General features: G+C 39.4%; 1 protein-coding gene and 1 long non-coding RNA gene across 5 annotated transcripts; one reads left to right on the top strand and one right to left on the bottom strand.

Moving 5' to 3' along the window:
• The first annotated feature begins 7,146 nt into the window (after positions 1-7,146).
• MIB1 (MIB E3 ubiquitin protein ligase 1) lies at positions 7,147-109,048 on the top strand. Of its 3 annotated transcripts, none has more exons than XM_074944511.1 (21): positions 7,147-7,443; positions 14,255-14,426; positions 18,471-18,600; positions 21,013-21,117; positions 26,718-26,784; positions 27,642-27,846; positions 30,044-30,227; positions 33,924-34,068; positions 36,417-36,550; positions 37,672-37,779; positions 37,922-38,119; positions 41,715-41,866; positions 69,355-69,487; positions 70,378-70,464; positions 81,997-82,158; positions 87,294-87,475; positions 89,832-90,024; positions 91,829-91,907; positions 93,921-94,034; positions 95,381-95,481; positions 102,641-109,048. In XM_074944511.1, exons 1-21 carry the CDS (start codon positions 7,215-7,217, stop codon positions 102,779-102,781), a joined length of 3,021 nt encoding a protein of 1,006 aa, XP_074800612.1. In that variant the 5' UTR covers positions 7,147-7,214; the 3' UTR covers positions 102,782-109,048. The 3 variants fall into 3 exon arrangements, with proteins under 3 accessions (XP_074800612.1, XP_074800614.1, XP_074800613.1); XM_074944513.1 differs by lacking the exon at positions 102,641-109,048 and adding an exon at positions 98,932-99,115; XM_074944512.1 differs by lacking the exon at positions 102,641-109,048 and adding an exon at positions 98,929-99,115.
• On the bottom strand, positions 47,557-53,746 carry LOC141982441 (uncharacterized). Of its 2 annotated transcripts, XR_012638080.1 has the most exons (3): positions 53,303-53,746; positions 53,097-53,194; positions 47,557-51,817 (listed from the first exon to the last, which is right to left on the bottom strand). It is a non-coding gene; the product is annotated as an uncharacterized LOC141982441 (long non-coding RNA). The 2 variants fall into 2 exon arrangements; XR_012638079.1 differs by having other exon boundaries at positions 53,097-53,746.
• Positions 109,049-121,896: the final 12,848 nt, after the last annotated feature.

Below are 121,896 nucleotides of genomic sequence, written 5' to 3'. Positions count from 1 at the left end.
CTAAGGTGCCACTAGTACTCCTTTTCTTTTAGTCAAATATATACATATCATGGCTTTAATGAATGACTATATATGGCCACAGGAAGGCAGCAAAGCCTGAGGAATAATAAGGCTCTGCTGTATTTTAAACCACAGATAGATTAAATGTGGCCTATAGAGGAAGCCATGACTGCCCTACAGCTGGTTGCAATTTTTAATGTCCATTTCTGATTAAAAAAATTTTAGTTGATCAAAAAAACTAAATTTTAGCTGGGCAAAATTTTCCACCTGAACCATCAAAAACTTTCAGTGTTTGTTTTTTGTTTGTTTGTTTTTGACATTTCAACCCTTGCCCTCAAACAAAAGAATTGGTAGAGAGTCTTTGGCTAAAACAATTTTGTTTTGTATCAGTTGTTGTCATGGGAATTTATTTCTCCTAACCAGCTCTAGGCTCCCCATAATTCTTAAAATAGAGATGGGGCCTGAGAAGAATGCAGGTCCCAGTTGGCAATGGTTGCTAAGGAGCCCCGGGGGAGGAGAGGAGATCTGGGATCCGAAGAGGGAGGTCCTGTGCTGGTAAAGTGGCTGCAGTGCAACCGTGAATTCCCCCACTTAGTGAAAGATCTTGCATTTGGCTGAGTTTGCTGAAAGATTTATAAATGTACATGCAATCGGACAAAGTCAGGGGTGCCTTTACATCCCTCAATCTCAGTGACTCAACTGAGGTTTCATCCAGCTCATAACATTTCTATAGGCTGCATCTGTGTATTTAAGACAGGACAGCTACCATCTATTCCATTTTATGTCCTCAGCTCTTGAATAGTTGTGTCTGCAGCCTTCAGTGGAACAAGTTGGGGCATTTCTGCTTTAAACAGATAGTCGTAACTGACTGCAATGATACTAGTCATGTAACCAATGACTACTCAAGTAAATGTGTTTGAAGGATCAGGCTCAGTGCTTCTAAAAAGGTAATAACTGTTTTTATAGGGGTTTTTTAAAACCGAGGTGTGTCCAGAACTTAATTGGGAGACTAAACACCCTTTCTTTGTAAAGTGTAACACAGAAGGCTAGAGTCTCACCTACAATCCACACATACATAGCCCCAGAAAACAGAATAATAAAAACCAATAGCAATGTCTGGATTAAAGGGTGCCTTTTAAAGGGCACTGCTTTTCTACGGAAGGTTCACTGGATAAGATAGGCCTCAAAACGAAGTCTTGATTTGACAAAAGAATCAGAAGTTTTAGCCTTTCAGTTAGTCATGTAATCCTATCCCAAAATCAGCATACCAGGAGAGTATTTCATACACTGGATGGTATAAATTATATTTGGGAGCTTCCCCAGATGTTAGTCTTTGTCCGATTGCATGTACATTTATGAATCTTTCAGCAAACTCAGCCAAATCTTTCACTAAGTGGGGGAATTCACGGTTGCACTGCAGCCACTTTACAATGGTTGTGTTGCTAAGGAGCCTTGGGGGAGGAGAGGAGATATGGGATCCAAAGAGGGAGGTCCTGTGCTTCTTGCAGATGCTGGGGAATCAGTGAGATTTGGGGGCTGCCACTGAACCTGCCTCCACAGGATGAACCCTGGAGAGCCTGTCCCCTGTAGTTTTTCCAGAAGTGTTTTTTCTCCCCACATAATAGTGACTAGTCTGTGCCATCTACTGGATGGAATCTGAACTGTCCAATGACCGGTTTCAGAATAGCAGCCGGGTTAGTCTGTATCTGCAAAAAGAACAGGAGTACTTGTGGCACCTTAGAGACTAACAAAGTTATTTGAGCATAAGCTTTCGTGGGCTACAGCCCACTTCATTGGATGCATGCAGTGGAAAATACAGTAGGAAGATTTTATATACACAGAGAACATGAAACAATGGGTGTTACCATACACACTATAACGAGAGTGATCAGTTAAGGTGAACTATTACCAGCAGGAGAGAAAAAAATCTTTTTGTAGTGATAATCAAGATGGGCCATTTCCAGCAGTTGACAAGAACGTGTGAGGAACGTGTTTGGTATAGCTTTAAGAAGACTCAACAGAGGGAGGGGAAGGGAATAGTTTTTGGGAGAACTTTTTTTTTAACTGATCACTTAGTAGTTCTGTTTCATATTTTTCTTTCTTTGATACCAGCCAGAGGAGAGATCATTAGAGTAGAGATTAGTAATAGAACGTTAACCAAAAGAAGTGAATTTTGAGAGGAATTTGAAGGTTAATTGGCTCACAGAGAGATGGGGGCTATTCAAGGACCTGACTTGGAAAGAAAGAGGGAAAGGTAGGGGCACAGCCGGACATGAAAAAGTAAATAAAAGAGAACAAGAGCAAAGATGTGAGTGGGCGGAGGTGTACATAGGACTTTGAGTATAAAGATGAAAAATCTGAATTCAATGCACTAAGAAACAGAAAGTGACTGAAGTGACATTTTCATAGATATTTGAGAATCTGCATTTTGTTTAGTGTGGGAAGAGAGGCAATGAAGCCATAAGGGAGAAGGTTGAAAAGGTCCTTATTGTGATTCCAGTTAAAAGTATTGACTCCTGTTTTTCACAGGATAAGCACATTTGGCATAGTTTCAGTTCTCTCTTAACAGGGTATCTGGCCCCTTAAATGAAACTGAGCCCAGCTCTCCTGTCCCAGTCCAAGTGCATGGTCAATTGGTGAAATGGGGAGGGCAGGGCTGCACTTGGGACTTACAAATGAGAGCGAGCCTAAAGGCAAAGGAAAGGCCAGAACTTAGAGTCTAGAGAGAGGGTCAGAAACAGAGCTGGGCTGAGAGCTGAAGAAGGGAGTGGTGAGAGCTCCAGAGTGGAGCCAAATCAGGCTGGTGAAAGGAGAAGGCAGTCAAGGGGTCACCTACAAATTTCCCCAGGCCAGAGAGCCATGGCCAGAGAGGGCAGAAGGCTGACAGCAGAAGAGGGAGATGTCTGCTAGCTCTCTCAGCCAGCGAGATGAAGCTGGAGATCCCAAGGGGCTGAAGGCTAGGGGATAATGATGAGATCAGGGGTGAGCCTGCTAATGTCTCCTGGCAAGAGCTAGAACCAACCCTGAGAATGAAGCAGGGCAGAGATGCACCCCAGCTAGAGGGGCTGGGGTGAGATGTGGTGAGAGATGCAGTACTGTGTCTGAGAGTCTAGGTGGGGTGAGATACTGGAACTGTACCAGAGAGCTGGGACATAGTGAGAAATGGCAGAGCTGTATTTGCTTTTTATAGACTGTTGGACCTTGAATGTAGTGTTTGGGTTTTGCTGGGAAATTGTGGACTATGGTTGTGGGACTCTTGTAATTAACCTATCAATGGGTTATTTATGTTTAGAAAGCTTGTGTGGAGTTACTGGGGACTCTGGAAGAGGGAAATAGAGGTCGGGGCTGCTGGTGGGGTCACCCTGAGGCCACAAGGGGGCACCCTGTAAGCCACTTCCCTATGACTGGTCTCTGTCTAGGTGTGTTCTCTTGTCCTAAGGATCGTTGAGACATCATCATACTTGTTACCTCCCAGGGGTCTTTCCTCACACAGCCTCTACACCTGTCATATCTAATTATATGCTATGGATAGCTCATTCCTTGAAACCAGAATTTGTCCATACTTTTTGCAGCTTAATCTTGTTAACCCAAGAATTGTATTAAAAACAAAACATCCCACCACATCAGTTCTTTTGTTAACATGAGTACTCATCTTTTCAGGACCAAGATTTGGAAGGGGCACTATGTATTTAAAAGCACTGAACTCCTCTCACTCAGGCACAAGGAAGACCTCCTCAACAATTTTAGCCAAAGGGTAATAAAAAGTATGTGTTTTAGATCATCCTCAGCAAGAAACACCAGCTGTACGCTTGCTGATAATCAATATCTAAAAAGTAGAATGAATCAGATGAGAAAATTATGATCCTAGGGCCATCAATGGATCCTCAGTACATCAAAGACCCACAGTTGGAAAGAGAAAATGTTCTGGTAATTTGCCATTCACAACTCTTATGAATTTATGTACCGTTCTGGCTGAATGGCTGCAAAATGCCACATACTAACGTAATAAGCTTGATACAAGCAAAATTCACTCTCAGCATAAAGACATCCAAGCAGTTTAAGAATGACACACCTTCCTGGCATGATACGTGTTAATCTTTTAAGACTTCCACTGAGAAGTGGAAATCAAACTCTGTGGTAGGGAATGGATGCACAGAGGATACATTTTCATATTAAAGAAGATATTCCTTATGAGCAAATACTTTGGAGTCTTAGTATGGTGGAGGAAACAGTGACTAATGGGATCAGTGCTATAGTTGTTTAGAAGTTTTGTGTCACTACTGTGCTATACTGTGAGAAAGCTGTTTGCAAGAAAAGTCAGGAAATGCTTTCATAAGCTCTTCTACCGCTGGCGTGTAAAGGAAGTACAGAAAGGGAAATAATAACCTAGTTATGAGGCAAGCACAGCTACCTTTTAGCAGTTATTTTTCTCTTCTGCCTAATCACTTAATCCTGCCTCGGATGCTTAATACTCAGCATAGCAAATCCTTGTAAGGACAGACAGGAACAATGAGATAACATCAGTCAGTCTTCTTTTAGTTATATCTTCTGTCAATCACATTTTGATTTCTTATTAGAATTGAAGGGGAAAACATTATTTAAGATGGATAAACATCAACATGGCATGTGTGGAATTAAAGGAAACCCAAGAATAATCTTTAGAGTGAAATATGTGTGTGTGTAGATTTATTAAGAGCCATATTCTAGATCTTTGCGCAAAGTCGGGGTTTTGTGCAGGGGAACATCATGGTGGGCCAGAGTTGGGTGAGGGTACATACTCCTTTTCCCCTCAGTGTCTGAACCATTAGCATAGCTACTATGATAGCTTCTGGGCTGTAGTGCCTGCTGCATCCCCACCTACCTTGTGGTTTACAAAGGCTCTAGCTCCATTGCCTTCTCTGTCCTGCCACTCCTCCAACACACACACAACTCCACCTTCTGCACTGCTGCAGAGCTAGAACTCCAAAGTGAGCATGGAATACATAGAATCCTGTCAGACCACACCTCAGTCTACTTTAACTGCATAATGGAACGGCAGGGTTCCATTGCCTTCAGAGATTTGGCCCTAAATATGCATGGAAATTCTGATAGGTGTTCAACATTAAGGCTGTGGTGAAGTATTCCTTCTATTTGGTATCCCCTGCACAGGGTCCTAGGCCAAAGAAGCTAGTGAACTTTTTATTTAGTGGATTGTCATGCTCTTCGTTGCCTGTTAGACTTGTCATAAAATGTGAGTAAAAAGAAAAAAAAGGACATTTCCTGAGCCTGTAATCAAGCAGCTGTGAAAAAAATAATCTTCTCACAGTGATGCTCTCATATAATCTTCATCTTTTCTCTGTTTTAATCTTGCTTTGAACATGAGTTTCATAGTATGGAGGGCAAATATGAGTTCAAAGCCATTAAAGGTCTGGAAGAAACCCTCGCAAGAGGGAAGCAATATGTTTTGTATTCCTGATCCTAATATTCTGACACAAATAACTACACAAAAGGCAATTCCTATATTTGCATGCTGTGATAGTAAAGGAGAGTGGGTCCTCATAGCCTTCTACATTTCCTTAATGGAGTTTGTCAACCTCATCCAATTAAATCTGTTGTTCTCAAGCCCCCATTTCTTATGTACAGTATCTACACTTGAGTCTCTATCCCCAGCATTCCTTACATTACATCTTGCACAGGTGTCTTCTCCTTTTCTCTGCCTCTCTCTCAAAGCTATTATTTCTCCTTCTCTCTCTGTCTTTGCAGTTCTTTCACCGTATTTTTTTCCAAGCTCTCTCTCTGTTCTCTTTCACCTTCTTTCCCTCTCCTCCATTTGCCTCTGATCTCTCCCCTTATTTCTTTTTCCTGGTTTCACTCTCCTTTCTCTCTCTCCCAAAGCATAGTTGACAACATGTGAACATTTTTGCCAGGAACAGTCCTCCTAATAACCAGGGTCCTGCTGCCATTAGACAACCCTCCCCCCAGTCAGTGGATAGGTTGGTGGGCATGTTGAGGAATTTTAGGTTATTTTATTTTTAGAAGGTGAGAATCAAATTGCCCCAGACAGTTGGCTGATTTGAAAAATCATCCCTTGAAAACAATGTTCCTTCCCACAGCTCACCATTCTCCTCCCCCCCCCCATCCCCCATGGTTTCCCTATCCTCCCACTACAGTGACATTTACTTGCAGGGATGAAGTGAGCTGTAGCTCACGAAAGCTCATGCTCAAATAAACTGGTTAGTCTCTAAGGTGCCACAAGTACTCCTTTTCTTTTTTCTTTTTACGAATACAGACTAACACGGCTGTTACTCTGAAACTTGCAGGGACAGTATATGCTTTCCTCTTGACTGTGCCCTACCCTCTTCCCCTGCTCCTCCCTCCAATACCCATAACTGCCTGGCAGCAGCTCCATGCTGTCCCGGCTGAAATCAGTATAGCTGTAGAGGCAGATGATGGTCCCAAAACCATGTGAATCCTCTTCTAAGAAAATGGGGGGAAGCTTAAAAATATCCAGCTGCAGGGGGTGCAAGGCACCACTATTTTATTACGTATGTGTACTGGCTAGAGGCCCCGCTTTGGGAACGAGACCTTTTACTACCCGCAGCAGATGTAAAGCTCCACAGAGAGCAGTGGATGTGCATGATACTGCATCAAAGAGGTTGGGGTGGTGCCCATCCTGCCAATGGACTGAAGCCAGGGCGGTCCACGCGCCCCCCCAATGCCGTGTGCAACGCTCGACTCCTCTCCCTAGGTGGCGCTGATGAGCGTCCAGCTCCTGCGTGGCACCGTTCTCCTTTCAGGCATAGGGGCCTCAGACGCGCACGCGCCGCGAAGGGCAGGCCAGGCGGCCGCGCGTGCGCCGTGTGTGTTCCTGGCCAGAGGATGAGGCGGCGATGGTGGTCTCGCTATCTCCCCGCCCCCCGGCTCCCGGCCGCCGAGATGCCCGGATGTAGTGGTTGAGGCAGCGTCAGGCTCGCTCCTGCCTCCGGGACGTGTAGACGGCTGGCGAGCGGCTCGAGTCGGGAGCGCCCAGCGCGGGGACCCGGGGGGAGAGCCTGCGCCTGCGCCGACCCGCATCCTGCCCCCGCCGCCCTGCAGAGCGACCGGCCGGCTGCACCGGCCAAGCGGAGAGGCCCCGCTCCCCTCCCCCAGTGCAGCCCCCGCGGAGACGCTCCCCGTGGCCGGGCCTCCCGCCGGGCCCCCGCCTCCTTCCACCGTGCGCGAGGAGCGGCCCCGGCATGAGTAGCGCCCGGAACAACCGCGTGATGGTGGAGGGGGTCGGGGCCCGGGTGGTGCGGGGCCCGGACTGGAAGTGGGGGAAGCAGGACGGCGGCGAGGGCCACGTGGGCACCGTGCGCAGCTTCGAGAGCCCCGAGGAGGTGGTGGTGGTTTGGGACAACGGCACCGCAGCCAATTACCGCTGCTCGGGGGCCTACGACCTGCGCATCCTGGACAGCGCTCCCACCGGTAAGGGCGCCCGGCCGCGGAGCGGGGCAGGACGCTCCCTTCTTTCTCGCCCCGGTTGGGCAAGGGGCAAGAGGGGCTGGGGTGCTCGGTGAGAGCGGGGGTGCTGTGGACTGGACCAGTGGTTTCTTTCTCTTTTCTTCTCCAGGGTCCGAAATCCTCTCGCTGGAACTGATGGGATGAACTTCAGCCGCGGGGCGTTGTAGGCTGTAGGGGAAGTAGCCTGGACGTCTCTGTTGTGGACTTTTAAATCGTGATTAGATAAAGCGTTAGTAAATGTACAATAGGGAACAGTTATGCAGGAATGGGTGGGGTTGGAGGGAGGCGGTGGGGACCCAAGATTTCTTTCATCTTTACTTTTTATTCTAAAAATCTCTCTCAAACTGGTTCAGTCACTTTGTATTGAGGGTAGGAAGATGTCTGGCAGCAGCCCTTTGTTAGAGCTAAACACATCAGCTAATTTAAAACATATCTTACTTACATTACCCTTTATTTGTACTATGGAAAGAGCCAGAGAACGTTAAAACTCAGTTAAAATAATTAAGTTTTAAAAATTTGCTTATCTGTTTATGCTTTGAATTCACTCAACTTGGACAATGAGTTTAGAGCTGTTGGTTTAACTCTCATGTTCTCCTGCACCGACACTATGCGGCAAATTTGGTGGTGTAAATACTACAGGGAATGTTCAGGCTAACAAAAGCCAGACCCCCTGTTTTCATTTAAACTTTCAGAAAAAGAAAAATCCTAGTGGGCTCTTCTTTTCTTTTTTTCCCCCTTCTTTTTTAAATTAAAATTTGGGCATAAGCTTACCTGACAGGATTGGTTCAGAGGAAGGATAATTGGTCAGATTTATTGGAATTCCTAGTGTTTTCGTTTCATGTCTCATATTTGCATTTTGCCTTGAGAAGAGAAAATGAATGGGAGGAGGAGAAGGCCACTGGTCCAAATTATAGATACAAAGAGAAATGATGTAGAAAGCTTATGATGTTTGTTAATTTCTTTAGCAGACTTCATAAGATACAGAAACACAGAACTTATTAAAATTGTTAATACAAATGTGCAATAGAGAAAAAACTTTAGTCATAATGAACACTTGAGATGGATACCCATGATTCTAAATGTGGCTCTGTTCTTCTCTACATATCCTTTTGCTGTGGTAGGATTGGACTGAGTGTTCAGTAGGGATATGGTTTAGAAACGTAAGCTGAAAATTTTTTATGAATTGTTACAGAAACAATAAGGAAAGAGAGTGTTTGTGTTTCAATCTTGGATCCTGATTTTGCAAATGTTTATGCTTGTGGTTAACTTCATTCACATGAATGATCCTACTGAAACCTGTGGGCCTGCTCCTGCTTAAAATTAAGCATTTGCATGTGTCTGCAGGGTTGGTATCTTAAATGCCTGCTGTTCTTGATCCAATGTGTAGACTTCAAAGGAGTATTGTCAACTTGAAATGTATCTGAAAGTTCTTAGCTACTGTAGTTGCAAGTGACTGTGGAGGTTTTCATCATTTTTTTTTTGCTATTTTTCAGTTTTTGTATTTTTGACTTAACTTGTAGATAGTATTTATTTCTGTCTCATGTATTAGCCTGATGACAGCATTCTCCTGCACTTGTTTGGGAGAAGCTCATATGTTTGCTTCATATGTCAGGCTCTACACGAGGGTGTTTGCAATAAAAGAGGAGTTAGGGGAATTGCTGTTTCTGAGTTTTAGGCTAATGGATGTCTTCTCTTCATAGAACACCTGTGTGGAGCCAGGGGTAGCTGGAGTTGGGGTTGAGTGGTAAATCTCTTCATGTCACAGTTCCTTTTGTGGAAGCTGTAGGAATTTGGAAAGAAGGGGATGCAGCGGGGTGGTAGTATAGCCTAATAGATAGGACAGCATTAGGACTCTGGACCTTTAGGTTCTAATGTGTTTTGTCACTGTCCTGCTGTGTGACCTTGCTTGGGTAAGTCATGTCACCTCTATGCTGGCTTCTTGTCTTATGTAGATGAAACTCTCTCACTGTGTGATTGTCTGTTGTCTAGCATAAGGGGGCCTTGATCTCAGTTGTGATGTTTAAGTACTATTGTAATACAAACAATAGCAAGAAATTGAGGAGGGGGGTGTTAGAATTTGGGAATCAGCACCTTAGTACTGTTAGAGTGGCAAGTGAGAAGGAATCCACAAAGGGAGGTGTGCACCCAAACATGTTTGATGTTGATTTTGGGTCTGCTCACTGTTCCTTACTGAAAAGACCACTATAAACATCAGCAAAGGAACAGAAAAACCTTCCTTTTTAAGAGAAAAAAAAAAAAGAAAAAGAAAAAGTGTGGGGTGGGGGGGTAGAGGGAAGGGATGGAAAAGAAGGGGGGGAAAGCCCAAGTGGGACATATTGTTTGAATGGGGCTGTATCAGAAACTAGATATTTTTTAAATTTTAAGAAAATTTGAGTTGACAGTGTGTCTGAGGTTATGTCTTCACTGCAGAATTCAATCAAGTGTAGATAATTTGAGTTAACTCCTTGCAGGTTAGCCTACTTCCAGTGAGAGCACCATACTTTGAAATAAGTTGAACTACACAAAGTGGTTGTGTTAGCACCTGATGAATTGTGCTAACTTGAGCTTTAACCTGTACCCCCTGACGGGCCAGCCAACTAAGGTTAAGAGCACTGCCATACTTGAGTTAAGGGTTTTTGTGTATAGACAGGGTTCAAGTTAATTCTGCAGTAAAGCAAGCCCAAAATATGTTTTATATGTTTCTGGAGATATACAAATAACTCTGATGTTTTATTGTAATATATAATAACAAATGAACCTATTTTACACTCCAACATTACTACCAGGATAATATACCACTGAAATAAGTGCATTACAGCGTCTAGACAGATGAATAAAAATATAATTCCATGATTTTTGGTTATCTTAAAATATTGATATTCATCTTGATTAATGCATAGGGACCTTGAAATGAAATTGCTTGTCTTGTAATTCTTTGAGATATACTGTTAAAATACTATTTATAAAATAAAAATTCAGTTGGTTTTCAAATAACTACAAGCATGCTAGCTCAATTTTATATTCATTCCTTGTTCTGAATACCTAATAAAAGGAATTCTCAGTATAATACACACTGTGGATTTGTTTCCACTGTTGGAACTTTCTAGTTTTTCTACCAGATTGCCACAAAATCTATGGACTTTGTATAATCAGTTCTGTTGAAGTTCTTGAAGCCAAAATCTGTTCCTACTGTCAATCATAGAGAAACTTGAGGCCTGTAAACATATTTAGACTTAAAAAATAATTGTTTATTTTCCAAAAATGTTTTAGTTATATATAAAACACTGAATTTAACAATTTGATTTCACTACTCACAGGCCTGTGCACTTGTCGGAATACAGCATTTTGTAGGCACATAGTAAATGACAGATGGTCTATGTATTTAAAAATTACTTATTTTAAATGTTTGACAGTAGCTATATATTTTAATCAATACTGCAAGGCTATATTAATGCTTCATAAGTATCAAATCTTGCAATTCCCTAGCATTTCTGCAATTTCTGTCTTGGTTAAAATGAAAATTGTCCTGCTGGATCATGGGGGGAAAATGAAGCTTTTATCGCTTAATCAGCAATCTTACTCCAGACCAGAGTAACATTGCTTACTAAAACTCAGTGTTGTCTGAAGATTGTTCAGTGACTTCTGAAATGAAGTTCTTAGTCCATGTCTAGAGGTATTGGCTAGACACCTCCATTTCAGAGACAAGCTACATTAGTGAGGCAGTTTTGGGAAACGTGCTCTTGCTGTATGTGTGTACTTCTTCGTTTTAGAGTAGCAGCCGTGTTAGTCTCTATCCGCAAAAAGAAAAGGAGTACTTGTGGCACCATAGAGACCAACAAATTTATTAGAGCTACAGCTCACGAAAGCTTATGCTCTAATAAATTTGTTGGTCTCTGTGGTGCCACAAGTACTCCTTCTCTTCTTTGTTTTATGGATAAATAGAGATGGAGGCCCCAGTCATGACATCTGTATGGATAGACTTTATGCCATCATGGAGACCCAATGGGTCTTGTGTGCTGGTATAATGTCTGATTGTAACCATTCGGTGTTCAAATGGCAAAGAACAAATCTGCGCCTTGACTTTGTCTCAGGAAGCATTTTTGTGGTAGCTGTATTTCCGATCATGGTGATATTTCACTATGATATTGTATACTTGTTCAGTTTTTACAGGTTTGCTATTTATCGCAGTTTTCTTCCACAAATATGTTTGTGTTAAAAAAGGAACAGGAAACATACATAAATCTCAACTACAAAAATCTCAAAACCATTTTCAGAACTTTTTTAGTGTTAATATAAAGCAAGATTTATCAAAAAATATCACTGACTAATCTCTGATCTGTCAAAGTTGTAAAGTGAGTTTCTGCTTCTCTATTGTGAGTATGCGCATGGTTAGTATAAATAATTTATTGGATTAAATGTCAGACTCTTCATTAAAAAAATCTAACTTGAAGAGTCACATTCCACATTTATTTACACCTGTCTTAATAGTTAAGTCCTGCCTTAAATATTTTATAATTTCAGTTGTTGAAACTTTATTTTCATTTAAGTGAACAATAAAATGTTTTATGTTGATGTAGCAACAGACAGCTTGATTCAACCAGAGAGAGAAATTGTGGATTGCCAAGATATTTGAGATTCATCATAACACCATGTGTTTTGGTTATATTTCTTCTGTATTAATTTTGACCAGATGAATGCTGCTGATAATGTAATTCCATACTTGTTTATTTTCTAAAACAGTGGGTTTTTTTAAAGCTAATTCCCCCATTTGCTGCAGAATCATCTTGATTTTTTTTTTAAAAAAAAGTCCTGTGTCTCTTTAGCCCCCTGCCTGTATCCTTTCTCCTTGGTAGGGCTGATCAGTATCTTGCATGATGTGAAGGTGGGGTGCATATTACTTTTTTCGAGTAGTCAATTGTAGCCCAACTTCAATTAAAAATGACACATCCCTCTGCACCCCCCACTTTCCCTTTCACATTTTCTCAAGGAGTATAAATTGGTAGCCTGTTGGTGATCATTATTTTAACTTTCTGTATTGCACTAAACAAGATGCAATCTTGAATGTGGAGGGGGTTACTGAGTCAGGGATGTAAAAAGGAAGAGGATGATTTTAGATCAGTCAAGGAATTTAAACAATGAGGAGAGAAAAAAATAAGTTATTTTCCTTTAAGTCCCTTTGAGGTCGGCCCTGGGATGACATAAGAGGCAGAATAGGAAGTGGTTAGAGATTTTGCAGACTCTACAAGCAAAAAGGATTCACTTTTATTCACTTGTCCAGTTGGCCGCGTCACTCCATTAAGACCTCAAAGTAGGAAATAAGGAGTTTGGTGCCTTTGAGTCATTTTTACCATTTAGTGTGGTTAAAAATGACATGCCTACTATACCTGGGCGTAAAAGGGGGTCCTCAGAAGGCAGCCTTATGACTGTTTTCCACTGTCTGGGGGAATCTTCACACACAAGCTTAGATGTTTGCCATATATCTTTATAGGCAAAGAATGACAAAAGATGGGGTGAGAGGATACTTGTTTCGGAGCAATGGCCAGGTGGGAAGGCAGTTTTCTTCCTCCCCTTCGCGGTCCCTTTCCCTCAAGCTGTTGGTAAAAGGGTTCCATCTTTCAAATCAGCATCTAGCTAGTAGGTGGCTGATAAATTTGAAGCCCTCACTCCCAAACCACTGTTCCTTCTGGACAAGAGAAGGAACCTTTTATTTTTTTGTCTGTTTCCTCTCTAATGTCAGAGATGCCTAGTTGTCTCAAGGCTGGGTAGCTGGGGCGGATTCTCTGCTACTGTAACCCTTGTCTAGCATCCATTTTTGCATTGTCCTGACCACTGAATAGCACCACTGCTTATCGCTTCTGGTGCTCATAACTTTCCTAACAGCAGTAGAGTGAAGCTGACTTGATTCTTCTGCATTTCACTGCTGTTCACAGGGTTGTGAACAGCAGCAGTGAAAACTTTTAGGCCTGCTTGGTTCTTACTCTGCTATAGCTTGGAAAAGCTGTGAGCATATGGAGAGGCTTTGGAGCTCTGTTTTCGCAGACTTAGGAAACAACGCTCCAGCGGTTTGCATGTGGTTCAGTTTTGCAAGTTGCCTTAATAACCAAAAGAGCTAGAAACTTAATTTTTTAAAAATCAAGCAATAGATTCTATTGAATAATGGCAGTTGTCCATGAGAGCTTCCTACTGGTCACAGGCAAGTACATTTTTCAAACTGTGGTTAAAAATATAGATGGACAGAATTTAAGGTCCTTCGTTGTCCTACGGCTGTTAAATATAAATCAGACTAAAACATCAACTGTTAGATCCTTAACATAAACTGTGTCACTGCACAGTAGTTGTTACAGTTCCTTATTGAGCCATTAGTAGAGAATTAGCCTGACAGTTAAAACTCCCCAAGAGATTAGTATTTTTGATGGGGATTTCTGACAATTTAATCTCTAGAAGTTAAGGGAAACTTCATTATCTTTCCTCTTAGAATATCTGTATTGAGTATATAGCTGGGAAAAAAATAAACGTGGTCAGTAATATATATTTAATTGTTGAGAAGGGAAGGACCTTTCAGCCATGGACTAGCAACCAGAAAGATGAAGGATAGTCCCCAAACCTCTTCCCCCATCCATAATTCCTTGATTGGCATGGGCTAATATGGTTGCCCCTAGTGAAGCTGCTTGCTCAAGTATTCTTTGATAACACATTTAATTTAATTTTTAATGGCAATAAAGATCTAAATAGTATTTTTAAAAATCATACTGGTGTTACATTCTTGTTTTCATAGGTATCAAGCATGATGGGACTATGTGTGATACTTGTCGACAGCAACCAATCATTGGCATCAGATGGAAATGTGCTGAATGCACAAATTATGACCTATGCACAGTCTGTTATCACGGGGACAAACATCACTTGAGGCATCGTTTTTATAGAATAACCACACCAGGAAGTGAAAGGTAAAATGTGTGTTTTTTTTCCTGAGTTTAAATACAAGAAGTAATTTATTGTAGATAAATACTTTGTCTAACTGCTCATTTGGTTACTGTAAGTTAAGCGATATAACATATTTGCTCAAGACACAGATTCTGTTCCTGATTCTGCCACTGATTTATTTTGCAGCCTTAGACAAGTCACTTAACCTCTCTGTCATGCTTTCTTTCTGTAAAATGGGAATATGGTACTTTCCCTTTGTTAAATGCTTTGAGAATTACAATTAAAATCATTATGTAGGTGCTGAGTATTATGGTGTCTCAAACTCAGTATTTCTTTTTTTTCCTTACAGCATTCTGTATTATTACTGTGTCAGAGTCCTAATTCACTACCTGTACTTCTGGTTGTGATAAGGAAAGAAGGCAGAACAGTGTATTTCTTCGTGAAAGAAAAAGTTTCATATACAAGTAATGTCCATGAAAAGTCGTCATTCTTTCTGTGAAAGACTGAGACTGTTTTTCATATATTTTCTGAAACAAATACACATTAAGTATAGTGTTTTCATACCTGAGCTTTTACATAGCAGGTATACATTTGGAGAGACATGAAATTTGAGCTTCCAAACTGTCCAGTAGAGTCCGCAGTGTACTTTTCTGTTCACTTATCTTTGAAGCCTAACCATGACCACTTAAATGCCAAAAGTAATTGCTTTATTAACAATTCACCTATCTGTGCATTTCTGATGTTTGTACCACTGTAGTATATAGGCACCAAAATACATAATGTCAACAGGATAGCTGAATTAAAAACAGAATTATGACTTTGCTGGAAGATGAGGCATAAAGGATAAGTTGGGTCAGGGAGGGGAAGATGTCTTTTTCAAACACAGGTCTTTAATAGAACACAGAAAGTGACCTGGAAGAGAAATTGATTTCTATACAAATATTTTTTTTTCAAATCTGCTTCTGTTTAAAATCCCATTGCATTGATAGGCAGAATGGTCTTCTTTATATTACTTCAGAATGGTAGCTGTATCAGCAAAAACAACGAGGAGTATCTGTGGCAGATTAGAGACTAACAAATTTATTATTTATTTATTAGCCCACGAAATCTTATGCCCAGATAAATTTGTTAGTCTCTAAGGTGCCACAAGTACTCCTTGTTGTTTTTATATTGCTTGATAGTTGAACTTTCCAGTCCCTTTTAAAAGGAGGTATTTGATGTAGCCAAAATGTTTCTGAGTTAGTCTGTTCCAGCACATGCCCTTTTCGTCTTGTTTTCCGAGGTAAGCAGTGATAGCAATCCATAGGATCACCATATACTTATGCGCTCTTAGTGCTCGTCCCCTTAGCTTCTTCCTGTAGCCCAGTTTGACTTCTGCCTTGATGATGCCGCTCATATACACAGAAAGGATGTGTTAGCTTCAAGAAACCTGTTGCTGTTGGAGCCACTTTAGCTGTGAAAAATAAACTGAAAATATGTAACTTTTTTTGCCATGGAATTTGAGGGAAGGTTCGAAAGAGGTAAGTGTTTAGAGATATTCCATTAGTGGGTGAAGGTAAGCTGAGAGCTCAGCCAATTTAATTCATGAGTCCAGAATAGTATGATGATCTGCATGCTGATGTCAAATCTACTATTGATAAATCTCTCAGTTTTGTAGACATTTTAAAAGTTTTTTGACAGAAGGCTAAAATCCTGTTCCAAACAAAACATCTCTTTATGGAGTCCGTCACTCTCATTCATTCGCTGGACAGAAAAAGTAGAAGAAATCACTAATCACTTGATCTGCTGTTTGCATAGTTTGCAATAGCAGCTTATTCCTTCTGTGGCTCCTCATCTGCTGACTGTGATAAATTCAGCAGAAGAATTTTAGTCTCTTCCCAAAATGGTTGCGGGGCAGTGGGGGTGGAGAGGAGAAATCTAAGGTTCTGCTTAGATTAAAGATATGCTTTGTCTGCCAAAAAATCTCAGGCTTCATGCCATCGTGACTTTTAGGGAACAGAGTAGGGGAGTATGGGCATTCGGAATGGTGACTCTTCAGAGAAAATTTTAATTTTACCTGTTCAGGTCTGTCCCTATGTTATACCAATAAATTAAAAACCAGCAGGATCTTATTAAAGGGGAAAAGGCAAAATACCACATTTATTGTGAATACAGAAAGAATCATAGTAAGCAGTTAGTTATAGTTATAACATTCCATTCAATTTCACATTTATTCACACACACACACACACACACACACACACACACACACACACACACACCTTTAATATGATCCAGCACCTACCTCCACGTGCAGTCAAGGAAGTACCCTGTTCAGGCAGATCCATTGGGGACATGTAACTTACATTCCGCAGAAAATTGAGGGTGGGCTGGAGACGAGATTTTGAGAACAATTTTGCACTACAGACAAATAAGAGTGATGGAAGACAAGTTGAAATATTGAGTGAAAGATTCCAAAATGTGCAATAGGAAGGAAAAAAAATGGTCAAAAGACCTCCAATATGAAAGCAATGGGGAATAATAGCCTGATACCAAAATATAACTGTGATGGGTCCTGCCACCCGGGGTGCCATCTGGAACTGGAGCACAACTGAGCCCTCTGTTTTACCAGTCTGGGTTCCCTCCTCACACTCTGATGTTGTGACAAGGTGCAAAGCCTTCCAAGCTTGCACTCACACCATCATCCACAGGCAGGGGCCACACCCAGCTGTGTTCATGAATGCATGAACTAACAATAGAGAGGCTTCAGCCAAAATATCCCCAGCCTAGGATGCCAGAGCTATATTGTCCTGCCCGGTCAAGAACGTGACCAGTATATGAGAGTTATTACCCAGTCCGTCCCTTCCATCGATGTGGAGAGGAATAAGCACAAAGCCTTTGTTAACTGAGCTGAGATTTTTCCCCAAACGCTTCACTCACACCACGCTGTTTTAGGTAAAAAAATATAAAATAGATTTATTAACTACAGAAATATAGCTTTTGAGTGATTGTAAGTGACCGCAGACAGATCAAAGTAGGTGTGTCCAGGTGTTGAGTTTTAGAGGGAGTGAGGACTCTTGGTGATGTCACTTCCTCCTTTTATAGTTTCTTCCATATTGCGGGAACCCTTTTTGTTCCAAGCCAAGTTCCCAGCCCAGTTTTTGGAAAAATACATGTATCAAAATGGAGTTCAGTAATCATGTTGTCTGGTCACGTGCCCGTGCAAGCTTGATGAGTCATGGCAGCCATTATCCATAGGCTGTCTGAAGCATCCCCTGGTGAGGGCAAGCCTTTTCCATGGCCATTGTCTTTGTTGATGTGCTATTAGCACTGTCTGGCTTCTTCATTGTGGTACCTGAAAGGCTTGTTGTGGGTGCTTCCAACTTCACAACATCTTTCAGTAACAGACACGTAGCAAAACTTCATAACTTCACATACGATAGCACATACAATCCAACAGGATATTAACATTCAACAGATCAAGACTTTTAGAATGATACCTCACAACGCATACTTTGTACAAAACATACCATAATTATATGACAGTGATGAATATGGGGGGTGCCAGGGTATCACAATAACTACCAGAATAAAGAGGATACAGAATTAGGGGAAAATATAGATTTACGTAGATGTTGAAATTTGCTTAGAGCCAGCCCTGACGGGGAAAAAATACATTGTTTATAAATGAGTTTGCATGCTGCTTTACTGACCTTAACAATTCTGATAATACCCATATGTAGGTGTTAATACATTTTATTGTTTTGGCAATATGATGCTACCAGGAACCCTGGAGATACAAACCAATAATCTTAATATTACTTAAAATATTAATGGCAAAAAAGTAAAATTTAGACATGGAAAGAAGAGCTTTTCACCATGTGACTTTTCAGAATGCTGAATTTTCAATACAATATGCTGAGTTTTCTCATAAAGATGAACTTACTCACTCAACCCTGCATTTCCTAGTTCTTTTCATTTTGAAGGATCTTTTAATGTTCAGTGATGTTAAGTGTTGGTTAAATGCTCCATTTCAGGATCTCTTGTGAGTTGCTTTTATTAACGTATCATTTGATTTTTAACTTTAGGGTGCTGTTAGAGTCTCGTCGTAAATCAAAGAAAATTACAGCAAGAGGAATCTTTGCAGGTGCCAGGGTGGTACGAGGAGTTGATTGGCAATGGGAAGATCAAGATGGTGGCAATGGACGTAGGGGGAAGGTAAAAATGAAAATGGCTTAAATAAGAAAATACATCACATATTACTTATGGGTAACAGGTGTTTAGGTTACGTTGCTGTAAACTTCTGAAACTTAATGTTGTTTACCATTAAAGCGTTTGTTTTAAAAGGGTACCACTTATACTGCTGTAAGTTATTATAGAACAGGCGTTCTCAAACTGGGGGTCATGATCCCTGAGGGGGTTCTGAGGTTATTACATGGGGGATTGCGAGCTACAGCCTCCATTCCAAACCCCACTTCACCTCCAGCATTTATAATAGTGTTAAATATTTTTTAAAAGTGTTTTAATTTATGGGGGGGGAGGGTGTCGCACTTAGAGGCTTGCTGTGTGAAGGGGTCACCGGTACAAAAGTTTGAGAACCACTCTTATAGAATGTAGTCTTGAGCTTAAATGATCAAAATTGAAAATATGAGACTTGCAGATTACCTGAATTCCCTGTTTTTGGAATGTTCATAAAAATAAAGATTCTGGGTGAGCTTTAGGATCATTCAGGAGTTCATGTAAAAACTAACATTCTCAGACATACCCACTCAATCAGCCTTTACAACAGGGAATTTTGCTTTCTCTTCACTGCTATCAGACAAACCAAGTTGTTCTGTATATCACTGGCTCAGCAGGTTATTTTAAAATTTAAGTGCTTACTTAACAGGTTTCTACTTTGTAATCTGTTGTTTTGGGGGATCTTCCAGTTTTATTAGATTTTGGCTTTTTTGGAGTTTAGACAATTTTGGAAGTTCTTTAGTTGGAGGTACTACATTACTGACTTCATGAAATAGTTTTATGTGCTAGCCTGATGTCTTGGAATAAAGACCTCTTCAGCATGTTAGAACTTAATATAAAATCAGATGCAGTTCTGTTAATTGACAAATCATGGCTCTAGGAAACAGAAACCGTAGAAAATATGCAGGAGAATTAATTATATGCCCAGAAGAACTTGATATAAATGTAGATTTTAAGCAGGAAGTAAGGCATAGTACAATTTCTTTAACATACATAAGAGAGATTATAGAAAATGAGTAACTTTTATTGTTTTAGTGAATTGATGTATTGAATCAAATTTATTTTGCTGTCTAAACATAATTTAAATAAAATATTTTGCTGTGCAAGCATAGTTACTGTGTATTCTTGTATTATGAAAAATCTATATACAATCTGGAATTAGCTATTTGGGGATCCGGTGATTACTAAAGAGAAACAAACTTGAAATCCAATTTTTAAAACATAAGTTAAAAGGAGTTTCAGATACTGCACCTTGAGACTAGATCTCCCTGACAATTTTTGTTTTTTCCTATTACATTTTCTATTTTTTAAAACAATTTAAAATAAATCATTGATATATGAAAGATCTACACAGAGGAAGTTACAAGCAATAAATGGGAATTTAATTAAATATTGAATAGTCATTTTCCCCATGAAACCTGAAAAATAGAAATATTTCTCCTTTTTACAGTGGTAGTAATCATGGGTGTTGTAGCCATGGTAACGCATCTGGAGATGAGTGGCTTAATTACATAACACCATATATGACTATGGCATGTTACAAAGCAAAGGTGGCATTACTGCTCTGAAGAGCTCACACACTTTAGGTCCTTCTCCTGCAAACACTTGTTCACTTAACTTTAACTAGTGGGACTATTTTCATGCTTAAAGAAAAGCACAGGAACAAATATTTTCAGGATGGGGTCTAAGAAAAGAGGGAGACAGCAAATAGTGAGAGAGGCGTTTGGATAAGTGTTGGGAGAAAGACAATGAAGACAATACATTCAAAAGGATGCTTGTGTGTTATGGATGCCTCTTCAGGGTTGCATTTGTTACATGGCATCAGTATTTCAGAAATGCGAAGAAAAAATACAAAGACCCAATCTTTTCATCTTCACTCCCCTTCTGTCCTAGTATTTAAAGACTGGGATTAGAATTAAAATTGGGTCATATAATACAGACTGCTACCTGCAGGCCACCAGCCTGATGTAACCAAAGTAGCTTAAAACAAAAACAAGTGCTGAGAGTAAGTTGTTGCCATTTTTGGTATTTTCAGTGAGTTGTTTTTTCTAGTAAGGACTTGTAAAAGCATTGTAAACCAGTAAATTTCATTTTGTACTTCTCTACCATTTTCAAACCAGTTTACTTGAAAAATATGTATCTTATGGAAGTGGCAATCTGGATGTTTATTTCCTAGGGATAGCATTAATTAAGGTGTATGAATGTTGGTGTTGGTAGAAAATGATAAAATGGAGTTGGGGGACCTGGAGTTCTGGTTTAAAAAAAAAAAAGCTTCAGTAAACCCTGCTATATCATGCTTTTAACTATAGGTAGAAGTGGTAGAGGAAGTTTAAAGTTCAAAATATGTTGCTAAACTCTTGTAACCCATTTTTCTATTTTTAAATTCAATAGGTAACTGAAATCCAGGACTGGAGTGCATCAAGCCCACACAGTGCAGCATATGTTTTATGGGACAATGGCGCTAAAAATCTTTATAGAGTTGGCTTTGAGGGCATGGTAAGGAGTAAAGCAACACAAAGGGTAAAATACTTGGAGGGGGGGAGAGGGTAGTAAGAATAGCTTATGTTGTGCTTTTATTCTCCTTTTGTGATATCCTTCTGTCTGTTTGCATGCTGTTAATCAGTTTATTGTGAATACAGCTGGATGGATCATGAATATGCATTAGGAAGGAAGTCTGATTTGAGACTTTATTAAACATCGGTGCAAATCATTTAAACTTTAGAGCTAGCTTCTGCCTGAATATAACAGATATTTACATTTGCAAATGCAATTTGCCTCCTAGCATTAATGTTTTACTTCAATTAGAATTGGTAAAAAATAAAAATATTTATTTATAAACTTCCTTAAAAGGCCCTGACTTTTTCTTTAATGCCTCAGAACTTGTTTTTTTTGAAAATCTCCGCAATGCCAAGTGTCGAGACTAGAACACTGCAAGTCTTTCAGTTGTCATTTAATTTTCACTGTGAAGAACACTCAAAACATTTTCAGATAGTTTGAGTATTTTTTTCCTACTTTGGAGTTATTGTGTTTCAGACTTTAGCATGAAGTTTCTCATTTTGATTTTACAACTTTTAGAGTATAACAAGACCACAAAAAGTGGGTCAGGTTTGGTCATGAGACTTCTGTTGATATCTTTTTGTTTCCTTTTTATGTGCTCTTACCCTAGTGTGAGCCAACAAAGTTTCCTTGATTGTCAACTGCTGAGACATATTAATGAGCATTATCATTGCATCATTTCTGTTAATTTTTTTTTCTTGGTTATATATTGCAGAGAGGAGATATACTAACTTACATTAGAATGTCCTTCTATCATATTCCTGCAACAAGAATTACATTTAACAGGATGACAAAGCAGCTTTTGTAAAAATAGTAAATTTTGCACCATATCAGCACTTACAGGATAAAGTCTAGTTTAATTTAGGACAAAATCAAAATATAGCACTTGGTTACTTCTCCATCTGATTTTAATCTGATTATACCTCTTACTTGACTGAACAGGTTCATATTCTCAAAGGGGAATATTTATAATTGGGGGAATTATCAATATTCGTAGAATATCGGCTAAATGGATATTAGAGCTCTTAATAACCCAACCATAAATAGAATGGTTTAGTACGTGGAAGCCTCTTTGATAGATACTATCTTATACAAACCAGAGATGTTTGATCAGCCATTTAATAAAGAATAGTAACCCATTTTTAAAAAGAAGCTTTGATTAAAAAAAACCTGTGCATTGACATTTTTATATCAAATGTGCTTTAATTTTCCATATTGACACTACATTTAAAACTTGCTGTAAATCAGTTTCTTCAGTAACTTACTATTTGTTTCAAACCGTTTGTGTTTATCAGACATAACTGTGGATGGAAAGAGAACTGAGGCTTCAACATTGTCTGCAGCAAACGGGCACTGTCCACATTACAAGTTTTAATTATAATTTTGTGACCAGAAAGTGGACATGATCACTTAAGATACCAAGAAATATGGTTTAGTGCTGCCATCACAGCCACCTTTGTGTATCCACACCTACCAGCTACACCGTATTTATATGATAGATTTCAGAGTAGCAGCAGTGTTAGTCTGTATTCGCAAAAAGAAAAGGAGTACTTGTGGCACCTTAGAGACTAACCAATTTATTTGAGCATCAGCTTTCGTGAGCTACAGCTCACTTCATCGGATGCATTCTGAATTCTGTAGCTCACGAAAGCTTATGCTCAAATAAATTGGTTAGTCTTTAAGGTGCCACTAGTCCTCCTGTTCTTTTTGCATATTTATATATTTTAAAAAGAAGCTTTGATTAAAAAAAACCTGTGCATTGACATTTTTATATCAAATGTGCTTTAATTTTCCATATTGACACTACATTTAAAACTTGCTGTAAATCAGTTTCTTCAGTAACTTACTATTTGTTTCAAACCGTTTGTGTTTATCAGACATAACTGTGGATGGAAAGAGAACTGAGGCTTCTCTTTCCATATTTATATGTTCTCTTTCCATATTTATATTTATATGTTAATTTTGGGATAATTAGGGCAGTTAATTTTGAGTTATTTAGGGAAGTGATCGACTGCTAAAAGGATGTGTTCAGAGAAGCATCAACAGTACTGGGTGCAGCACAGTGTGGTGGACTCTGCTGCATGCAACTGTGGGGAAGAAGGCCTACACTCAAACAATATGGTGCTGGTTAAAGGAACACCGCCATCTGCCATCTTAGCTCACTGACAGAGGTGAAATGTGGTTAACTGACCATGGTTGCTAAAAGATTTTAAACATTTTGTTTGGATCCAAAAGCAAGTTAGAGCCTGTAACATGTTACAAACATGTTACCGCTATGGGGTGCTTTAAACCTACACATTTCTAAAATAGATCTTATGCCTTGGGAATTCACTTATTCACTCAGCTACCAAATTTCCTTTGCTTAATAACTTTAAAGATTGTTTACATTTCTTCAGTGTTCATTCTAGACTCTCTCTTTTCTTTCTTTTCATTACGAAGGGCCTTCCCCTCAACTCTGGAGAGTTTGGAAGAAATAATTTCGGTTTAACATCCATTAATGTCAGAGTTCTCTGTAAGTTATCTCTGTGTGGGGTATTTGCCCGCAAGATTTGAATAGTTACAGTGCTGAGAGGGTGAAGGAAACTGAAAGGATCCATTGCCCTTGTTTTCCTTTGGGCATTATTTTGCACTTTTTCTCTTCCTGACTGGCATCTGAGGCCTGTTCATCCACACACATTGTGGGTTACCTTAAAGTAGTACATCAGAGTTCTCTAAGAGGATTAAAAACAAAGCTTTTTGACACAGTTAATTTTTTGAATAAGAGAAATCTGTCATTACATCTAGGACATTGCTGGAGAATTTCATGCACAGAATTAGGGTAGTACACTATAGTAGAGGAAACCGCTTCATGGATCAGACCAGTGGCCTGTCCACTCCAGTAACTTGTCCCTGGCACTGATCAAACCTGAACCTTTAAGAGGGAGTTGCAAGAAACCAGGCAGCGGACAATTATGGAAACTTTTCGTAGGGGTGTTTTCATCTTAACAGTTGCGGTTGGCATACTGCCTGAAGCATAAGGGTTTTTAATTCTATCTAATGTTCTTGGCTTCTTTTGCCATATAAATCCTTTTTTTGAAACCTGCTAAACTCTTGGCTTCAACATCAAGTGGCAATGAATTCTATATATTAATTATGCATTCTGGTAAATATATTTCCTTTTACCAGTTTTAAATTTGCTGTCTTTCAGTTTCATTGAAAAGCTCCTTGTTCTTGTAGAGAGAGAAGAGGGTAGCTTCGAGTGTCTGATACACCTTCTCCATATCATTCATTACTTGGTGTACCTCCATCTTTTCTCTAAACAGTCCCAATATTTTCAGTCTTTCCTGATACAGCAGACACTTATTGATTCTAATTATTTTTGACAGTTATCTCTGAACTCTTGTTTCTGCTGTCATTTTTGACATGGGGTGATCAGCCTCATTTCTTGTTTTTAAATAGCCATCTTTCTAAAGTTTAGTGTCAGTACTAATTTTTGGCATGATTCCGTGGCATGAACAACTATAGTGAGGTACTGGTGGGTTGACCATTGTTACTGCTTCATTCAAGTTGTGTGTCTTTTAGGATTAAGTTAAAAATAGAATTAGTTTTAATAGGCTGCCCTTTAAATCAGTGGTAGAAAATTGTTAGTTACTACTTCAAGAAAAAAAAATCTACCTGTCCTTTGGTGCATGAAGTATCAATATTTTTAATATCCTGGTAATCAGGAAAAATCCTTGAGCGAAAGGAGGAGTGGAATTTTGAAAAACGTTGGTTAAGCATAATATAAAGAAGAGGGAAAATGATCGTTCTATTGGTTTTGACTTGTATATTCCTTGTTATGTTGACAGAACATTGAGAGAATTGCTGTAGTCTGATACAATCTGAAATTTTGCTTACTTAGAATACATATATATTAAAGGTTTTTATCTATCCAAGAATAAGCCATACATATTGGAAAGCTGGCTTGCTTCTGCAAGTACAATACCAGATTCTCTAAAATACTGACCAAGTTACGCACTGTAGTGTGCAGTGAACGCAAGTGTATAAAACAGACTATTATATGTATGTATTTACCATATAAGATCCTAGTAAAGTGCATGAAATCTTGAAATCAAATCTTTTTATGGACTCTGTAGTACAGGTATTCTGTACTGACCATTGTATCAGAGGAGCTGTAGGAGTACCAAATTTGGTGCAGTTTTAAAAATGAATATATGCTTATACTGGCATCTGATCTCGTGGATGTATATATAGTATCATTATTAAATAGTGGCATATAGCTTTAGGAAGCTGAGAATTTATTCGAGAGAAGGATTTAAATCATACTGTTTCTAGCGCCTAGAGATAGTAGTGGCTAGGAGGTGGTATTGTGTGTTTAAAGGGATGTAAGCATTATATTTGTCATTAACTTAAGGATCAGGAGAGGCATGAATGGATTTCAGTTCATCTCTCTTGCTAGAGGATAGTCTCATTGCAAGAGGCCTGGGGAAGTGGGAGAATGAGATACAGCCTTTATGAAAGCATGTTTAGCTTATATATCTTCCACCACCTGTTCTTTTGTTCTCTCTCTCCCATTACTATAGTCTGAATTGCATTGCCCAATCAGTTTTCTCGTCCCATCCCCATAAACATAGAATGACCTTTGCCTGATGGGAATTGTGTTCCATAAAGAGTAACACCAGATGGCAGCAATTTGGATTAGGAGATATGCAGAAGCTAAATGAAGGGGAAATTATGAGAACTTTTAATTGGGTTTATACAGTAGCTGTTCTTCACATTTAATTTTTTTCATGTTATGGAAGAGGCCCTTTTGGAGAAATAGCCAGTAGAACTTTTTAAAGAAAAAAAATCTGATTTTAGTTAAACACAGAATTCTGAAAGCAACCAAAATACCCTTTTATTCTGCTTTTTCTGATATTCTCCAGGGCCCAGAAGTTAGAAGTCAGGTTTGACTCTATAATAAGTTAAAATGAATGTCATAAACATCTTAAACAAAAAATGTATAGGCTTTATAATGGTAACACTGACACATCCTTACCCAAGCTGATGCTGCACAGGCAAGGCTATTATGTCCAGTGTGGTATTCAGACATTCCTGAATTCTGTAGTGTTAATTTTGTGTTCTTCCTCTGCTTGTATTGATTGCCTTTTTTTTTTTTTTTTTTAAAGAAAGGTAATGTGAAACAGTTTAAAGCGTCTCTGTGCAATTCTAATAGCAATTATGAATATGACGTCTCTTGGTCATTGTAGTTTATCAGATCCTAAAAGCGTTAATTTGAGCCTTAAATTTAAAGCATTTAATAATACTGGTAATATTTATCAAATCCTATCAATTCCCAGCCCTACCTTAAAGGAATAGGTAGTAGAAATAGATAGGTTACAATTTTGGAAAATATTTGAAATTTTCTTTGCATTCAGAATTGGCGTAATGCATTTATTTTTGTATGCATGAGCTTTTCAACCTCTAATATTTCAGTGTGTTTCTGTTCTGATTTCACTGATTTATGTCAACCTGCAAGTTCACTCTGTTAAAACTAAAATTGTCTAAATATCTTTCTTTAGTCTGACCTGAAATGTGTTCAGGATGCCAAAGGAGGCTCTTTCTACAGGGACCATTGTCCTGTGCTAGGTGAGTTGGAGAAGGAAAGAAATAGATAGTTTTAAGTAAATAGAAACATTTCAGTGTCCCAAGTCAGTATTTAAGTTTGAGAACTGAACCAAAGTTAATCAACGTTCCTTAGTGGGATGCACCAAATAATTGAGATTTGAATGGTGGCATTTTTGTGCATTACCATGGTTAAATGCTGCAATGATAACTGGTATCTTAACTGATGCGTTTCAACTGTCTGTAGATATGTTTGATGTCAAACAGTATACCAAATATGTAGCTAGTAAGTTGTTAAAGTTGGCTGTCTAGTTAATGTTTCTGGCTTACATGTGCTCAGCTTTTACATTTTTCTCTTAATAGCGAAAGATAACTGCACAGTTTTGTAGAAAGGTTTAAACATCATTTTAATGCAATATTGCAGATTTGTAAACATGAAGTCATCAGCATTCAAATTTCTAACTAAATATGTATAATTAGTCGTACTGGCTTATTTTGTTACATAGGTTGTGAGCTATTCTATATAGGTTCTATACATATTCTATACATTGAACTCACCACTCTAGTATCTAAGCTGCGTGGTGCTATATGGTTGTACTTTATTACAAAAGTAGGTGCAGTTTTGTTTTTGAGTAGTTTGGTTTTTGAGGTGAAGGTGAGTTAAAAGATAAGGTCTAGTGAGGTTTGGTGCAGAAGTTCCTTAGTATATATAGTAGACAACATATGTAAACCTTGACTTAAGAGGGAAGGGAATGTGCCAAGCAGCAGATCTTTAAAACTGGGCACTTGGCAGGTGTTAGATATCTTCTTGAAGTTACCTTTATTGCACTTACCGATGTTGATTTGGATATTTCGTGTTCTTGTTTTTCATTCAATTTCAGGTGAGCAAAATGGTAACAGGAATCCTGGTGGGCTGCAGATTGGTGATCTGGTAAACATTGACCTTGATTTAGAAATTGTACAGTCTTTGCAGCATGGTCATGGGGGATGGACTGATGGCATGTTTGAGACCTTAACCACCACTGGCACAGTTTGTGGCATTGATGAAGATCATGACATAGTAGTACAGTATCCAAGCGGCAACAGGTTTGTTACATATTCTCAAACCTTTCCTATGACAGACTTCCTTTAACTTCACAAGTTGCAGGGCTTGAAAATTTTTTTTTTACCCTTCTTTGGTTCTCACGACATCCCACCAGAGTTTCTGTCTTCTTCCTGGCTTGTGTAATAAGGGGTTCCCGTCTGCCACATCCCAATGATGATAATCTTTATAGCATGTGTGAGAGGTTTTGATGGGAAAGAGATTATTTGCAATTTTCCCACCTTTAACCTGCCTTCAGTTAAATATTCGTGGTGTTCATGATATGAGGTCTTTTTTTCTAAAATGTCCCTTTGAGTTTTATTTTAACGTATGTTGTCTGTCAGATAATTGTATTTATTAAAGTTATTAATTCTCTAAGTAATTAAAATGGTTACTTCCAAAAATTTCACAATATGAATATTTCACAGCTCCATGCACTAACCATGAAAACATGATTGCATATAGCTCTCAGTAGTGTTTATTTCTTTTGGCTGTGTCCTTAGGGAGCATTTTTTGAGAACTAGTGTACTACCATACAGTAGAGGCTAATGTGATAGTTATGTCCAGCATGAAGGCAGACAATCCCTTGTTTCATATATAATATGTATTGCCAAATGTGACCACTGGAGAACAAATTAAGACTCCCAGTAATTTCAACAGATCTATACTATAAAAGTATACTTAGTTTTATGTTTGGAACAAAACAGTAAAGATAAATAGCCTTGCAGAATAAATATACTCCGAGATGCTTAAATTTATTGTTATGAGATTTCACAGCAGAGCCCATCTACTCAGTGTTGTACTTCCTATCCTTGTTTCCCTTCCAAATTGTTAATCCAAGCTGCAAATTTTATCGCCTCTTGGGTTTGAACAGGTTCTTGCTTTCTGAAGATTCTGCTTTTACAAAGGAGAGTGAGGCATAAGTGGTTCTGATCATGAGTGCCTAAGCTCTAGAGGGTATTGCTTTTCTGATATGTGAGCATGCATTGCCTTCCCAGTTTGTTAATGTAGTAAAAAGCATAAGGAAAAACATGCGTAGCTGAAAGTGATCACTTACTTTTCTCAACCTGAATATGTTTGTGCAGTTACATTAAGTTACAATAGCTAGTTATTTGGGTTTTGTTTTTATTAAGTTTTCTTAACTTTTAGGCAGCCGTCTTTCAGCAAACCATTTAGGTGTAGGGAGCAATGGTGTAAATCCTCCAGTCTCATGATTTCTTAGACAATATACTTTGTGTGATGATATTAAAAGCCAACCTGTAACTTGTTCATTGAAATATAGAGGTTTCTTACACAAATGTATATATTTATAATCTTTGTATTTCTCCAAAATAAGAAACCTCCATATTTCTAAAACAAAAGTGAATGGAAAGAGAATTGTATAGTGCTCAAAAGTGTTAGGCACTTGGTTGAGAACAAATGCATTTCCTACCATAGTAACCTTTTAAGCAACAGTTTGATTACAAAATCTGCTTTTGGTTTACTGGAGTTGTGGTACTAGACACACATGGACCAGCTGCAGAAAAATAGCTCTGGACGCACATGTTTGTCTTAGTCACGTGCTGTTTTTTTAAGTGAATATAAACTAGCATAACACGAACTAAGTGCACACAAACCAATACATTGCATGGTACAAATCAAAATAGTTTAACCAAATGTCGGGCTGCAGGCCATACATCTAGTTGAAATAGCATATTCCTATCTGTCCAACCCCATCTCTGAGGAAAGAAGAAAACCCTGTATTTAGATTCCAAGCCCTCTCCTTTCCCTATCAATTCTTGCCAGAGCAATCCATCCTTATCAGTTATCCTGTATTTTGAGAGGAATGCCAGACTCTCAGGCCACTAATCCCTGCCCTAGGTAATAAGTCCACACCCCCCCCCTCCCCAAACAAACAAACTGAAACACAGTCACAACACAGCTGCCATTTTATGGCTGGCAGCTTTTCCCCTTAGGCTGCAAGAACCAACCATGGGAATGTTCTGACTGCTTCAGGTGCACCTCTCAGAAGATTATCCTTGCAACCACCAGCTGGTAAACTAAGTGGAAGGGATTAAAAGCAGCTAAGCCATAGTGTCCAATCACAAAAATTTCTGGGCACAAAAGCACAATTTAAGGCAACAAGTAACCTTTTAAAATATAGCCCCCACTTTTTATATTAAAAAAGAAAAGATCATTAATTTGAAATATATTATTTTCTAGGTGGACATTTAATCCAGCTGTTCTCACCAAAGCCAATGTTGTCCGAAGTGGAGATGCTGCTCAAGGTGCAGAAGGAGGTACCTCACAGTTTCAAGTGGGTGACCTCGTTCAAGTTTGTTATGATTTAGAACGAATCAAGCTTCTTCAGAGAGGTCATGGAGAATGGGCTGAAGCAATGCTCCCTGTAAGTATGTGTGTACACACAATGGTATGTTGGCAGGGCTAGCCTTATCATGAGGCGAACTGAGGCGGCCGCCTCAGGTGCCAGACTGGGTTTGGGTGGGGTGCCGCTAGGGCCCAGAGTGTAGAAAATTTTGTCTGCTGCTGGTGCATATGTATTCTCTCTGCTGTAGATGCAGAGAGAAGGTGGAGTGCAGTGCTGGAGGAAGGAGGGCACAAGAGACATAACAGGCAGGCAGGAGAAAAGGTGAGAGGGAATAACAGAAAGCAGCAGGAGCTGCAGGGAGAGATAAGAGGCTCCTCCTCCTCTGTACCTCTCTAGTACCCCCAGGAGCCTGGACTGATTAACACCAGCTTCTCAGGGAGCTTCCTGTTTCTTGCTCTTTCCCTAAACCCACTTGAGGAGAAAAGGCAGTCAACTGAAGTAGTAGGAGCCAGTTAGGCCCTTAAGAGGCTGATATCTTCCCTCGCTCAGGCCCTGTTACCAGCCTGCTTATTTGTCCCCTTCAGTTGAATGTTGAGAGCCCCTATAGCAGAACAGCAGTCATGAGTGAAAGAAGAAAACTCCCCTCTGGGGCAGCATTCAGAAAAAGAAAGAAAGTAAAGGAAACTTTTCTATCTAAGCAGGAAGGAGCTCTCCTGAGATACATAAACACAAATGTTCAGGGTGAGTCTTCTGGCACCAGTGAGGATGTGAGTGAGGAGATGCCTGATCTTCCAGTTTGTCAGAGTGCAGGTCACCTGGCAGCTACTGCAGCATCCATATCTCCATCTCAAATGGATGTAACCATACACATTCCTGAAGAAAAGTGTAGATCAGAGAAGAGTGTGGTGGAGGCGCAAGAAACAGCCGTTGCTGAGTTTAGTTCCTTAAGTCTGGATGATCCAGGACTGTGGACCCACTTGAGCAGTAGCCTGAGGGATTTCGTGTTCCCCAAAGACAATGAAAATAGAAGTTTCTATGCAACACATTACTGGTGTGAAATCCCCAGTGGTGACAACGTGGAGAGGCCATGGCTTATGTACTCAAAAACCCAGAATGCTGCATATTGTTTTTGTTGCAAAATCTTCCAGTCTAATGTTCAAGCCACATTGGGTTCTACAGGAACAAAGGACTGGAAAAATCTGGCTAGAAATCTGGCATGCCATGAGAAGGCAGCAAATCACCAGAGAGCATTCCATAGGTGGAAAGAGCTTGAAATGAGACTAAGGTTAAAGGCCACGATAGATGATCAGCATCAAGAGAAGATTGCATCAGAGTCTCTTTACTGGCAAAATGTTCTGAAAAGGCTCATTGCCATTGTGAGCATGCTTGCTACCCCAAACCTAGCACTGTGTGGGACTTCAGATCAGCTGTATGTGCCAAACATCCTTAAAATTGTGGAGCTGATGGCTGAGGTTTGATGCTGTACTCCAGGAGCATCTAAGAAGAGTCACCACCCAAGAAATGTAGACACACCACTACCTTGGAAAAACAATTCAAAATGAGATCATACAGTTACTGGCAACAAAAGTTGAACAGAAGATTGTGGCAGATCTAAAGTCAGCAAGATATTACTATGTTATTCTGGACTGCACATCTGACATCAGCCATATGGAACAAATGACTTTAATGGTGCCTTTTGTAACAGCAACAAAACCTAGTGAAAATGTCCCTGCAATGGTGACCGTCAGAGAGCATTTTCTAAAATTTATTGACATTGTCATACCAGCTCCCGTAGTATCATCAAATGTGCTTCTTAAAAAGTTGGAAGATACAGGAATTGCGATAGCTGACATGAGAGCTCAGGGCTACGATAATGGTGCCAACATGAGAGGAAAGAACAGAGGAGTGCAGAAACGGATCTGAGAGTTAAACCTGCAAGTTTTTTTTTGTCCCAGGCAGTTCTCATTCATTGAAGTTGGTGGTCAGTGATGCAGCATCAGCTTCTAGCGAGGCTGCTGAATTTTTTAATGTAATTCAAATCATCTGTGTATTTTTCTCCGCCTCAACTCATCGATGGCAAATTTTGAAGCAACATCTGGGAACATCCTCTCTGACGCTGAAACCACTGAGTGCCACACAATGGGAAAGTTGAGTGGAGGCGATAAAGCCTATCAAACACCAAATTGGGAAGATAGATGATGCCATAGTTGCCATTATGGAGGCTAATGCTATGACAGGAACTGTTGTGGGAGAACAGTGGCAGAGGGAAATGGAATCACCAGAAACATACATAACTTCAAATTTCTGTGTGGCTTAGTGTTGTGGCATGATGTACTATTTGAAATAAATGTTGTAAGCAAGAGACTCCAAGGTGTTGACCTTGATATATCTGGAGCAATGGAACAACTGGACAAAGCAAAGTCATACCTACAGTCTTACCGGTCAGATGAGGGATTTCAAAATGTTCTGAAGAGTGCACAGAAGTTGGTAGAGGAACTTCACACTGAAGCTATTTTTCCACCCATTCAAGAATACAAGAGTCATCGAAGGAGATGACATTTTGATTATGAGGCATGGGATAATTCCATAAGAGACCCCAAACAACAATTCAAAGTTGAATTCTTTAACCAGGTGCTAGATTGTGCAATACAGTCAGTTGAAGAACATTTCATGCAGCTCAAGGAACACAGCAGTATATTTGGGATGTTGCATGATATTCCCAAACTCCTCACTATATCCGAAGAAGACCTGCACCAGCAATGCAGGGCACTAGACAGTGTTGACACATGATGACATGCGCGATATTGATGTGAGTGATTTAGGTGATGAACTGAAAGCCTTTTCAAGATACATTTCAGCAGGATCAACTCCAAAGGCTGTTCTGGAATATATGTTCACAAATAAGATGACCACCCTCTTTCTAAATGCTTTTGTTGCTCTGCGCATACTTCTAACACTTCCTGTAACCGTTGCCAGTGGAGAACGCAGCTTCTTCAAGCTGAAGTTAATAAAAACACATCTTCGCTCCACAATGACACAGGAGAGGCTGGTCGGCCTTGCAGCCATCTCAATAGAGCATGAGCTGGCCCAGGGTGGACCTTCAGGAAGCAGTTCAAATCTTTGCGACCAACACGGAAAGGACCACTTTGATTATTCAAACAGATAAAAATGCCAGTGTTTACTATGCAGACAAGAAAAGTTACATTTGCTGTTCAGGCTTTTGAAAGTTAAGTGTTACTTAAAATTTTTGAACAAGGCATTTTAAGTTGTTAGTTCTCTTTTATTGGGGTAGGAAGCAAAGCAGTACCGTGAGAGGAGTAGAACAGGAAGAAGGCAGAATTGAGACCTTTCGAAGTTTTGGCCCAAGTGAGGGGGGCGTCATTTGAGCTCCCCACCTCAGGTACCAAAATGTTGTGGGCTGGCCCTATATGTTGTTATGATATTTTTAATTACACTTGGAAATGGTTAAACCTTCAAATTATTGGAGTTGGGGTGACATTTAGGCCTGGTCTAGACTAGGAAAAAAAAGTACTTTTTTCAGTTCAATTAGGTAAATTGAGCTAGTATAATTCTGTGGAAAGCCCCACTTGGCAGCGTAGACTCAGTTTAACACTCTGTCTAGCCTATAACTCAGCCTGTTAGAATTAAGGTGAAGATGTTACTGATGTTAAAGTGGGGTTTCAGAAACCCTTTTACTTTATAAAACTGCCCATATGCTGTAATATGTTAACATCTAAATATCTTTACTTGGTCTCTTCCTTTTCCTTAATATAGACTTTAGGTAAAGTTGGCCGTGTCCAGCAGATTTATTCAGACAGTGACTTAAAGGTAGAGGTTTGTGGGACCTCTTGGACATACAATCCAGCAGCTGTCTCAAAGGTAGCATCAGCAGGATCAGCTATAAGCAATGCATCTGGTGGTAAGTTTGTGTACTATTTAGGAATGTGTGGTTTTGATAAATAAAATTGTGTAAACTTAAAAAATTGATGATAAATATTGGTATGGCGCCTATATGAAGCAAGAATAATAATCTCCAGGAAAGTAGTTCCTACTGAGGGCTGGGGAATACTCCTATTGCAAAAGAATTTCCATGCTGGATTGTACCTGTTGTCCATCTAGTCCAGTATCTTGCTTTAGAGGAAAGTACAAGAAACCCTGTAGTAGGCAGATGTGGGATAATCCACTTTTCAAAAAAGTAATCTTCACCTCTATTAGCTAAAAATCTAAAGCACTGTTTATCAGAATACAAAGAAATAGTGCCTAAAGGCCCTGAGTCAGGATTGGAGTCCTATTGTGCTAAGCACTGCAAAAATATATAATAGTGTCTGCTCCAAAAGCTTACAATCAAGAGATGATAGGTGGGAGTGAGGTAAAGATGTAAAATGGATTCCGTGACTTTCAGAGACCTCCATGACATTTTCTGCTTCATCTTCAGCCTGGTGCCCTGGGGCAGTGGGGGTTCTGGAGCTGTTAATCGCCCTTCCCCCACAGTTAGGGGCGCCCCCCCCCCTTTTTTTAAAGTAAAAGTCACAGCCAGGTCATGGGCTTCTGTGAATTTTTGTTTATTGTCCATGACCTGTCCATTACTTTTACTAAAAATAACAGTGACAAAATTTTAACCTTCATTATGAGGCAGGAAGAATAGAAGTACCCAATCTATCTTCTCCATACTGTTCTTTATTTCGAGATGGACTTCTGAGAAACTTCTTTATTAATAAACCTGTGCTCTCTGCTTTGGGCATGCCTTGAGTCTCCTCTCCTTGTCATATTTGGTTTTGATGCCTCAAAAACATTCTGGGTAGTTCTCATACTTTCTCCCATTGTCTCCTATTGTTGAATGCTAAGTTCAGTTCCCCTAATACATAAGAATTTCCTGTGAGAGATACAGTAGGGCTGTGAAAAGAACAGGAGTACTTATGGCACCTTAGAGACTAACAAATTTATTGGAGCATAAGCTTTCGGGGGTTACAGCCCACTTCATCGGATGCATAGAATGGAGCATATAGTAAGCGGATATATATATACACACTGAGAAGGTGGAAGTTGCCATACAAACTGTAAGAGGCTAATTAATTAAGATGAGCTATTATCAGGACAAAAAAACTTTTGTACTGATAATCAAGATGGCCCATTTAGACAGTTGACAAGAAGGCGTGAGGATAGTTAACATGGGAAATAGAATCAATATGTGTAATGACCCAGCCACTCCCACTCTCTATTCAGACCCAAGTTACTGGTATCTAGTTTGCATATTAATTCAAGCTCAGCACTTTCTCGTTGGAGTCTGTTTTTGAAGTTTTTCTGTTGCAAAATTGCCACCCTTAAGTCTTTTACTGAGTGGCCAGAGAGATTGAAGTGTTCTCCTACTGGTTTTTGAATGTTATGATTCCTGATGTCAGATTTGTGTCCATTTATTCTTTTGCGTAGAGACTGTCTGGTTTGGCCAGTGTACATGGCAGAGGGGCATTGCTGGCACATGATGGCATATATCACATTGGTAGATGTGCAGGTGAACGAGCCCCTGATGGCATGGCTAATGTGATTAGGTCCTATGATAGTGTCACTTGAATAAATATGTGGACAGAGTTGGCAATGGGCTTTGTTGCAAGGATAGGTTCCTGGGTTAGTGTTTTTGTTGTGTGGTATGTGGTTGCTGGTGAGTATTTGCTTCAGGTTGGGGGGCTGTCTGTAAGCGAGGACAGGTCTGTCTCCCAAGATCTGTGAGAGTGAGGGATCATTTTTCAGGATAGGTTGTAGATCTTTGATGGTGTGCTGGAGAGGTTTTAGTTGGTGGCTGAAGGTGACAGCTAGTAGTGTTGTGTTATTTTCTTTGTTGGGCCTGTCCAGTAGGGCTGCAGTAGCTGTAAGATGAACTGTACAGCTGGCATGTCACTTTGTGCGTAAAGCCCTGGAGGAAAGTCTGTGTTTTTAGTTAACTTCCTCTAAAAAAGCAGAAATCCAATACACCGGCCTGTAAGTCATTAACATTTTTCCTCTAAGTCCTAGTCCCATCTATTTGTGTTGTCAAAGCCACTCAGACAGGAATCCTAACTGTAGAGTGAAACTGATCATCTTTGAGTAAATTTGAAGTTTCTGAACTGATGAGAAACTGATGTCAGTGAGTTAGAGCTTTGTAGTGCTGAAGCGCTATACTAAGTCATAAATTGAACGGCTACTTGTGTAAGTCTCTTCAGATAGGAAAAACAGCCAAATTTGTTGTTCTCTGTTTGGAGTTGTGATCTTACATGCTTTGTTTGATATCTGTAGAGAGATTGTCTCAACTTTTGAAGAAACTGTTCGAAACACAAGAATCTGGGGACCTCAATGAAGAACTTGTTAAAGCTGCTGCTAATGGAGATGTAGCTAAAGTGGAAGATTTGCTAAAGAGACCGGATGTGGATGTGAGTGTCTTTTTTGTGAGATTTCTAACGCATAGGAAATGCAAGAAATCCCAAATCCTCTGCTAGGATTCCCCTTGCATGGATGAATCCCCCGTGTGCTGAGAGCTGGCATAGCTGGTTCCTGTCCCTCTGCTCCATAGCCTCTGGAGGTAGGGAAGGGGCTAGAAACCAGTGTGTTGCAGCCATTCACAGTGAACATATTTTTTTGTGCCATATGCCACCTGGCATGAATTAGAGCAGCCTTCAAGCTACTCTAAGTAGGGTTGAAGTAGAGAATTGAGTAGTCATAAATGGTGGCTGTCCTTAACTTCTCTTATCTCCTGGGTGGCTTTGTGGTGTAGGGAGAACCATCCTCATCAGGCACTTCCCTAGACTGCTGAGCCAATCGAGCTGCTAGCTTGTTCTTCCTGATGTTCTTGCAGCACAGTGAAGAAGCTTCTTCCTCCTTCCTATAGTCAAAACACTTAAGAATCATAGGGCTCAGCTTGATTTAGAATGTGTTTCAGTTCCCAATCAAATACATATTTTCTTTTTAATACATTTGCTTTTGAGGTCCAGAGGTTGGACATCACTGGCCTTAAATGTTAATTTGAATTTTAAATTAATTCAGATTTGTACAAGCAATAAAAAGGAGTCTACATGCATGGCTGTAAGTCCCCTACCATAAATTAGGGGAAAAATAAATTCTGCAGAATACAACTGATTCCCTTCCAAGAAACCTGATTCTCTTCAAAAGTCCACCTTTGCAGCAGCCTGACTAAAATCTTCAAGCTAGCAATTTAATATTAAACTTTGGCATCAGTAAAAATCAGAATAATGTTATTTCTTCATTCTTGCTAATGAATAAGAAGTGTAGAGATGGAAAAGGCCTAATAGATTGTACTGTCCCCAAATATGGTCTTGACTTTTCTTTTTCCATTATTTGAAAGCTGCTCTGATGTTTGGTATGTTAGCCCTGATGGAGATGATTTAGGCAGAGTGCAGGTGAAATGAAAGTTTCACAATAAACAGTTTTTATAACACGGATATTTGCTGATATTACTGGTAGTAAATATCTGATGTTCATGTGTATGTATTGATGTACACTGTAAGTTAACTTCTTATTCTTAATATACTTTCAGGTGAATGGGCAGTGTGCTGGACACACAGCTATGCAAGCAGCCAGTCAGAATGGACATGTTGACATTTTGAAATTACTTCTGAAACAGAATGTGGATGTGGAAGCGGAGGTAATTTAATTTAAAATATGGACTGGTTTTTCTCTAATGGTGGAAATGCAATAAAGATCCCTTAATTGGTCATTTTAAAGTAAGCCTTTTATAATTGTGTAGTACAAAAGGAATTTGTTTTAAATCAATGTTTACACTTTAGGACAAAGATGGAGACAGGGCTGTTCACCATGCAGCTTTCGGAGATGAAGGTGCTGTGATAGAGGTTTTGCACAGAGGCAGTGCAGATTTGAATGCTCGCAACAAACGCAGACAGACTCCACTTCATATTGCTGTTAACAAAGGTCATTTACAAGTTGTAAAGACCTTACTGGACTTTGGCTGTCATCCTAGTCTCCAGGTAAAACAAATTTTGACTTTCATTTTTTGTCTTCAAACTGTAAGATTTATGCAAGTATGGTATATGCATGCTGCATGTAGATGTATAAATCTTCCTTTAAGGCTGATGCATTGAATTGTTTTCTGTATTTCATATAGAGATTTAAAATGCACCTCTCTTGCTCTAGGCAAGTGTATACTATTTTAAGCCTATATAGATTGGGTCAATGTACAAATGTTTGTTTAACACGCAGATTAACTCTCTTCATCCAGTCAGCACTCCTTATCTTTCCCCACATATGTAATCTGGTAAGAGAGGCTTTGCAGCATGACCTGAAGGCCATCAGATTTAGACTGTCAGAAAAAGGGAGAAAACAACATCCAGAGTTGAATCCATCAGACAGTATGTCTGCCACCAGACTTCCATTCAAACATGATGTATGTTATTGAGAGCCTCTGCTGCTATGATATTACACAAGGAGGAAAAACTGCCTCTGTAAACTAATTGGAAACTAGTGGAAACGGTGCTGCAAAAGGGAGAAATACTGCCTCAAAAATGAACAAATAAAACCACACTTCTAAATAAGCAGGCAGCTACATTCTGTCTGAGCTGAAGCTTCAACATAGCTGCATGCACAGTGCATTGCACATGTAAAGCTAAAGATGAAAAAAGATGGATAAATGTGCTGAGGTCAACATCTGAAAGAAAAGGTTGTAAAGCCTTAGGCAAATATGAATGATACAACACACACTTACTGTTGCCATCTGGATATCCTTGTGCTTCAAACTCCACCCTTTTTTCCTATTTGTGCACCTGGGAAAGAAGAGGTGAGAACTTTCTTAAAGCAGATAATGTAGCAATTGCTATTTTCTCAGTTTATTTCCTCCTGGCTGCCTACTTCCATCTTACAAGGGCTGAGGTATTATTTACAAATATTACTTCCATCTTACTGAAGTAGAGTCTCAGGTAGCTAACTTTAATCCAGACCCCAGTTTCTATAAGCGTTGGATATAACAACCAGCCTGTTCTGTTTGGCTCAGTAATAGGGACAATTCAGTGAAATTCAAATGGCCTGTGATATAAAGGAGGCTGGACTATATCTACTGATCCCTTCTGGCCACAAACTCAATGAATCTATGAAATTACACCAGCCAGAGCCAATGAAAATCAGAAAATCCCTGTGACAATAATACATTTTCAGATTCTGCACATCTGAAGAGACGTCTAATGCAGATTCAGTTAAGCAATTGATTTCACTGAGATGGATAAGAATGCAGGAGGCATTTGGGGTTAGTACTTGGCTGTAGCTAACTGGCATGTTCTTTAACTCTCAAGCCAACCCACTGCACAAAGGAAAACAATTTAGTCTACCTACAATAAGCTCAAGAAATCTGATTAGTTGGAATGAGTAAACTATATCATTTCATTTTGGTGGGCCGGTGCAGGATGTCTGCCAAATTTGGCAGATATTTCAATTTTGGTGTCTGCTACTCCCACAGTAAAAGTTCTAAGGGATCCTTTTTACACTATGCTGACGTGTGCTGCTAATAGATAAGCACTAGTGATGAAATCCTGGCCCCACTGAAGTCAATTGCAAAACTCCTGATGACTTCAGTAGGGCCAGGATTTCACCCAGAAGCATGAATCCTAAGAATATGTCTATGCAGCAGCACAGTGAACTCAACTAAACACATTTTCCTACTGTAGACATTATAGAACACTTATTTTTAATTTAAATTGTTGGGTTTTTGAACAAATTATGCACAAGTTGTTTCGCTTTTGGAGTAATGGTGTATTTTTTCTTCAATTTGGACTTTTCAAAACTAAAACCCTAGCAAGCTAAAAAGTGAATATAAATTCTTTGGTCAGGTGTGTGCTGAAAAATTTCTGGCACCTTTAAACCATGTATTGTCTGGTTGGTACTAGCCATAAGTTATTTACAAAATTTAATGTTGCCCTATGAAATCTGTCCTTTTGCTTCATTAAAAAGACAACCTTGTACAAGTTTAACTATCCTGAGTGGTGCACGTTTTTCATTGATCTGCTTTGTTCATATTATTTTTGTTAGAGGAGGGTTTAGCTTGAATTTTTGTATGACAATTATGTCTCAAACATGACTAAATTTATGTATATATTTGAAATTTATGCTAGTAGACATTTGAATTTTTATAAATCTTGAACTTAAAGAATTGCTTTAATGTCTAACTTTTTTGTGATGCATGACACTTTTTATAGCAAATACATGCAGAAAAAATGGCAGTTAATGACCTTTGTAGGTGATACTGAACTACAAATTGCCTACGTACTTGAAAAATGTGCATAGCTCTTCGTTGTGTGCAGATTACACAGATCTACCTCTGCTCCAGATCTGAGTCTGTCTAAACTGAGATCTGTGCATCTCTCTGACATCTCCTCATGGATATTCAGCAGACAGCTAAAGCTCAACATGACTATAACAGAGCTCTTAATTTCCCTTCTCCCTACTTACTTCTTTCGCTCAGTGTGGTCAACACAACCATCCTATTGCTCAGGCCTGTAACCTGGGAGTCCTCTTTGATTCAGACCTTTCTCTACGTCCTCACATTCAGGCTATGTGGAAATCTGGATTTTTTTTTTTTCTGCATAACATCTCTCAGATACAGCCTTTCCTACCCATCCACACAGTAAAAACTTTTGAGCTGACTCTGATAAACTCATGTCTCTATCATTGCAGCGTTCTTTTCCCTGGTGTTGATGTTGCATTCTTGCCCCAATCATATCTACTCAGAATGCCGCTGCAAATGTCTTTCTCCTAATGTGTTGCTTTGAGATGTTGCCTGTCTTTGCATCCCTCCACTGGCTCCCTCCTCTCTATTGTATCAAACATAAACAACATGTCTTCATTTTCGAGGCCCTTGATGTCCTATCCTCTTTCTACCTATCATCTCTCATTCACTATTGAGATGTCAGCTCCCGCCTCTGCTAGGTCAATAATTCCAGCCTCAATCACCCCCTTGTTAATTTTTCTAAAAACACCTCCATGCTTTCTCATGTGGTGCCCCTCGCTATTGGGGCAGGAGCTCCCCATAAACAGCTGCAAAGCTACCTCCTCCAAATTCCTCCCTAAAACTGTATTCTGCCATGATACCTACATAAAGCTTGTGAAGTGGGCCACTGGTGTGCTGAGACAGTTACCTATCATGCTGATTAATATTGTCTCATTGTTTCCTTCTACTTCCCTTTCTGTCTTACATTTAGATTGAAGGCTCATTGGGGTAGAGACAGTCTGTTCTGTATTTTGTTGTTTTATATTTGTGTAGTGTCTAGTAGTGTGGTGTCCTGGTCCCTGATGCTATGGTAATACAATTAATAAATAAATACATATATATTAACTTCTCCTTCAGACTATCCTTGTTCTGTGATTAAACTTCACCAAAAACTATTTTGACCAAAAAGCAGTATAAGTGTGCAGCCTGGACTGAAGTTATAATTTTAAGTGCTGGAAAATGGTATTAAAAGTTATCTTGTATTTGCATCTCATTAGTTCCTATAGTGACATGTGAGACCTTCTTTTCCCATAAATTTCCTTTTTAAATAGGTAAATGTGGAAGCTGAAGAAAATAATTTCTATTTTTAGGATTCTGAAGGAGATACTCCGCTTCATGATGCGATAAGTAAAAAGCGTGATGACATCCTGGCTGTACTGTTAGAAGCTGGGGCAGATGTTACTATTACAAACAATAATGGATTTAATGCTCTCCATCATGCTGCACTAAGAGGGAATCCCAGGTAAAGTCTTGTTATGTTTAGTGTTTAGTTCATGATGTTTGATTAAAGGAGGAAAAATAAGAAAAACATTCTGGTATTGCTGTAACTTTTATAGTAGATTTATTACACTGAAATGTTGCAAGCCATATTTTTATCCAAAAATGAAATTTTGGAGAGAGACTTTGTTAAAATGGTTCAGCTATTGAGTATGAAAAGGAAGAGTGAGATGGTTGGCTATGTGAGGGGAAGGAGATGCTCTCCCAATCATTTTAAAAAACTTTTTTTGTATACAACCATTAACCTGAGGGTAGAAAGTTGAAATTTTGAAATGGAATGAAATTTTATGAAGAAGAGCCATTAAGTATTTCAGTGAAAAATTGAGATTTGGGAGTTAGGAGGCTTTGAAAACTGCATTTTGCACATGCACAGTAACTGAAATAGAGGTATTTTTATTGGTTGGGTTGTGCCTGCATGTATGGTAGGTAGATATACTTGGGAATGTGGGTATTTCTGAAATTGTGCAGTGAGCAAGGGCTCCATAGGAGCACAGTGGTTTGCATGGTTAATTGTGTTCTCACATGAGCTTCTAATAGTTCAAGGTATGCTCAGAGTGAAGCAAAGGCTGTCCTGGCCTAATTATTAAATTAATTAAAATATTCTCCTAGGAAATTTCATAAAAAGTACTTTGAGGGAATATTAGGCTTTCAGATATGAGAATGCCATGGTTGTGGTTCCATGTGTAACCTTAACTCTGTCCCCTTGTGTGATTATCACATTACTGTCTTGAATCTTTGATCTTAAGTTACTATTTTTCAAGTAACAATGTAATATAGGTTTATAATTTTTTTTGACCTATGTGTAACAGTTCATTCTTTAATTGTTGACTTGTAACCATATTTTGTTGTGTTCAGTAACTACACATTTTTTCTAAAATCTTCATTTGTATATAATTTTAGTAGTTGGCTTTTTTGCATGATTTAAGCTGTTTGGAAAGCTTTCACTGTCACTGCTTGTGAAGATTTATTTATGGATAAATTAACATTCTCCAGAGTTTCAGTCCAGCACTTTCATTAGCATTAAGTGCAAATATAATGGAAAATGTGATGTCATTTGCATGCAACTAAAACAGCATTTTATGAATAAAAGAAGTGTTAATATTTTTATTTCATTGCTTGTTTGAGCTGAAAGGTAATGGAATTGTTTAGTAACAGAAAAGCTAATGGAGTTGCACGTGTAATTGTGGGTATTGCTTGGCCTGTAGAATCTTTACTAATTTTTGTGGCTAATACATGAGAAGAAAACCACGATTGACTTTTAACTCTTACATTTTCATGACTGGCGGTTAGGAAAATATTTATTTGTAATTTGCAGAGTCCATATGGAATCAGACACACATAATAAACACAGAAGCACATAGTAACATTTTTAGTTGTGTTGAATGGAACTACACTTTAATCCAGTGGAAATGATGTTATGAAGAATAGGAAAAATTACATTCTCAAGTTTTTTCTACAGCACTCATCACCATAGTATCTAAGATAGGAAACGCTTCAAGGAGCTAATCAAGACACTAGACAACACACTAGCTGCACTCATTTGAAGGCACTTGCCTTTCTGACAGAATCTGAAGCCGTGTTATTTTACTAGATTAGTCAGTGCTCCTTGTTATCTAGGTAGCAGCAGTAGCCAAAAATACCAACTTCTGTCTCCAGCTTGCCAGGATTCAATGGCTCTTGCTCTGAGGACCCTGTCTAGTGACTTTGATCCATATGTTATTCACATCAAGATTAGATTCCCTGTATTTGGGGTCAAAACCACTCTTACTCATTGAGACAACTGCTTATTGGGCCACTGAAGCTGTCTGATCCCAGGGGGGAAATTTTAGGAGTTGGAATCCTTCTCTTCCATGATGGAACCCAGTGTGTCATCACCGCACAGTAGATCCAAATGAGCTCTACTCTGACAGTTCTCAGAGCGTGGTGCAAACCCACATTTCATAGAAGCATTCCTGCAGTAACAAGCTTAAGAACAGTGATTGAGAGGTCGGAACATATTCCAGGTATAAGTGATTGAACCCTGCGGTGGTACCTGGATACTATTGTGACTGAAAAGGAAAGGGTAGATTTATGTAGGTACTTGAGGTGCGTGTATGGCTCTCATATATATATATTTATATAACTGAATACCTCCTAAGTGGTTTTCGTTTTAATCTCATTTTCTTCTTTCCTCCTTTCTTAACGTATCGAAGAAATTGTTTGATTATTTCATACAAAAATGTATGAGTGGGTGAGTATTTTCCACACTGATACGGGAAGAAATTAAGAGAAAATCTCATGAGGTTTGCATTTTGTTATGAAATTTTCATGGCCCCTCATCTCTTGCCAGAGTGGTTTGTGTAGTCCCAGGTGTAGTTTTGTCTGCAGCAGTCGCAAACTTCCACTATTGGTTGTCCGTTTCATTGCCCCTCCTGCTAGTCTCCTTCCAGTTAAAACTAGGGACCTGTTAGCTCGGATACTTTGTTCTTAACTGTTGTGTTGTATCATATATAGAGTGGCAGTCTGTTAAATAGAAGGAACATAAACTATTTAAGGCTTTATAAGTCAAAACCAGCACATTAACTGGAAGTAAATTTAAAGCTAGTGCCGTCTTTGCACCTCATGAGTTCCCGTGGTGTCATGTGAGATCTTGGTGTTTTAGTAGATTATCTGTAATTTTCACATATCTTGAAGCTATAGATTTGTGTGGAGAATACTGCAGTAATCCAGTCTCAAGGTGACAAGGTCTCATGAGTAAGTGTGAAGAGCACATCACAAAAGGACCCAAACCTCTTGCCAAATCTATTTAGATTTAATTTACTTCAGAAGTGCTTGGATTATACAGCAACGCTTACTATTAAGATTAGATGGATGATGGCAAGAGATTCCTAGACACTTGCCAAGTGGGCATCCAGAAGCAGCTGGGTGTCTACTACACTCCTACATTCCACTTTGAGAGGTTGCTAGTCCTACTAATAAACAGCAGGCAGACCTCGTTAAGAGTAACTGTGTAAACTCTACTAGAATCTTCAAGTGTGTCAACACCTTGTCAGTAGTATTGAAGGCAGTTGTTCGAAAAGACTTGTCATAGACATTTGACTCCAAGATTGTTCCCAACCACAACTATTGTGTTTTTCCCTCATATGGGGAGGCTCCAGGATGGTATGGAGATGGGGTCAGACAGCTAAGGACTCTTAGAAGTTTCTGGAAGAGTTCTGTCATGACTCAGTCTCTTCTCCCCCCCCCCCCCCCCCAGGAGATTTGTGATAGTTGATGTATCAGTAAAGCAATGTTGTTTGTTTGAATAAAGGTTTAACAGCCTTTTTTAAAAGTTGGTCTCCAGCAATGGCCTCAGTACCTCTCTTTCGGCATTCACCTGCAAGTAGGGGCCTGGAACTAATGCACATTGTGGCTCATACATTCTAGCACCCCAAGAGTGCCAGTGAGCATCGTGGCTGAAACTCAAGCAAAGATAGCCCCTCTCCCCCCAAAATAAACGAATCAACCAACAAGCTGTTTTATGCTACAACTCTAGAGACCATTAAGTTAACAGAGCAATACACTGCCAGATGCTTTACCTTTAGCCTAGCTCTCACAAAACCTCATGCAAATTTGGTCACTGGAGATAGATCATTGAGGTAAACGTGGTTCAACATTGTTGATATTATTAGGCTATTATATCTAGCACGTTGAATTGCAAGGTTTTAATATATTGCCATTTCAGTTTTTAATTTGATCATTGCTTATTTCCCAGTGCCTTCTTTCTAATGTTTTGTTTTAATTAACAATCTGAAAAATCACTAAATGTTTAATTGATTTTTGGATATTAAGTAGAAAATATTAAATTAAAATAAGGCAGTAAATAGTAAACTGGTTTATAGTTTTAGATAATTCAGAATTTTTTTCTCCGCATTTGTCCTTCTATGAAAGTGTGCTTGTGCGGACACAGTAAGTGTGTCTTAATGATCATATGTTGATTACAGTCAATAATCAGCATCCTAATGCTTGAGTTTTAATTATTGTAACAAGTAGGATATTTTACCCCCATGTGTGTACATGTATGAAAGAACAATCAGTGTAGAATAAGAGTTTTCTTGGCTTTTATAGTAGAATGTAAAATGTATATAATACAGTAGACCTTATTTCGTATGTGCCATAGATACACTTCTTGCTTAAAGGAATTGCTGAGTAAGAAGAAACAATTATGTTCAAGATAGATGGAGGAAGCGTGTAGAAACTTCATTTTTATTTAACGGAGAACCTTGTTACAATTTTTGAGTCCACCTAAATAGACCACATTGTTACAAACTCATTAGCTTCAGCCTTTTAACCCTAAAGATAATGAACCCCATTGATCAAAGTTGTAAAGACATTTCTCTAATTTTGAGATATGTCCATTTCTTACATTAACCAGCTTTTACAAGAACCAAATAGAAACAAAAATAGAACTTGAGTATATATTACGGGTCAATCATACATTTTCCAAATTACCATAACCATGGTTATATTTAACTTGTCCAGAAATCTTCTGTTGCTTCAAATATTTTGAGCTAAAGAATGTAGCTGTGAAGAGTGAGTGAGTGCACTTGTCCCCATAGCCGCAACCGTCTTGATTCTGCATTCTGTCTTGGGAATAAAACTTAAAGAATAGTGGAATTAACATCTTAAATTGAATAGTCTTTTTGCACAAAAGGACTTCTTAAGTAATGGCTGTACAGATCACCATCCTTTGTTGGGCATCCATATTACCAGTTCATCAAAGGAATAATTCAAAGTTATAATCTTAGTATAGTTTAGCTTTAAGTGGGAACAGAAGCTGAATGTCTCACAGTTAGATGCACTTTTCAAATACTTTTCTTTAGTATTGTATGGCATATGTTTTGCTGCAGAGACTAATTTGTTCATAAACTAGTAATTACAATTTGGGAGATTATACGTGTCTTTAAAATGGTGTTGGAAATCCTTTTGCTATTATCTGTTTTGGTATTTGTATTGGGTGAATTCATGTTATATATGGGTGAGGTACTGAACTGGTTGGTGGTGGTGGAATAGAGAAATGGGATTTGTCAAAAGTATGTTTAGCGTTAGTAAGAATTACAGGACTACTTCGGGGGGGGAGGGGATGTTATTCTCAGACATATTTGGATGACTAAGTTGCCAGGGCAATAGGTTGGGTGTAGGGGAAGTGCTAATATTTTAGTAATTTTTCTAAAAGGATGGAAATTATCTTGACTTGGTATTTGCACTTAATTCAGTAAGTGCATGTGTTCCAACTTGGGAAGCTGAACATAAAAGACATTCACTTAAAGGAGGTATTAAAGTATAGAAATAAGTTCCAAAAATGCTTTCACAGAAGACTTTTCTAAATGTGAGTGGGGAGGGAATATAATCTCTCAGGGTTAGACCTGCGATTAGGTAGCGAATTAGAGTGTAGCATCAAGGTCAGTGACAAATTTATTAGCTGTTAATTGTAAATAATATTCTCAACATGTACAAGATGCAAATACAGTTGCTGCCCTCAGGAATTTCCTCTCTAGTACAATATTGTTAGAAAAAGATTATCTGTGAAGCAGAATAAATATGATGTTAGAGTACATTTCCCTCTCTCCCCCCTCCCTTTGTATGTGTTTTTAAAGCAGGAGGGAGAAACCTTAAGAAAAACCAGGAAGCAATACATGACTGAACAATCAATTTATTTGAATGCCTAATTCTTTTCTTATAGAAATTACCATTGGTACCATTTTTTTACTAAATAAGAACAGAAAGCGAAACACAAGTAATTCCACAAGTAAATGTTTATCTAGAAATACAGCCTTTGGGACATCCTGAAGTATAACTGAATACCATACTTTCACATTTGTTTCTTTCTGTTGACAGTGTGCATTTAATCTGTCCAGAATAGTTGAAGCATGTTCAAAGTTGCCATTATACAAGTGTTAAGTCCATTATTGAAAATAGTTGATATCCTGTCGTGATCAATGCATAGCTACAGCTGGTTGAAGGGGACCAAATCCATTGAAGAGGTGATTTGGTTCCATTTTACCAGCTTTAGCAAAGCATTGGAGTGCAGGAAGGCTGTAACTTTTTATAACAATACAGCTGGGTTTTTTAACTGTACATGTACAATTTTAAAAGTACACACTTTTCAGCTATAAATGTTATACTTATTGACACTTTGCTTTTGATTTTTAAAGTAATTGAAGATTTAACTTAAGTCATTTTTGGAGGGAGGGCAGGAAGGAAACATTTACCCCAGAATGCCTTATACAATATACCAATCTGTTCTGTCTTCTAGCACCTTTGTAAGCACAATTTGTAACTATGGATTAGCCTCATGTTAAAGTACAGTTGCAGTGTTAAATGTTTTTTCTTTTGATTAATTCTGGAGTCGTGTTTGGATTTATGTATAGCGCCACTTATATTTATTCCTTTTACTCATTAAATTAAATTGCACTGGAGAAAGCAACACTCTTCCTGTCTCTTTGCCCCCCCCCCACCCCCACGTTATATCTTGCTGCTGCTTTAGTACAATAGTTGATTAGCACAAGTAACAGATTAGGTTGTGGAAAGAGGAGTATTGTAGCCTCTCTCTTATAAATGTCAAGTGCTTTTAATTCATTTTGGTACATTTCTGCTTAGCGTTCACTTTAGGAATTCCCATATATACCACTATAGTAGACTGGAATTTTTTTCTGTTTACACTTCCTTTCTCTTTCTGTACAAACACCTGATGTTATCAATCTGGAATTTTCTTTACCTAAAGCCCTTTTAGGTGAAAGGTTCCTTAACACACTACAAATCTTTTATAAGTAGAGTTAAACGTGCTTCTATTTCATGCATTTTCTTAAAGGTAATTTGTGCTGGTAAACTGCAATAGATACACTAAACAGACAAATATTGCATTTGAAGACCTGTGGGGTTTTTTAAAGCTTTGCCAGGGAGACATTAGTTCAAACCATGCACTAATAATGCTCCTGTCAAGTGTAGTCTTCATCTGTTTGTTGTGAAATCTAGTGATGAAATTTATGTAAATATATTTTTTACACCATCTATCCTAATAGAAACCTAGCAGGTGTGTCATTTGAACTTAAGCATTAAAGACAGCTATAAAAGTGGCTTCTATTTTTACCGGTTATACAGGAGCTGTGTTACAGATCCAGCTGCTCAAGTGTGCTTTTGGATGGCAATACAGTTTCATGTACTGGCCATATCGGGGCAAAAAAATGGCCATGGAAAACAGCAGTGTAGCATTTGATAATGTCAGCATCTGTTATCCCTGTCAGTCACACAGTTGAAATATTTGAGTTACAACAGTGTCAGCAGATGCCCAGAGTTCAGCATGTGCTCAGTTAAAATTGAACAGCTGACCTAAGTGATGGATGTGACATTTTAGAGTGACTGAGTATATTCTTAGAGATATGTTAACATGAGCTAGCAAGAAGCAATGTCAATATATAATTTTAACTTTTATATCTCTCTGAGAACTGTCATTTTGTTTCATAGTAGAATTGCTGTCTTATTATGGCATAGCAAGAGAGGATTCAGCATCAGTGGCTCGCTATAAAGTTTGGTCTTTAGTAAAGATAGTCAGATATGTAGACTGAAACCTACATATCAATTGCTGGCATAAGAAGGAAAGCTTCAGAGAAGTAAATGAAGTTGTGTCCACTTACTCCAATAGTGAATTGGGCTCTCAGTCTGTAAATCTGTCAGTTACGGGCCTAGAAGCTAAACAGCATTACGAATCCCAGTAGAGTTGCTGATAGTTTAGCTTTTTTCCATTATAAAACAGCTTGTAATTTTGAAGTTGGAGTTCTATACAGGCTGCATTCCAAGGTATTTGATCGTGTGGAAAATAACTTTCAGACCAATTTATTAAAAATTACCTTATGACTACAGTTACATTACTTTGATTCCTTTTTATATAAGTGTAATTCTACGGTTCCAGCTAAATACTTGTTTGTAAAAAGTATCTGGTGATACCTAATAATTTTTGGTATTTTGTAGTGATTAAAAAACATTTCATTTGAAAAATGGTACACGTATCCAATAAATTAATATTTTTGAAGGCATAATTATCCATTGGATCTCTTACATTTGAGATTTTCCTTTCCTGACACAAAAAATGATCCCAGAATTTTAAAATATTAAAATAAAAAACCGAGTGGACTCAGAATCTTTATTCTTTAATCTGGGCCAATTGTGCCTGTTATGACAAGCATATATAATATGCAAGGATTACTGTTCGGATTCTCGCGTAATATCTATACATGAGTAGGTGCAGCACAAGTCATCCGTTACTTAAAAATTTCTTTGTGTTGAGTGATTTTAGTCAGAGCCTTAATATGTTCGTGTTTTAGTTAACATTAATTTTAGAAATAAATAAATGGCATGCTTCTATTGACAACTTTACCTTTCTTATTTTTCATATAGTTTTTACAATTACATCTTACCAAATTAAGGGTTTCATAATTTAAAACTGAAATTTTAGGTGAAGAGTTGAAGGAGCAGCAGTATAAATTGGATATTTTAATATGTAATTCAGAATTGCTTAACCAATTTTGTTAAAATTAGACTACATTTTTCAGAAAAATGTAGGAATCCTGTGTTCTGTCATTCCTGTGTTTTTGTTTTGGAATCTGTCATTAGCCTTAATCTGCTGACTGGCAGCTGTGGCCTAGAAATCTCTGCATTGTCACTCTACATGCATGAACCTGACACTGCAGTTTATTCCATCCAAGCTCTCAGTGAGTTTAATAAGGGTTGATTTGGAGAAACACCAGACTTGTGTGTCTAAAGTATTAGAATTTGTATATGGTAATTTAAAATTATTTTGAAAACATTTTTCTCTTCTGTTTGCTAAATCAAAGACTAACTGCCAAGCAGTTTCTTACAACAGTGTTAATTACTCGGTAGACTCAGTGTCTATGGATTATTAGGTAAACTTAATTTTGGAATCAGAGCATGGTCTGCAGACTTAAGTTTTTTTTTTAAATCACATGCCTCATTTCTTCAGATAATCTTTAAAAAAGTCTATTTTAGTTGAATAAAGTTAGGGTACAAAAGATTATCCTGAATAGGATTGACAATCAGTTTTGCAGATAGATTATATATTTTATCCAGAGTGTTCTGGTGTGACTGTTTGCATTTCCAAACTTATATTTTGAATTTATAAACAAAAACCATGACGTTTTTGTTCATAACTTATCTACAACCAATAGCAGAACTTTCTCTACCCACCCTCTAAATAAGTGTCTTGGGATAATGTTTCATGATTCATAAGCAATAAGTGATTTTACTTTGGCAGCAGCAAGTGTCATCTGACCCATACCAAGTTAATGTGCCACATGAAAGTCATTCAAACAATAGGAGACCTGTTTCTTCCAGCTGCAGTTTAGTTTCCTCTTACTGGTTGTTCAGTGCCTGCCAAAAATACATACTTCTTTACATTCCATAGCATTGTATGTTCATATGGGTACATAAAGAAGTATGTACTCTGGGCAGGAATACATATAGTTGCTCAGCTATCTGTCAAATGAATCTGAAAGTATTTTGCTTTTTCGTTCCTTTCCTTGTTAGAAGATGCAGAATGCATGTTGTCATTTCTTTAAAAGAACAATCTTATAATAAACTTGTTATAAGCTAACTTTTTTTACTAAGACTGAACTTTACAATGCAATTTACCTGCAAAGTGACTTAAAGTGTATTACAGTTCCATGTTCCGTGATGACATGGACATTTGAAGCACTTATCCAGATTTTTGTTGTCTCTTGGTGTTCATTCTGGCTGGCCAACTTTGAAGGTAGAGCTGTCATTGATGGGTGGCTTTGCAAAGTACTTTCCTGGAATGGATAATTGTAGTCCACCATAAGAACTTCAGTTTTCTTTGAGTCTTCTGCTAGATTTCCATGCTGGTATACAGATTGCATTTAGTATCCTGAAGGGAAGTATAAACTCATCTAATATGATGGAAGGAAATAACCTTCACCCCTTTCCCCCCACTCAAAAAATCCTTCCCCCCAGGTCTAGTATCTCTTTCTACTGCAGATCCAGACTTAAAACAAACAAAACAAAACAAAAGAAAAAACCCTCCCACAATGCTGATGGTCCTGCTAATTGAAAAGATGATGACATTGAATTTTTTTAAAAAACTATTGTGGCAGGATTTGGGCTTTTAGCGGGCCATAGGTCATATGTGATAGCCAGTGCTTATTCAGCACTTCTAGAATAGTTTTTTTGAGTTTGTGTAGTCGCTCACCTGCTTCAGTCGCAGAATCTTTTTCAGGCTTGCAATATCAATACCAGTTTACATAAATGATAAACGTTCACCTCTTCAAATTTTTTATCCCCTTTCATCACATTCTGTGGTTCAGAGGTACATGATCAGCTTTTAATGACCAGTAAACATGCAGTGTGCTGGCAGGGTGTGACCTTTAAAGAGCTGCCAGAAGTAGATTGACTACCTAATTTATAGTTAGTAGGTGTTCTTAAAAAAAAAAAAAAAAAAAAAGTTGGTGTCCGTTATAGTAAGAGTAGCCTTTGTCTTTCCAGTGTTAGAAATGCTAATTTGAAATAAGCTTAAAAATTAGTAAATTTAATAGTCCTGAGAAAAGGGGAGAGCAGTGGAAGTAAAAATTTCTGCAGCCCATGACAAAAAGCTAGTGCAGCTGATAGAGAGCAAATCAGAGTGTGGCAGTAGCTAGCACAGCACTACAAGGAGAAACAGCAATGCAGCATTAGAATTACAGCACGCACATTCTAGGTTTAAAATGGGTTGTTTTCTTGTACATTTAAGGTAGATCACTAAAAATCTAACAAATATATTTTGGAGCTAAGCAGTGAATTACTGTACTATTGACTTTTTTAAATACAGTTTTAAAATGTTTGAGTTAGTTGTGATTTGTAAGGTGATGCTTTTCACTAAAATTAAGTCATTTTGATTTTTAGAAATCATTGCATGGCAGTACACTACCAGAGCATATCTGATAAAAGATCTGTCCTGTATCTGCTGTGAAATTTGGACTAGAGTTTTCGCTAAGCCTGCTCTTTACACTACAAATGCTTGATACTTTAACACACTGAAATTAAGCTGTGCTCAGCATAGGGGTACGAGTATAACAATAAAAACAATCTAGTAAATAATAGTTAAACATGCAGAAAGTCATAAGTATCCTTTAAATGTGCAGAATAACACAGGCCTCCTGGTGTTCTATTACCTGTAAGCTTAGTATCATGCAGCTGGAAGAGAGGTAATGACCTAGAGAGATACATCAGCAGCAGCCATCTCATCCTGAGTGTTCCGTCTGATTCAGCTCTTCATTATATGCGAGGGGGAGTAGGGGGGAAGTGTCAGTGAATACGGTACCTTACCACTTAAATAGATAAAACTTCAAAGCAAAATAGTGTGAACAGTGAAGCTTACTTGGTGCTGCTACCTTTCTTGGGTTGATAAAATATGGATGATGTTGCGTAGAAATGAATACCTTGTGGCTGCTGGGCTAAGAATTAAGTGTCCAAGGAAAGATGCTAGGAAGCCCTGGGATGGTGAACTCAGCCCACTGGCAGATAAAAATAATCAGAGAAAAAGTTGGAGTGACCAAAAAAAAGAGAGATTTCTTCCAGCTCCTTAGATATTACACTGCATGTGTTCTTGCTTGAGGTTAAGTTTCCAGACTTAACTGTAGGCAGATCTGTGTTGAAGCTACTTTCCATCTCCAGAGGTCAAGTCTGTTTGTGAGGTCAGGGCTCCCACATGCACACGGTAGAAGAAACTAACTGTATTTCCCACTCAGCGGGCATGAGCAAAACTGTTACAGCTTTATAGGCAGCTAAGCATTTGAAACATGCACTCCCAGGCAAACAGGCTCTCTTGTGCCTCTCTCTTCCCTGACCATATTTAGTCAACCATTGCAAAAAATAATCTCTCAGCTGTCGATTGTCGATCCAGAATCTGAGGGAGCCTCTATCTTGCTCTCTGCTCATTGATTATTCATCCTGCTGTCCCAACACTGTTTAGCCATTTGTCCTGATATTTTTTTAGCACTGCCAAATAAAGCCGTCTCTCATGTTTCCACTTATATTTCCCAGATTTTCACTGAGCATGCACTGCTACTAGTAAAGCCTGCTGTGGCTGTCACTATACTTAGAAACACTGCGGAGCAAAAAGAAAAAGCTCTGGTAGTAGCAAGATAGTCTTTAGGCAGATATGAAATCATAAATATCCCTCTGCTGCCACAACAGATTGTGTAACCTGATTCCTTGATCAGTCAAAAGTGCTGTGAATAATAATAGGCTTTTTAGCCTCAGGCCTAAGTGGCCTTGTAGTTTAATTATATAACTAGTTTTAAGTTTTTTTCTAGAAACCTTACATTTTATTTGACAGATACGTTTTGTGCTCTTTGCCCGTTCCGAGCAAAATCAGAAATGGTTTGGCAAATGGAAAATATTTGTGCTTTATTAATAAACAAATCATCATTATGTAATGTGTTTATAATACTAATCTCATAAATTAGCTTTTTAAAAAACTACTAACAGAGTGCCTGTATTTTGGAAAAACTTAAAACGTTTCTTGGTGAAGAAATTTAAAAAATATTCATTCTGCAGATTTTATTTCCATTCATATAAACTGTCTAACAAATACAGTTGCTATGCTTTCAGAATCTGAAAACTAATTTTTGAATTTTAATATGGAACAGACAGTTATTTGCTCCAGAAGAGAATAGCTAGGAATAACTGCTGACCATCTTCATTTAAGTACCACAGACAGTAGTAAGTAAAACCAAAATAACTCAGTTAAGACTTCCTGTGTCTTTCTAGACAAAAATCCCTTTGGAAGAATATGCTTTATGGTTCTTTGGGAAACCGTTATATGCACTCAGGTGCAGCATGAATACTTTTGCCAGCAGGGAGAAAAGAGTAAATGCCAAATATAACCAAACAGTTCAATGTTTAGGATTAAACCTAGCCCCATAAATATAAGAAACCACTCCATCATTACCTCATCCTGATATACATAAGTGTTGCTTTTAATAAATTGAGTTACAGTATTTTCAAGATAGAAGGGTTGAGATGCAAAAGATTGACTGGAAGAGACCCATATTTCCTGAGGCCCTCCCCTTTCTTTGCTCCTTGGAGTGTAACTTGAATTAATCGCATTGTGCAGCAACATCCTATTCCGTAGCTGAGGCTTCATCTGAGCTTTTCATTATAAACCCAGTGTCTTTCCCCTCGCCTCTTTCAAAATCCACATGTCACAGTGGCCTCCAAATTAGTAGATTAGGCCTAGGGTGAATATATATTTCTACCAAATTTGAACAAAATTGTACAAGGGGTTCTTGAAAAATAACACCCTAAACAAGTGTATCCTAAAAGTTTTTAAGAACTTTCACATAAATAAAAAAAAAACCTAGATTTTAGTTTTCAGTTCTCTGAGATCCAGTGCATGATACCAAAGATTACTTGATTAGTCAAAGTTGAAAAGTTATTAACATTTTAAATAGGAACATTGCTGTGACTCATCATTCTGGCAAGTTTAATACGGAGTGTAAGATGACTGGAGACCTAATCTTTCATTCATACAAGTCTTTAGTCCTTTTCCTTATGATAGACCTCAAAATGTAAATAAATTATTGGGAGGTTTTGTCATTGGTGAAAGAGAATATTCCCCTACTCTCCATCTTATTTTAGAACCTTAACCAGAGAGGAAAGATGCCTTTGGTAAAGTATGTGACTTTGAATCAGGAGATCTGGGGTCTCTTCCAATGTCAGTCAGATTTTGTGGCGGTGTGTGCATGCCCTGTCCCTTGTCGGGGTGGTCAGGGTGTGTGCTGATACTGTGGTTACAGCCTACCAGACTACTTTTGGTCTTGCCACAATGAGATTCAAGGCGATCGGGGGAAGTCCCGGACGACTGGAAAAAGGCTAATGTAGTGCCCATCTTTAAAAAAGGGAAGAAGGAGGATCCTGGGAACTACAGGCCAGTCAGTGTCACCTCAGTCCCTGGAAAAATCATGGAGCAGGTCCTCAAGGAATCAATTCTGAAGCACTTAGAGGAGAGGAAAGTGATCAGGAACAGTCAGCATGGATTCACCAAGGGCAAGTCTTGCCTGACTAATCTAATTGCCTTCTGTGACAAGATAACTGGCTCTGTGGATGAGGGGAAAGCAGTGGACGTGGTGTTGCTTGACTTTAGCAAAGCTTTTGACACTGTCTCCCACAGTATTCTTGCCAGCAAGTTAAAGAAGTTTGGGCTGGATGAATGGACTATAAGGTGGATAGAAAGCTGGCTAGATTGTCGGGCTCAACGGGTAGTGATCAATGGCTCCAAGTCTAGTTGGCAGCCGGTATCAAGTGGAGTGCCCCAAGGGTCGGTCCTTGGGCCGGTTTTGTTCAATATCTTCATAAATGATCTGGAGGATGGTGTGGATTGCACCTTCAGCAAGTTTGCAGATGACAAGAAACTGGGAGGAGAGGTAGATATGCTGGAGGGTAGGGATAGGATACAGAGGGACCTAGACGGATTGGGCCAAAAGAAATCTGATGAGGTTCAACAAGGACAAGTGCAGAGTCCTGCACTTAGACGGAAGAATCCAATGCACCACTACAGACTAGGGACCGAATGGCTCGGCAGCAGTTCTGCAGAAAAGGACCTAGGGGTTACAGTGGACGAGAAGCTGGATATGAGTCAACAGTGTGCCATTGTTACGAAGAAGGCCAATGGCATTTTGGGCTGTATAAGTAGGGGCATTGCCAGCAGATCGAGGGACGTGATCGTTCCCCTCTATTTGACATTGGTGAGGCCTCATCTGGAGTACTCTGTCCAGTTTTGGGCCCCACACTACAAGAAGGACATGGAAAAACTGGAAAAAGAGTCCAGCGGAGGGCAACAAAAATGATTAGGGGTCTGGAACACATGACTTATGAGGAGAGGCTGAGGGAACTGGGATTGTTTAGTCTGCGGAAGAGAAGACTGAGGGGGAATTTGATAGCTGCTTTCAACTACCTGAAAGGGGGTTCCAAAGAGGATGGCTCTAGACTGTTCTCAGTGGTAGCAGATGACAGAACAAGGAGTGATGGTCTCAAGTTGCAGTGGGGGAGGTTTAGGCTGGATATTGGGAAAAACTTTTTCACTAGGAGGGTGGTGAAACACTGGAATGCGTTACCTAGGGAGGTGGTGGAATCTCCTTCCTTAGAAGTTTTTAAGGTCAGGCTTGACAAAGCCCTGGCTGGGATGATTTAGTTGGGGATTGGTCCTGCTTTGAGCAGGGGGTTGGACTAGATGACCACCTGAGGTCCCTTCCAACCCTGATATTCTATGATTAGGGTCTAAGCAGCAGCCCTCGGGTATAGAGCAGCGTGGCCTAGTGGCCAGAGTCAATATGGCAGCCCTCAGATATGGGGCAGTGTGGCCTAGTGGCCAATACCTGGGGGACCGTCACCAGGAGGGTGGTGGTCTGGGACCACCCGACTCCACTGGGCCCCGACCCAGGGTCCTAACAGTGGCGGAATGATCCGCCACTGGGTCAGCAGGGAATCCCACCGAAACATGCTGACCTTGCCCGGGTACGAGATACCCTTCCTTGCTCAACCTTCCTGGGTCACATCCTATTGCTCTTCCTGAAGCTGCAGTCCATGGGGCAGCGGAGTCTCCTGGCGCCTCGGCGCAGGTAACTCCCTGGGACTCCAATGGCCACAGATCTCCGGTCCGGATCTTCAGATCTCCGGCTCCCGCAGGCAAGGAGTGTGACGGCTCCTCAGCTGGAGCTTCAACCAAAGGTCCTTCCTCTCTGACGGTCAGACCTGACTGAGCCGGGCTGCCCCCTTTTATCCTAGCGTAGCATTTGGAGCACGCCCAGTACAGGCTGAGGGGTGGGACTTCCTCTACCCATAGTGTGGGGTTAATCCCTTCCAGCTCAGTGTGGGGTATGCATACCCTGTCACAGACTTCCTGTGCGACACTGGGTAAAACACTTAATATCTCTGCCTTAGTTCTCCATCTAGAAAGTGGAGATACTTCCTTACCTCAGAGGGTGTGAATAATGAATTCATTACTGTTTGTGACATGCTCATATACAGTTGATAAACACTACCAAAAAGTCTATAGCTAAAAACTATGTTTAAGCAATATTTATCTGTTGATTGATATTGCAGAAGGTGCAATATGTTGAAATTGTTAGAGCCATGCTAAACAGGTGGGGAGTAGGTTTCATTCTCATGAGGTTCTTGCCCTTACGAAAAGTTAACTGTAGTTTTCTCACTCCCTCCAAATCACGATCTTTCTCACCAAAACTTGGAAATTCTGAAAACTTTGGCCTGCTCTGTATAGTTGGTTAAAAAAGAGATGAAATTTCTGCAAACATTCATTCCTTTTTTGGAATTGGATATTTGAATTTTAATCCAAAATTCAGAAAATATTAACGAGTTATAGTAGATAGCACGAGGTTAAATTGGAAAAATGACTAAAGCCATGTCTACACTAGCACTTACGTTGTCAAAACTTTTGCTGCTCAGGTGTGGAAAAAACACCATCCTGAGCAACGTAAGTTTTGTCAGCATAAGTGCTCGTGTGCTGTGTGGACAGGAGACGCTCTCCTGCTGACATAGCTACCGCTGCTTGTTGAACTGGTTTTATTATGTCGATGGAAAAGCTCTCTCCTATCGGTATAACTTGGCTACACAGTACATGAGCGCTGTTACAACAACACAGCTGTATTGATACAGCTGTGCCCCTGTAAGCTTGTAAGTTGTAGACATGGTCGAAATCATAGTAAGTCCAGAAGGGACCACCAAATCATCTAGTCTACCCTCTTGTATATTGAAGGCCACTAGCATTGCCCAGCACCTGCATACTCAACCCAACAACTAAAATTAGACCAGTGTTTTACAGCCCACAGGAGACTAGACTATTATGTGCCACAGGCAAATAAAAGGAGGGATCACCAAGGCCTCCATAATAGCAGAGAAATGATTAAGTCGGATATACCCAGATAATCTTGGCAAGTGACACGTACCCACACACTGCAGAGGATGGTGAAAGTGTTCTAATGGCACTGCCAAATTTCTTCCTGACCCCACATATGGTGATCAGTTAAACCCTGTGAATGTCGGCAAGAACCAGCCAGCCAAGCATCTGAGAGAGGAAGCTTGGTGCCCTCTCAGAGCCCTGGCCATAACCATCCAATGTTTCACCTCCATCTGTGGCCATCGCTGATCCTTCAGAGGAAGGAGATCAAAAAGACTTCTAAGAAAAATTTGTACAAATGAATATTTTATACACCAGAAAATTGAAAAATATTAAGTAACTCGCTCTCTCAGTGTGGACTGTAAAACAGGCCATGTTTGAGGTTTCTAGCTTTGGCCAATTTTGAGTTGTCCAGTTGAGCTGTCTGTGTTTGGAACATGTGAGAAAATCATGGTAGGTTTTCTTCACGTTTTTGTTACTTAAAAATGGCTGATTTAATTTTGCTAAAGATTTCATTTAAAATAACCACATTGTAATCAAGTCTGGAAAATTTCAGACTAGAAAGAATTTTAGAAAGTTGAGCCAACTGAAAAAGGAGGCTTACAATGGAAACTTCAACTCAACCTTAATTATAAATAAGGTCCCTGGTGACAAACACTAAAGCCAGGTTTCAGAGTAGCAGCCGTGTTAGTCTGTATTCGCAAAAAGAAAAGGAGGACTTGTGGCACCTTAGAGACTAACCAGTTTATTTGAGCATAAGCTTTTGTGAGCTACAGCTCACTTCATAGGATGCATACAGTGGAAAATACAGTGAGGATGTTTTTATACACACAGACCATGAAAAAAGTGAGGATGTTTTTATACACTAAAGCATAACTGTGTTATATGACTGGGCAAGAAAATGGCAGGTAAAATGCAACCTTGATAGGTGCAAAGCAGTGCACATTGGAAAAAATAATACTACATATACATATGCAGTTATGGGTTTTAAATTAGCTATTACCACTCAAGTAAGAGATCTTGGAGTCACCGTGGATAGTTCCCTGAAAATTTCCACACAATGTGCAGAAGGGGTGAAAAAGGCTAACAGTATGTTAGGAAGTATTAGGTCGCCCCTTCTCAAAAAAGATATAGTGGACCTGGAAAAAGTTAAGAGGAGAGTGATAAAGATAATTAAGAGTATAGAACGGCTTCCATATGAGGACAGACTAAAAACAATAGGGCTGTTCAGTTTAAAAAAGAAACAACTGGGGAGGGAGTAATATGATACAGGTCTATAAAATCGCAAATGGTGTGGAAAAAGTGAATAGAGAAGTGTGAAAGAGAAAATAAAAAACCATGGGTCACCTAATGAAATTAACAGACAGCAAGTTTAATACAAACAAGAGGAAGTACTTTTTTCACACAAGGCACAACTAATCGCATGGAACTCTTTGTAGCTTGAAAGCGTGTCTCTCTTACCAACAGAAGTTGGTCCAATAAAAGATATTACCTCACCCATTTTGTGTCTCTCATATCCTGGGACCGACATAGCTACAACCACACTGCATACATTCATGGAGGATAGGTCCATCAGTGATTAATAGTCAAGATGGTCAGGAATGCAACCCCACGGTTGGGGTGACCCTAAACCTCTCATTAACAGAAGTTTGGAGTGGAAGATAGGGTGGATCACTCCATAATTGCCCTGTTCTCTACACTCCACTGGACGCTCTGGTACTGGCTGCTGTCAAAGACAGGATACTACCCAAGATGGGCTGTGGTCTGATCTAGTATGGCAGGTCTTATGTTCTTAATGTACGTTAGTGCCGTAATAATCTTTAAATGCAATTTTAGTTGAGGATGGTATCAATTTAGTATTTTAAGGCATTGAAAAATCTTATCTAGAATCTTCCAAAATTTTACATTAGCAGTATAACTTACACAGGTTGAAAATATTGAAGGCTGTATAAAATACTTCGCAAGCTAACTTTGTTCATGGTTATTACTAGATTTATTGCTTTATAAAACAGTATTTAGGGGAATACTTTGCATGTTTTGCAAGCATGAGATATGAAAACAAGGTTTTATATACGTAAGGATTATGTTCCTGGTAAATGCAGTAATAAAAGTTGGCTGTTTTCATTACTACTTTGAAAATTGAATGCTGAAACAACTGTTGCGTAAAAGGAAAGTAACATTTTATTCATCGAAATTACGTTGCCTTCTAGTATAACACATGGCTGTCCAAGTTAATACTGTTCTGAATGGTGACCAGCTACTGGTTAGAATTTTGGTAGGAGCTGTGTAAAGTCCGACAAGCTAAAGTAGTATGATTTATGGGACAAGGGGACTTATGGGACAAGGGGAGCTACATTAAATTGTGATTAGGAAAGGTAATAGAACCACTGGAAATATGATACAATTTGCCATTCTGGCTGAAATATTTGCAAGATTCAAGGGGTTTTGTCATACATCCTTCTTAACTCCATCCTCTCACCCAACTGCTTAGTGCTGGCTGAAAGAAATCCTGAGATGCTATCCTCCAACCTGTCCCTGCAGGGATGGAATCCACCTAGAGGTACAGCTGCACCTGCAAGTTGTTCACTAAGAGCAGCAAAGTAGAAGTATCTCACCTGCTATTAACCATAAATGTTGGATGCTATAATTTTCATTACACAATAGAAACCTATTCAGTATGTATTTTACAGCACACAAGTGTGTTAGGCAGTTCACAAGATAGTAAGACATAGTCACCAAGGAGCTTAGTCTAACTAAAGATATGATACTTTGGAGGTTTGGGGCAACAAAACAGTAGGGATGGGCTGAAGGAGGAGTGACAGGAGTAACAACAGTAAGATTGGTTTCAGAGTAACAGCCGTGTTAGTCTGTATTCGTAAAAAGAAAAAAGAAAAGGAGTACTTGTGGCACCTTAGAGACTAACCAGTTTATTTGAGCATGAGCTTTCGTGAGCTACAGCTCACTTCATCGGATGCATAGCATATCGTGGAAACTGCAGAAGACATTATATACACACAGAGACCATGAAACAAAACTTCCTCCCACCCCACTGTCCTGCTGCTAACAGCTTATCTAAAGTGATCATCAAGGAAGGCCATTTCCAGCACAAATCAAGGTTACGCCCCATCATCTCAGGCATTGGCACCCTGACAGCAGGATTGTCCGGCTATGTAGACTCACTCCTCAGGCCCTACGCTACCAGCACTCCCAGCTACCTTCGAGACACCACTGACTTCCTGAGGAAACTACAATCCATTGGTGATCTTCCTGATAACACCATCCTGGCCACTATGGATGTAGAAGCCCTCTACACCAACATTCCACACAAAGATGGACTACAAGCCATCAAGAACACTATCCCCGATAATGTCACGGCTAACCTGGTGGCTGAACTTTGTGACTTTGTCCTTACCCATAACTATTTTACATTTGGGGACAATGTATACCTTCAGATCAGCGGCACTGCTATGGGTACCCGCATGGCCCCACAGTATGCCAACATTTTTATGGCTGATTTAGAACAACGCTTCCTCAGCTCTCGTCCCCTAACGCCCCTACTCTACTTGCGCTATATTGATGACATCTTCATCATCTGGACCCATGGAAAAGAAGCCCTTGAGGAATTCCACCATGATTTCAACAATTTCCATCCCACCATCAACCTCAGCCTGGTCCAGTCCACACATGAGATCCACTTCCTGGACACTACAGTGCTAATAAACGATGGTCACATCAACACCACCCTATACCGGAAACCTACTGACCGCTATTCCTACCTACATGCCTCCAGCTTTCACCCTGACCACACCACACGATCCATCGTCTACAGCCAAGCTCTGCAATACAACCGCATTTGCTCCAACCCCTCAGACAGAGACAAACACCTACAAGATCTCTATCAAGCATTCTTACAACTACAATACCCACCTGCGGAAGTGAAGAAACAGATTGATAGAGCCAGAAGAGTTCCCAGAAGTCACCTACTACAGGACAGGCCTAACAAAGAAAATAACAGAACGCCACTAGCCGTCACCTTCAGCCCCCAACTAAAACCCCTCCAACGCATTATTAAGGATCTACAACCTATCCTGAAGGATGACCCAACACTCTCACAAATCTTGGGAGAAAGGCCAGTCCTTGCCTACAGACAGCCCCCCAACCTGAAGCGAATACTCACCAACAACCACATACCACACAACAGAACCACTAACCCAGGAACCTATCCTTGCAACAAAGCCCGTTGCCAACTGTGCCCACATATCTATTCAGAGAACACCATCACAGGGCCTAACAACATCAGCCACACTATCAGAGGCTCGTTCACCTGCACATCCACCAATGTGATATATGCCATCATGTGCCAGCAATGCCCCTCTGCCATGTACATTGGTCAAACTGGACAGTCTCTACGTAAAAGAATAAATGGACACAAATCAGATGTTAAGAATTATAACATTCATAAACCAGTCGGAGAACACTTCAATCTCTCTGGTCACGTAATCACAGACATGAGGGTCGCTATCTTACAGCAAAAAAAACTTCAAATCCAGACTCCAGCGAGAAACTGCTGAATTGGAATTCATTTGCAAATTGGATACTATTAATTTGGGCTTGAATAGAGACTGGGAGTGGCTAAGTCATTATGCAAGGTAGCCTATCTCCCCTTGTTTTTTTCCTACAAACCCCCCCCCCCCAAGACGTTCTGGTTAAACTTGGATTATTGCTGTGCACATTGTAAGATGAGCTATTGCCAGCAGGAGAGTGAGTTTGTGTGTGTGGTTTTTGGAGGGGGTGTGTGTGGGGGCGGGGGGTGAGAAAACCTGGATTAGTGCTGGAAATGACTCACCTTGATTATCATGCGCATTATAAAGAGAGGTTTCAAAGAGGGATGGGCTATTACCAGCAGGAGAGTGAGTTTGTATGTGTGTCTGTGTGTGTGTGGGGGGGGGGGGGGAAAGAGTGAGAAAACCTTGATTTGTGCTGGAAATGGCCTTCCTTGATGATCACTTGATGATCACTTTAGATAAGCTGTTAGCAGCAGGACAGTGGGGTGGGAGGAAGTTTTGTTTCATGGTCTCTGTGTGTATATAATGTCTTCTGCAGTTTCCACGATATGCTATGCATCCGATGAAGTGAGCTGTAGCTCACGAAAGCTCATGCTCAAATAAACTGGTTAGTCTCTAAGGTGCCACAAGTACTCCTTTTCTTTTTTCTTTTAACAGTAAGATTGTTACTTAACAGCTAATGCACAGCATGGTGTATATAAAAATCTTTTTTTATATGAATAAAATAAATGTAAAACATGTATGTATTGTTTGTTCACTTCTTGTAGGCATAATAACTTTGTTCCAAAACTTTGTTCCTACTTTTCCCAAAGTGGTGTATTGAGGGTTCCTCAGTGCCCCTGTTGAAGATTAAGAATGTACCCCTCAATTTTTTTTCTGCTTTTATCCAACCACCCTTCAATCTCTCAAATCACACACCTTACATTTGCCATTCCTACGGACAAAAAGGGCTGGAATAGAATCCCTTCTGAGCCAGTCAGAGCTGCTCATTACTCAGTAGCTAGGGTCTTTGTGAAGTGACAGTTGATTTCATTTGTGGGCTGAGTGCACTATCTCGCCAAGTTACGGTTGTGAGAACTGTAACTTGGAATTTCCTGATTTTGGAATTCTTCAGTCCCCACCCACAATATTGCATAATTGGATTTTTCCCTAATTCACTTAAAGATTAGTTAAAAACTTAAACTGACTTAGTTTTTTCTTAAACTAAATAATTGTGAAACTGTCAAATATAATGTGAAGGAAAGATTGATATGTATGTTTGTCCACTGCTGTGTCCCAGTATTTGCTCCTGCCTGCACCTCAGCCAGGCTTTCTCATACAGAATTGTGCTTATAAATATAATTCCCTGCTTGAAGTTGAATTCTTCATGTACAACTCACTTTCTACAAGTAGTCTAAGAAAACTGTCTTTTCATTGCCCTTGAAATGAATGTGGTAGTTAACTCTAATTGAAAAAATAAGTGTTCTGAGGACTCGGAAATGGATGGATTTCAATGTCATGGAGGAAAAAAAAAAATCTTTGCAACATTCCTTACTGGCCACTTGTGTAAAGAGTTGATGTGTTGAGCTGACTGACAAGAGGAGGGGAAGGGATCCAAACAGCCTGAGTTCATAGTTGGCAGCTGAAAAGGTGGTGCTTGGGTGGTTTGTGAGGAGCTTAAATAAAAAATGATCTTGCCTGATTAAGCTATTTGTATTTGGTGCTCCAACTGTGATTGCTTATCTGGATCTGTTTGCAGCAGTCCTTCGTTTTTCTGCTTCCTAAAAATGATTGAGCCACAGGGAGATAGGAAGTCCTTCATTGCTTCCTGTTTGTGAAAATGAGCTTGTGACTTGAATGTTGAACACTAACATTCCCATATTAAAAATCTACTTCCGGGATATCTGTTTGCCAAGGCTCAGGAAATCAGATAAGGCTCTTAATAGAACTGATCCAGAAAATGTTTTCTTCCTAGCAAAAAAATCCTTAACTTTTCATCAAAAAACGGAAAATCTGTGGAGACATTTATTTTTAACTTTTGTGGAAAAACTTGGTTTTGTCAAAACCCCCATTTTCTGTCAGTGTCTCTATTTTGGTAGTTAAATAGTGTAACAGTTAAAATTAGAACTAGATTGTAGCTGAACGTTGAGGAAAAATAAGAATTCTTTACAATTGTATTTGTGGGGCCCATTGTTCATCCAAACTAAAGAATGCTCAGCATGAGCTAGTAAGTAGTACCAGTATCTAGACCAGGCTAACATAGCAATTACTTGGGTTTCTCTTAGTATGTGTTTAGCAGGAGAGGTAGCTCATCAATTTATTTTTGCTTTTTGCTTATTTTTTAGCTGACTGTGCATATCTTTGAAATACAAGGGTGGGTGAGGTAATATCTTGTATTGGACCAACTTCTATTGGTGAGAGAGACAAGCTTTTGAGCTTACACAGGGCGATTCTTCAGGTCCCACCCACCTTGTCTCTTACTTCTTCTAGTTTCTCTAATATCCTGGGACTAACACGGCTACAACAACACTGGATTGCGTGTATCTTTGACATGAAATCCAGGATTAACCTAGCCAAAAGAAATACAGTTCCCACAATAGATGGTTGAGTATCACACTACGCTCCTATTTTAATTTTGTATTCTTTTAAAATGGCACTATTTCTATGTATGAATAAATAAAATGGCACATCCCTCAAATCCCGTGTTCCCACAACAATTGATATCTCATAAATTGACAGAGACTGAAAAATGTAATCTATTAAAGCCTTAAGTGTAATTTTGACAACTAAAATTTCTCATGTCTGTGGACATCTCCACTTAAATGGACTTTAAACACGTAGTTAAATGCTACAGGAAACATACATTCTTCTTCGAGTAGTGTCCCTGTGGGTGCTCCACTGTAGGTGTGTTGGCTCTTTTCCAGCGCTATGCTGCGACTACACAAGCCGTGGCAGTGCTTTAACGTTGCCAGTGAAGACATGCCCGGGCCTAGGAAGACAACCATGAGCCACCTCGCAAGGCTTCTAAGAAGAGAGCCACAGTGAGCCCCGACCAAGCCAAAAAAGATTGTTTTGGTATCATTGGTACCGACATTTTTCCAGTTTCATCAAGAAACTTACATTTGTTGTTGTTTTCTGCCTGAAGTAAATCCGTGAGTATGTGATGTGGTTAAGTGTCTGAGCATTGCTTTCCACTGTGCCTCTCATCTAGAATTCCTGACAGGAGTGCTGTTTGTTTAAATACAAAAGGCCAGGAGGTTCATTGTGGAAGGGTCCATTATATGAAACATCTAGAAGAGCCTAGATCTCCATTTTGCAGGGTTAAGAAAGCTATTTGAATTTCAGAGTGTGGCAACCAATGTCGTCTTTGCATGGCAGCCTATGAGATGCATACAGTCTCAACAGGTGGGAGGGAATGGGGCAACATCAGCAGAGACTGCCTGAACACAAGATACTAGCAGTTACTGCTTCTTCTAGAAGCCACAGCTGTTAGATGATCTTTGGTGTCTATAGGGGCAGTTCTCCAGATACCATTCCCAAAGACAAGACAGCGAGAGGATATGGGGCAATTTATTCCTACTCCACCCTAGAACTAAATCAGTAAAGTGGACAATGGGGAGCGTGCTGCTTTGGAGCTCAAAGTGAGTCCAGTGTGGCAAGTTTTGCCTGTTCTACTGACATACTCCATTCTACCGATTTGAGTTCATCTGTTCTGTAGGCGTCTGATTTGTCACTACAAGGAATCCAAGTGGTCCTTCCTCCCCAATTTCTTGCTTCAGGTGGAGGATGATGAATCCCCTGGGCCTGGGTAAGGAGAGAAGTGGAAGCAGAATTGAGGCTAATGCTGCAGGCTACTACACGTAGCCATACAGGCAGAAGAGTGAGGGAGCTCATTAAGCTATGTGGCTTCATTGCTGCTGGCTCTGAATTCCCAGGCAGCAGCGCTTCCCTAATTCTACTTGGCCTTCTTGAACAGTCTCCCCACCCTATTTTGGGGGCAGGAGTGATTCTCACACACACACACCCCTTGGGTAGCCCATGCTAGAGGGAGGGAGAAGTGTGCACCCCATCCAGCTCCCAAACTCAGATCTTGGGTCTTCTGCTAATCCAATCTATCTGGTGACGACATAGTAAGCAAATATCAGTAGAGATTGATGTTTATTCCGAAAAAGAGGGGTGGGGTTTCCTTTAGGTGGAGCCCAACACAGCTAACTTTAAAAATAAAAAATTAAAATCAAGATCAGTTTTACTCACTACCTTTATTTTAAAGAACGAGTCAGCAAAAAGTGTTGACATTTGGCTGCATCACGTTGTGCTACCACTGAATCCTGCGTGTTAAGAGGGGAAAGATATGCAATGTCAATCTGGTGGAGTGGAGCAGACTGGGTGGTACGTGAGCAGCATGAATGTCTGTTCTAAGCGTAATAATAGGGACATGATAACAGTTTGCAAGTACATAAAAGGTTGTTGCAAGGAGGAGGGAGAAAAATTGTTCTCCTTACCTCTGAGGATAGGAAAAGAAGCAATGGGCTTAAATTGCAGCAAGGGCAGTTCAGGCTGGACATTAGGAAAAACTTCCTAATTGTCAGGGTGGTTAAGCAATGAAATAAATTGCCTTGGGAGGTTGTGGAATCTCCATCATTGGAGATTTTTAAGGGCAGGTTAGACCTGTCAGGGATGGCCTAGATAGATAATGCTTAGTCCTGCCATGAGTGCAGGGGACTGGACTAGATGACCTCAAGATCCCTTCCAGTCTTACAATTCTATGATTCTATAAGAGGTTGACATGGGACAGAAATTTGATAGAGAGAACAAATGATATTCTATACTGGTGAATTGTTCCCTCCCCCCAGCAATGCAGCTTCAGTTTCAGTGTCATCACTTCTAGATACACTGGCTCTAAAAACACTTGTTATGGAATAACATTACTATAATTAACATAGTTATGTTAGTTTAAAATACTATTATTAGGGTTAGAATAATCACAGTAAAAAATGTCAGCTTCAGGTATGAGCCTTATGAGTTCAGTGTGTTGTGATATCTGTGTATGGTTTCAAAAGTACATATCTAGTATGCTTCAAAAGCTAGTCAATCCAGTAATGGTATTCATGTATGATACAGGTTGGGGTTACTTTGAAGAATTGCCTGGAGTCTAGTCACAAATAGTGTCAAATAGAAACTATTTTAAAAAGGCAACTGCTATATTCTCACAAACTTGAAAATGTTATCAAAACCTCATTAAACTATCACAAGCTTCTTCACAACGGTCTCACACATTTAGTACTGGCTACTGTAAGATAGGATATTGAGGTAGTTCGACCGCTGGTCCTGATTATTATGACAATACGTATATTGCATTAATACTCAACCTATAATTTCATTTGTTTTTATTTGTCTGAATTATTCCCCATTTTACCTCAGCACTTAGGATCTTTCTCAGTGAGAGGCCGTCATCGTTCCCTTCTGAGTCATAATGAGCCTAGTCAAGTCTTAAAATCTGAGATTTTAAAGTGGCATAATGCAATGAAACTCGCTTATTTGTAATTAAATGAAAGAAGATATTGATATTTTCAAATAGAATTACATTAAATTTTTGGAAAGGGGAAGGTTTATGTATGTCTATAAAAGAAAATAATAAGTATTTTAGCTTCATGTAATTGCAGTTGCTCTTAGATCTTTCAGAAGAAAAATTTAAGCTGGCTCCATAACTCTTCAGATGTTTTACAGAATACATTTTCTTGCTATTGGCGTTTGCCTTTTAAGTCAAGCAGCTTAATTCGGGATTTTTATGTTTAAAGCTCTTCAGTATACTTTTTTTATACACGTCTAAAATTTGCTAGTTGAACTTAGTGACTTGTTTATAGTTCTGATATACGAATAATATATTTGTGATTCTGTGTTGTAGTCCAGTTATTATTCAACAGATGTCTCTGCCCATGTTCCTGTAACACCCTTCTATAATTATTTCAGTGCAATGCGTGTATTGCTGTCCAAGCTACCACGGCCATGGATTGTGGATGAGAAGAAGGATGACGGCTATACTGCCTTACATTTGGCAGCACTCAATAATCACGTGGAAGTGGCTGAACTCTTGGTGCATCAGGTAAGGCTTTCCTCTCAGGAGGATTGAAATATATCACATGTCTTTGATTAACCTTATTGAAGCAGATGCCTTGCCAAAGCAGCTGAGATAGCATTGGGCTGCATTCCCTTCGCTATGTGCCAAGTTTGCCCCTGGGATCATTATTATATTGGCTTAGTTGTAAGAGGTGCAGAGAGATGAAATTGCTCCAGTACTTTTCTGAACAAATTTAACCCTTTAGAGTCAGCAACTTGGAAATTGTGCAGTGAGTAATTTAAAAAATCATTATAATTAATTTAACAATGATCATCAATGTTTTCTCTTCCCTCTTTCACAGTCCAGTTGGACAATCCAGCAGGCAGTTCAACAGCATCCTGAATGTACAATTGTAGGGTTAAGAATGTTGAGCCTATTAAATGAGGTGATTGAGGATGAATCATTTATTTATAATTTAAGGATTCACTAATTATAATTTTTTCAGTTAAAGTTTAAAAGCTATTAATCGAAGCCTTCAACCTTCTCCCCTTTATTCTACTTATAATTGTGAGGTTCTTGGTTTTCAAATTTAGAGAATGGTTTTACATTCCTTAACTTAATCCCATAAATTGAACATGTAGGGACAAATTTTCAAAAGTTCTCTATACTTAAAATTGAGACTGTATTTTCAAAAAAGGGCATCTCCCATTTAGGCATCTGGAGTTGCTGTTGGGTGCTAAACACCTCTGAAAGCTAGCTACTTCATATCAATGCCTAGATGGAAGCTTAGTGCGCTAGAAAAATTCACCCTGGTAATTTTTTCTAATCTTCCAAATTAAGGAGGTATCACATTCAGAATCTTATTATTTGCTCTAATTAGCTACCTTACTTCTAGATTTACTGTTGAAATCTGACATTCTTAACGTCTTTTTCAGGGCAATGCTAACCTGGATATCCAGAATGTAAACCAGCAGACTGCATTGCACCTTGCCGTTGAACGACAGCACACACAAATAGTTAGGGTAAGATATCTGTAATAAGCCATGTGGGTTAGCTTTATTCTGTTCAGTGTGACTTTAGTCATTAACAGAAGGTGGAATTCAAGAGCCTTATTTATACTAGTATAACCACTTGTTTTAGCCTTTAAGATTAATTAAGATGTATCCTGAATTTAGATCAACTTTATTTAAACCTCCTTGGCATAGTTAGTGACAAAGGAAATACCCCATCTACTTATTCTCTTATGGTGACAGATGCTTAATTGTATCTTACTTTCACTGGGCTTTCTATACAAGAAATAATTTCTAGTATCAACCAATCAAGAAACATGTTTTGTGAGGCAGCAAGGTTGAAAGATACATTTAGTATCAATCATATATTTGTCTACCACTTAAGGTTTAGACGTGCATGCTTGGATGCAGAAAAGCATTAATTTCTTTACATAACTAGCATAACAGATCCAGACTCTTCTTTCTGTCCACACAGCTGAAACTCCTTCATCCGTGTCTTTATCTCCCACCTTGATTTTGGTAACTGCCATTTCTTTGGCCTCTCTGACATTTGCATCATCTTTCTCCAGTTCACTCAAAATGCAGTTGCTAAAAATACCTTCTTACAGGTTTTTTTTACCACCTTCTCTTTCAAAATCCCAGTGACTCCCCTTTTTCACTGCATCAAGTTCAAGCTTATTATGATGGCCTTCAGGGCCTTATGTAATTTTTCCTCTGTGTACTTATTCACCTTGTTGGTGGTTATGTTTCCTCCACTTCTGCTCTGCTAGAGATGCCATTTGTTTACTTCTTCCATAACCATTTTTACTTTCATGTTCCATGTATGCATGCTGGCAACCCCCCACCCTCCTCCGAAACACTGTTCCTGAGCTAGTTCACAGATTATTACTGCCAACTTATTAATTAAATAATTTTATATTAATGAACACACACATTTTCTCTATCATGCTGTTTGCTACCCTTTGAGTTAATTGGATAATCTTACTGTTCAAAGAGGTCTCTTCATTCTTCTCCCACAACAGTCTCGGTGCTTTCTTCCATTCTGTTCCTTAAACACACAATACCTCCTTCAAATCCATCAGGCCACTACCATCTCATTTGTCACATTCTTCCTCGTCCCCATCTCTTCATATGTCTCTGGTTGTCTTAAATGCTAGCCCCCTCAGGGCAGGGCTTGTGTGTTTTATATAATACCTTCCACAGTGGGAGTCCAGTCCATACAGTGGTCTCTTGGCACTAGTAGTATATACATTACAAATGATTTTTGTAAAGCCATTTAAAATTAAAAGTAACTAAGTATGTTTAACATTAGCTTATATATAAGGTACTAAGTTTGTGTCTCTGACCTCTTAAACAGTAACCTCTGCTAGGTGGAATGTCACTTTGAGACCTTAAGTTCTGTGGTTATGTCCTCTGCGGGGACCTGTAGTCTGCAGTTTGCAGAGGATACAAACCCACAATGTGGCAAGAATCGGGGAGGGAAAGGGAGAATGAGAGATGAAGGTTGTGAAGGAGAAACTACTACAGATGTCAGATTTCCAATCTGTGATTTTTCACAAGTAGCATTTCTTTGCTAGATAAAACTAAAACGACTGGAATACTTATTGTCACAGCTTGTTCAGACTTCACAGAGCCAATAGATGCATAGTGAAATTATTCAGGTTAACACTCATGATAAGTTTGTCTCCTAATAGCCAAAGAAATAAGTTAAAGTTTTATTTTTTTCATATTGAACATCCTTTTGGGGCACAATTTCGTGTGCGTTGTGATATCTACCATTTTGTGCTTGCCATTTGTAAATGCTTTTTTCTGATAATGCAGTGCAAACACAGTTATAACCACAAACAGAGGCCTAATTTGAAAATCAGGCTTCGGCAGTAAACAGTAATATTCATGATTCCCAAAATAGGGTCGCAATAACCAGGATTATGAAAATTTACCCAACACCTACTAGGCTAGAGAGCTAAGCCTATTGACCAGGATGAAGAAATACCTGTATTGCCACTTTTCCCCAAGGCTGTGACCTGATTCTTGTCCATTTCACAGCTGTTTAGTGTTCTGAATAGGTGCAGTTTTCACTCTGCACCTGGGCAAAGCCTTGAGCAGCAACAGAGGTGCTGGAGCTATTCCCAGCTGTTTTGATTTAATAAAATAATACTGCACCTATTCAGACTCAGGTCATATTTGGAAGATTACCTTTTAAATCATGTGTGCCCAAAACTGCTTGTTGAAATGAAAGTTGAGAGTTGATGGCACCCATTTAGGAAAACTTCATCGCTCCCAAGGGTGAATGATGCAGAGCTTCCGTCATTATTAAAATCCAGTTAGAACGTTGATATTTAGCATATAGGGTAATTACTTCCATTTTATATAGTACTTTTCACACTTTACTGAAATGCTGTCACTTCCCGGGAGAAATGCAATACTAATTTAGGACAGGTAGGAAGAATACTTTTTTGTTGAAACTGCAGTGGAAATTTTAGTTAGGCAGATCATCTACTGGACCAAACTGAAGATTGAGTAGATAACCTGTATAAATGAGATATCTGGACACCATTTTTTGGACCATAAAAATCCATAGTACATCAATAAGATGGACACAGGCAATGCAGAGAACACTTGATGCATGTGAGCTTCTCCATTATTCGTATAACCTAACCTACCTAACTAGCTTTCTTTTCTCTTTTCTCTTTTCTCTTTTCTCTTTTCTCTTTTCTCTTTTCTCTTCTTTTCTCTTCTTTTCTCTTCTTTTCTTTTCTTTTCTTTTCTTTTCTTTTCTTTTCTTTTCTTTTCTTTTCTTTTCTTTTCTTTTCTTTTCTTTTCTTTTCTTTTCTTTTCTTTTCTTTTCTTTTCTTTTCTTTTCTTTTCTTTTCTTTTCTTTTCTTTTCTTTTTTCTTAAAAATATCTTGTGATGAGTGGTAAATATTGTCTGTCTTGCTTGTACTTGTATTTATCATTATTAGAAAATGGTTTTTCTTACCCATAAGTGTTGACAGATGTGATCCCATTGCAGTGAAGCATATGATATGGCCCTATATCTGGAACTTCTTGCCACCAGAAGAATATTTTTCATAGAAACAATGTCACTTGCATTCTTCAGGCTATTCTAAATTTATATTTGGTGAGCCTGTGTGCCCTTTTAGAGCTGGCATGATACTTTGTGGGCACAATGCTAATCTAAAAGATGAGCAGGAGAATAGGCATGTTGAAGAACTAGTAGTATGTGGTGTATCAGATTGGCGTGCTTATGTCCAAGAATGTTGAAATGGAACCCTAGCAGAGCATCCACACCTCAAAGCTGGATTAACTAAAAATCCTAAAATAACTTACTCAGCCATGCAAAGAATATATTGGCTCCCATGAATCAAAATTATTAATTCCTATTGGGTTCCTTCCAAAGTTGTAGCCTTAACTTCTACTTCATAGATGCATAAGGGTAGTATGGCTCTTTTAAGAGCCCTGTTGTCATGGGAAAGGGTAGGTCAAGTTGTTGTGCAGAGATTTGGGTTTCCATGGTTGCCCCGAGATCCATGCAGTTTTCAGGATGTTTGGTGTCATAGAGGGCTTACTTCTACCCGTTCTGCAAGGAAGGAGAGCAGAACCCAACAGTTACTAAAGAGAAACTTCTACAAGTGGAACTTGCAGGTTGTCCCCCTCATTTGGGAACAATAGCTTGAGAAAAACATACCGGTCACTGGCTACTGGGAAGGAATACAAGGAAAGGAGGAATGGGACCCACTTGTGAGGTCCAGAGGTAACCCATTGAGAAGCCTGTCTAACACCATTTGCTGAGTAAAGGGGAGGGTGCTAGGGCTTTTTACCTGGCTGCTGTCCCTGGACCTTGCTTTGCGGATAGGAAGGGCAGTCTTGTACATCATTTTCTGGCTATTAGGTCCTGAGGAAATGTAAGTCCCAAATTGCTCCGGGGTCTGGAAGGGAGAAAGGAGCTTTATTGTCTGGTGTCTCTTTTCCTCTAGACCAGGGTGACCAACCTGAGCCTGAGACGGAGCCAGAATTTACCAATGTACATTGCCAAAGAGCCACAGCAATAGGTCAACAGCCCCCCATCAGGTCCCCCTCCTCTGCTCCCAGCACCTCCTGCCCACTGGCAGCCCCGCTGATCAGTGCCTCCCTCTCCCTCTCCACACCTCCCAGTCAGCTGTTTTGTGGCTTGCAGAGGCTCAGAGGGGGAGGAGTGAGGGCACGGCAGGCTCAGGGGAGGGTGCGGGAAGGGGTGGAATGGGGACAGGGCCTGCGGCAGAGCCAGGAGTTGAGCAGTGAGCACCCCCGGCACATTGGAAAGTTGGTGCCTATAGCTCCAGCCCTGGAGTTGATGCCTATACAAGGAGCCGCATATTAACTTCGGAAGAGCCGCATGTGGCTCTGGAGCCACAGGTTGGCCACCCCTACTCTAGACCCTTCTGACTCTTGTGTTTTATGGTGGGGGATTGTGTGCTACCATACTCCTCTCAAAGAGTATTGTGGCTGCTGGAGGGGAGGGTTGTTCCTCTTGCTCCTTCTCATATCTCTGCTTTCTGGGGTCTTTTTGTCTCTGCTGCTACTCATGGTTTTTGCCAGTTCTTAGAAGTCTGAAGTTGATATTTTGACATTTTAACTGCTAACAGTTTTTTTTAAATAGCAGTGATGAAACTGACCATCTTGTTTTTCACACTGCTGTTGTGATCTATCTGTGGACTAGGGAAAGTAGTGCTGCATCAACTCATATTTGACAGTTACCTTCACAAGCATATTGGCTAGCAACTTAATTTCTTTAAGAGTAAAGAATTTGTAAGTATTGTCAGGAGATATAATGGTGAATTCTTCAGTTCTTCAGCAGTTGGTTGTTTTATAATGTACAATGCCAGTGTAAGTTGCTAATGATATGGGATATCTTCATTATTTTTATCATTTCTTTTCTTAGAGTTTGACTTTATTTGGATTTATTTTGGAAATGTGTGTTAGACTGATATGTATCACATGTATGCTTATGACTTCACTAGAAAACTGTTACGAAGAAAAAAATTTAAACAAAACCTTGCGTTCTGTGTAGAGTGATGGCTTTAGGCTACACGCTCACTAAGGAAACTTTCCACTTGCTAGTTGCAAGTGGGCTTTTCAAGCCTCAGTGCAGGATATAATTGTACTCCTTAATCATAGAGGGGCTGATTCAGCAGTCCATTTCTGTTCAGCAAAACACTTAAGCACCTGTTTAACTTAAAGAAGATACTTAAATCTCACTGCCTTCAATGGGGTTTAAGCATATCCTTAACTTTAAGCAGGTGCTTAAGTGCTTTGTTGAATAAGGATAGACGTATGCACATGTTTAATTGCTCTGTTGATTTTGAGGCTATCGTAACTTTCTTATGGTGATACATATCATGTAAAAATAATTCTGAACAATTTTATGGAAACCATTTAGCGATTCACCTTGTTAGCCTTCCTTTATTTCTGATATATTGCTTCTGTAGTGTTGCACTGTTTACATGTAGGATATCTCTCAAGTCTTAAAAAGCATGGTGTGGTTCTTCTGGCATGGTTTTTATCCCAGCTCCCCCTCAAAATACAGCTTGAAATCAAGTTCATGCTGAAATAAAACAGAGAGCAATTGAATATAACTAAAATCCTAATTGGAATTGGAGTACAAAGCCTGGAAAATACAGAATGAAATGTGAATATTCTATTTAAATTACAGTAAAATAAAGTCCTCCTTCAAGTGATTGTCCTTACGCATATTCCACTCGAAGCACATGTGCACTTCGTGTGTGAGGCTACATCTACACTACAAACTAGAGGTGTGATTCCCAGTTCACATACACATTCTCGCATTAGCTCTCATCAGGCTAGCATGTGTACGCGATCTGTGAATCACATCTGTAGTTTGTAGCATAGATATAGCCTGAGACTGGGAGATTTTCCATGCCTGTGCCCCCTGCTTCCCTGTCCTCTGAATTGAGATCACAATGGGTGGCACAGACCAATCACCTGTCCAGTTCCTTGGTATTGCCCATGGTACGAGAAGGAACCTCTTCATTGTCTGCAGCTTTACAAGCAATCCTGCTCTGATTTATTTTTCTGTAAATAAACACTTTTAGATAGTTTTTAGTGAGTTAGATAGTATTAGTAGGGGCCTGGGGGATTCCCCTCAATAGCTCCACCATTTGGAATACTTAGCATGCCCTAGATCTCGCCTTCAAGTGCTGCATGGCCTGCTTGGGTCTTCCTGGTTAGTGATTGCACAGTGGCTCCACCTTCCCTGCCACTCCCCATCATCATGGGTTGGATATCATATCCTCAGTGACCTGGCTGTGTATGCTGACCTGGATTCACCAATACACTCAGAACTGGTAATCACCTAGGGATGTACCCACATCATTGGGCTGTCATTCTCCAGTACTGTTGGCCATTTGAGGCATTACTAGGCATCCGGTACCATTGGCTCCCCCTGTGGAATTCTGAGAACTTCCACTTCTCTGGTGAGCTTGAAACGAAGGCATTGGCTACACTGGCCGTATTGTGATGCAAGATTAGCCCTGAAAAAGGTTCCACAGTGTCTTGGGCACCCTCTCACTCTTGCAGGTTCAGTAGTTGCAGTGGACACTCCTTCAGACTTCATGGGTCCAGTCCTTGGGGTTTTCCAAGGAAATTCAAGCTATGGCAGAGCATTTCCCCTTCAGGAGTGATGGTCTGCTCAGTGACAAAACGGATAAGTCACTGCATATCCTTAAGGATTCTCATGCAAACCTTTGCTCCTTGGGTATACACGTGACAGCACCTCAGAGAAAATACTCCAAATCACCATTTAAACAGTACCCTGGTCCTCTGCCTTTTTACCACCAAAGCCTTACAAGCCTCCCAGAAAGTGCCAGAGTGGGCAGTGCAGCTGAGAGAAGATCCTTCCATTGTTCTCTCCCCAGTCTTCTGCTAAGAAACCCTGTTGATGGGACCCTCAAGAGCTACAAACAAAGTTCCCATATCACCCAGCATCCACTCTCCATTCAGTGACTGTCTGGCCTGTTTCTCCCTGGTGACAAGTCCTAGAAATCATTATCAGCTATACAGTAGAATTTCTCTCTATTCCTACCATAAAAACCCCCTTCCTTTCATCCCTCTTCATGAACTCGTCTCAAGAGAGGATGCTCAGACAGGAGGTAGACTCCCTGTTTCAGCTAGGAACTCTAGAGCTCCAGTCCCTCCTCAGCATAGTGGGAAGTTTTTTTTATTCAAGGTATTTCCTCATCCCCAAAAGGATTGGAGACTGGAGACCCCATTCTAGAGACTGAAGTGCGTATGTTCATTTGCTTTTCGAGATTCAGAGTGATCATCTCTATAATCCCCTCTCAGAGCAAAGGTGACTGGCTTGCAGCTCTTGATTGAAGGACTCCTATTTTCAGCTAGACATTCACCCAGCACACAGGAGATTTACAGTGGGCCTAGACCATTACCAGTGCAGAGTTCTTCCCTTCCGTTTTTTGACAGGCCCTAGAGTTTTCAAGAAGGTGCTATCCATGGTGATAGCTTACCTGCATTGCCAGTATTTCCCTACCTTGATGATTGGCTGGTTACAAGTTGATCATACTGAGATATATGATGAACAACCCTATCACTCCTCAGCCTCGTTCAATCCTCAGGGCTCCAGGTAAAACAAGAAAAGTCCTTTTAATTGCCACACAAACTATAGACTTTATTGAAGCACCTTTGGATTTGATTACAGCCACAGCATAGTTAGACCAGGACAGATTCCAAGCTGTGAGGGACCTCATCATCCAGCTTCGACTCAGCTCTCAGATGACAGTGATGCTGATGCTGCCTTCCCCTCTTAGGCCATGTGGCCTCCTTTACCTGTATGACACCATTTATTAATTTTCTCACTCATGGAGCATAGAATCCTTTGGATCACCCGTGTCCAGAGAGCCTGGTCTCCTGCCAGTGTTGTAGCCTGCTCCGTATTAAGACTATAATGTGGATGAGGTTGGAAGCCATGACATCACTCCAGTGTGTCTGAAGTAGCCTGTGAGGTCTTGTCCCTCCAGCTTTTGTTGGATCAAACATATCAAGCTGGCACGGATATAGACTCTGGCCAAGCCACCTGAGCCAGCTTTGAGTCACTTGGGAAAACACTTGGAGGGTGGTTGGTCCAACACCTGACATCCTTTTGTGTAACATGATGAAATCACCATGTTCCTTCAATACATCATTGCTGTTTCATGTTGAAAGCATCTAGCTGGCACATTTTTGTGTCTGTGGTGGCCTGGATTTCAGAGCTTTATAAAAGGACAGAAGCCACTGCTGCTTGATAGATGCTATCTTAGTCTGAGTTGATATGTGGCATTGACGCCATGGAGGCTTCCAAAGAGTCTGCATAACACCCACAGGCTTGCTGATTTGATATTTCATGTCAGCAAGGCAACCTCCTTTGGTGACAACAGAGCTAAGATACTCAATGAAATCAACTTCTTGTCCATTGATGATTATGGGTAGGGGTAGAAGTCCATCAGCCACTTTTGTCAGTTCAGTCTTCTTCCAAGTAGACCAAGCCTACTTGCGTCTTCTATAAATATATTCAGGGCATTGATGAGATTAGTTTGTGGGGATGTAAATATAGCTGAGTCATCTGTGTATTCCAGGTCTGTTACGCAGAAGTCATGCAATATCAACTCTGATATGCAACTAGTGACGGTTTCCCTCATTTGGTCAATAACTGTGTTGAACAGATCGGTACAGCCATGCACCCTTGATGGATGTTGTTGTTGTATTCAAAGCAGTTGGACATCTCAGTGAACACAGCTCTCACTTTCATGGTACATCTCTATGAGAAGGTTGAGGAGCTAGGCAGAGCCCAAGGGAGCAATGATCAACAGTCAGGCAGCTTTTCAATCAATAAAGGCTATATGCATACCTTCTCTTTCCTGGGCCAAAATTCTTAGGCTTTTTCAACAGTTTGTCTAATGGTAAAAATCTGTTCTGTGGATGATTGGCCGGGCATAAACTCAGCTTGCTGTAGGTGGTGTAGATTCCTTATACCAGACTTAATATGCTCAAGAAGAACCAGCATGAACAGTTTGCTTGGAATGGAAAGCAAAGTGATGCTGTGGCAATTGGCACCCTAGGGCATTGCCTTTCCCTTTCAAAAATGGGAGAATAATCCCCTTTTCAGGGCTTCATCTTTGGTGTTTTCAGGCATGCTTATGGACAGTTTACTCTCTGAGACTCTGTTGCCCAGGCTGTCTCTGCTCAATTTCCCAGTGTTCTGACATCCTTCACCTGGTAGGAAGACAGAGAAACTGTATGGATAGCGGTTCCCTTTGTACCCCATTCCAACCACAAAGAAGCTAATTATGGATGCCTCCCTACTGAATTGAAAATGCATCTGGACAAACTGTGGGTCAAGACGCTTGGTCCTAGTAAGAATCTAAGCTTCACATCAGTCTCCTCAAATTGCAAGCACTACAGAAAGCCTGCAAAAGGTTCCTGCCCTTCATCCGTGCCCTATACATTCAGGTCATGTTGGATGGTGTGACTACAGTATATTATATAACATACAGGAAGAAGCAAGATCCACTCCTCTTTGCATAGAAGTGATCAAGCTCTGGAATAGGTGTAGCTGACTCCAGATCACCATTTTTGGCAGTGCACCTATCAGAAATAATATACACTTCTGTGGACAGCCTCAGTTGGCACTTCCACAGAGACCACAAGTGTAAACTTCATGACTCAGTTGTACAGAGCATTTTCTGTCAGTGGGGATTCCCATCATGGGACCTCTTTGTGTCCCGAGAGAACAAGAAATACCCGGCCTACTGGTTGTGAGCAGTTCTGGGGCACAACTACTGGGGGGACATTTTTCCTAGTGCAGTGTTCAGACCTGCTCATGTATGATTCCTCACCCGTTTCTGTCTTACCTTGATTTCTGAGAAAAATCAGCAGGGTAAAGCATCGGTAGGCCAAGTGGCACCCTGTTTTCTGAGGCAGTTTTGTTTCAGCAGCATCCTTTCAGATGGCTTCTTCTCTGTGCATATGAATCCATTTGTGTTGGACCTGCTGACTCAGGACAAAAGAAATATCTCCCATCCCAATCCCAGCATCCCTCAATCTAAAAGCCCAGTATTTGGATGAACAGTAAGCTTAGAGAGGTCATGTTCAGAGGTGGTACAATCCATCATCAATAATAGCAGAAAGTCTCTACAAGAAAGTGTTACGCTGCAAAATGGAATAAAATTTTATCTGGTCCCTACATCATCTGATATTTCCAAAGGTTTCACAGATTCCTATCACTCTGTACTATCTCCTCTTTAAAATGACTGGGTCTGTCTCACAGCTTGCTGCGAATGCACTTGGCAGTGATTAATGTTTTCCATCCTCTGGTAGAAGGCCTTGCCAGAACCTCTCCTTGGGTACTGAAACTTATGCTGACTTAGGATCTTGATCTCATATTGTCAGCGCTCATGAATCTTCCATTGGAATCTTTAGCCTCCTGCCCCTTTCTTCATCTGTCTATAAAGATGACCTTTGTGAATACAGTCCACTAGAAGAGTAGGTGATCTTGGGGGCCCTTATGGCAGACCCACCCTACACAGTTTTCTGTAAGGAGAAGGCTTTTCCAGGCTGCGCCCTGTATTCATTAGAAAGACTCTCTAAATTCCATTAAATCAGATCATAGCCTACCTGGTTTCTGCCCAAAACTTCATGCAACTGGAGAAGACAGGAAGTCTCATTCTTTGGATGCTCCTCATATAGAGGACAAACCCTTCAGGAAATCTCTGAAGCTTTTTATCTCCTTCATTAAACAGATTAAATGGGAGGCAATCTCCTCACAAAGACATTCTAAGTGGATTTCAGATTGCAGCTTGCTTTTGCTATAAGATGACAGTGAGAGTCCAGGCTAGATTCTCTTTTGGGTGTTCCCCTTCTGGGTATCTGTAGTGTGGCAATATGGGCCTCTCTTGTACCTTTACTACACGTTGTGCCCTGTTACAAGCTTCGTCAGCAGACGCATCCTTTGGCACAGTAGTCCTGCAGTCTGTGATACAGCAGGGGTCCTGTGTCCTCCTCTTCAGTGAATACTGTTTGAGAGTCACCTCACGTGGAGTATACCCTGGGGCCCATCAGATAGAAGAGAAATTCTGGTTACTTATCTTATGGCAACTGGAGTTTGAGATGTGTAATCCCTACGTGTATTCCATTACCCACTCTCCTTTCCCTCCACTTCAGATTCTTTCCTAAAGTGATTTGTGGTAGAGAAGGAACTGGAGAGGTGGTTGGTCCTTGGTCAGTTCAGAGGTAGAGGGCACCAGCACAGACCATCAGACACTACTAATGTAAAGTCTTCCATACTCAGGTGTATGGAGTGCGTTTGCACCTGAAGTGGAATACACATAGGGACAACATGTCTCGATCAATTACTGTAAGGTAAATAATCAGAATTTCTTTATCATTTTCAGGCCTTTTAGGGTAATTAAAAGAACTGATTTTCCATTGCATTTTTTTCCTTAAAACAATATTGGTAGTTTTCCTTGTGTTATCTAAATAAGATTCTTTCTCTTTCAGCTCTTAGTCCGTGCAGGTGCTAAACTGGATATTCAGGATAAAGATGGGGATACTCCCCTACATGAAGCCCTGAGGCATCATACTTTGTCACAGCTTCGCCAGCTCCAAGACATGCAAGATGTGGGCAAGGTAGATACTGCTTGGGAGCCATCAAAGAACACAGTAAATAAAATTTGTTTATTACTTTCTTTCCCGTACACCTCTTTCTGTAGTCTAGTCTGAAGATTCTGTACTGTTGAACTGCTTGTTGTCAGCACAGATTTATTTAGAGACATTCTTCACCAAATTGCGGGGCCATATTAAAATCAAATTGTTACATATGCACTTTTTTATGCTTATTATTATTATTTTATTTCATTAACTCATCTGTTTTAAAGAAAAAGATGTGTTTGCCCAAAAATATTATCATAGACTTGTCTTTGGTAGTGAATTTGTATGAGTTCCAGGAATTTGGAAGAAATTATTTTTAATAGAAACAAATAAGCAGTAATATAGTACAGAGATTAAGAATAAAATATGCTTTGATTTAACATCTTGCATGGCTTTGTTTGTAGCTTTCATGTATTATGTTTTATGTTTTGTGTTTTAGCTCTAAAACTTAGAGAAATTATGCAGGTTAATTGCATTTAGCTGTAGCTTAATCATGTTACCTAGTAAGTTATATTTGTGTCCTGACAAATTCATTTCAGAAGTCTATTCTGATGAGGCTGGTGTCTCACCAACTATGAAAGACAAGGATCAAAGTTAAATTGTTAATGCCCAAAAAACTAAGGATGGTCATTGATGTTGGGGAGAAGGGGAAAGAGATAAATAAGGCAACTATCTTATTGTGATAAAATTGCAGTTTAAATATTATTACAAGGATGTAAATCCATATACAGTAAATGGAGAAATAGGAGTGATCTTTCTAAAGGCACGTCTTTACTGGCAATGTTAAAGCGCTGCCGTGTGTAGTCGCAGCATAGTGCTGAGAGAGCTCTCACAGCGCTCTAAAAAAGCTATCTCCATGAGGGGAATAGGTACCAGCGCTGGGAGCGCTGTCTACACTGGCACTTTACAGCGCTGAAACTTGCGATGCTCCGGGGGTGGGGGGTGGGGTTCACACCCCTTAGACTGAACTGGCATAACTTAGTACAAAGAATAATAACTACGCCTACCAGTGATGTTACAATTAAGGCAAAGGAGGTTATTTAAATTAAACTTCTAATTGAGAGACTTACACTTTTTCCTGATTAAAAAAACGACTGATTAAAAAAATGCTTCTGTCTAGAGATGAATTTTTTTTTAAGTTATTTCTTAGACACATCTTTTAAATAGTCAAATGCTCTTGACTGATATATTGCCTCCTTTTAGAAAAATTTTATAGACTAGTCCTTTTTGAATGTTTGAGTGCTTTGGTGATTTTAAAAACAAATCACATTTTAAAATGATCATTTTGTTACCATTGGTTTGCTATTGTGTGTGTATATTTGTCATTGTGTGTACATTACATTTCAGAAATTTTTGCTTTTATGGCACTTGATGCATAAAATATTTCTACACATCCACATATCTGTGAAGTTACTGCTTAATACATCACTGAGTGATGTGTAAACATGCCATAGTGTAATTATAGGGTGCCTCAGTCAAAATTCTTGACTCTTGTTTTAAATCATAACATTACAATTCAGTTTTGCTTTGAAAAGCATTCTAGACAGTATAGTAGAACAATGTTTTTCTCAGTGACTCTAGCTCAAACTTGCTCAATTTAAAGTTAAAAATAGTTGGCTTTTTTCACCATAGCCAGTTCTGCTAACTCACCTGGGATCTGAAAGTCGGGTGGAATTCTTTCTTGATCATGCAACTTCACCTCTACTAATAAAGAATCTGTGGGACCAAACGTACACCAATTGCGACCTCCCTCTCTTGATTGATTAAAGCAGAATTTCCCCCCCTCAATTACTCCTGTAAACCCTGCTAAAACAGTAGGGTTTTGTTGGTATAAGATTGAATTTTACCTTGCAATTGGAGGTAAAATTTTTGTTGCTACAGAAACCAGGAGTAGAATTCATACATCACATTCATGTCTGTGTTGACTCTGCAGGGCTAACAGATGTAAACAGAAGTAAAAACTATTTTCTGTCGCTAAAATATTTGATTCAGAATATACCAAAGGGTCAGATTTGCTGAGTAACAAAGTGCCTATTTTACGTAGTCATTTTTTATTGTAATTGTACATAATATTCCAGAGACAGTTTCATTTAAACAAAAGTTTTATAGGAAAAAAGGCAGCTATTCAAAACTGTAAATTCACTGTACATCATTAAAAAGTCAACATTTACTAATGTACCAACCTATATAAATAAGATAGGGATGTAACTGTTAACTCTGAAAATCATCTGTGTGATACTTAATAACTTTTTAATAGTAACCACTGTACAAGTAATAAAAGGAAGCAAAATTGGATGTATCAAGCAGGCATACCTGTCAAGATCAAAAAGTTATGAATAGGGCTATTAGGAAAAAATACACATTCTTAACTCAGTTGAAGTATACTTGCCTGAGTGTTTTATAGAAGGATTTGAAATATTATTTTTAATAAAATATTTACTGTTCCTCCTAAGTGATTGGCATATGTAAGGAAAAGTTGGAGCAGTATTACACAGAACTCCTCTTAAATAAGTGGGATAAAAGAACAATAAAGGGTCAGTTTCAGTTCCGTGGTCTGAAATGAACTTTGTGACAAGTTACTAAAAATGCTTTGTGTTTGAGAAGTTACATCTGAAGTAAGCATACAGTAAGCGTGACGCACATGAATGTTCTTTCTCAGATTCAGCGCTGCATTGAATTGGTTTTTCAGTGACCACCCCTTTTCACTGGCAGCATCTGCATGAAATTGAAGCTTTTTTTCCCCCCTTTCTTTCTTTCTTGGCTACCAGTCTTCTCCTCCTCATTTTAGGATTTCCTGGTTAAGTCATTCTTAAGAGAGGTTGGGTTGCCAAACTATTGTATTCCGTAGTCTTCCAGTTTCTTTGAGTTATGTACTTCACTTGGAAGTAATATATTGTCAGAACAGAACTTAAGTTTTTTTTTTGTTTTTTTTTTTAAATCTTGGTTGAAAGTTAAGCTCAAATACATATTTAAACACCTAAATAAGTGGTGAGCAACCAGCAGCAGCTCCCACTGAGGTCAGTCATGGATCTGGGCTTTTCCCACTTATATTTACATGTATCCTTTGTCAAAAGAAGAACTTTTGCATAACTAAAGGAAATATTTGGGAAGCATGCGGGATGTGGAGGAGACTGGTGCTTACATGCAAGGATTTTGTAATCTTGCTTGAATTGTCCACTTCATATAATGAGAGCAGTACCCATTTGAAAAGTCTAGCTAATGCATGCCTGGAAACTATCTTGAATCATTCTCAAAATATTGTTTGATATTGTTAATCCTGCAGAAATGTATCAAATCAAATCTAAGGAGGCCATCTCAATGCCCATCTGTTATTGCCTAAATAAGGCTAATATACAATAATTAATGTACGTTACAATATCAAATAGTTTAGGTACAGCAGAAGGCTGGTGTTTTCTTATTTCCTCTACTATTAAAAACCAGATTTAACTGTAAATTATTGTTTCAATAACAAGCCTTTTTAGGTTCACAGTCTACCCTCATGAGTGTATATTGCTCCCATTCAAGTCCGTTGGAGTTATGTGCACGCATGTAAAATATATGCAAATTTTATTGTATTGTATTTACTGGAGTTTTAAGGCCATCTCATGAAGAATTTGTATTATATCTTTAAGTAGGATAGTAATATGAATACCGAAGTTGGATTAAAACCTTTGAAAGAAGATTAATTGTAATCCCAGAATTTGGCCTTTTAAGTAGTAGTGTTTGCAACATTATTACATCCTCCCTCACATTAGGACAATGACCACTAAATGCTAACAGACAACATTAAGTTGCATAAAGTAGATCTGCATTTCTTGATTTTTATCTGAGAAATCTGATTTTTAGTAACTCCATTGTTAAAATCATCCAATAGCTGCTTTTTTTTTTTTTTTTTGAATGTGGGCCATCAGAGACTTCTGTAGCCCATACTATACAGTGAATCTAAGATTTAAAAGATCTTTGAAATATTTAGAATGAAAAGATGATTTCTTGCTCCACTGTAGCACTGAGTTTAAATTAAAGTTTTAAAGCTGTCAGTCCTTTGAGACTTCAGTGTGACTTCAGCGTCTGTAAAATGGTGATCAAGATATGAAATATTACAACTGACTAAGCTATTGCAGAAGCAAGACTACAGTTACACTGGATGCTGTAAGTCTACTTTGAGGTAAAGGGTCTTGGTTTATTTTCCCCACATGATGCAGTGGCTAGCAAGTTCTCAAAAAAACAAACAAAAACCCTCTTGATGTTCATGGAACACATTCACCTATTTCTTTTCCCATTGCTCATAGTGGAAGTTGTTAATGTGAAAAGTTTATTTTACTAAAATTAAGTGTTCCATAGCTGGCTGTTTTATAATATAATATTGTTCTGTTATTGTATTTGTTATAATCGCTACCTTCATGTTTTACTCAGTTCCCAATTTACTGATGTTTTATTCAATTCAAAATAAGTGTCACAGTAGAAAGGGAAATCACTTCCTCTTTCATTTCTTCTGTTTTTCTTCCTTGGTACTTGTGATGTTATCCTTCTAGTTCTCCACCTGTCCACAGTCTTCCAGGATAGACATATTTTCAGTGTTAAGTCGTGTGTTGTTCTAGTTCCTACTCTGCAGGTTTTAAATCTATAGAAGATCTTTATTATCGAAAGGCTGAAGTTTGCTTAAGATGGCGTAATGGATCCACACTCACATTAGATAAAAGGCCTTACATTCTTTCCCTTAACTGTTTGGTCAAAGCAGGATAATTAGAAAAACTGGTATAAAGAAAACTGACGGGAATTATGTGCTACCATTAAGCTTTGTGACAGAGTTAGGGTTAGATTTGGAGAGCACTGGTTCTGTGACCCCAGAATACAGGTGCACAGAGATTACATTGTGTTTTTGAATACTTAGATGTTGTTGCCTTTAATGAATTAGTCTATGCAGGGAACTTATCTGGTTGAAAATTGGGTACTTGTACAATGATTTTCATCTTAGAACTGCAGATAAGCTAAAAATGCATGCTCAGATCTAATCAAACTACTATTTAGAAAATATATTCTTATATATGTGCACATTTAAATGGTCTGTTTTCCTTGAGTAGTAAGACTATATTCTCAAGTATTTAAATAGAGAATCTCAAGTCAGTTGCCTATTTACTTTCTTTCAGTTAATAATGGGACTTGGTACCCAGGGAGCAGAGAAGAAGAGTGCAGCATCTATTGCCTGCTTTCTTGCAGCAAACGGAGCTGACCTCAGTATTCGTAATAAGAAGGGTCAGTCTCCTCTTGACCTCTGCCCTGATCCTAGCCTCTGCAAAGCATTGGCTAAATGTCACAAAGAAAAAGTCAGGTTTGTATATAAATACAATATGAAATTTCTGAGCATCCTGTTTACAGGTCTTCATTTCCTCGGGATAGATCAATTGAAGTAGAATTAAAAAAAACAATGTCTCTTTTTCAAGTATTAGTCATAATAGACTAGTGAAAATCAAGATAAAGGTAAGTAGTTATATTCTGCTGCATATGTCTTGAATGTTATTTACAAAATAATTAGTTGAAACTGAGGTCAACGGATTAAGTACAAAATGAGCATCAGTACAGAGCAAGCTTCCCTGTTCTGCTTGAGACATGCGCAGCATGTCCCTCCTCATCTTAGAGTAATTCTATATCCATGCCCTTTCAGTGTTCTTTCTCTGTATCAAGTACTGATACTTAAAAATAGTGGGGCATGGAAGTAGGCTATCTTCTAGGAAGTAGACTGACTTCAATATTTTATGTATGCCATCAGCCACCCATTAAATAGTAAGTTTCCAGTTCCTGCTTGTCCAGGTTAGATTCACATTAGTGATTTAGAGGTCAAATGCTCCTTTCATTAATTCTCAGATCCATATAGCCATCTCTGTTGAGTTGTACATTTTTTATCTCCATATTGTGATTTTTAAATTTCTAAATAAAATGAAAAGGAAATTTCTTATAAATTGTCTGCCCGGGTTTGGCAGGTATTTTCTTCTCAGCCTTCCTGTCTGCGTGGAACATGAGTCATTTGGCTATTTTGTTTGTGCACAAGCACCTTTATTGGTGTAGTTAGCCCACTGGAAGTAAAGTTTTGTTTAACATGTGCTCCCTCTGCTGGGTGTGCAGCAGCATAGAAAAAAAAAAAAAGTCCTAGTTCAGCTGTTCTCAAACTGTGGGACAGGACCCCAAAGTGGGTTGCAACCTATGTTCCCTCTAAGCTGTTCAGCGACGCAGCTGCCTATTAAGCCCAGCGCAGGGGTTCAGGCGCCCCTCTCCGCCAGCCCCAGCTGCCGCTGCTGTGGGAGAGGCGCCCCACCCCTTCGGCCCCAGCGCTGAGGTGCCGCTGCTTGGGGAGAGTCACCGCTCCCTGCTGGCCCCAGTGCTGAGTTGCCCCAGCTGGGGGAGAGGGGCTTCTTCCTCAGCCTGGCCCCAGCACCAAGCTGCTTCGGATTTGCTGCAGCTGGGGAAGAGGTGCTCCTCCCTCGGGCCAGCCCCAGTGCCAAGGTGTCCCGGACTTACAGTGGCTGGGGGAAAGGCGCCCCTCCCTCAGCCCAGCCCAGGTCTGCTTGAGCTGCCGAGGAGAGGAACCCCTCCCTCAGCCCAGCCCACCCTCACCGGAACTGCCGCAGCCAGGGAGAGGCACCTGTCCCTTGGCCTGAGCTACTGCACTGAGAGAGGGCTGGGGGGAGTTCTCTCTCCCCACCATAGCCAATGGGCAGCCTGCACCCCACACACCTCATCCCCGGCCCCACTCCAGAGCCTTCACTCCTAGCTGGAGTCCTCATCCCCTGCACTCAACCCTCTGCCCAGCCCTGAACCACCTCCAGAACCCCTCATCCTCAGCCCCACCCCAGAGTCTGCACTCCCAGCCAGAGCCCTTGCCCGACTCCAACCCTCTGCCCCAGCCTTGAGCCCCTTCCCACACTCCGAATCCCTTGGCCCCACCCCTACCACATGAATTTTGTTATGTGCACCAATATGAAGGTGATGTATGTCACATACCTCCATATGGGTTCACATAACAAAATTCATTCTGCACATGGATGTAAAAAATTAGAGGGAACACTGGTCGCAACCCCATTTTAAGGGAGTTGCCAGGGCTGGCTTAGATTTGCTGAGGCCAGAGACCCACCACCCGGGACCAAAGCCTTAGGGCATCAGGGCTTAGGTTGCAGGCTCCCTGCTGGGGCTGAAGCCCTTGGGCTTGGGCTTTGGCCTGCCTGCCCGGGGCAGTGGGGATCAGGCTTTGGCTTTGGCCACGCCACCCCGGGTGCTGTCGATCGGGCCCCCAGGCCTAGATAAATATTGACATAAAGATGGGAGTAGAAGTGTTCTCTCCTCATACACTCTCTAGATGCGTCTCCAACCCACTGTTATCAACTTTTTCTGCAGATTGATTTATCCAAGCATGTAGCTATGCTCCAGTCAGCCAGAAAATTACGTTGCTTGTACCTCATGTAAAATTAGAACTGTAATCTCCATACTGATGACACTGACACCCAAATGCCTCAGCAGCTTTACATACAAGTTAACAGAAGGGGTGATACAATCTGTGCACAAACTAGACTGAGTAGTACACATAAGCAAATGACTTGGGGCTTGAAGTACAGTATGATTTACAAAAGTGTTTTCAGAATATGCACAAAGTTGTAATGCTGACTTAAGCCTGACTGTGAGGTGGTTTTTTTTAGTGGACAGGTTGGCTCTCGAAGTCCGTCTATGATCAGCAATGACTCAGAAACTTTAGAAGAATGTATGGTGTGTTCAGACATGAAGAGAGATACGTTATTTGGCCCATGTGGACATATTGCTACTTGTTCCCTCTGCTCACCACGGGTCAAGAAATGCCTCATCTGTAAAGAGCAAGTCCAGTCCAGAACAAAGGTACTTAACACAATTTTTAATATTCCCATTGTATTCTTCCTGCAGTTGTGATTTTTTTGTGAAAAGAAGAGACTGACTGTACTAACAAAGTACACTGTCTCAGCTGCCATGGTTTCTCTCACATGTCTAGTTTGTCAGTGGTTAGAGCAGAGTGCAGCATTTATCTGATATTGCTTCTTGTTGCACATTGCAAATGAAAAAGGGTTAATGAGGACAGAGACAAGAATTATCTGTCTTAGGGAAGTGGCAGCAACTTTATTATAAGAATTCCGAAAGGTAGTAATCTTAAGGGAGGAGTCACAGCCACCCAAACTAGTCAGCAGTCTTCCTCCTTTTCAGTGCTCAAATTCAGAGCATCCTGACACATCCAGGCCTACCAAGAATGTCTTGTACCATGGCCCCAACTCCATGGAGACCACTGCCTGATCTGTCAGGCCTCATACAAATGCCTTGGCCTCCATGTAAATCGAACCTTCTTTTCCAGCAAAGTGTGGCTTACACTATATTTACATTAAAGGTGCATGATTTCTGTGGTGCTGGGAGCACCAACCAAATCCCCCCCACCACCCCCTAATTTTCTCTCTGTTGAGAGAAATGTAGCCCATGGTACCAGGATCAGCCACTGGATGTGTAATCCTGTGAATTGAAGACAAAACAGTTATATTATGTGCTTGTGCAGTCACTTCAAAATCCAAAGGTACTTGCACAGTGCAAACCATGCAGTTGCTTCAAAGCCCAGGTGTGCCCCCGATAGCTGTAACTATCACCCCCCCCTTAATACGACATATAGCAAGCTACCTCATGCATACAGAGTGTCAAACTGATAACATATGCCACTAGTAAGCCTGAAGGGGGGGGGGGAAGGGAGGAGAAGAGGGCTTTAAAATGGTGGAGAGTGGTTCAGAAAAGCTTGCTTCCACATCCTGTTGTCTCTGTGGGTGCCCTTCCCCCATCAGCCAGACAGCCCCACCACTTGTCACACTGGTAGTTGATCAAAGGAGGTCAGTGATTAGCTGGTGACCATTATAGCCCAGACTCTGCCTTCTGGCTCTCACTCTGAAATCAGGACTGGCTCTCTTCTCTGACGGAGCAAGTCATTTTTTATTAAATAGACATTTTTCATAGTTTAGATTATAATTTAGTTCAACTAAACCAGTTTCCCAAACTGGTCTGCAGAGAGATGGTGCTGGCTTTTTGTTTCCAGTTGCTAACGTGTGTTACGAAAGCAAAAAGTACACCAATTACTTTACTTTTCTGCATAAGTAGTTGCTCTAGTTGTCACAAGGATGTTGTATGAATGGGAGGAGTGGTGGTCCGGGCATTCATGAATCAGTAGATGGGTGGTCCGTGTGACCATTTCTCTAAGATGTGGTCCACCCCTGAGAAAAGTTGAGAAATCCTGTCCTATACCACTTTGTTGGATTACAGCAGAAAGTCCTTCTAAACTAATTGAGCACCGTACAGCCAAGAAAAATACGTGTACCAGCCTGGTGGCCTTATTCTCCTAGCTGGTATGATTTATAATTCCTAGATAACCAGTAATGCAAAGAGCATAAATATTGCCAGCTAGGACTTCTGGATACAGATATGATAATCTCCCATTTAAATCCCACTTTTAGGTGGCGAATCAGCTCTGTTTTTTCTTCCTAAATAGTTTTGTTGTAGCTAACATGGCACTAAGCAGAGCTTGTTAAATTCCCTTTGCCCTGCTAAGGGGTGGAAGTAAGCAAATAGATATAAATTGAATAGATACAAAAAGGAAAGGAATCTTTCCCATGTTATTCCTTACTATTCTTTTCTGCAGATTGAAGAATGCGTGGTGTGTTCAGACAAGAAAGCAGCAGTACTCTTCCAGCCTTGTGGTCACATGTGTGCTTGTGAGAGTAAGTAGCCTTGGCAGGTAATACCTTTCAAAATAATGATCATGCAACAAAAGATGTCCGTTAAAAATAGTCACTAAAAATTCTTTTAAAACGTTGACTTAATTGCAGGCTATTCAAGTAAATTGACTTTGGTCTGGTAATCAGAGCTTTGACGTTACTTGGAATGCAGTAAAACCACCTGCTTGTAATAAAGTTTAATTATTTGGAGGACAAATAACAGAACTGTAGCTGTTTAAGTGGAAAATTGAGAGAGGAGATTTATTTCACCTACCTGCATTATTTTATTCTCACTGAGTTGTGGTAGTCAGAGTCCTGTTGTACATTTCTGTAAATAAATTAGCATTCTTTTTTTTTTTTGAGATCTTTAGAACACATGTGATTCCTTTGACAGTTTTGTGAGGGCATCTAGCGGTGTAAATACAATTAAACTTTAATTGGTATAGAAACCAAACAATTTTTTAAAAGACATTTATGACTAAACCTTCCATTAACATCACATACAAAGATTCCAGCAAGAGCTGTCTTTCCCCCAAAGATTTAGAATGGAGCATGTTTGCAAAGAGAATCTGCTGCCACACAGATCACTCTGATGTGTTGTGATGTGTATGGTACAGAAACTGATGAGGAAAAAGAAAACACTTAAGGAGCCTCCAGAAACTGTCCCCCCTTTGTTTAATAAGATGAGGATGTAGTGATCATTTTGTCACCAGAACTTTCAAGAATTTTTCGGACATCTTGCTGAGGCTTTGCTGATGGTCAGTTGTCTATAGAATACTTATTTGTTGACATTATGGAGTTACATAAGAGAGGGAAGGTAGTCCTCCCCATAAACAGTGGCTTAATTGATCTTGCTAAGGAAATCTGGCATTATCTCGACTGCTTTGATGTGACTCAGGTCTGACATATTCACTACCTTCACAGCCATCCAGCTCCAGACTCTTTGCATTGTGTGCAGTGGAGAGAGCATGAGTGGGGGAAGAGAGCTTTTCGGTTAATTCCCCAGGAGGTGGATAGCAAGAAGATAGATTACCATGGTGAAAGGTGTGATCATTGAAGTGCATGTTGCCAATATCTGCTTTGTATTAGGAAGTGAAGGTTCTAAATATGGAAAAGTTTTTTCAGATTATTTCCTGTCGCATTTGAGGAAGGAAAGTAAGTCTGCTGAGTGAGAGGGTTAATGTGTGCCCCAGCACTCACTGAGAACTGTTTACAACTCTTACATTGGGTCCCAATACAGTGTTGCTGCAATCATGTGACACCATTCTCTTCTTATAGAATTCCAGCCTTTCTCCTGTAATATAAGCAAAAGATATAGATTTACCCTTCAAAGGGTTTGATCTTTTTTGTAGTAATTACTGACACCCATTTGCCCATTGGATGTAAGTGAATCAAGGGATATTTTTAGATAGAGGGAGAAAGTAGGTGTTTTCCCATTCATACACTTTCTTTGGTATAGCTTTTTAAAAAGGTTAAGTGGAAAATAGAAAAAATATTCCAGTACTGTTAATAAGGTCACGAAAGCAACTGAATTAAAAACTGCCAGTCTGTCCTTAATTTTCACCATGATTATCAAAAATCTTGGAAATGCACATGATCTTATATTTAAATTCTGCAGTACCATTGTAAAATAGAGGTAATTAAAGATGAGGTGGTATTTATTCCAAATTGTGGATTTCTTGCTCTTGAAAGAGTAAGTTTGCTTGCAGAAAAAAAATCTATTCTTTCAAAATGCACTAAAATAAAAAAACAAACAATATGGATTTTTGTAGGTCACATGCAGTGTATTGTTTATGGATTCTTTGGGTCCTAACTAACTTTTGAATAGGCTTTGTGCTTATTTTTACATTATTTTTTTGCAAACACAGCCATTGGTGTTGTAACTACACATTGTCATTTTTTGTAGTATATTTGTGGATAGAATGAAATGAACTGATTAAACTCATGGATAGAAGCGCAGAAACAAGAATAAAGAGACTAGCAGGCTACTGAGAGTAAATTCTCTGCTTTTCCCAGACTGTGCAAGCCTGATGAAGAAGTGTGTGCAGTGCCGGGCAGTGGTTGAGCGGAGAGTGCCTTTCATTATGTGTTGCGGAGGGAAAGGTACAGAAGATACCACTGATGACATTTGTGAGTGTTTTTCTTTTTTCTCTAATACTTCCATTCTCCTTTCATTGAAAAAAAAGGGGGTTGACCATATATCCCTCACATCATCCGTTTGAAGGAAAGTTTTAAAGAAAGTAGTTTTTGTGTCAGCCTTCCACCTACTGTTTGTCACTCGCCAAATGGGATAGTGGTAGATGCTGTTGTAGCATAGACCATGTCTGAAAAGGGCTGTTTCAATATCCAAGAAGCATGATACCAGAAGCTGAAACATCATAAGTGTGTATATATGTCAGTGATGATTTGAACCCTTCTCTTTAACTTCCAGAACTTCATGGCCATATAGCTATGTGGCACATGGAGCAAAGTCTAGGAATTGCCAGTGAATATAATTGAAATACACAAATAAACTTACGCATGTGGCCCCATACGAATTACAAATGTTAGCTTGACTTCTTGGCCTCTTTGACTAATCAGAGGAGTCCCAGTAGAAGTGGGAAATAGAACATTTTGTCTAGAATAAAACTGGCCAAATAATTTGTGATGTCAGAATTATTCAGTGAGTTCTGCCTTTTTCTGTTTGACTAGTTCTTAAACAGTTTATAATTTTCTTGAATTTATTAAATTATTCTGAGTTATTTCAAGTTACATGAATAATTTTTTGTAGTATGTGTCTGTGTGTGGTTCATTGTATACTTGAAATTTGAGCTGTTGGTTAATTTAAATTGGAATAGCTACATGATATTTGATCCCTGACGGGATGAGCATAACTCAGAATCACATTTCCAATGTGAACATTCAAGTTTAAAAATTCAAAATTTGCCTTTTGAAACTTTCCACTTTAAACTTGCTGTTTCTGTCAGTAAACTTGGTTCCTGAACATTCACAAAGTGAATATGAAATAAGTGGAAACATAGCCAAACCAAGTTTGTTCAACAATTTGGACAAATATTGGCATGATATTTTTAGCAGTATTGATTCAGTCCCAGTCTGGAATTACCAAACAATGTAGCAATAGACACTGGGATTTTTTGCCAAAGAATTTTCACCAGTGGAGCATCCATGAGGGCATTCGTGTAGATGGGGCTCCAGGTAGTTGCTAGCATTTTAACTGCCACAATGAGGGAAATATTTGTCAAAAACTGTAATTAAAGCTTCCCAGTAAATTCTTTTCGTTCAGGAATGGAATTCTAGTGAGTCATAACAAATATAATTTGATTATCAAAATATATTTGTTAGAAATAATGCTTCAATAATTCAGATAAATGGAAATAGTATTTTTGTGATTAGCAGACAAAAGAAATTATTCTTTATGTTGTAAGTGCTGCATAACGTGTTCTAGGCTTTTAATATTACTCTCCTCTGCATTTTAGCAAGTGGAAACATTCCAGTTTTACAGAAAGATAAGGAGAACACCAATGTCAATGCAGATGTACAGAAGCTGCAGCAGCAGTTACAAGACATAAAGGAACAGGTAAAAGTGCCACATGTTCCTTTTTATTGAACACCAAAACAAAATAAGGGAAATCTGTTTAAACTCTTCAGTTCCTATTTTTTGATTAATTAATCAAAGCCGTTTTTGTTCTATGAAGTAAAGATGAGCTCTAGTGTGGCTAAAGGTTTTTTGTGACTTATCTGACTTTTTTATGCATACAGTGTTCTTAATGACATTTCATTTCTTGACCCACCTATTTTAGTGTAACTGAACGGGCATAGTGACCCAAACAATAAATATAGGAATGAAGGGAGGCAAGGAATATTAACTCTATCTTTTGACCTCATAACGATGTACAGTGAAGATATTTTTTTCACAGAACTCCATTAAATATGGGCATTTTTCTTCACAAAACTGTACGCACTGAGCTGATGCAGGAGTTGTGAGCCTGCCTATTCAGTAACAAACCACTTTTGAACACAAGTTGGCAGTTAGGGGGGATGTGCAGTCCCAATGCATTAGCACGCTCAAATGAGAATTATATTTATATATGGCTACAATATGAAATATTGATAGGTGTAAAATATTACATACATAATTTTGAGATGCAGTAATTATAAATCTTTTATTATATAGATTTTACAATATCTTAAATATAAGGCTTTTTAAATTCTGTGCTTGGAAAAGAAGGAAAATTATAAAAATCTTGGATAGATTTTTCAAAAGAAAAATTAAATATAGATGTCTTTGCAAGTGTTAAATAGTGCTAAAATAGTGACGTACAACCCCGATCTTGTTTTTTAAATTATTTAATGTGAAATGATTCAGACAAGCAACAACTATTCTCTTTGTCTTCTGTAATATGCAAAAGCCAAAAATCTCTTAAATCCAGGCGTTAATATTTTGTACAGAATAGATTAAATATTTATTAACATGGAGGACAAATATTTTGTGTGGTGAATTATTAAATTTTTCCCCCTTCTCTCCCTTTAAAGTCCCTCCCCAAAATTGTTTTTCTTCCTGTCTGTTGGGATCATGCAACATTATGTGTCCTGAACCATTGCCCGCCTTCAGCTACACTGCAATTTTTGTATGTCTATATACCTTTGCTGGGAAGCATGCTCAGCAGCAGTGGAGATTTACCTTTAAAGATGTACTGTCCTACATTTGTCACAGTTGAAATGTTTTGGTGAATAGAAGAGACTGATGAGAACTTAATTCACATTTAAATTGTCTTTTTATCTCTTGTGGATTTAGATTAGTGTATAATGCTTCAAAGATGGCTGGTATCTGAGCTAATCCAGACAGCCCTACCTGAAAGTTCAGAGAGAAGATTTTGAATCACCTAGTTCTGGGCCACATCTGTAAATGCCTTTGAAAATTTGAGACCTGATGTAGTGTCAGATGTTAATGTGACAGGGTTGGGACTCACCACCACAGCGCCTCCTGCTGTTCACTCTGGGAATTAGCTCAGTTCATGCGGCGCGCCCTCTGCTGGTGGTGTCCTGTCTGTCTCTCACCCTAGATTGGAGTCTCGACCCGCGTTGCTCCCAGCTCGCGGCGTCCTCTTCAGGACGCTGCCCTCTGGCAGTGCCCACTGCTCCGGTCTCACTCCCTTCCGGGGGTTTGGTGTTATCAGCAGTCCTTCTCTTCACCCCAGCCACAATGGCCAACCACACCCCAAAGTCTAACCCCTTTTGGCAGGGATCCAGTGCAGTCCGTGATGGCCACTCCTAACAGCCAGGTGGAAGTGCAAGGGGGGGACCCAGGCCCGCCCTCTACTCTGGGTCCCAACCCAGGGACCCTTTGGTGGCAGCCTTCCTGCCTGCCCTCCTTCTCTCCCTTTGTCCGTCTCTCTTACTGGGCCGTTTCCCCTTCGGCCCCTTTGCACTGACTAGGCCCTTTTTCTCAGGGCCCACAGCCTGGCAGGTACCGGGCGGCAGTTCCCTTCTGCTCCCCCTGCCTGCCCAGCACTGCACTGTCCCTGGTGCTAGTCTCCTCACGCAGGAGACAGACCTTCACCTTCTGAAGGCCTGGGAGAGACTACCTGCTCCCTTCCTGGGCAGCCTTTATATAGGGCCTAGCCTAGCCCTGATTGGCTGGCTGTAATACTGGCCCTGATTAGCTCTCTAACAGGCCCTCCCTGATCGGCTGCCGCCTTGCGCAGCCACTCTGGCCTGTTGAAGCCCAATCTGGCATGGGGGTGGGACACCACCCCACCACAGTTAACCTCAGAGGCAAACCTATCAATAATTATTACCCTCACCCTGGCAACTGGCTGAGACCCTCATTATTGAAAATCTTTGTTCAACTCAAAGCAGTTTCCAACCTAATCTCTGTATAAGGACAGGTAGACTAAAAAACTATACTTCTTCTTTCTCACCAATAACATTTGAGGCTATTAACTCTGAAAATGTTTTCAAAAATCTGCTTTTGATTATTTTTCTTTTTAATTTCATTCATTTTGGACAGTAAGAATACATTTAGTTTGTTTTTACTTTCTGGTTCTTGAGCAGTAAAGTGTTCCAAATTACAAATGTGAAGTTTAAATTCAAACAATCTGTTTAATCGGAAGTGTAAAAAAACAAAACAAAACATGAAAACTCTTCTACAGAGCTTAAGGTTATAAAAATATTTCTGCAGAAATCTAAATGCTTTGTTTAAATTAATGTGAGTTGATTCCAGCAATGAATAGATGTGTGTAGTGGTGTGAGCACAACTGTTCAATTTTTTTAAAAAATTTCCCCTCTAGTGATTATATCTCAGTTTTTTACTTCAAATATTGTATTCAGAAGCGGTATCGCAAGACACACATTAGTCCCTACCATCCTCTGTATTTCTTTTCACACATCTTAAGAAAAGATTTTACATCAACAGGAAGTTCAGATGCATTTATCAGTGAGAGTAGAACAGTGTCTTATTTTGTTGGGTTGATATTCTACTTTTCTGGTCATCAAAAAGTTGACAGTGTTTAACAAAAATAAAATTTTCTTAATTTTTAATATTCTCTATTGCCTGGATTTTTGCAGTACATTTACTGCCCAGTACTCTATTTTCAGGCTGATATTAAAATATGGTCACTTAACTATTCTTTGCTCCTCAGCAGGATGTTTTTGACCGCATCTTAATTGACTGCCATGTCAAGTAGTTACTTTGTTGAAACGATTCTGCTTGAAATCTAGCTTGTCTGAAATTGTAATTTGTTTCTTAGGGAACTGGCTGAACCTGTCTTGTTTGGAATCTTTTAATTTGTCTTCTAGGTGACTTTTCTGTATACTGTTGTGAGAGGGGCTAATGAGTAGCGGATTCTAGTTAATTGCTATTTTTCATAAAAAAAGATTCTTCAATTGTACCTTAAATATGTGCCTGAAGTTATACCCAGAGTTCCATTTTAAACATTTTTTTCATTTTCTGCTTTAAAGCTGCACTCCTAATGTGACATTCAGTATTCCTGTGTTCTTAAAACTTCTTATTTGTTCTTTTCAGCAGGTTTACCTACGTTTCAACTCATGTCTTCAGTGATAATCTAATACATTAGTGCAGCAACCTTTTAAAACAATTTCTGGTGCCAAGCAGAAGCGAGGCCTGATGTCAGCAAAGTCCACACACGATGACCACATCATTCTTCAGGGATTCCCTGAATGTGAACCATCTTTGACTGTGATTGCAGTTCCCGCCACCACATTTCATACGTAATCACCCTCATCCGTCTGTAATAAATACCTTATATATGTTCCTTCACCATACGTATGTCATTTCTTTTTATTTAAAATTAAAGCTTTTGTAATGTCACTGTGCACCTGTATCTTGTGCCTGGAAACATACTGTCATCAGTAATAAAAGATTGTTATAGGTTCTAATATGACACCCATATCAGACAAAAACTAAAATATTCTGCTAAAATTGACTTATTTGCAATATCATACCCGAGTGACAATCTCATGTTATTGCTAAGACCTTTCCATACTATCTTAACTCTGTCTCTGGATTACACCTGATTAGAACTGACTGGGTGCCTTTATGGTGGTATTTCAGAAGCAAGAATACATAATATTTAAAAAGAAATCAAATACTTTCTCCAGGCACAGAATTTTTATTTGTTTCCCCTCAAAAGATCTCCAGCTAATTTATTCATATAGGGTTGAGGTGATAGACATCGAATTTTGGTGCCAAAGCATGAGGCCAAATTAAAAGTATAGTCAAAATATCTACCATTTGTTTGCTGTTCTTCTTGTTACAAAGCAGGGTGTAAGTCACCGATAGTCATGTAACTAGAGTACAGTTGGAGAGCAGGCAGGTAGGTTGATCGTTCTGTGCAAAGTTACTTAAAGCTGCTGCCATGTGAAGGTAAATAAACTAAACCATGTATGACACTGAAACGAAACTGGTCTCTACAAATAAATATTCACCGTTTTTATGATAAGCAGGAAGAATCTGGACGATCTGCTCGTGCTGCCATACAATTGAAGAAAGACCTATTTTCTGATTTGAGATACCACCAGGGAATTTCTTCTAAATTGTGTGCTGCAATGAAATGAGTAAACAAAATAAAACAAAATTTTTACCCCCATTGCTTAGGCTGACACTTGTATAGAGTCCTATGATGTGCATATATATTTTCAAATTACTCTGTAGTATATTGGAGAGAAACAGATTTTTTTATTCTAAATTGTAAGATATATAGTCAGACCCCAAAGCAAACTATAGGGGTAAAGAACATACAGTGAGAAGGACTTGAATTCTGTTCTTGCAAGATGAAATTTAGGGTTTACACCCTGTATCCCTTCTAAAAGGGATACTTTAGGACTATTAAATTATGTACAGTCACCACAGGAAAGCTATTTCATGTTAATAAGTAATTAATGAAGAATTTCCCCATACTTCGGACTTTACAATACTATGAATTATAAGGATGATACTTAGTTGTACCAGGTGAGGATTTGGCTTGGGTGAGGAAGAGGGTGGATGGACTGATTTACAATCAGTCCCTTGCAGTGCTTTAGTGGAAGAAAATTACATACATTTTGAATTATTGAAAATCATGAATAGATATGGTGATGCCATACTAGCCCTGACAACATTTGAATATGAAATATGCTTGTTGAGAATGTATAATTTTTTATATTTGCAAATTCATTCAAAAAGTTCAAGGTCTTATCTGGCAGAGGGTGTGTCGACACTGCAATAAAAAACCTCTGGCATGAATCTCAGAGCTCAGGTCTCATTGCTCATTAGGCTGGGGCTGCAGGGCTAAAAAACTGCAGTTAGGTGTTTGGGTTTGGGCTGGAACCTGGACACTGAGACCTACCAGAGGGTTTCAGAGCCTGGGTTCCAGCCTGAGCCCTACACGGTAATTTTTAGCCCAGCGAGTCTGAATCCACTGACCCAGGCCAGTCCTGGCTATGCCACAGGTTTCTTACTTCAGTGTAGCTCTACCCAGAAGATACCTTCTGACAGCTCCTTAGATATGGTGATTTCACACGGATTGAAATAAGAGATAATTGGCCAAATTCTGATTTTAAACTCTGTGTAAACATGTTGAAGTCATGAGCCATGATAACCAGGAGTTTACTAAACAATGTTTGTCCCTGCATTTAGTTGATTGCATAGAAGGCATGCCTTAAATTTTACATTTCATTGTGTGGGCACTACTCTGGATATGTACACCTTTCCCTGGTGTAACACTACTTTGGTAAACCTGCAGTGATTTAAAGAATAGATCAGAAAAAACAGTGCACAAGTGCAAGGTGATGGTGAAATAAATTTGTATTTGAAATGTGGGCCACAGTTAATAAGGGTCCAATTATACATGGTTTATAAAGGGTTTACAACATCTGTTCAGTTATAAGCATGTTACAGACATTAGTATGTGTCTCGGGTGGTTATAAGCACACTATAGATGTCAGTTTAAGAACATGAGTAGAAACTCCTCAGTAGATACAAGTTGTGGTTATAAGCAACCTGTTGATCTAACAATCTGTAACAATCGATTATTTATTAAAAATCTATTTATATATTACCCCTTTATAAACCATTTATAAATGAAACTTTAATGTGATTATGGTGAAGGAACAAACATGTGCCTTGTAGTTGAATTTTTGCATATGATATAGGTGGAGGACACTGCAGGCACAGTCAAGGATGGTTCTCTAAGGGACAAACTTTCATGGTGAACAGTTGTAAGAGATCCTTTTGGGTATTGGTCTCACTTCATGTTCAATAGTAAAAACTGGTTTTAAAGGGTTGCTGTGTGGATCTGAGTTAGGGGTAAAAAGCTCAGATAAGTTGAGCAGCCCTCCATTGAAACATTAAATTTTCACAGATGTTATCTGGATTTCTAAAAAACAGAACACATGCAGGATATGGTCCTATGCAAGTAATGATTATTCCTTTACAAATAACATTGAAAGTACAGAATTAAAGCATACGTTGGAGTACACCAGTTCCTTTTCTTCAAAAAGCTGGTACCTTAAATGTTATTGGTAAAGCTTCTGAAAATATTGAGTTACTTAAGATTCCAAATCAGTGAGCAAATTACTTCCAAGAAGAAAATTGAAAGTCAGTTCACATCTATGGTGTTTAGCATGTATATTGGGACTGTTAACTTTTTTTTTTAAAGCAAAACCATATTCATACTATTTCTGGGTCCAAGAGGTGCTTGGGGTGCGTGTGTGTGTGAGAGAGAGAGAGAGGTAGGTAAATGAGTAGGTAGAAATTTGAGGCATGGGTGGTAAATAATTTGTTCATTGAATTACATACATAAATGTCTGTGCTTGGTAGATTTCCCTGTTTCCTTAACATTATATAAAGGAAACCACAGGGGGATGCAGCTGAAAATTGCTTATTTACTCTGCTGTGAATTTAAATGATGCCATCAGATTTGTGTAGAAAGCTACTGTGGGGTTGGTTTTCTCATTTTGTGGAGAAGGAGTTGAAAAAATTCACTTGTTTTCCCTTCATGAAACATATATTTTAAACTGAGGATTAAATTAAATAGTGAATTTTCTATTTTGTATTTAATGTCAAAAGGCAGGTAATTGAATCTGTTGTCGTTCTGTGGCTTGGTTTCTCTATCGCAGTGATCTCTGTTCACTCAACAGTTGCATATATTAAATTGTCTACAATTAATAGAATGCATACTTGATACTTTTTTCTCACCATTGCTCTCCCCTACCTAACTTGTCAAAATCTTTTACAGACCATGTGCCCGGTTTGTTTGGATCGTCTGAAGAATATGATCTTTCTCTGTGGCCACGGAACATGTCAGCTTTGTGGAGACCGAATGAGTGAATGCCCTATATGCCGCAAGGCTATAGAACGAAGAATCCTTTTGTATTAAACAATATAACCAAGTGTCTTCTGTTAGCTTATCAAATTGTCAGTACATTTTGGTCATCAAATCTCTAAGTTTGAAAGGCAGTTTAAGGTTCTAATGAAAACATTTCTAATACTGCAATACATATGTGCTACGTTGTAGTTGCTTAAAGACTAAACACACCAGAAAAGAAAACAGTATTTGAACAGTCAACTTTTAGTTGTACTATCAAGAGACAGCTAAGATAAGGCTAACTTAATAAAGCAAGTCTTTCCCCTCCCTCACCCCATTAAAGCACCAAGTGTAAAGGGACAATCCTGATTTTCTGTTTTGGTATCTTTAAAGTTTTTATATGTATGTATGTATGGACTTTAATATCAGCCATCAAGTAATGTAGATTTTGTACTGCCAGTTGCTTTCACATATTTATTTTTTTAGCTCAAGTTTGACACCTCTTCAGCGTTTGCTTAATTGTCAAATGACAGAGAAAGTTATGCCTCATAGTACTATTGTCTTGAAAGGTACAGTAATGAAAAATCAGCACAATATATCCAGGTAGTATTCAGGACCATACTATTCCTATAAGATGACATCAAAATATAACCACGTGGATAACTTTGACTGTAATGTGCCCTACATGCTCAGTGTGGGTTTAGAGGAGAATGTCAGTGGAAAGAAACACAAGTTTGCTTTAGGAATGTTATGCCCCCAAACCTGTACTTCAGTCTGACAGAATCAAATTAAAGTAAATAAGGAACTTCTTAATCCTGTCAGCAAAAAAACTAATATATAGAATTGTGAGTGGAGAGTACTGATTGTTTTTCTTTACAAGGTATTTGAAAAATAAAGTGTAGATCAATTATCAATTTCACACCTAAAGAGTGTAGTTGATTAAAATATTTGGGGAACAAGTGTATAACTAGAGAGTAGGGAAATTATGGGTCTCATGATCTAAGGAAACTGGGTGATATATTTTTCCTTTGGATTCTGTAGAACTCAGCTGTTCTTTAAATCATCTTTTCTGTTGCGGACTATGCATTTTTTATATAAATCAGTGTGGTCTTCTATTAAACCAGTCTTACAGAATAAATATAGGGAAACAATAGCAACAGCAAAGGAGGTAAACTATATATTGCCCATTCATCTCAATGGGGTATTAATTTCAAATCCCAGCAGTGACCATTTAATAGCTAATATTAAGCAAGGGAGTGGTGATAAGTCAGTGGGTTTCCTGACACATGGATAGGTTACTTGAAACTGGTTGTCGGAGTTAGCTAGGATTTGTATTGCACTTATAGATACTCTTGGCTTTTTGACTACTACCAGCAGCTCCAAAACATGAGTAAGAGCACAATCCAAATGTTCTTCAGGCTTTGGTGGTGGGACTGTAGTCAGGATTTCAGGAAAGGAGTTAAATTTGGAGCTCTTACAGCCAAATGATGGCATATAAAAGCAATTCAGCAGTTACCTGAATTACTGATTGAATAGAATATGAAATCAGTGCTTGTTGTCTTTTAGCCCTGATTTGGACAATTTATTTCAAGGATTGTGAAATACACAGTGGATTCAGTTAGGTGCCTTACTTGCAGCTAACACCGGTCTCCTTCATTTAACTCCTGTTACACATGGCAGGGACATGAAAATGGGAATTGGTCTGGGGAAGATCAAGGTGAGAATGAAGTGATTCATAGTCTGCATTCTTCACCTGGAAAATTACGTGCTTACACAATGCATGGTCTTCTGAAGTGTGTGATAAGCTTGTGTTGATCTTTGGAATTCTGCACACTTCAGCCAAAATCTCAGAAGAATTTACCAATGCTTTTTAAGTGTTGATCATGCAGTTAGAACACCTGTATGGTAGACGGAAACTCTACAGTGGTTTCTTAGAAAATCAATACATAATGCATTAGCTGACAAAACGGTCCATGCCCCAAAATTTCTGATCCAACAGGTAGAGATGTTTCTTGCTCTTTTTAACTCAGTTTTAAACAATCCAATCCAGTATTCTTTGTTCTGATGTTCCAGCAGTCATATATATACCATATATCTCACTCTGTGTTTGGTCATTACAAAGCTTTCTGCTTTGCCTGGTGCTTTGAGTCCCTATTCTAAAATAGGCAGATCCCAGTAGCTTCTAAATAAAATCTTTGGTTGTCAGTAAATCTTGTCCTCAGTTTAGCAGTCCCACAACTGGTTTAATTGCTTTAGCTCTAGGAATTTTATATACTTTTGGAGTTGCAGCCGGGTTAGCTGAGGTTTCTGAATTCCAGTCTGAGAGAATTCTTACATTCTGTGTTCTTGTGTAATCAGAATAATTCTGGTATGACTTTTCCAGTGTTTTTGGGGAAATGATTTGGTAGCCCATGCCGCGTACATTGCAGATTTTTTCTCGCTTGACATAAGGGTCACCTGGCTTCTGTGGTTGGTATTGCACAGCAGGACCCTTCGGCTTCTTGTCCCCCTGTTGGCCCTTCTCCAAAAGAACTGGTTCTGTCTAATACAGAGCAACACTGAACCCCTTGCTATGAATTTCATTCTCTTGTTTCAGGTCTGTGACATGGTTTTCTTTAACCCAGGGCAGAATCATTTTGAGGACTGTTTCGTACTTAAATTATTCAGAAAGGCCTCTCCATAAAGGCTCAGTACAAAGTACTTGATTAACAGTTAATCACCACTTCTGCACGATCTCTTGGTAAATGCAGTTCTAACTGAAAACCCTATTATGGTAGCTCAATGCACTACTTGCTGCATAGCAGTCGATATTTTTATAATAAGTAAATTGTGTTAGGGTTTTGTTTGCATTCAGCATTGGAACAAGCCAGTGGTAAGATCCTATTTTTTCATGCAATTTTCAGCTGTTTAAATAGTCTGAATTAAATCTTGTCTCTACTACAGTAGTGGGTGTTCTCATTTCATTGGGACCAGGATTTCACCCTCTATCATGTCTTTTGTGTCTGATCTTTTCAGGTTTTCTGAATTAATTTGATCCTATGTTATCATCTGATGATGCAACTAATACTTGAACTGAATTTAACTGGGCATTAAGTATTTTCCTAAAGGACTAAATCAAGGCATCCAGGGGAGAAAACCGGTAGAAAAATGCTAAGCGTACTTCATCTGTGGAGAGCACAGATGTCAGGTGATAGAGGAATTCAGTCGGATGTCAGGTGTGTAGGTGATAGAGGAGTTCAGTTCACAGTGGGCTTTATATTTTTCAACAGTTCCTCAGCTACAAAACTATAGCTGTTGTAAGACATAAATATATAAAATCTATGGCTCTGTATATAAATAAAGTGAATAAAGGTGCTGCTCCAAGAGCTGTCCTTTCCACACCATGGTCCCTGGTTTGTCCCCATCAACACATACAGACCTCTCATTACATATTTCTTTTTTTATATTCAACTTGGTTGAGCAGTGTTGCATGCATGATTCCATGTCAAAAATTTAACTGGATATTATCACAAAGTCAAGCCAAATAGTTTAATTAGACAACTGCTTTTTTAAAATAAGTAATTAAGCAGTTTAACTTTGTAGCATTTATTGTTTAAGGTGCTAGTATTGGCATTCTGTTTACCGGTGAGAGTTTATCCCAATTGACATTATGAAGTCAGATATAGTACTTTCAAAATGATTTTTAATTGATTTTAAGAAATGTTTGCCAAAACATTGTAGCATATGTAAATAGATGTTTAGACTTGTACACTATCTCTTCAGATTGTGATGTATGTTAAAGCTAAAGATTTAGGTAGCTTTGAAGAAACCAGCTGTATCAGACCATATTTATACAGTATATTCACATTACTTAGCAACAGTATGTCTGCAGCCTGATATTGTGTGAAAGGCTTGCATACTTCTATTTGATACCTTTTTTTTTCTTCCTGTTTTAAATCAATCATAGGCTCAGAAGATAGGTGGGGATCATGGCAAGTAGGGAAAGATGAGGATGGGTCAGTGTATGTCTGTGAGTGAATCACTGTACAGATTTTACTGAAACCGGAAACAAGTACTCGATAAAAGAAAAAAGAATCAGTAAACAGACATTTGGATTTAATGTACGTGTTTGAGAATTTCAGATATCACTTCTCTTATTCTTAGAACAATGCCCCAATATTAAGAGTTGTTTGGGAATGCAATTGGTTGGAGGAACTTCAATGTATTCTTGTTACACAGTCAAGAAGATATCTACATTATAGTTTATTATTTGAGTGCAAAAGATTTTTATTATTTGGGTGCTCAAAAGTTTGCTTGAACAGCTTTCCTTTCTGTATGGTAATCAGTAAGATTAAATTAGAGATGGCTGCTATACACAATAGTATTGTAAAGGAACTATGAAGAGACCTTAATTTAAAATTTGAGGGGTCTATACAATAAGCTAAATAGCTTAAAGATATCAGAACTTAATCACTTTCCAGCTTTTTCCCTCCAACAATGTACCATGACTTTTCAGGCCCATTGCTTAAAGATATTCAATATCTCCTGCTCTACATTCAAGGCATTTGGCACTTTGCAGGATTTGAGTCACTGCTACATACTTTCATGTTTTGTTAAAATACTAGTTAAGTAGTTCTAGATTAGGACAAAATCCCATTTAAGAAAAAATGGGTACCCCCCCAAAAAAAAATTTAAATTGGAAAGGTAATAAACACAAGTTACTTTGTAAATGTGAAAATTCCTTCAAAAACTAGTTTAACTATAAACTTTGGCCAAATTGGAATATAGAAAAATTGTGTGCCTTGTTAACATAGTCTTTAAAATGTTTTTAATCTAGTTCTAAAGATTTGTGAAACTAGCTTTTTTTAAAAGAATCTGATTTGATATTGCCTTTATGTTGTGATAAGAATATTCACTGATACTGTGTAGATATTACCTAGAGATGGAGTTTTACTAAGGTATGCCTACTTATTTATAACAGTATTACTTACAGTTTATGGCTAGTGTAAACACTAAATTGTTTGAGAAAGTTACTTTGAGTTATTTGTCTCGCTGAGCTTCTCTACAATATTGCAGGTGTCAAAAGTTACATTTTGTTCTGTTAGTAGTTGCTGGTGAATTGTGTAGAGCCTGGACCATAACTTGTGTTATGAAGTTCTTACAGACCACTACAATGTTACTTTTAGTAACTCTGCCTTTTTTCTGTCAAAGTGTTCAGTTCTACAGTAATTGTTCCTTACCTTTAGAAAGGAGTGGGAGTTTTCTTAAACACTACAATTTAGTTTTGATACATCAGTTTTGGTGCCTGACTAGATGTGACATAAGGATTATTGCTGACTGTATAAATAATGTACAGGAGGAATGTATCATTCCCCATAGTACTGTACATTCCTGTTTCCCTTCCCTAAGTTGCTGGAATTCATATACTATTTTCCTTTTACAATGCAGAATGTGTTTTGTTCACAGAGTAAAATACTGTTGTCTATAAAGTTCTGTTGTGTGCCATTTTTATAGCTATAGCTGCAGTAAGTATGAGGGCTTTTTAACAACTTAAACACATTCATAAATGTTCTTCAGTGCATCTTGGAAAATATTAGAGGTTTAATGGTTGTATAGTGCCTTGATAGAACAATTGAATTGGCAGCAGCCATAGATCCTTTACAGAATGGAAGTACATATGAATCTACAAACTGGGTTTATGCAGCATAAATGTATATGTAGCATACGTGTTGCATTTATGCCATTTATTTGTTTTTCTGTAAAGGAAAGTTAGCAGATTTAACTTTTGTTATGCTTTTGTTAAGTCTTGTTTATGATAACTACACCAATAGAGCAATTGTGATAGGGCCTGAGGACGGTATTCCAAATCAGACAAATAGCTTTTGGTGGATAGAAAATTCTACATAATGACATTTTTAGTATGAAAGGAGAATCATTTTATAAACCAGCTTCTCGCAAAAATTAGCTTAATAATTCAGACTTAGCAAATCTTTTTATAAAGAAGTTTGCATGGCATTTCATAGTTACGAAAGTGTAAGTCTTACTCTGGGCTCCTAGAAAGTATTTTCTTTGTCCCAAGCTTAGTTATGGATGCAACTTATTCTGTAGTAGAAAATGGGTTTTACTGAACCACAACAACATTTTTTGCTTTTATTAGAAAATCAACTTTGTATTTTTGGTAAATTGTAGATTTGATATGACTGTTGACTGGATTAAATTCAAGTTGTGTGTGTGTGTGAATATAGTTGATTTCTGTACTGCAAATAGCTTTACATAATTGCATTGATTAAAACTGCTTAGCAAGACCTAAGCTTTTCAAAACAAATGCTAATGTACCGTATTGTTAATAAAACTTATGATATAATGAGTCTCATTCTGACTTTTTTTAAACAAGCTTTGACTTAACTTGTTGCACTGAACTAACACCTATTAGAGGTTGTTAGAGGTTATGAGAAAGGGAGAGGCAGCTCATTTCTGCTCATTTGATTACAGCGTTCTTGAAAATCAGAAATCTTATTGGCATTAGACCCCAACAAAAAGTTAAAATTTTAAAATACTTTGAGAATGTAATCTAAGCAAATGTTTGGTATGTTTTCTGGGCTTTAGAATTTCACATCATAAAGCAGGCTAGGCACTATGGCTCTATAATAGGAAGAAAGCTCCTTGTCCAGACTGTGTTGTAAAGAACCAGAGTTGTTTAAATATACCACTGAACAGTGCATTTACAGCAACATGAAAAACATGGAGTGACTGAAATTGACTTGGAATGCACTAGAATAACATATTCATATAAGTAACCATCTGGTTTGGTATATCTTCTCCTGAGTTTCTTTAGCGTGTGCCATATACATGAGAAATAAAAGGCTTGATCATGTTCTTCATATTTTAAATCTGTGTGTAAATGCACATTTTCTGTAGCTCTTTGCACACTACTGCACAGAGGCAGTAGAATTTTCATATGTTCTCCCATTTGTTTGTCATAGATGAGCTTACACAGTTTTAGCACTTTTAAGGGTGATCATGTTCATACTTCTGCCAAGTGATCAACTCAGACCTGTGTCCATGTTACAGACCTGCCTATGTAATGCAGACACTCCTGTCTATATCAAATTTCTGGAAGTTTATGAGAGGCTACTGGGTATTTTGGGAGGTAAATAATGAGACAAAATCCTTCACAGCAGTTGCTTCCAGCGGACAGGTTAGCAAACATGGAGGGTTGATCTTGGTGCACTTTCAATAACATTTTATCCCTGTTTAAAAGTTATACAGTTTACAGTGGCATGTCCTTGCATCGTACTCTTCATGAGGTTGAAATAGGATCAGCGTCAGCAGCACAGTATAGCTCCCCTTCTTCCTGCCTCTGGGAAGCTATTTGCTGAGGTACACCTAAGCCATATTAGAAAACAAACTAAACAAATCCCTAGGTAGTTGGCAACCAAAAACCAGTTTAATAGCAGTTAAAGTTGCGACAATACACACCTGTCAACTCAAAACCTTAAAAGACTGGAAATCGGGGAAAAGATTTGTGCATTCCTTTCCACCTTGGTATTAGCTGACCACCTGTGACAATCTGGTCAGTTGTCCTTGTAGCCAACATGGTCAAGAGTCTCAGCTGTTGAGGTGAAAATGACCAATGAAACCTTGCAAAAGGCTATTCTGGTGTCCTGTGAGATCAATCTGGAAAGTGCTCTATCTGCAAAGAGACTAGGTCCCTTTGGGATTTGTCACGACAATTCACCCTCCATGTTGTGTACAACACTGTTGATAACACATTCCAGAAGGCTTTTTCTGCCAGCAGATACAAAAAGCAATATGTACCTAAAATTTGCACTCTAATGGAGAACTTTAACAGTGACCTCGGGAGCGTCATGGAGTATGTGACAGTCAGATGTACTAAACTGTTGATATAACTGATATAAAAGCATGTGAGGTCACTGTTAAATTTTTGTATTAGAATTGAAGATGGGGTACATATTTTGTTATCTTTTGGGAACGAAGGGTTTTTAAAAATCCTTTTAAGAAAAAGATCATAGTCACTCAGTTCACATTCATACCTGGACATAAACTGAAAGATCTTCCTTAAAAGCAAGAATGAAAGGTCTCCAGGATTAGAAGAGCAAAACAGAAAGAACTTCCTTTTGGACAGTGCTCCTTACATTATAAAAAGATTCAACAAGTTCTGAAGAATACATTGGGGGAGGTGGGGAAAACAAATCTTGTCATCACACTCTGTTCAAGCCAGTGAGGTAGCTTAGACTTGGGGATTCTTGTTTGTTCTAAGAATAAAGCATCTTCGTAGTTTTGCTAATGTTAAAAGATTTTGGCTGAGATTTTCAAAGCTGTGCAGGGGATTTAGATGCAGTATGTGTCCAAAGGTTCCAAGTGGCTTTGAAAAAAAATCAGTCTTTAATCCTAAATTTGTTCTTAATTTTTAGAAAAGCAGGGGTTTTTTAGTTCTGAAACCACTGTCGTTTACTGAAGTGTTCTTACTACTACAATATCTACCTGCTGAGTGAAGAAACCGATTGACAGAGCCAGAAGAGTACCCAGAAGTCACCTACTACAGGACAGGCCCAACAAAAAAAAGGACCAGAACGCCACTAGCTATCACCTTCAGCCCCCAACTAAAACCTCTCCAACGCATCATCAAGGATCTACAACCTATCCTGAAGGACGACCCATCACTCTCACAGATCTTGGGAGACAGGCCAGTCCTTGCTTGCAGACAGCCCCCCAACCTGAAGCAAGTACTCACCAGCAACCTCACAACAAAAACACTAACCAGGAACCTATCCTTGCAACAAAGCCCAATGCCAACTCTGTCCACATATCTATTCAGGGGACACCATCATAGGACCTAATCACATCAGCCACATTATCAGAGGCTCGTTCACCTGCACATCTACCAATGTGATATCTGCCATCATGTGCCAGCAATGCCCCTCTGCCATGTACACTGGCCAACCCAGACAGTCTCTATGTAAAAGAATAAATGGACACAAATCAGACGTCAAGAATTATAACTTTCAAAAACCAGTCGGAGAACACTTCAATCTCCCTGGTCACTTGATTACGGACCTAAAAGTCACAGTATTACAACAAAAAAACTTCAAAAACAGACTCCAACAAGACTCCCTGAATTGGAATTAATTTGTAAACTGGACACCATTAAATTAGGCTTGAATAAAGACTGGGGGTGGATGGGTCATTACACAAAGTAAAGCTATTTCCCCATGTTTATTCCCCCTCTCTTCCCCCCCTCCCCCCCACACTGTTACTCTCACCTTCTTGTCAACTGTTGGAAATGGGCCATCCTGATTATCACTACAAAAGGTTTTTTTCTCCTGCTGATAATAGCTCACCTTAATTGATCACTCTCATTCTAGTGTGTATGGCAACACCCATTTTTTCACGTTCTCTCTCTCTGTGTATCTTCCTACTGTATTTTCCACTACATGCATCCTATGAAGTGGGTTTTAGCCCATGAAAGCTTATGCTCAAATAAATTTTAGTCTCTAAGATGCCACAAGTACTCCTCATTCTTTTTGCTGATACAGACTAACATGGCTACCACTCTGAAATGTTTTATGGTACTTTAAAAATCAAGAGCAGTGCCAACTGAGAAAGTAACAGTTCAGAATTGCTACAAAAATTTTCACTGTTCTACCACTGCATACTTAATGCAACTACTTATAGTGATGTGAATTCATTTAAACTTAATTTGCTGCTCCTGCCAATGCACAGATTAGTGTGACAGTTAATTTGTGCTAATCTGTCCAAGACTGGGAAAATCCACTTATGAGGATGTAACATCTCCTTGGACATCACAGCATTGTGAGCGGAAATTGCCTGTTTTGGAGGATTTCCTTTTTTAATAAAAGCCGAATATTCTGCCAGAGATAACCGTGAACTTGAATTAAAACCTGAACTTATTTTCTAGGTGGAAATTGCACACATTTGGACTGTACTAATGTGTGTTTTCCACCAGGGGTCAGTAACATCACTCCACTGTGACAAGAACCTTAGATCTTTGTGTCATAATCACAAAGCAAACAAAGTATAAGGGTAATGATGATTGCATTAATATGGGTGGACTGGACCTTCACGTGTCCCATTCTCCAAGCAGGAGCAAGTATAATTAACTTATTTGCTGACTAGTAAGCAGCCATAGTCTATCCTCTGACTCCCATGTGACATGCACATTGTTACTATTGATTAGGGCAAAGTTCCAATGGAGTGTTTACCTTTAGCTGTAGCTTAAAATATTCATTTAGTCTAGCACATATTTTTTCAGAAGCAAGAAGTTGGAGCAGATAAGATTCAAACAAGACTGTCCAGTGGACAGGAGAAGGGAACACTTGATTTCTGCTTCTCCTGCATTTGTGTCCTGTATGTTCCAAAGAGTATCCCAAAACTTCATAGAGGCTTAGACCTGATTAATATTTCCCTCCACCCCTCCAGTTCTATAGTGACACCACTAATGGTTAAACATGCTTTGAACCATATCAGCCTAGTCAGTGGAAGGAATGTCCAAATTCTCTAGGTCTCTCTGGGCGTGCAAGGCACCTGGAGACAGCTGTTTCAAGTGAATGCTCTTATCATTTGCACCACTCTATCCCATGGAAAGAAGTCAAGCAGACCAGAAGACAAGGCTACCAGGAGAATTTCCCAAAATTTACACCACAGTCATTTCTCAAAAAGGTGCTTGAGTCTGTTTAATTGTGAGAGGTTTTCAGTTTGGCACAGGCATCTACTTCAGATACTTCTTTGTGTGCAGTGAGTTGAGAGAGGGACTCCTGATCTTCAGAACTCTGGGAGCTACACCATTTTCTTTTCTATTCCTTGCCTTCTCTCCATCCTCCCATTTCAGTTCTTCTAAACTCCTTCTCCAGACTCCTCAATTTCTGCCTCCTTCTGTCAACCTGTTCACTGTGGGTAGCAGAACCTTTCACTCCTTTCCTCTCAAAGTCATTTCCTTGCATCTTCAGCTTCCAGCTGCCTCAGAGTGTGACTGGCCAGGTGTCTTGGTATAGGCGAGTAGGACCCTCTTTCTACATATTAGTTCACTCTAAAACTGCATATAGTGAAATGTGAAATTCCTGAATTGCATGTAGTGAGATTTCCCTCCATTATGAACTCATTCTACTTTTAGTCCCCTGAGAATATGACGATTGTCATCGCCCCCTCCATCTCAATGGCAGTGGTATATAGAAGAGAAGTTAACGCTGCCCCCTGAGAGAGGGCTAAACCTAGATCCCACTGAGTTTTGCTATAGCTGCTCCCAGAGGGACGTGAAGAGGATCAGGTAGGAATGACTGGCTTTCCATAGGCTGGCTGCAGTTCCCACTTCCCACTGTACCTCCTCTTATAACGACATTCTCTTGGTGATAACCTGAGGAATTTTACTATGAAAGGGTTGCATTGTATAGAAGTGAATGCTGGCCCCAGTCTTGCAAACGTTACTTACGTGAGTAGTTCTTAGAGTAATCCCATTTAGTTCAGTGGGACTATTTGTGTGAGCAAGCATTGTTTGCATGGTTAAGGGTGGTGGGATTTGGCCTCTACCCCTTTCACAGTGTAGTGTGCTGGCTCTTTGTATGGAAGTACATTTGAAACTGCTTTCCCTGTAATACTCTCCCCACTAAGCTTTCATAATCCTTACGCTGTCAATGATTGTAAGGTGTTTTGTGATAGTCTGTATGAAAGCTGTATAAAATAAATAGCAATTATGCTGAGTGCATTTCTTAATGTGCATGCTAAACTGTGTGCTGGCTCCTTGGCACAATAAAACCATCACTCTTCCCTTTCTCTCACCTCTCCGTGATGTGACAACTGAAATAAAAACATCTCTGATCCATTTGCCTATTTAGACAATGTCCTGTTCCAAGCACAAAGGGCTTGGCTAAGTGTTGCTAGCACCGCCTTGCACTGGTTGGAAGTATCCACTCTACAGAACTAATGAAAAGTATTCCCACACAGAATTTGCCCAATCCATTGCACAGGAAACTGAAGTACTTGTTCCATATTTCTCTTGGTTCAGTCCAGCTGTAACAGAATCAATCACTGATGTGTTCTGAGAAGCTAGACTCTCACACTGCTCCAGCCAGGTGGCATGGCAGATGGGGAAGAGGATGCTGCTCTTTCTTCTCTTTATACTAAGGGTCTACTGTAATGAGCACTGGCCCATGTGGATGGAGGGAAGCTAATTGTTTGTAACATTTTTGCGTAACTCTTTGGATGTCTGATAGTGAATTTTAACTATTTTCTCTCTCCCCATTTTTTCTCCAAGATCCCGAGATGGACATTTTTCAGGCTAGGGGCAAGGGGAAAGAGATCTGCCATATCATGTTCTCCCCACCACAGACCACCGGTTGCCTGTGGTCCCTCTGGGGTTTATATAGGTCCTCTTGGAGATAGGGGGAGAGAAATGGTAGCTCAGACCAATTTGATAGTTTGAGTTTTGTTTGCAGGATGATAGGCTGCATAGTGACCAAGAGCCAGGTCCATCTCCCATAGAAGTTGATGGGAGTGTTTTCACTAACAGTGGGTTTTGGCTTAGACCCTGAATGTGTAATTTATACTAATATTCTTTGTTTGGTTTTTTCCTTTTCAAGATGTCTGAGAGACACTGCTTTGGCAGTACCTAGATTATGAGCTGCAGTAAGGGTAAATATAAATGCATTTATCTTCCTGACTCTCTTTAAATGTTATACTAATGTTCTCTCTGTTTGTCTTTTTTGTTTTTAAATATAGAAGGCAGGAGAACACATAAGCCAAATTTAAAAATTATACCTCTAAAATAAAAATATTGATAAATTATAGCTGCCATCTTTTAAAACATCCTATTTTAAAGATAAGTATGCTGTAAATATAAAAATGTTTATTTTAATAAAACTTTTAATGCAAAAAAACCCAACCCCCTCCACAATATTTTAGTTTTATTCCTCTTAGCATGTCATTGATTGCATATTTGACTTAAGTGGGGAACTGGTGGAGATCACCCAAAATCTGCATCAGCTGCTATCAGGAGGTGTAGGAAGGCCCAGAGGTTAGTGTGCTAGCCCAGGACTTAGGAGGTCTGGGTTCAATTCCCTGATAACCATAGGTTTGCTGTCTGACCTTGGGCAAGTCACTTAAATTCCGTATTTCCCATCTTACTTCCTGTAAAATGGGTATAATCACATTATGCTTCCTCACAGGGATGTTAGGAGAATAGATGTATTAAAGATTGTGAGGCCACATAAGTACTTATGATAGATAGGTGTGCTAGTATAACGGGATGGGAGGATTATGGGCAGACCTGAAATCACCTCAGTGGTCTTGAACCAGCTGAATTCAATACGCCATGGGATTGAAGAGGGCAGGTGATTAGTACGTAGAGTGGTCACTGAAAGGTGGGGAAAAGCATTGCAGGACTTATCTGAGAAAACTGGCTGCAAATGTGCAGGTGCAAGGTGTAGTTACATGTCCATATTGGAATGGTGTGCAGTGACCCTGCACAGGTGAGAGCATAGTGCAAAGGGGGTTTATCTGCACTTAAATATTTCTGAAATTCTTTTCTTATTCTAGTGCAGGTGAAACAGCACCAGCATTAGCAATGATGGGAGAGAGAATGAGGTCTATCACCTGTTCTGTAGTGACATCCCTCCAGTGCAAAGGGCTTGAAAATGAATTTTAATAGATATTTTAGATATACTAGAAATATATCTGCAAGGAACAAAAATGAAATACTGTGGTCGTCGACAGAATGAGCCAAATGAGCCAAAATCTGGATGGAACATGGAGTCGTAGCTCCTCATAAGCTTAATCAACAGTTTGCATCATAGCTTTATTTTGCAGGGGATGGTCACGCTTCCAGGAGGTGATCTAATAAACAGTGGGAGAAAAGCTGCTGGGTGTGGGGAAGTTAACAAAAGGAGATTATTTAGCTTTGGTAAGTTTGGTGGACTCAGTCCAGTTTCCCGTTGACAGATTTCTACATCACAAAACCACTGTCCCAATTAGCAGTGGATTGGCAGATGGATCAAAATACCAAACTCTTCCCCCCCCCCCCCCCAGGGGTTTCCTCCAGGTCAGGGTTGAGGCCCGCTAGCAGGGCAATGGGAACGGTGTATATCTTCAGGGTACTTCCTTCTCCAGAGCTGTCAGTCTGGCTCCACCCACCTATCCTAATAATCAAACAGGGTGGCTCCTTCTTAAGTAATAAATTAAGACAAAACAAAGACTTCACTGGAGTAATGACAAGATGTCCAACCCAAGTGTACACATTATTGTATTGCTTATCCCCTGACTAGAAATGAAGCAACTACATGGGGGTGTATCAGGAGAAAATCTTGCCATTCAAGTGTAAGGGGAAACATTTTTTTTTAAATACCAGAAATGAGAAAATGTCTGAGGGGTGCCCTGGCAGGTATGGCTTATCCTGCTGTACAGTACAGAACTGGAGACTTAACTTCATTTCAGATACATCAGAGGCACCTACAGAAATTGGTGAGCTAGACTTTATGTAGAAAATGGAGGTCCTTAATGACCCTTAATTAGATTCTTGGTGAAATTTCCAACATGGAGAATTCAGATGTCCCCTGGTAACATTATTCAGGGATAACTTGCCCATGCAACTATAGTTTTTATTTTAATAAAGTTTTAAAGGTGGAACATCCAGTCTTCTTATGCAGCAAGGTATGGGGACAGCACACAGATCAGATTTGGGAGAATGTGGGCTGATGGCACTCCTTGTGTGCTGTGAATATCGGCTATCAGGGATTACAGTGGGTCTCTGCTGAGTAGAGCTGTCGAAATCAAAGCAAACTCAGGGAGTGAAATCTCACCACTGCAAAAGAGAGTGGTTCCTTTGTTAGGAACAAAAGCAAACCCTGCCCCAAGACAAGTTTCTTATCAGATGGAAGAATTTTTCACTTCACTAGGGAGTTTGGCTGGGAGTGCACTGGGTAACTTTTTTCAGTTCTAAGGAAAGTCCTGTGTAAATAAAAGTTTTCCATGAATATAATAATCTCTTCCCCCTCTTCCAGAAAGAATATTAATGCAGCTAGATGTGGGAAATAATACAAAGTTGCCTAAAATGCCTTCGTATAAAAGAATCAGCAAAGGTACCTTGCATGTTCATGGACAGGATACATTCGCTTTTTACTTTATCCCACAATGAGTGTGGACACGATCCAATTTTTTCCCCCAATTTCATATGCTTTGCATGTCTTAAGTCTTTACTGCACTCTTTCAAGCCAACATGCTGCATTCAAAATAAAATCAAACTAACCCTCTTTTTTTTCTTAAGGACATTTTATGGATAATAGGACAAATTCTGTTTTCATTTGTACTAGTTTAAATCCAAGTGTGAATAGCCACATAAGTCACTTTTTTTTTCCTTAGCTAACTTGGGATATGCAGCCTTTCCCATCAAAGTCACCATTTCTTATCAAGCCCGAGGAAGTATGGTTTTGGGGTAATACCACTGGACTGGGACCCAGGAGATCTGGATTCTGTTCTTGGCTCTTCCACAGATTTCCTGTGAGACCTTGGGGGAGACACATCAAAATAATACGTCACTGGAGGGAAGGGAGAATAGATCTGTTAGTGTACGGGAGGTGAGAGTGCCATATTAGAGTCTACAACTAGAATAAACATTGTCAATAATTATTGAAATTTGCAACCATCTTGGCAGCTAACGGGCATATATGAAATGAACTTAGTGGTCTCTGGCCCCTTCCTAAATAAAAGAATTCCCTGTCACAGAAACTACTGCCACAGTAGTCTCCAACAACTGAATGGACATGGAGAGTTAACTACTCTCATCTCATTCCAAAGGAAGGATGAGCTGTATTCACAGAGCTTTATAGGGAAGCTTGTACTTGCTGCTGCCAGTGCTGTTCTGTTGTGTTCTGTGGATAAAAGGGTTCAATCAAATGTCAGTGGAAAGACTCCCATTGACTTCAGGAAGTATTGGATCAGGCCCAGTAGAGGATTTCCTTTTATAGGCTCTCAATTTGGTGGACATTAAATTCACTTATTCTTGCAGATTTTTAGCAAATTAGGGGGGGGGGGGAAATTAGCTAAGTGTGAAATTGAATTTAGTAACAATATAAGAATGCTCCTGTAAGAATTATGTAGGAATAACTAGTTTGAGGAGGTTTTAATAGCTGAGTTAAACACTGAGGTAAGAAAATAGTGTAATTTGGTGGATTATTATTTTCCACTACAGCAAGTTGTTATACAAAGTGGCAAAGCGCTGAGAAATTCCTGTGGACAAATGATGGTAAAGGGTTGTTGGCAAAGATGGCTTCGTTCATTAATGAATTAAAGGAAACAAATAATGATAGGGCTGGGGAAGAGATAGTAAATGTATTTAGTCCTTATAAATTTGGGGCTGATGGACGTTTTAAAGGCACAAATGGCAGTTAATGGCTTAACTGCCATTGACTTTCAAAGGGATTTAGGTGCCTAAGGCCTGTGCCTTTAAAAATCTTCCACAGTTTGTAAAGTTCCAGGGCCTGATCCAAAGCTCATTGAAATCAATGGAAAGATTCAGATCAGGCCCTCAGTTTGTGTGGCCCATGTAGTAACTAAGACCCACATTTTAGCTTAGATTAGAGCTGTTCAAGTCTTGGGAGCTGTAAATATTTTGGTTTGATTGTATCTGTGGTCTTGAGCGTCTGAGACTTTGAGTCTCTTCTGAAGAATTTAGTCACATACAGGTGTTCAGTGTGGCATTATGTGACTTTGACCCATTAGGAACTTGTGTGAACAATTTGGAAGCTCTAACCGAAACATTGGATACTTTACCAAAAATCCATAGATGGCCAGGTGCAGAATTTTGTATTGGATTTTGCTGCCAGAGCACTTCTGGTTTAAGTTTTGGTTTTGACTTCTAAAGCCCTAAATGGCCAAAGACCTACCTACGTACCTGAGAGACCACCTCATTCGTTGTGCCATACTGCCACTGGAGTGACCAGCAGAGGTGCTCAAGCCAGGGTTTCACTGGTATAAACATAAAAGAGCTGTGAGCTCTCACAGAGGATGAATGCCAAGCCAGCAGCTTTGGAATACACGCCCCCACATTGGTGTGAAATAGCCACATCTGATGACTTTCAGAGAGTGCTGTGCACTTCATCCTTGTTTCCCCAGGAATTTGGAAACAGAGTTAAATTGCCCACTTTATCAGTGATGGGTTATCTTAACCTCTACTGCTACACTTAGGATGGATTTTTTAGTTCCGTCAAAGGAACACAGGCATCCTTTTCAACATTGCTACAAATCTAATAAATTATATAATTCGTCAGCTCTAGTGTCATAACCCTGGCTAACACCATGCAGAATGTTGACAGGTGGGCGTGTGAGCTTTCTCAGCTTGCTCTCCTCTGATAGTCCCTCCTTGTCCTGCAGCAGTACAGTATTTTAGTACTGAGCGTCTCAACATTGTTTTCATTTGTGTGGTAGATGTTGCTGTGTGCTGTACACTAGAGTGAGGCCACATACTCCTTTCTGATCTCGGTCAAAATAAATCTTCAGAGGTGAAAATCTGACCCTTTGTGCCATCTCATCTCCCACCCTAGCTGACAGTAGGCCAGTACTTTGTGTCTGGTTTATGGTGACTCATTGCAACGTGCAGCTAGAGCATTATAGTAACTTTTCTGTGAAACGGCCTGTGGGTGTCACTGTGGGCATGAGAGTGAAGGGAAAACATCTGAGGAAAGGATAAAAGTTCAAAACTGGTCAAAAGCAGCAAATAAAGAAAAGAAAAAGAATGGATAAAGAATTAAAATCTTACTTACTAGCCACGTATTTTGCCATGACATTTCTAGAAGATGTTTGAAAACTGTCCAAGAAAAGATGCTGAAGAAAATTACAACTATGAAGGCATTTCATCATTCCAAATATTCCGGGCCAGAAGCTCAACTGTTGCAAAGCGTTATAGCTCCACTGACTGCAACGGAGACTTTGGCCCCACAAGTCCATTCACTTCTAAGTGCCGTGTGTTACTCACCTCATTTATGATGTTGGTAGAAAACCAGAGCAGGCTTCTCTTAAATCCTTTAAAACCACTCATACCAAGTTCTCTGTATTTGCAGATCTAAGTGCTAAAGGTCATCCCAGCTCAAAGCACCCATCCATCCCAGACTATTCACCATCGCCAAAAACAGATTAGCTCTGAAGAAAATGCCCTTAAAGCTGGTGCCACAAGAAATTGTGCATATACACATTCATCCACCCCCACCCACCCACCCACAATCGCACAAATAAACCAGCTGCAGAAGCTTTGAACTGTTTACAGGATATACATTACCTAAGGGTGCCTGCACTTTTGGAAAGGCCTCTCTTACCCAGGTCGTTGCTAAGACCCAAGCTGACTCTGTCTATGTTATCATGAGGATGACAGTTTAAACAGGCCTTATCACTGTGTGTTCAATCAAGGTTTATGAGGGCTGATAAAGATGTCACCTAGTTGCTTTGTGTGTTCGTTAAAACTCTATTCCACACTACGACATAGATATATTCCTATTCTTTTTCTTTCTTTCTACGTACATATTTAGCTCTTGTATGGGGGAAATGTATCCCTAGTGTCAGAGATGTCACACTTTTACTTTCGTACTCCTCCAAACTGCTGAAAAAAATAAACCAGGACATTCCAGTTTAGTTGACACAACCTTATCTATCTTTAATATCACAGGTAATCACAATTGCTTATTTAATTTATTCAGTAAACCTCCCTACATTTAGCTTACCTGGCAGTAAAATGGTTTGTATGTGGTTTTAGTCTGAGGTACTGTAACATCACTGACTCTGCCTTAGGAAAATGTTGCTACTTCCTCTGCTTGGGATAGGATGCACCCATTCAAATATATTGGATAGGGTTCCTGTCTTCCTCCTTCCAATCTACTCAGGTTGAACCACATAGCTGTTTTTCCTATTGCCGCCTTATGATTTTGATCACACTTTACGATTCCATTTATAACTGGTTTGTAAAGGGTTCATAAACGATAAAAGATGTTACAATCTTGCAGACATTAGTATGTGTTATAGATGCTTATAAACACATTTATAGAAAGTGTTATGCATGTTACGAGCTAGGATTATAAGCAATCTATTGACATTTTAAAATCTATAACAATCTATAAGAATTTATTAAGCATTTATTAAAATAGCTATGGATCATGTATTAACCCTTTATAAACTATTTACAACTGGAACCCCAA

Source organism: Natator depressus, chromosome 2 (assembly GCF_965152275.1).
Source record: "Natator depressus isolate rNatDep1 chromosome 2, rNatDep2.hap1, whole genome shotgun sequence".
Taxonomy (NCBI): domain Eukaryota; kingdom Metazoa; phylum Chordata; order Testudines; family Cheloniidae; genus Natator; species Natator depressus.
Note: the sequence above shows the minus strand (reverse complement) of the source record. Positions and strands in the feature narration are given on the sequence as shown.

What these genes read in the sequence shown, in the direction of transcription:
- MIB1 (XM_074944511.1), top strand. Translation starts at nt 7,215, where the DNA reads ATGAGTAGCGCCCGGAACAACCGCGTGATGGTGGAGGGGGTCGGGGCC. An exon ending in TAAAGAGACCGGATGTGGAT is followed by an intron (nt 36,551 to 37,671) that starts GTGAGTGTCTTT and finishes ATATACTTTCAG; the next exon opens with GTGAATGGGCAGTGTGCTGG. An exon ending in ATGTGGATGTGGAAGCGGAG is followed by an intron (nt 37,780 to 37,921) that starts GTAATTTAATTT and finishes TTTACACTTTAG; the next exon opens with GACAAAGATGGAGACAGGGC.